Source organism: Symphalangus syndactylus, chromosome 6, assembly GCF_028878055.3.
Source record: "Symphalangus syndactylus isolate Jambi chromosome 6, NHGRI_mSymSyn1-v2.1_pri, whole genome shotgun sequence".
Classification (NCBI taxonomy): domain Eukaryota; kingdom Metazoa; phylum Chordata; class Mammalia; order Primates; family Hylobatidae; genus Symphalangus; species Symphalangus syndactylus.
The window spans coordinates 77,312,656-77,456,834 of NC_072428.2; the positions used below are offsets into that span (position 1 = coordinate 77,312,656).

At 34.4% G+C, this 144,179-nt stretch overlaps 1 long non-coding RNA gene across 1 annotated transcript; it reads left to right on the forward strand.

The window, feature by feature from the left end:
- Positions 1-3,081: 3,081 nt before the first annotated feature.
- LOC129483987 (uncharacterized) lies at positions 3,082-72,066 on the forward strand. The gene is made up of 5 exons (XR_008658336.1): positions 3,082-3,375; positions 11,066-11,209; positions 11,456-11,656; positions 37,202-37,341; positions 71,628-72,066. It is a non-coding gene; the product is annotated as an uncharacterized lncRNA (long non-coding RNA).
- Positions 72,067-144,179: the final 72,113 nt, after the last annotated feature.

Here is a 144,179-nt window from a genome sequence, read left to right on the forward strand (position 1 = left end):
ATCATACATAGGTGTGTGTGTGTATGTGTGTGTGTGTGTGTGTGTATGGCAGAAAAATAGAGGTAATATTTAAAATATTTCAAAAGTTCACTGGATATATACCAAATAAAACAAACACTGATAACAGCACAGAAGGAGGATTATACAGGACCCCTGCTCTCTAACTCTTTCTCCCTACAATGATGAATTCTTCTGGGGAATGTTGAGGAGGAAGCAGGGAAGAATATAAGGGGCTTGAAGGCAGTTTAAATATCAAGACATTTCAATATTTAAAAAAAAAAAAGCACAGCCAAACTGAATATTGACTAAATGTCTCCACATCATCATTTCCATTAACATTATTGCACAAATGCTAAAAATATTATATGTATTGATACAGAGTAATATGCCATATGTTTTAAACAACTTGCTAAGTTGGCAACTAGGCCTTTCGATTTATATGTTAAAGATAGAGAAACTAAGCCTCAGCGAGTTAAAACTATTTGCATTTTAAAGCATGATCACTGTTGTAGGAAGTAGCCTTTTGTACATGCTTTGTGGGAAAGTCTATTAATCATTCCTAAAGTACGGTTAATTCAGCCAAACTTCAAAGATAGCTTAATTTTGTAAAATTAGCATTGCTTTAAGAATCAGAAAACCTTGATGCTAGTATTTTCCTGTTACACCTTATCTGTTTACTGTGATTAAATATTTTGACCACTTTGAAACTCAGCTTTGGCATTTACCAGAACAATCGTATTAGATTTTATCACAAGGGTTTCTCATTATTTGCGAAGTAATCTTCCCAAAGACAAGGGAAAACCAAACTTTATCTCTTTGTTTACAAAAGGCTACTAAGGAGAGTAACACCTCTCCCAAACCCCTGGCAGTTAAAATATATGGTCAATTAGATATTCCCTCTAAAATTTTAAATTTGAGAATTTGACACAAAGACATAGGGTTCTACAGAGGATTATTTCTAATGACATCTAGGGCACATTGAAAACCTAGTGACATAGTGATCTGAGCCCAGGTTCAGCACCATTGCATCAAATGCTATGTTGAAAGCTGTAGATAGTGCTATGTTAGTATTCTAAGGTGAATATTCATATGACAATACTGGGGTCCCCTTAGTCTCTGCCTAAACCAATTCATCAACCATCTAATTCATTCCACGAGGTACCTGATAATATTTCATACAACTACTTTCTGTTTAAGTTATAAAAAGAAACTCTTTAAGCTGCCAAGAATTAGCTTAGTAGACCAGAAATAATGACTAAAAGACATCAGTGTCTGTACCAGAAGAACCAAATTTCAGGAAAATGATCAAGTCTGAGACTGGTTATTTGTTCTACTTAGGACGAAAGCCGTGGAAGATGAGCTAGCTCTAAGTGAGTCATCCCTGTGTGTGCGATGGCAGAAGAGTAAAATTATCAACCGTGGACACCAGAAATAAGTGCTCAGTGAAGTGAAAACTTCAGAAGAAAATTATTCTTAAAGGGCATAAGAAAAATAAGCACTGTGGTGGTAGTGGGTGAGAGGTGAGTGATATCTATTTCTAGTGGTATCTAGACAGCTTAGAAGGAATAATACACATATTCTTAAATGCACAGTACATTAAAATTAAAGTGTATGGACTTTCAATGATTGTACTAACACATTGCTATATCCTATAGTGACATAGTTAAGAAAACTGAAAACTGAATGCAAACTTTGACCCTGCACATGAACTACTTAAATTTGCAATCCTCTTCCAAGATATTTACTACTTAAAAGAAGACCATTTTTTTAAAGCCCATTCATACTTCTCTTCGTTGGACACAGACATATACCGAGAGTACAATTCCAGCCCCATTCGTACTTCTCTTCATTGGACACAGACATACACCTAGAGTAGAATTCCAGTAAGTCTTAGCATCTGATTATACAGTAAACCCTGGAGATAATGATTTACACAACAAAATAAAGAATTTTTTGTTTCTATGTGGTAAAATCTGGAGATTATATATAAGAAATGACTTACATTATTTTATACCAGTAAAGAAAGTACATCATTTCAGATTTGCTGAAACTTTTGATATGTATGCATATTAAACAATTCAGATGTTGATGGCAGAGCTTGAAAGGCTGAGCAGTTTTCAGTTGTTTATTCCTTGGTAGATGGGCTGAAATCTGCCTCAATGTTAACCTGTGCTACATAATTTTGGACGTGCAAAGTTTCTTCATAAAATGTATAGTAAGAAACTAATTTAATATGTATTTATTAAATGCCTACTCTGTGACTGGCACTCTTTAGGTGCTGGCAAAACTGCAGTGAACAGAGCACTTATCTCTGCTCTCATGGAGCTTAGATTTTTTTAGGTAGAAGACAAAAACAGACTCAAGTAAAAACATATTGAACAATGATAATTGTGACAACTGAACACTGGAAAAAGGCTTAGGGAGTTCTGGAAGGTTGTATTATTACTTACATTTTAAATACTAGGAAATTAAGAAATCAAGGTCCTGAAAGTAGGTGTCTTACCTAAAACTACATATACAGCCAATGTCAAAAAAAAAAATTATGTGTAAATTATAGGTTCTCAGTTTCCTAAGCAAACTATTTTTCATTGTGTATCTGGCTGTCTTACAGGTTATCATTTATTTTATAAAATCTAATTAACCAGAACATTTTAATGTACAAACACACAGGCACACACACAAACATACGCAAACACACTACATACATAAATATATTACTAAAGCAAGGTCTGTTTATTAACACACATATCCAGTAGGTAGCTGTCCTGACTATAGTTCATGGTATTATAACCATATAGTCACTTACAATACCACCAATACAACTAACTAAAAACATTTTCATACAATGGAAGTTATCAGCCATCCTGAAAATGTAGGTCTTTCTTGAAAAGTTAATATTGCCAAAGCTTCTCTATTAGAAGTGAAAACACATGCATTCCAATCTTCATGCTGATACTTTAGTTAAAAAGCTGATTAATTCAAGTTTTCACAAATGGCTATGTAATTACCTACTGTAAAAAGGAGTGACCTCATGATCCTATATTCCATGGAATTTTAAACTTAAATTCTAAATTTTAAATTAATAGACATGAGAATGTTTCTTCTGGAACATGTGATTCTAAAAAAAAAAGAAGGAAATTTTTTTAAGTCTAACTTTTAACCAGGAATTGTGGGAGGTTTTCAACGTTCAAGAAACTGTTTAAGAAGTTTTGTATATGATCAAAATGTTTATTCTCTCAATTTCTGAACCAATAATTGGCTTGTGATTTTAAAGCCTTAACAAAGTTATTGTGGCAAAATATTTTCTTGAAAAATAATGCATCTAATTTTTGACTTCCTGTGGCCCTACTACCATCCTTGCTTCCCATAACAAAGGTACGAATGATATAGAACGTTCTGCCTTTTTTCTTTTTGGGCCTATATAAAATTGGCAAATGCATGAGAGAAGCAGCTGCAAAGGTGATGAGGGATTTGGGCTGCACAGCATGGTTCCTCTGTGGCAGATGGAAAGTGTCCCCTTCTGCCTGGCCCGTCACTATCAGTTTAACAATAAGGCAACATCAAAACAGTTATTAGAGGGATTGTCAGCTTAACTCAGTTGCACTTGGCTTACAGGGTGACAGGTAACAACCATATAAAGCAAGTAGAAACTCAGCATTTATTTCTAAAGGTTTAGGCTGAAATCAGCACTTTCAATCACTTATGCAAGTTGAACCTTTGCCTCAGCTGACTAGATGTTGAGTCTATTCTAACATAAATAACATAGAAATCTTAGTGTTCTCTTAAAAAATGTTAAGATTCAGAATACAAGTCCAGAATAGCCATGACCATACCTGGTAAAGGAAAGCTGTTTTATTAAATTGTTTCCAGATTTCAAGTTACCAAAGAACCCTTGTATTAGTGAAAAACAAAAGAGAATCTACACTTAAGGAAGAGATTTTAGATGTATGCACTTACTTAGAAATGCATCTAACACTACTGTGTATATTCTATATGTTTGTTATTAATTCTTTATTCATTTGGGGAGGTTGAATTAAAAGTATCATCATAAATCAAAGTAATTCGTAATTGCAATATTGTTTCTAATTCAGTCATGTGTCCCTTACACTGGGGATACATTCTGAGGAATGCATTGTTAGGTGATTTTGTCATTGTGTGAACATCACAGAATGTGGTCACACAAACCTAGATGGTATAGCCTACTACACACATACGCTATATGGTATATGGCTCCTAGGCTATAAACCCTATAAACCTGTACAGCACATTACTGTACTGAATACTGTAGGCAATTGGGACACAATAATACTTGTACATTCAAATATATCTAAACATAGAAAATGCATGGTTAAGATATGATATAAAAGATTTGAACAATGATATACTGGTATAAGACATTTACCATGAATGCAGCTTGCAGGAATGGAAGTGACACTGGATGAGTCACTCACTATTGAATGAATGCGAAGCCCTAGGACATTATAGTATTGTAGAATTTAGAAACATTATACACTGAACCTACACTAAATTTACTTAAAACATTTTTATTTCTTCAATGATAAATTAACCTTAGCTTCATAAACTAAGTTTTATGAACTCCTTTTCTTCATAAACTTTTAAATGTGTTTCTTTTGACTCTTTTATAATACTTTTTATGTACAGATCTCCAAAAAATGTTTTATTTCTTTTATTCTTAACACATAAGCTTTTTTCTTTTCAATATTTTTATCTGATCTTTTACTTTTTAAACTTTTTTGTTAAAAACTAAGACACACACACACTGGCCTAGGCCTACAACCGATCAGGGTCATCAATATCGCTATCTTCCACCTCCACGTCTTGTCTCACTGGAAGGTCTTCAGGGGCAATAACACACATGGAGCTGTTATCTCCTATGATAACAGTGTCTTCTTCTGCAATATCCCCTGAAGAACCCACCTAATCTATTTTACACTTGACTTTTTTTTATAAGTAGAAGGAGTACACTCTAATATAACAACACAAACATGGTATAGTAAATATATAAACCAGTAACAGTCATTTATTATCAAGTATTATGTAGTCTACATAATTGTATGTGCCATACTTCATACAACTGGCAGCACGGTTGGTTTATTTATACCAGTATCACTGCAAGCATGTGAGTAAGGCATTGTGCTATGATGCTACAACAGCTATGATGTCACTAGGTGACAGGAATTTTCAGCTCTTATAATATTATGAGACTGCTGTTATATGGTCTTGACTGAAATATCATTATGTGGTGCATAACTGTAAATAGTATGTATTAAACAATTCACAATATACCCATTATTTATTGAAGAAATTCTAACATTTCAGTAATAAATTAGGAATGGAGGTCAAATTCTTCCAAAGAGGTCAGACATGTTCTGGGTATTTCATCTGAAGAGATAGTTTTGACCCAGGACTCCAACTGTTGGTCAGGAAGAAGACAAAAAGGGCCTCTGGATTCTGACTCAGGCATCTATCACAGTGATTCTGTTGTTCTGTCCTCCTCACCTAAAATGCAATTAATTCTGGATGGGGGCTGTGACAATGGGAATTGGTCAAGAGTTTAACTCATTAGATGTAGAGAGGCCCTTTGCCTGGGAGTACAAAGAAGAGTCAGATGACCAGGTCTCCTAAGATATGGAAAACATTCATCGACCTCAGGACAAAATCTGTCTCTCTCTATTATGGCCTAAAAGGTGCAAGTGAGGACCCAGTTTTTATAGGGCTGGACCCAACCCTCTTTACTCTTTGTGACTAACCTAACAAAACAGGACATAACTGACCCCTAATAATCCCTCTGTACTTAACATTGCCCTCACACCTGCCACCAAGACCACAAGAGTTAGTGATTTCTCAGCAAACACTTTGGTCATTCAGGAATTTCTTTTCATATTTCCATCCTGTAGCCATTTCCCATAAAGTCAGCCTGAAACTGAGAGGGAAGAAAGAAAACTCACCTATGTCTGCAATGCCTGTTGTACCCCCATTGTCACACTTTATTTTTATTCTCAAGTTCCAACACGGATGGGTCATCATTTTAAGATGAAGTCAGAGGAAAATATTTGAAGTTAGCTCATAACTCAATTTAGCAGATTGGTTTAAAATCAGAAATAAATTTCAGCAGCTAAAAAAATATGTTCAAAGTATTTCCGTACATCAAAACATTTCCTCTTTAAGAATAAATTAATGGTAATATTTCATTTAAATACCTTGTGATTAAGTTTTCTTCATTTTTGTGTTAATGATATTATTGAAAAATATTAATTTTATCTGCTAATTATTTTAAAACAATCTGTTTTCATATGTATTATAAATTGAGTTTTATGTTTGTATATCTTGAATTTAAAAATTATTAAGTTTTTCAATTTCATTGATCATAGTAAAAAATACATAATATTTTAAGTGAAATAATAAAAGTTATATAGGTATTTGAGAAATATAGCAAGTAAATACAAAAATATCCTTGTGCTACCATATCACAAACTATACTTTTTTTAAAGTCTAGGATGATGTGGTGGGAGAAAAAAAAAAGAAGGTTGTAAAGATAGATTTAGGTTTGAATTTCAGCATTGTTACTTACAAGCAGTGTGACACTGGAGAAATTAACTAATCTTTTTAAGCTGTGGCATTTTCATCTGTAAATGAAGATGATAGAACCCATTTTTACAGGATTTTTGGAAAATTAAAGCAAGAAACAGTATTTGAAAAACGTAGCAGAAGTGCAGAGAGCATAAAGAATATACAATAAAAGGTAGCAATTTTTATTAAATTCTGTTAGTGTATGAGGACTCAGTAATTGAATCTAGGAAGAAAGGGAATAACATTTACTGAGAGCCTACTAACATAAATGCTTCACGCATTGTTTAGTTTATCCCCACAACAACCCTATGCAATAGGAATAATTACTAACTCTGCTTAATAAATGAGAAAACCAAGTTCAGATAGATAAATACCTCATCCATTGAGTGTGCTTGACTTGAAAATTCGTTCTTTTTCCACAATTACTCCATGCCAAGTGGTTCCAATACACCAACTATCTTTGTGCACAGTTCTTAAAGAGAGTGAAACTGCAGGTGTGTTTACTTATCCATTGTGCAGGACAAGTGATAGCAGTATGGGTGAATTTGTTACAACTTTCTGTTTTCTATTTCAGAAAGCTCTCTGTCCCATTAATTTTAGGAGAAATATAATTCCAAAATCTACTTCTCAAACGAAATAAAAAAGGATATAGTTCCTCTTCAAGGCCCATCAACCAGAAGGCAGGTACATGGCCTAAACTCTGACCATTTTAGGATTTTATGTCTTGAGGTAGGGGTGTACATTCTGGGTTTAAAGTTGGTTAATTAACTCAGAGGCAGCAATAATGGCTACAGACAGACCAAGTTCATTAGCTGTGAAAAAATCATCATGTTCCCCACTTGCTAATTTTTGTCCTTTCAGTGTTCTCCTGCACCCCTGCCTCCTGTTGATTCTGTGTTCACACTCTCATAACCACTCTTTCTCTTAGCCAGTTTCTTTCTCTTGCTTGCAATTGAGAGACTTAATTCTCCCATACTATACTATCACTCATCTATTTCTATTTATCTTTCTATTCCTAGAGTGTCAGTACAGAATAGGGTTAAAGACCACAAAGTTTGGAGCCAAATTCCAAGGGTTCAAATCCCATATTCACTGATTACTAATTTCCTTATTGGTATCGACCTCCTAGGGTTGTTAACAAAAATTAAAGCAGTTATTATTTGTAAGGTTTTTAAAACCACATCTAGCACATAATATGCTTTATATATAAATTTACTATTATAATTTATGTTCTTATTGTGAAGTGAAGAACTTTTAACAGTAAAATTGTAAATCCAAAGAAACTCGTTCATTATTCATTCTTCTGTCTCCCATTTGCTTCTTCCAAAATTCCAGACACTTCCCAGATAGAGAAAGGACAATTGAAGGCTAAGCACCTGTCTTGCTGAATGATTTATAGGAGGGCAGTGCACCAATCTCACAAATGTGGAATTGCTTTTTGGCAGTGACTCAGTCTTACTTGACAATTACATAGTTGAAATAGCATGAATTCGGTAACTCCCCCCACGCCATTACAGCAACATGTACTTTGTACTGCTTATTTGGACATAATTGTAGTAAGCCTTGCTTTCATGAACAAACCTTCCTGATGTCTGTAATTCTTGCTTTGTAGGGCTTCCAGCAGATCATCTCCATCACAGGCAGATTGTTCTGTGCAGGAACATTCAGTGGATCCCACAGCTGTGCACAAATTAAGTTTGTACCCTGCTCTATGCACTGGCTGTCAAGAAAAAGAACAGTCTGACTTTTCCATGACCTTGTTTGGCTTTAAAGTTCCCAGACAGAGGGTTACTCAGTACTGTATTTGTGACTTCAGCCTTGAGCCAGATATGTTGTGCCTGTGGGGTGGGCACTGTTGTGTTTTGGGTCACCAGGCCAGCTGTAGCATTGACTTCAAGATCTTCAGAGCATGAATCCTATTTTCTTCCTTTTTCATTCTTTTATAGCTCAGCTTCTACCACCACCTGCTCATTGTAAACAGTGATTTCCCTTGCTTTTATTTGCCTGCTTCCCATATGTATAGCCTTGACTGGTTTTCTTTTAGAACAGACTTTCCCTTATCTACTATGTTGCTGTTTTATTATTTATTGCCAGAAGTGTTCTGTCCAGATGTGCTTTGCAGATGAAAATATATCACACGAAAAATAGCATGTTCTAGTCATTCTTTTCAAATAATCATGATCTTTGTTTATAAGGATCTTCCCTGAAACTCCCAAATCACATCTCTGGAGTTCTTAAGCTAGATCTTAAGCAACAAAGAACAGACAGAGAAGCAAAAAAGATGAATGGAGATATATTTCTTGTATCAAACAAGCAGAGCTGAGTCATCAATTAAAGCACCCAGTAAACTGCACAGCATAAAAAAGCATTGCAGTAAATATTTGCTGAAAGAAACAATGACAAAGGCTGTGGCTTCTTCTCAGAAAGACATTAGAGGGTGGTAGAGTCTAAGGCATTCTAGTGTTTATTGTCCTAAATTGTATGTTTTAAATATCGTATGATAATTGCCAGTAATGATAGATACAAGATGCTAATTGCATAAAGATAACCATTGAGGTTGAACAAAGCAAATGGTAGGTGTTCACAATATTTATGAACAATAGTCTCTGTCTTTATGCTAGAATAAGATTGAAAAGGAAAAGGAAAATTGCAAGGTGAAGTACCATTTGGCTACAAGAATGTCATTTATCACTTTAGTTGAGAATTTAGATTGTCAAACTCAATAAATGAAATGGTCAATTGATATGACTCCCATCTCTGATGCATAACATCAATATGTAATGCCTAAGGTATTCTCAATGAAATTATTTCTATAAAGTGTATTTTATAGAATGCACAGTGAAATTTTTGAAGCCTCTGTGGATTATTTCAGATTACCATTGGACTTCTTGTTGCAAGTCAGATTTCCAAGGAAGAATCACGAAATGCTGAATGCTTTAGAAAAATGAACTTTGCCCCATGAAAGATGGTGTTACGTATGCTATAAATCTTACAGAGATACCGCATTTGAGAGCATTTCAGGAGATAACAAAGAAACTATGCCTTGGGATACAACATTTATTCCTTTTCAAGTAGTGACCTTTATAGTGTATTTTAAGCATGACCACTGCCTTTTGATACTGCTCGGTGTTGCATACAGATACCTTTCCCTGCACTGTATTCTGAACAGGGAGATGTAAGGAATATTCAATGTTAGCTCATAAACATGGACCATATGGTGTAAAACACGGTGGAATAAATTACTGGTGATCATGGTCACTTTTATTTTTCAAGACGCTTTTGTATAGATTTGTTGTCTACTGAGTATAAATTCAAGTGTCATATATAAGACTGGTTTATCTTTCAATAACTGGTTTTATATTTTAAATGGTGCCCTTTTGAAATATGGATTTTTACCCTCAAACTCCAAATTACTCTAATACCTAAGTAGGAGACACAAGAAAAAAGTGTGAAGAAAGTAACAGAAAAATCTATGTAATATATTCTCATTAACCGTATAATATGAATTCAATTTCATATCTTAAAGCAATTCATTTAAGGCACGAATACATTCAGGATACAAAGTTCCACTTATGAACCTAATGAATTTTCGTGACTGTATATCCTTGTAAATAAAATCTCAGTAAAAGCTAGCATAAAGTTTGCTATTCTTTGGTATAGATCATTAATATCTAATGACAATAGGTCAAAGTTGAAGTCTTAGGCATTATTACAAGTCAAATTCCAAGGCAAATTATTTATTTGATGACATATGTTCCAACTTAAAATTCAACTCTCACTAAGGATTTCAGGGCAAAATTGTCATTCAGAATATGCAAATTACATGTAAGTCAAATGATTTCACATCTGTATCCCCTTTCAAAAAATATCTTATTGAATCAAATATTATGGATTCTTTACTAGTATTAATCAAGGACTGTATGGAATTTGTAAAATGCAATTATAATATTAAGTCATTATGATTAGATTCTGTATATTTTGATGGCCAGATAAATTAGCATGCACATATAAATGTGACATTTTATTGTACAGAGAATAAGGTATGAAAGCAGGGTGATGAATTTTAAAAAGTCAAAATATCTGAATTCAGATACAGATGGTGTTACTTATTAGGTTGATCATTGTGAGCTAGGCATTTACTTTGAGACCTTGATCTATATTTCTAAAACAGGTAATACAGTATTTCTTACAAGAGAGTGTTGTCAGAATTAAATAAGGCAGTATTATCTTTCTTATAATGAAGTCCAAGTGATTAAGTTTTCATAAAGTAAGATATTGATATCTTTCATTAGTAAAAATGTTAAGTCCTTTTTACCCCTTATACTACTCAAATAAGTTTAAATAAACTCTAAAATTCCCTTGAATTAAACAAAATCTTATTTTACAAAAAGAGGAAGTAACCTGATAAGTTCCAGCTAAATAAAATTCTAAGGTAGTCTTTACTTTCTCTTGTAAAATGTTTTTCTATATACAGGTCTCCAACTCAGGCAAATATAGTCTCTGCAAAGTGGAACTCAAAATATTAACAAGTCATTGCAAGAAAGAACACAGTGTAAAGGAAATTTGGATGGGACTGCAAGTAAAATCAATGAAGTCTATCCAAATGTAGATCCTGGAGGTAATGGTATAGCTATCACACTTAATCATTTTAATATATATTTATTGACTCATTGGTCTGTGTTTATTCTGTACTACATTTCTGCCAGAAAGTCCATATTTTTTCAGACCGCATAATTATTCTAATATGTTTAAGTATGAAGACTTATTTCTTTGTGCTGTATTAGCTTGGGACCTAAACTGAATAATGAAGAAAGTGCTAATGCAAGCAAAATCCAAACTAAAAATATCTTTTTCACTGCTAAAGGAATACAATCTGTGTCTCTTACATCAAGAGAGACTTAGTAAAGTCCTCTCCAAGAATATCATTTTGTACCAAGGTCAAACCGGAGGATCACAGTCTTTACATATGACTTAGGAAACAGGAAGAAGCAACCAAACCAATCTAAGTGAGGCTTCATTAAGGAACCCCAATCTCATTATGTTATGAGCCCTGATTTAGTCACTGGTGAGTTTTATAGAACTCAGCTATATTGTTACTTATGTAATCTATTTTCATTAAATCAACACATCTTTCAGATAATATGGGGAAGTATAAAACAGAGTCCTTATTCTCAAAGAGTTATAATTTAGTTGGATAAGCACAGTTAGGAAACATCAAGCCAAATTCATTAGATTAAAAAATAAAATGGGAAAAATGATATTGCAGTTCAGTGGTTAATCATATCATGAAGTCATTTATGAGTTCAAAAAAATTTGAAAGCCTACACTGTGACAGGGAGTTAGTACAATAAAAAAGCCAGCTGAGTGAGAATATTTAGCTATAGAAACAGATATTTTATACAGACTGGAAGTACATTCTCTGCTATATTGAGATATAAGACATGTATCTACATACGATGTTTGAACTTCAAAAAAAGAAGAAAATAGGAACCATTCATTGAATAAATTCAGTTAAAAAATGGAAAAGAGATGGTAAGATAACAGCAATACTAGGTTCAGTATATCGAATGACTATATTAATAACTAATGTTTATTGAGTATTCACCATGTACCAGGCATTATTCTCAGCACTTTCATATGAATTTATTTAATCCATTTATAATTTTTAAAGTAGATATTGTTTTTAACCCAAATTTAATCATTGAGAAAATTAAGATATAAACATTTGAATAAGTTCCTTAACTCAAATAGCTCATAAGCAGTAAAACTGGGATTTGAATTCAGCAAATTTGACATCAGGGCTCAGAGTCACCTCCACCAGGTATAGTGATTTCCTCACAAGTAAATACAAGGTTTAATAAAGGTTATCAGACTCAATGTACTTTTTAAACTATGAGTGGAAAATACTACCTCATTTATTTATGTTTATGTTATGTTTTTATTTATGTTTATTTATGTTTGTTATGTTATTTATGTTTAGTACCCTTTGTTGATTAACTCATAGTCTCTTCCATGTTCTCACAACAGTGACAACAGCCCATATCTCAAATTGGTTGTAAAATGTGGTGCTAAACCTTGTATTATTTCAGATCATCTGTATTTATAAGAAATTTTTATAGTAAAACTGGAAGAAGTTGAGAGAAGGATGCTGCTGCCAGAGAATATAGAGGAAGGGAAGAGGTAAAAGACTCAGGAAAAAAAAAGACAGGAACACTTGAAATGTGAAATTACCAGAGCATAATTAGTGCTAGAATCTTTAACAATCTAACAGTAAGCACTGTACCTAATTTTACTTTTCGGTCAATAATTATGATCTATGCTAATCTATGGAAACTATTATATATTTACATGCATATGCATCTATATAATTGTGAATTGAATAAAATGGCTTTTCTCCTAATCTCTTTTTCTTCTACAGTCACTTCATTATATCATGAGAAAAACAATAGGAATGTTACAGCTGATGCTATTTCGGTGATAGTACCCCAAAAGAGGCCACTTAGGAAATAACTCCAAGTCAACAGAAATATATAGCATATAATCAGAGTATTGGAAGGCTTAAGTTTCACTTATTCTGTCAAGATTTCAGGCATTCCTGGTTAAGGGTTTGGTCTCTCTTTTAAGCCACATTGTTGCAGATCTTTCCAGGGTATTGACACTGCCACTTACAGACTTTGCAGAAAGTGTTCCAATAAACACCCTTTGGTATATATAATAGATAGCCTTTTCTTGTCACTAAACACTACCTTCAATTACTTCTCTGTTGTCTTTAAAGGCTTTTTGTTTGCCCTCCCTTCCATCACTAATTAAGAGCTTAAGAGGAAAGTAGAAAGAGTTGTAGAAGATTTTTTCTTTTTTGATAACGACATATTTTTTCTTCAGTGTCATATTGTTTATTAGAATCTGAAGTTCATGATGGAAGACAGTTTACAATTAACTATGACCCACCTACAATTTACTTAGAAAACATGTTTAACCCATGTTTTCAGAGTCATGCAAAGTGGTTAATGGAGTATATGCGTGGATAACCAATGTAGCAGTGCTTTGAAATTCTTAAAGATGATTGGAAATACAGTAGGGAGAATAAATCAAAGTTTATAATAACACATAATGTTTTTATAGAAGCATTAAAATATAGCAGGTATACTGCAAAATATATTTGCCATAAGCTTATGTGGGAAATTGGACAACAGAAAATGAAAGGGTTTGATTTTCTGAACTGACAATCAGTACAAATAGACTAGGGGAGTTTGAATTCTAATATGTCAGCATGAGAAACTCCATAAACCCATTCAGTTTCAGTGGCCTTAATCTTTCCTGCTTGCTGGCTCTAAAGAGCCTGGGCAATCTGGACGAGGAGGATTCCATAGCACAATGCAACAGCTTTACTAAGAAACAGTCAGACTGCTTCCTTAAAGGGGTCCCTGATCGCGTGTCTCCTGAATGGGTGAGACCTCCCAAAAGGGGTTGCCAGAAACCTCATACAGGAGAGTTGTGGCTGGCATCAGATAGGTGCCCATCTGGCATGAAGTTTCTGGAGGAAAGAGCAGGCAGCATTCTGCTGTTCCATAGCCTCCACTTGTGATACCCACATGAACAGGGTCTGGAGTGGACCCTCAGCAAACTGCAGCAGACCTGCAGAAGAGGGGCCTGACTGTTAGAAGAAAAACAAACAGAAAGCAAAAACAACAACATCAACAATAAAGACCCCACAAAAACCCCATCCAAAGATCAAGTCAACAGCCTCAAAAGATCAAGTCAACAGCCTCAAAGATCAAAGGTAGATAAATCCACAAAGATAGAAAAAAACAACACAAAAACACTAAAAATTCCAAAAGCCAGGATATCTCTTCTCCTCCAAATGAATGCTACACTTCTCTAGCAAGGGCACAGAATGGTACTGAAATTGAGATGGATGAAATGATAGAAGTAGGCTTCAGAAAGTGGGTAATAACAAAGTTCACTGAGCTTAAGGATTATGTTCTAACCCAATTCAAAAAAGCCAAGAACCATGATAAAAGATTACAGGAGCTGATAACTAGAATAACCAGTTTTGAGAGAAACCTAAACACCGGAATGGAGCTGAAAAACACAGCACAAGAACTTCACAATGCAAACACAACTATCAATAGCCATATCAAACAAGCAAATGAGAAAATATAAGAGGTTGAAGACTATCTTGCTGCAATAAGGCAGGCAGACAAGATTAGAGAAAAAAAGAATAAAAAGGAATGAACAAAACCTCCAAGAACTATGGGACTATGTAAAAAGAATGGATCTATGACTGATTGGAGTACCTGAAAGAGATAGGGAGAATGGAACCAAGTTGTAAAACACACTTCAGGGTATCATCCAGGAGAACTTCTCCAAACTAGCAAGACAGACCAACATTCAAGTTCAGGATATCCAGAGAACCCCAATAAAACACTCTATGAGAAGATCTACCCCAAGACATAAAATTATCAGATTCTCCAAGGTCAAAATGAAGGAAACAATGTTAAGTCAGCCAGAAAGGCCAGGCTACCTACAAAGGAAAGCACATCAGATTAACAGCAGACTTCTCAACAGAGACCCTACAAGCCAGAAGAGATTGGGGGCCAATATTTAACATACTTAAAAGAATTTCCAACCCAGAATTTCCTATCTGGCCAAACTAAGCTTCATAAACAAAGAAGAAATAAAATCCTTCTCAGGCAAGAAAATGCTGAGGGATATCATCATCACTAAGCCTGCCTTGTAAAAGGAAGCACTAAACATGGAAAGGAAAAACCATTACCAACCAATACAAAAAGACACTGAAGTGCACAGACCAATGAGACTATGAAGCAACTACATTAACAGTTCTGAAAAATTAAACAGCCAGCATCATGACAACAAAATCAAATTCACACATAACAATATTAACACTAAATGTAAATAGGCTAAATGTCCCAATTAAAAGACAGAATGGCAAGCTGGATAAAAAGACAAGACCAGCCGGGCATAGTGCCCCATACCTGTGATACCAGCACTTTGGGAGGCCAAGGTGGGTGGATCACGAGGTCAGGAGCTTGAGACCAGCAAGGCGAATATGGTGAAATCCCATCTCTACTAAAAATACAAAAATTAGCCAGGCATGGTGGCACGTGCCTGTAGTCCCAGCTACAATGGAGGCTGAGGCAGGAGAATCACTTGAACCCAGGAGGCAGAGGTTGCAGTGAGCGAAAATCATGCCACTGCACTCCAGCCTGAGCAAGAAAGGGAGACTTCTTCTCAAAAACAAACAAAAAGGACCCATTGTTGTGCTGTATTCAAGAGACATATCTCATATGCAAAGACACACATAAGCTCAAAATAAACGGATGGGGGAAGCTTTACCAAGCAAATGGAAAGCAGAAAAAAGCAGGGGTTGAAATCCTATTTTCTGACAAAATAGACTTTAAGCCAACAAAGATCAAAATGACAAAGAAGGGCATTACATAATGGTAAAGGGATCAATTCAACAAGAAGAGCTCACTATCCTACATATATATTCACCCAATACAGGAACACCAAGATCCATAAAACAAGTTCTTAAAGACCTACAAAGAGACTTAGACTCCCACACAATAATAGTGGGAGATTTTAATATAACACTGTCAGTATTAGATAGATCATCGAGGCAGAAATTTAACAAAGATATTCAGGACTTGAACTCAGCTCTGGACCATGTGGACCTGATAGATACCTACAGGACTCTCCACCCCAAAACAAGAGAATATACATTTTTCTTGGTGCCACATGGCACTTACTCCAAAATTGATTGCATAATTGGAAGTAAAACACTCCTCAGCAAATGCAAAAGAACTGAATAACAGTCTTCTCAGACCACAGTGCAATCAAATTAGAACTCAAGATGAAAAATCCACTCAAAACCACACAACTACATGGAAATTGAACAACCTGCTCCTGAATGACTTCTGGGTAAATAATGAAATTGAGGCAGAAATCAAGACATTCTTTGAAACCAATGAGAACAATGAGACAATGTACCACAATCTCTGGGATGCAGCTAAAGCAGTGTTAAGAGGGAGGTTTATAGCACTAAATGCCAGCTTCAAAAAACTAGAAAGGTCTCAAATCAATACCCTAACATCACAACTAAAAAAACCAGAGAACCAAGAACAAACAAACCCCACAGCTAGCAGAAGACAAGAAATAACCAAGCACAGAGTGGAACTGAAGGAGACAGAGACATGAAAAATCCTTCTAAAAATCAACAAATCTGGGAGATGGTTTTCTGAAAAAGATCAATAAAATAGATATAAAGCTATCTATCTATTGTCTTAGTTTATTTTTGTTGCTATAACAAATTAACACATTCTTGGGAATTTGTAAAAAATAGAAATGTATTTATCACAGTTCTGGATGCTGTGAAATTCAAGATCAAGATGCTAGCAGGTTTGGTATCTGGTGAGAGCCCCATCTCTGCTTCCAAGATTATTCCTTTTTGCTACATCCTCCAGGGGGAACAAATGCTGTATCTTCACAAGGTGAAAGGGCAAATGAGGGCTTAAGCTAGTTTACAAATTGTAGTAGACGTGCCACTTACATTTTTTTTTTTTTGCAAATTTCAGCTTATTCTATGCTTTTCTAAATCATGCATCTTTTCTACTCTCTTCATTTAATTATTCTTTCAGCCTTATAGCTTGTATCACCTCTGTGTTATTTAAACTATTATTTATAATGTTCACAAGATACTTTCGGAAGAAAAGAAAGCTGTCTGGTAATGTATTTCCCACTTCCTTTGTTAAAAAAAAAAAAAATCACCCAGAATGTAAATATGTAAATTTGGTAGTTTTACTCTTCCATGCTGTTTGACTTGATCTTCTAGGACACTGAAAAGCATCATTTGATAAATTTTGCCAAAAGCTAAAAGCTCATTCTGCTCTCAATCTTTGAGATTATAAAATTTGAATGAGGTTTTTGTGGTCTTAACCACATTAATAATCAATTTCATAATGGAGAGCTTTATTTTGTACTGTCTTTGGGGGAAAAACAATTATTTTTATAAAATAATTCACTTTGTTTTGGGGAAAAAATTAAAGCACTTGATGGCTACATGCCACTATTTTACGACACACTGGGGACTAGAGAAGAATGAATTGATGTTCCCAAAAAATCTATTTTTTCAAATGATCATCATAACATTTCCTATACACACTTTTCTAATTATTTAAAATCATGACATTAAATTTCATTATCCTCAGAAACAGAAATTCATCCAAATGTCCTCTTAATTATTTACTGTTATTACATTTTTTAGGCTTTATTTTCTAGTACAATGATAATGATGATGTGATGATACATTAATTAACCACTTTTAAGCTATTCTTTTTATTTTTATTTTTTGGGAATATAAAAATCATTTCTATCAAAACATTCATGTTTGAAAAATATAAACCACAACATGCTAAAGACATTGGAATATTACATTAAAAGCTATTTAATATCAAATAATATTAAATGATCAATTCCTTTCTTTAAAAAAACCTTTAGAAATGTAAAAATCATTAAGAATACTATGGGATGTATACTAAAATCATAATTAACTTAGCATCTCAAAATTTTGAAATATACTTAAAAATGTTTTCCTCATTGTTTTCCTTTGAAATTACTCATCAAACCACCTGCTGACCCTACAGTGAGAAATACTATGCAATGATACTGTATTAGGTCATTCTTGCATTGCTATAAAGAAATACCTGACACTGAGTATTTTACAAGAAAAGAGATTTAATTGGTTCATAGTTCTGCAGGCTGTACAGGAAGCATAGCTCCATCTGCTTCTGGGGAGGCCTCAAGGCACTTCTGATCATGGCAGAAAGCAAAAGGGGAAGAGGAACCTCACATGGGTAGTACAGAAGCAATAGCAAGAGAGTGGGAGGGAAGATACTACACACTTTTGAACAACCAGATCTCTTATTAACTCAAAGCAAGAGCTCACTTATCACCAAGGAGATGACCCAAGCCATTCAAGAGGGATCCACCCCCATGATCCAAACACCTTCTACCAGGCTGCACCTCCAACACTGGTCGTTACATCTCAATATGAGATTTAGCCAGGGACAACTATCCAAACTGCATCAGATATAGAGAAAATAATTAACTTGTATATACACAAGGCTCAAACGCTAGAAGAAAACATAGAATCAAAACCCAGTCTATATATCAGGTAACTGGGCAGTGACAGCTGGATCAGCATACGCACACACAGATGGCAAATATCAGTGTGAGACTCCGAGGAGCCTTGGCAATTTGAAGAGAGACGTTGCTCAAAGGGAATAAGAAAATACTATAGGGCAAATAAGAGAAGCTATTATTTGATTCAGATATCTTCTGCCAGTAATTCTTTTGAGGATCTGGGCCACTTTAATAAAATTTTGTCAGTGTAAAATATTTGACCTTCTTTGCTGGGCCACTTATAAAATTTATTTTGGGGGCTCTGCAGACTGGATAAGATTTTTTTGAAAGTTATTTGTGGTGGGTTATAATCTCCTATACTGAAACCTACTATTTCACTGGTTGTATAATGTTCCCAGTCACACATTTTACACAAATAACATTTAAGGGCTTTTAAAGGCAGTGACTCTGACTTTAGCATTAACATGGTTTCCTCCGTGAAAATATCTGTAGAGGAACATTAACAAGTGACATTGTTCTGACAAATGTATTTAATTGAAATTATTAAAGTGCAGTTACATTAATGTCTATTCAGCACTTCCAAAAATGTATTATGAAAAATAAAAGACCTATAAAATGTCCTTCATTAAATAATATAGAGTCGTTGTAAGATATTACTGATCTCAGATTTGATAAGCTTTGTTCTAGGTTTCATATGATTTAGGATGAATAACATCTGAAAAAACTTAGTGTGATTGCCTCAGTCTAACTTCTAGCATCATGTATAATTGTGATACATGCTTGCATGTGTGCATGCCTATCAGAATTTTCATGAATATCCTATGTAATTTATTATAACATGATTTGATTATACAGCAACTAGTTACACAAGTCATTTAATGCCCTTGAGAATCTGTTGAATGTATACCATTCTGTTTGTAATTTTGTGTAGACTAATCATTGTCTTTAAGTTATATTAAGCTGGATACCTGTAGTGAACTTGCTAACTGATAAAATTCTAAAGGTATTCATGGAAAGCAGCACATATTTGTACTTACTTATGAGCAAAACTGATTTTCACTGAAGGAAATATTACTCAATAAATGACAAAACAGTGTAATAGAAATCTCAAAAATACCCTGATTTATGATTATTATTATGCTCCCTGGCTGACAATATAACTCAGATATGGTTTACAATTTTTCTTTCTTAAAAGATGTGTTAGAAGGACAGAAAGATGTGTCATGCGTAACAGGCACACGATCAAGTTACCAGAGGCAGTTAGGGTTGAGCAACGAAACAGAAGAAACCATATCAGCAAACACAAAGCTAGGTCTTAAATAGAAAAGCAGGATAAATCTATAGGAGGGACAACATTTTACCTATATCTTCAAGGTGTTTCGGCTGGATCTGATAATTAAATTGACATGAGAAAGATTAACAAGAAAGAAGCATACAAATTTATTTAAAGTAAATTTTATGAGACATAGGGGTCTTCCTCAAATAAATGAAGAACCAAAGATGCAGTTAGAGTTGAAAGCTTACCTGCTGAATTGGAGAAATAGTAGTAAACTATGAAAATGTGACAAGGCAAAAGGGATTTGGCTAGGATAATTAATTGGGTATAGAGGTGGCAAGAAAGATAAGGCTTAGTTTAACAAGGTTTGTACAGATTTCCCTCAGCCCCCACTTCATGTCCTGGAAGATGAGCATGATACTTTCCTTCTGGTAGAAAGAAGACATTTTCATATGGGAATTTCATCTCCTGCTTTTAAGAAATAGCTCAAAGGTCATAGTGATCTTCTTGTACCTGCTGGTTTTTAAGTACCTTTAACTCAAAACAGTCCATGTGCCAGAGTGGCATATGATGGGGTGGCATATGTTTAATTCTTTCAGATTCTTTTCTTTTAATATACAATAGAAAGAAAAAGGGAGCCCATGGTAGTGCCATCCTGTTACTCCTAATAAAATATATCTTTCTTTTATTCTAGAGATTTTCATTCTCAGGACTGGTATTCTTAGGATTCTGCTATTCAATCTGTTTTAATTTTCTCTTTTATGTTTGAGATCTTCTACAATGCTGACCATTTTTTAAAAATAATCTTTATATCTCTGTCTCTTAATTGTAACTCATAACCCAAGTGAGAAACTTATTACCACAATCAATCACCATTCAATACAAAACCTAGTATAGAACTAATGTACAGCAGTCACATTTAGAGTCATCTCAAAGATTAGAAATTTTCATTTCTTTTCCAACCTCTAGATGGATGCCGTTGGTTAGAGTGATCCATAGGCCAATAAGCTGTGGCCAGTGAAGCATAGTTATATGATGCAAAATGAGAACAACTTTTCTTTGGTGTCAACAACTGCAGCCAGTTTCTTCAAAAGGAAATTAGGAGTGCAGTAGACACTTAAGAGTCTCTTCAATCTTTTTCTCTACACAAACAACACTTAACTAAAACTGTTCCTCTCCATATTCACACTCTTTCTTGTTTATTCATTCAACAAAATGTATTGAGTAGTGTCTATTTGCCAAGCACTGAGCTGATTGCTGGAGCTACAGTACTAAAGAGTAATGATCCATTCCTTATCCTTATTAAGCTTACATTCTACCTGGAAGAACTGATAAATATATAACTAATAACACAGTAGATTACTGGCTTACAATTATCCTACATTTTATAAAGAAGATATACATAATGTTAGAGGGGTGTATAAAAGAAGGATTACGAGGCATGTGAAAAAATATTTTTCTATGGAAGAAATTTTTAAGGTGAGTTCTGAAGAGTGAGTATGGCTTAGATAGTAACATTTTTTAATAAAACCAGATAGGAGCAAAGGCCCTATATAAGAAAGAATAATTGAGATACCAAAATCATGAAAAATAAAAGAAAGACAATGAAGAGAAATACAGAGTGCACAAAACGAATGTTTGTGTGCTTTGAACAAAGTTAGCATACAAGGTGCTGAGATGAAAGATGCTAGGTAATCAGAAGCCAGAATGCTTCGAGCCATTTAGATCTTGTTAATGTTAACGTTGGATTTCTTTGAAACCAACAGTAAGCCTTGATACAATGTCAAATAGGGAAGAGACTTGAACACATCTATACTTTTTAGAAATCACCATGAGAAAATTAAGCATACATATATTATTACTAATAAACAGTTTGTATTCAAATTGTTGTAATATTTTTTCAGAGATGTTATTTTTGATTATTATCCAACCCAGGAGCAGACATTGCTCTTACTAGCCATATCTTTATATTATCTTTTAATTTGGAACAATTTCTCAGCATTTCTTTCCATTTTTGCCAATGATATTTTTGAAAAGCACAGACCAGTTATTTTTTAGAATGTCCTTCAGTTTGGGTTTGCTCCATGTTTTCTCATGCTTAGGTTTAGGCAATCAATTTTTGACAAAATTGGTGTTTCCTTCTTGGTGTTTTATGTTAGGAGACACATGATGGTGGGCTCTCTGGGTATTGGATGATGATGACTGGTTATTTTTGTCTATAAATAAAAATTTTGTCTATAAAAATTATTTGAAACTTAATATATTCTTTTATATTTGTCCACAGACTTACCAGTTAACTCCTTTCTGTAGATCTCTCTTTTCATTCTAAGGAATATTGTAATGCTTTCTTTGTAGTGTAGATCTTCTGGTGACTAATTCCCTTAGTTTATGTCAGTTGAAATTATCTTTTTCTTGCTTATGTTTATGAAATATAATAGTGCTGAAAATTCTAGGTTGACAGATCTTTGGATTTATTTTGGCACTTTAAATATGCTTTTATATCATGCTCTGGCCTGCATGGTTACTGATGAGTCAGCTCTTATTGTGTCATTATTCCTCTCTACGTATATTGCTTCTCTGGTTGCTTTCTAGGTGTTTCTTTTTAACTATAATATATGTGTGTTGCCTTTTATCCTGCATTTTGTTGTATCTATCTTCTTTGAGATTTGCTGAAATCCTTGAACCCTTAAGTGTGTATGGGGAGGAAGGAGGAGTGTTTAAATCAAACTCGAGAAAACTTCCCAAATTATTTCTTCAAATATTTGTTCCTGACCTAATATTTTTTTCTTTTATTTCAATTACAGCTATGAGTAAGTATAACTACATACAATAGCTAGGGTTTTTTTTCTCCCAATTACTGAGACTCTTTATCTTTTCAATAAATGTATCTGCATTTCAGATTGGTATTTTTTATTGAACTGTCTTCAAGTTACCTAGTCCTTTCTTCTGCCATTTCAGATTTTCTGTTAAGCCTAGCTAGCAATCTTTTAAATTTTAGATATTGTACTTTTTAAATCTAAAACTTTATCATTATGTTTTCAAAATATGAGCTAAGTTTTTGTTTCTATTGAATGATTTTCTTTTGATGACAGGCTACTTTTCTGGTTACTGCAAATAATTGCTATTTTAGTATTTTATCCTGGACAATGCTGTAATACATCCTAGGATGTCTGGAATCTTTCATCTTTATCTGAAGAATGTTGTTTTTGCTGATGCCCTCCTCTTAGTGAGCTGTTAACTTGGCTAGACTCAAACTTTATACTCTGTCCCCTTAGATGTTACTGTCTACCAGGCTCCTAGGAGTTTTTCTATGAATGCATTTTGGGACCATACGTGTATTTAGTTGCAGGGTTATCCAAGTATTTAGCTGGAGAATATACATAGCTTATGATGAGGCTGCCCACTCTATGGCTCCTTTCTTTTTGCATTCTGTCTCTTTCTAGATTCTCGAGAAGCCCCAACCTCTGTTGTCTGACTACTTGAGCCACAATCCCTGATTGGTATTAGTTGAATTCTAGCACCCCTCTTTGTCCTAGCACCCCACTTGCTCTTTTGACTTGAGTTCTAGCAAAGAACTTGTTTTAGGGTGTGTTCTAATGTGAAATGTCAATAAACAGATATCTTATTGAGTGCAGGTACTTCTTTCAGTGGTTGGCTGCTTTGGGCTTTTTTTCTGCTTTTGAAAGTCCACCATTTTGAAAGTCATCTTTAATATTTTGTTTGTAGTTTTTGTCATACTTACCTGCAAGTAAGTCTGATGCAAGCTGTTCTATAATTATCTGTAGCAGAACTGCAGATTTAAATTTATAAAAAATCCCATCTAACTGTGATGTGGTAGATTTCAAAGGGGACCAGTAGTGAATACTGAAAGATGTTAGGAGACTACTGAAATAATCAATAAGAAAAGTGTCAGTAGCTTGGGCTAAATTTGTAGAATACATAATAAGAAGTTGACACAATTCAAATATGTTTATTACATGTTGTTGACAAGATTATTTCCTTCACATACCTAAATGAATTGATTCAGTTAGCATTTGCAGAAATGAAAGGACTAGTCACATTCTATAAAGAAAGTCCTAGTTTTTGCAAAGTTTTAATCCCTGAAGAAAATATCATGTTACCTAAGATCTATAATGGTATAAAATTTTAATGCTCAACATTGTGTCCTATGCCACTCTAAAACAGAGAAAATAGATCATTGCCAACTCAATTTTAAGATGACATTGATTGTAAGTTGCATCCCAACTTCAGAGGTATTAAAACCTGTGGGGAGAAAAACGTCTCCTGGAATCAAGAAAATCCTGCATTTTACAAAATCTATTTTATAAAGCCTAGTGAAGACATTAACTTTTCTTTCTTCCTAACAGAACTTTAGTTTTGTTCCAAAAACTTAAATTATGCATCCCTATGACTCAGGAAAAGCTGATTTTGTTCATTTTATGTTAAATATGATGATTTAATCTCTCTTCCCAGGGATTGAGGCTTAATCTAGTGAACATAAAACATTTCTCTGGAAACTCCTACTGATTTGGGGAATGGCTTGCACTAAACTGAACCAATAAACTTAAAGGGAGACTAGTTTTTGATTGGAGGAGGGGTGTCACATTAGTTGAATGTGAGCTAGGAATTCTATTGCTCCAGTTGTAGCTAGATAGCCGTTTTGGAACCAGAAGACAAACTGTTCTGAGGATCAAGTAAATGCACATAGACAGGCAGAGCACAAAGAATCACAAAGAAATGGAGTCAGTATCCTGACCATACCAATACCTGAAGACCACCAGATTGCTGGGTTTATTGACAGTATGTTTCTTTATTTGTAAGCCAGTTTAGTTTAGAATTTTAATTATTGGCATCTGAGATCACCCTAGCACATATGCTGTCGAAGTCAAAACCCAGCACCTTTATGTTCATGAATCACTGGTTTCTGAAATGTTTAACTGATACAGTATCTTTTCTCTTACTTTATCATTTCAGAAATTGAATCTGTCCTTCGCTTTCCTACTAACTGTACCCAAACCTCATCCCAAATTTGCTTTTGCCACTCTCCTTCATTCTCCAACTAACTTTCTGTGACCGTAGCTGACTTACTGTCTTCCTCTGTTTCTCTGCTCATTGTTGACAATTAAGTACCACCTTTCCTTGGTCTTGGTCTAGACAAGATTGTTCCACTGAAGTTAGTTATTATTTATATACTGGCCATATATCATACTAATTATAAAAGGGAAAAAACCAGGTGAAGAATGACAGTGTGTTCTCATAGTTACTTTTCTTTTTCTAGGGCTAGGTCCAGCAATTTAATATTCTTTTTGAGAAGAGTGCCCTTCAGATAATCTTTTCAGGACCTCAGAAAACATTTATCAATATTAAAACTTCTTTGTCAAAACTCTATTCCCTTTACTTACTCCACAATACCATTTATTTCTGACTTAATTTCATTATTCACCCAAAAGTCACTCAGGAGCAGGTTATTTAGTTTTTATGTAATTGTATGGTTTTGAGTGAATTTCTGAGTCTTGATTTTGAATTTGATTGTGCTGTGGTCCAAGAGACTGTTTGTTATGATTTCAATTCTTTTGCATTTGCTGAGGAGTGTTTTCTTCTGATTATGCACTTGACTTTAGAGTAAGTGCCATGTAGCAATGAGAAAAATGTATATTCCCTTGTTTGGGGGTGGAGAATTCTGTAGATATCTATGAGGTCCATTTGATTCAGTTCTGGGTTCAAGTCTTGAATATCTTTGTTAATTTTCTCTGTTGATGATTTTTCTAATATTGTCAGTGGGGAGTGAAAGTCTCCCATTATTATTGTGTGAGAGTCTAAGTCTATTTGAAGATTTGTAAGAACTTGCCTTATGAATCTGTGTGCTCCTGTATTGGGTATGCCTTCTTTGTCTTTGTTGGTTTAAACTCTATTGTCAGAAACTAGGATTGGAACCTCTTCTTTTTTCCTGTTTTTCATTTGCTTGGTAGATTTTCCTCCATCTTTTTATTTTGAGCCTATATGTGTCTTTCCATGTGAGATAGGTCTCTTGAAGACAGCATACCAATTGGTCTAGGTTCTTTATCCAGCTCACCATTTGGTGTCTTTTATTTGGGGGTATTTAGCCCATTTACATCTAAGGTTAGTATTAATATGTGAAAATTTGATCCTATCATCATGATGTTAGCTGATTATTTTGCAGACTTGTTTATGTGGTTGCTTTATAGTGTCACCGGTCTGTGTACTTCAGTGTGTTTTTGTAGTGTCTGGTAATGATCTTGTCTTTTCATTTTAGTGCTTCCTTAGAAACTCTTGCAAGGGAGGTCTGGTGGTAACAAATTCCCTCAGCATTTGCCTGTCTGAAAGAATCTTATTTCTCCTTCGCTTATAAAGCTTAGTTTGGCCAGATACAAAATTTCAGGTTTGAACTTCCTTTTTTAAATAATATTGAATATTGACACCCCACTCTCTTTGGGGTTATAGGGTTTCAGCAGAGAGGACCACTGTTAGCCTGATGAGCTTGCCTTTGTAGGTGACTTGGCCTTTATCTCTAGCTGCCTTTATCATTCTTTCATTTTGAACTTGGAGAATATGATAATTATATGTGTTGGGGATGATCTTCTTATGGAGTATTTTACTGGGGTTCTTTGCATTTCCTGAATTTGAATGTTGGCCTCTCTAGCTAGGTTGGAGAAATTCTAATGGATGATATCCTGGAATATGTTTCCCAAGTTGCTTCCATTCTCTCCATCTCTTTCGAGTACACCAACTAGTCACAGATTCAGCCTCTTTACATAATCCCATGTTTCTGGGAGGTTTTCATTCTTTTTTCTTTGTTCGGTGTCTGCCTGTCTTACTTTAGAAAGCCAGTTTTTGAGCACTGATATTATTTCCTCCGCTTGATCTATTCTGCTATTAATATCTTTATGACTGCATTGTGAAGTTCTTGTAATATGTTTGTCTGTTCTATCAGGTCAGCTACATTATTCTCTATACTGTCTCTTTTGTCTGACCTCTTCTGTAATGTTTTATCATGATTTTTACTTCCTTGCACTCCATTACAATGTACTTCTTTATCTCAGTCAATTTTCTTCCTATTCATATTCTGAATTATATGTCTGTCATTTAAGCCATCTCAGCCTCAGCCTGGTTCTGAACCCTTGCTGGAGAGGTGACATGGTCATATGGAGGAAAGAGGATACTCTGGCTTTTTGAGTTTTTAGTTTCCTTGAGCTGATTCTTTCTATCTTTATGGGCTTACCCATCTTCAATCTTTGAGGTTGCTGACCTTTGGATGGGTCTTTTTTTTTTAAACAGGCTGGCCACTTTTTCACAGGGTTGCTGTGGTATGCTGGCGGTCCACTTGGGGGTATCACCCTCTGCCTGCCCCTTCATCTCAGGGTGGCCTAAAACCTCTGTCAGTCAGAGAACACCAGTGGGGGTAGCCAGAGACCCTGGTTGGGAGACTCCACCCAGTAATGAGGAATGGGATTGGGGACTCACTTATAAAAACAATTTGGACAGTCTCATCAGGTTTCTGTGCTGTGCTGGGGTACTGTTTTCACCTCCAGTTGGCTTAGACTCTCCAAAGCCCGGAGGCTGGAACTGCTAAGTTGCCCAAACAGCAAAGATGGTGGCCCACCCCTCCCTCTGGGATTTCTGCCCAGGGAGTTTTTAAATCTTTGTAGGCCAGAGAACATCTTTGGGGGTGGCTGGAGGCCCAGGTTTGCAGGTTTCACCCAATGAGGAGAAACGGGATCAGGGACCTGCTTAAATAAGTGGTGTGGTCATGTTTTCATAGAGCAGCTGTGCTATGCTGGGGTATTGCTCTGCCCCTGGTTGGCTTGGGCTCTCCAGAGCCTGGAGGCCGGAAGAGCTAACTCTCCCAAACAGCAAAGATGGTGGCATGCCCCTCTCTCTGTGAGTGCTGTCCCTGGGACTTTTCAAATATCTATTAGCAGGAGAACACCAGCAGAAGTGGCTGGAGGTCCCAGTTGGGAGGTCCTGCACAGTGGGGAGGAATCGATGCAGGGCCTACTTTAAAGAGCAAGCTAGCCACATTTTGGTAGAGCAGCTGTGCTGTGCTGGAGGATCCTTTCCACTCCTGATCAGTTTGGACTCTCCAAAGCCTATAGGCTAGAATGGCTAAGTTGCCCAAACAGTGACTGAGCTCTGTCCCAGGTAGGTGCAACACTCTACCAGTGGCTGGCTGCAACTCCAAGCCAGTGGGTCGTGTCCTGTGAGACAGACCTATGTCACATGGAAGCGGGGCCTGCAGAACATTGCTGCTTGCCCACCTGGATTCAGCCTCTTTCCTAGGGGTATGTGTGGAGGTCTAACCTCCCACTTTGCTGGAGATGCTATTACCTTTTCTTGGAAGCCCAGAAAGCCAGAGTATCTAAAGCTCCTGGGTCTCTACGTGTGCCTGAGCAGCTACTCCACACAGCTCTGTGTGTCAGACTGGAAGCCCTTATAGAGTGGGCTCCTGAGGGGATCTTATGACCCAAGGGTTGCAAAGATCCATGGGAGAAGCATGGTTTCCCAGGGTCACACGTTTACCCACCACTTCCTTGGGTGGAAAAGGTTCCCTTGTCTCAAAGTAACTTCTTAGATTCTGATGTTACCTGATCCATGGGTTATACTCTAAAACTACTTTTTCTTAAAGGCATACATGTATTATGCAATTTCTTTATGGCAGAGGACATTTAAAAGTTCAGAGTTTTGAAACTCATAATTTTTGTTTATTTCCCTCAAAGCTGTCTCTAATATAAATTATAAATGGCTATCTTAAAAAATAAAACCCCAGGTATTCTAAGTATTCTGCCTTATTGCTGTGTTGTCTCTTTGCTGAACAATAAAGATAAAAATGCCTTAGCTATTATTGGAATGGGGAGGAGGGGCTACTATGTAATTCAAAGTACAGAAAAATACACATTTATTATTGTAAAAAAGTATCATATCATGTCTCTGTACCAGTCTTTATTCCTAGTTGTTCTTTTTACCCTCAGTATTTCTTCTTGTAGTAAATTTGTAGTAACTTTTGTACTCATACACACACACACACACACACACACACATCTATATAAAATCATCTATGATTACATTTATCTCCTGAAACCACTACTTTCATCTAGTTATCTAACTGCTTTTTTGTTTCCCATTTTCTAGAAAAAAGTCCAAAATCTTTAGTTTGGCATTCAAGTCCTAAGATATATTATCTCAAGCTACATTCCTGTGCTAATTTCTCATAAGTTTTCTGTAAATAAATATTTATCTATCTTACAACCACCTATTCACTGTCTTTCTCCATTTATCTAAAAGTCGCTAAACTTGAAAATACCTCTTAAACACTTTTCTCTGATAACTTACTCTATTACATCCACTGAAAGATGATCTCTTTCCACTAGAAACAATGATAATGTTCTCCTGCATCACAACTATGTCTCTTAGCTGTAGTTACATCTTGACTATTTCTGTTGCACTATTAATTGTCAATGTTTTTATAGTTGTAAAGATAAAAATTCTCTGAATTTCATGGCCCAGGCCTTCTCTTATCTTATTGTCTACAGCAGTGGTCCCCAGCCTTTTGGCACCAGGGACTGGTTTCATGGAAGACAATTTTTCCAAGGAGGGAAGGCAGAGGGGGTGGTTTCTGGATAAAACTCTTCTACCTCAGATAATCAGGCATTAGTTCTCATAAAGAACACTAGACCTAGATCCCTTACATGTGAGTTCAAAATAGAGTTCATGCTCCTATGAGAATCAAATGCCACCACTGATCTGACAGGAGGTGGAGCTCAGTGGTAACGCTCCTTTGCCTGCCGCACACCTCCTGCTGTACAGCCCAGTTCCTAACTGGCCACGGACCAGTACCCATCTACAGCCCAGGGGTTGGGGACCCCTGGTCTATAACATCCTTTGCACGGAGTGCCCAGTCAAATAATTGCTGTTTGATAGATTTGTCTGAGTCCTTGGTGAAGTTTACTACAACCTAATTAGAGAAACTTCATATTTGTTCTAATTATTTTGGCCGTTCTGTAAATCCTTTGAAATAAATAATTCCACTTTACCTCTGTGATATTTGAAAATAGAAAAAAAGAATTTGTAGTAAGTAAAATCATTATTTCATTTGTCATCCCAATGCAATGAAAACATCAAAAATAAGAGAAAAAAAAAAAATATATATATATATCCATCTCTCAAAATTTCTAAAGAAAAAGACCAGTAAATTGTTACTAGTCATCTAGAACTGAGGCCAAAAATATCTGCAAAGGATAAAATGTTTATATTCTGTTTGGAGATTCTATTTAATCCCATATATCCTGATAGTAACAACAATAACAGCCAAAATAAAACAAATCTATAACAAATCTATTTCAATTCTGAAATTTGTTGTGCTACCAGATCTTCAAGGTTATTAGTAAAATATTAATTGGATTTTATTTATTTGTTTATTCATTATTTTATTATTTTTTTTTTTGAGACAGAGTCTCGCTCTGTCACCCAGGCTGGAGTTCAGTGGCGCAATCTCAGCTCACTGCAACCTCCGCCTCCTGGGTTCATGCCATTCTTCTGCCTCAGCCTCCTGAGTAGCTGGGACTACAGACACCACGCCCGGCTATTTTTTGTATTTTTAGTAGAGATGGGGTTTCACTGTGTTGGCCAGGATGGTCTCGGTCTCCTGACCTTGTGATCCACCCGTCTCAGCCTTCCAATGTGCTGAGATTACAGGTGTGAGCCACTGCGCCTGGCCTGAATTTTATTTAATAATTCATCATTCATATATTTTGTTATATATGCATGGAACAATTTTGTTCTTTTCAGAAACAATCTTAAAGAGTCCAAAGATCAAGCTCTGGAAAAAATCACATATATTATAACTGTGGAAATTATAAAATACTAATCAAAGCGTTTTCCTATGAGAGATTCAAGTCTAAACAATTCTCAAACATTTTTATTTCATATATTAAATTCATAAATCACAAATATACAATATCATATAATTTCAAAATAATAAAATTAATTTTAACTGTTAACTAAACACACACAAATAAATGCAGGCTATGTCAACCATTGTAAATTTGCAGCCCTGGGTTTTTTATTATCATTGAATGTTTTATGATTATTGGCTAGAATATTTATATAAAAAATCATACCTAGCTAATAATTAGAGTAATGTACCTATGCATCATAAAATCAATAGACACAAATGATAGGAGTCAATTTAAATATATTGAATTGGAGGCAATTTAAGTGTATCCAAAAGGAGGTATCTTAATATCTAAATATGTTAAGTCAGAGGTTCTTAAGAATATCCAAAAAGATGAACCAATTACTTATTCACTTCCTGAGGACATAAAAACTTCTCAGCCTGGCTTCTCTTTCAAGTCTTCTTTCTTCTCAATGTATGTTACACAACATGTGCTAAAATTCCAGCACATTAGACATGTTCCAAACTTTTCCCACTGCTTTACAGGAAACAGAAATTCCTTATGTCATGGAATTTAAGATATTCTATAATATGATCTTTAATGTAAATTCCAGACTTATCACCGCCTTTACCATTGCACAACTCCAAGATGGACTTTTATGCATTCCTTTTTTTCCCCCATTTCTTTTTTAGGCAATTCTCTAGCTTCAAACTTAATTCTAATATATAATCAAGTAATATCCCTCTCCTCCTGACTTTCCCTTCAGTAACACCTCGAATATACTTAGTGCATTAATTTTTCATAAAATTAAAGAAGCAATTTATCAAGTTCCCGAAATAAAAATTGTTAAAATTCGTTTGGAATTTTATTAAATTTAAAAGTTGATCTTTTGATGATTAATATCTGTAAAATATTAATTCCTGTTATCTATGATGGTACATGTCTGTATTTGTTTTCTTTAATATCTCATCATAAAATGTTTTATTTCTTCCTGCAGAAGCCTTATAGTTTATTAAATATGTTTTTGGATATTATGTTACCATTGTACAAAATATTTTTTCTTTAATATTCAGCAGTTGGTGTAAAAAATATGCTGTTACTGTATAAAAATGTATCATTTTTATATTTTAATCTTATATCCAGCCAGCTTGCTAAATGTTCTTATTACATTTAATAATATATGTATGGATTCTTTTAAATTTTCTAATTGAGAGGTCATAACATCTATAGCTACATTAGCTTCTGTTTCCTTCTAACACTTATGCCTTTAATCATAGTCTAGGACTCCTCACACAATGTTGAATAGAATACTGATAACATCTGTCTTAACCAGGGTTAATCCAGAGCAAAACAAGGATTTTAATTGTGGAAAAAATTTCAGGGAAGATAGGCAGAAAGCTACTGAGAGTAAAATATGTAAGGAGAAGAAGGCAATACAGAGGGTACTTTTGATTTTTGATTGCTCTCTTTCATGATAAATGAGGCCATTTGTATCATCAAGGTTATATAAGATACTGTGTAGACTGAACTTCACAACTACTCACTTGAGAAAAGAAAGAGGGGAGAATTTATTCACTGGCTTCTGTCTCACCCTGGTCAAGAATCGTCCATGAGGTATTTATTTACCTTCCCAGACCACATATGCATAAAAATCAGTTAGATCTCCCTTGTTTCTTAAGTCATGCTTTTAGAAACATCCAAGGCTGAAAGCAAAAATGCGAGGTGTAACTGAAGCAAAGTGCTATCAGTTTACACCTTCATGAAGCTGAATGCCATAAATATGACTTGAGTAAAAGGAGAGCCAAAAGGACTGGGGCATGGAATAAGTAGCTAATATAATGGACATTTTTGTCTTAAGGGAAGATGTCTCTAATTTAGGATGATGGCTGCTCATGGTTTTTTATACCCTTTATTATATTAAGAAAATCCTCTTATATTATTAATTTGGTAATAATCTTCCTTGTAAATGGGTTTTAATTTTTTAAACTGTATTTATAGAGAAGATTATATTATTTTCCCTTTAAATTAATTAATTTGTTGGATTAAATTTCTGGATTGTCTAATACTATATTGTCTTTTCATACCTGGAATAACACCAATATGGTTGTGATGTAATATTTTTTCTGTATATTGTTGTTTGATTTCTTAATATGTTAATTTTTTTGTTTTTTGCATCTATCATCATAAGTGAAATAGACATGCAATTGTTCTTTCTTACGTAGTTTTCTCTAGTTTTTGTACCAAGTTGATGAGGCCTCATAGAGGACATTGGAAAATATTCCTCCTTTGAAATTTCATGTCAGAGACTGAATAAACTTGGTATCATGTGCTTGAACATTTACAAGAACTCATCTTTAAAACATTCTGAGCCTAGTGTTTGCTTGTGGGATTATTTTAAGCACTGTTTCAGTTACTTGAATGCTTATATTATTCATGCTGTTTTTTTCTCCTTGGTTTAATTCTAGTAAGATATATTTTCTGCAAATTTCAATTTAATCAAAAGTATTAAAAATTATTGGCAAAAGTGTTGGCATATTACTTCTAGTGTTACAACTTTTATTCTTATCATTCTATACGTATATCCTTTTCTCTTAATTACTGTTGACAAAAGTTTGTCTCCCTTTAATTCTTTTCTCAAACAACTACTTAGGCTTTGGTGATCTCAGTGGTATTGGTTTATATTTTAATGAATTTTGCTAGATTTTTATTTCACTTGCTAATTTCTTTAAGTTTTGTTTATTTTTATTTTTCTAAGTAGGCTATACATATACTAAGTAGGCTATACATGTGTTTCTTAAAGCATTGGTTTGTTGTATCCTATAAGCTTTGATGTATAATGTTTTCATTAAAATTCAGTTCTAGTAATTCTTTAGTATAATTTCTCCTTTACACCGTGAATTATTTAGCAATGTTTTTATATTATTCAAATGTGTGAGATTTTAAAAATTTATATTTGTCATTAACTTCTAATTTATATTGTGATCAAAGATTATAATCTTTATACCTTTCTTTGAAATTTTCTAAGACTTTGCAAGTGTCCGTGAAAAATGTCTTTCATTAATTGTTACACATAGAATATATACATATATATCCATGAATTTATTATGGGCAAGTTTACTGATTTTGTTGTAAATATTTATATACCCCTTTTCATTTATATTTTTAACTGTTAGTAAACAATAGATATGTGTTCAATCTACCGATAAAATTTTGGACTTATGAAATTATTTTTGTATTTCTCTCAGCTTATGCATCATATATTTCAAAATTACTTCATTACTAATAATTATATATTCTTGGTAAATTGAAATTGCATCATTAGATAGTGACACTACCCTATATAATTGTCTTAACTGTATTTTATCTAATATCAGTATGGCAATTTCGTTGTGCTAGTATATGAAATGAAATGAAAAACATGTGAAATGTCTTTATCTCTTCTTTCTCTTTGAATTTTTGCTTATCCTCATGTTTTAAGTGTCTTTTGTAATCAGCATATAGCCAAAGTTTGGATGTTATTCTCAGTCTGTCGGAATTTGTCTTTGAACTGTTAAGGTCCATATTTATTTATTGTAACTATTGATTTATTTAGAGCTGTTACTGTCTTATTTTTGTATTATATCCTATTTTTTCAATGTCTATTTTAATTATTTTTTTTTAATTGATAACTGTATACCTCTTTTAATAAAATAGAAACCAGCATCTTTTTACATGTCTTGGTCTTTCTCACTTCCTCTCCTGATTTAAGTATTACATGCAAAAATTTAATGAGTTTCTCAGTTACAATACTTCTGATACTGTACATTTCTAATATGGTTTTTATCATGTTCTCATATTGAAATGACAGTTTGAAATTGTTTTTTTTCTCCCAAATGTCTTGTTATTTTGATCTGTGAACTCATTTTCCTCAGAAATATTAGCTTTTTTTTTTTCTTCAGGTAATGAGAATTAAGGAAGACCAAAATCCCAGTATTTGTCAGATTGATAAATCCAGAAGATGTGGAGTAGAAAAGCCCAAGGGTAGAACCATCTAAGAAAACCAGATTCAATCATTCCTTTTCTTATAAAACAAACACTTTTATCAATTATTTATCCTTCTCAGCCCAAGAAGTATTCATTAAGTACTTGGAGTATAGTTGCTAATCTTTAGAGTTTTGAAAGGGAAAGGATGGGAAATGGAGAAGCAATTGACTGAAGTCAGTAAGCCCTAGGGATTCTTTGATAGTTATTCCTAATACACCTAGACCCAGCTGTGTGGCACGGGCATTATTCGCCTCCAGGAAATGTCCTGGAAAAAGTAAGAGCAGAACTCCAATAATCCTCACTGTACTTAAACCTCAGCAGTGCTTGACTGCCTCTTGTCACAGGTCAAAGTTACTTCTTCCTACACACCAATTTAAAACCTCCAGTCTCCCAGAATTCTGTCACTGTCTTCTCCCTTTTCCCTACTGATTCCTCTGAAGCTGAACTTCGTAGTGGAAGCCAGCAGCCATGCTAGTTCAACCACTTAGTCAAACTTGAACCTATATTCACTTTTCTTTGAGATGCTGTGTAGCATTATGATTTCCTCTGTTTACAGGGAAGATGTTTACACTTCATGCTTTCCTATTATCCTATCATGCCCAAGAAAGCCCATTAGCTTTCCCATCTTTTTTTTTTTTAAATTTAATATCTCACATTTATATGACTCACCAGGCCCTGTAGTAGTATACTGATAAATACTCTCTGGAAAAACAACAACAAAAGCCTGACTTTTTGTATTTGCAGATCTCCATAGCTTTTATACTGTTATCAAGGTTGATTTTAAGCTACCAACAATTTAGTAACTGGCTGGCAACATTAAAGGAACCTTCAGCGTTTGCATAGAAATAAAGTTCATATGGGTGGAGAGGTCAAGATGTGTTTCCTTTAGAATTATTTTCCTTGACATTTTTTTCCTGATGGTCCAATCTGTTCTCCTGCAACAGGGCTAAATATAGGTGACACAGATGCAAATACTGCTCAAAGCAATTTCCTAGTTTGATCACCATAAATTCTACTATATTCATTGTCTAGAGCTGCTGTGAAAAAGGAACACAAATATAGTACTTTAAAACAACAGAAATTTATTGTCTTGCAGTTATGGAGAACTCTAAAATCCAGGTGTCATCAGGGCCCTGCTCTCTCTGATGCTGTAGGTAGAAGCCTTTTTTGCCTTTTCCTAGCTTCTGATGGTGGCAGGTGTTCACTGCTTGCAGCTGCATCACTGCAATCTTTGTCTCCGTTGTCACCTGGCATTCTCCCTGTATGTCTCCACATCATCTTATGACATCAGTCATATTGAATTAAAGGTCCAGCCTACACAAGTAGATCCAATTTTAGCTTAACTAATTACATCTATAATGATTCTATTTTTAAATAAGGTCATATTTTGACATACTGAGGCACAGGAACATTATATTTTTGAAGACAGGAACCTACGACATCTAGTTTAACTTCCTTTTCATGATCTTTTTGGGTCATGTAGTGTACGTTTCTCAGCACTGATTGCCCAAATTATCTGAGGAATTTATAAAATATACACACTTGGGTCATACAACAGAGCAATGAAATTGAAATTTCTCTGAATGGGGCTAGGACACCTCGGTGATTATGATGCCCAAGTGAGACGAAAGACCCCTTCTTAGGGGCCTGCCCGCTCCCCCAAACATGAAAATAAAAATATTTAGTTCCTTCAAAGGAAATTCCAGAAACTTAGCTAATCTTAAGAAGCAAATAAGGACCTTGATAAGCCAGAAGGTAACAGTAGTGAAAAACAATAGCCAAGGAAGCTGAAATCACGGGGATGCTTGGTTCTTCTATAGAAAGTAAAGATAATGTCTTAACATGTAGCTCTCAGTTGTTCTTCAGAAACCCAGACACCCACAGACTTGACCTACTGTCACATAGACCTCAGATAAGGGGAAACTGAGGACTGAACTTTGGCTGCCATTCCTTGTTCTAAATTTCTTCCTAAGAAGCCTGAAGAAAGACTTACCATGAGCTGGAGCTAACGTTCTTTTCTACTGACCCCAAATTTTTAAGCAAGGCTTCTGTTCCTTAACCAATTGCAAATCAGAAATTCTTTGAATCTACCTATGACCTATAAGCCTCTGCTTCCAGATACCCTGGTCTTTTAAGCCAAAACCAATATGTAACCTCCATACATTGATGTACGATTTTGCCTGTAACTGTTTTTTTTTGTTGTTGTTGTTGTTGTTTTTCAATTTACTCCTGCTTTTAGAAACCCTTTCCTACAAGGCATCAGCAAATTTGGGACTTAAGCATTTGCTGCCTGATCCTCCTTGCTTGGGCCCTGAAAACCAACACCTTCCTTTCTACAGCTGCAAACCTTAGTGTACATATCTGGTCCTACTGTGCCAGGTGAGTGGACCCCAGTTCAGTTATTTAACAAGAAGGCACATATGAAATCCAATTAATCCTAGTCATGGCTACCAGCAGGTAATGCCTTAATGGATACATTATCAACTCCTATTCTGCTGATTTGTAGTTTAGCATACACAGTACTACCCCCAATTTGTCTTTAGTTCTTATATGTATAACTATATCTTCAATTAAATTGATATAATTATCAATATAATTATATATGTGCACACACACATATACCCACTTCTAGAGTGTAAACTTACAGAGGCCAGGAATTTTTATCTGTTGTGCTCTGTACTAGAAAGTTTCACACCAATGGGGAGATGGAAAGTGGTGGAAGCGAACAGCCTCCATGGGAAGGATTATCACTAGCATCCTTTAGAAATCTGGATACAAGAGGATGATTAAAAAAAGACTGACAATTGCCTTCAGTATTCTTTTTAAATTACCTAATGACAATGTATCTCTTATCTTTTGCTTCCAGCTATTCTTGCATTTGCCACTGACTCCTGGCACATCATAGGTGCTCTATAAATGATCATTAACTGGGTGAATAAATGAGTATAGATGTTCAATAAATACTTGGTGAAAGGGTGGAAGGATGGATACAGAGATGAAAGAAAGAGTAAATGAATAAATATATCTTCACGTACCTAAGTAAAAGAGTGAAAGAGTGAACCCCTTCAACATACTTTGGCACTGTTCTTTAGACTCAGGGACTCTGATGTCTGATCCCATAAGCAAAGTTATGACTTGCTTTGGTAAGAGGGAAAAAAAAAATTATCTAAACATGATAGTCCATAGGAAACTGCTCTATCCAACCTAGAAGATCAAAGTATTAATACCAAATAAATGCAGGTAAAAGACACAGGAGGGAAAAAATTAATATCCAGTATAAAAAAATAGTAAAAGGCAAAAGAAAAAGTTAACCCTGATCCTGAATACACATAGGAATGAAGTCATAGGATATTTTTTTCCTTCAAGAAAAAAGAAAACACATAAAAGAGAATAAATGAGAAAGGGCAAATGTTATAAATAGTGGCAGAAGTAGGAAAATGAAAGCAAGGGAAATGGAATATCATGGTAAAGGAGAGGAAGAAATAGAATCCTCAAGGAAGGAATAAAGCAAGCTAGCAAAGAAGCAGATTGTTGGCCTCTGATTGTATTTCATTTATAACTGTTCTTACATTTTATTATATTTCTCTGGCAGCAGTCCCACATCTCTTTATGTCTGAAGGAAGGGGGTGGCAGAAAAATGTTGCTCTGGAGACTTGAGATTTATTGCCTCCTACACTTAGTGTTAGGCTGATTTTTTTTTTTTTAAATTACATGCCACTGTCATGTTCAAAATAAAACTTAAGATAGACTGCATGCCATGTATCATTGTAAGGATTGCTTTTATTCAGAGTGAAAAACTAATGAAATTCTGCTAAATCTTAAGCAAATCAGAAACCACTGAGGTAGATACGAACTTCTATACTCTTTTTATCATTACTTGTGCCTCCAATGAATGATATGGAATTGAATGGGTGATTTCCTGAATTAAGAACACATCACATGAAAAATATGTAGATATTGCTACAGAAAGCCTAGGTTTTTGAATCTAGGCAGACCTAGATTTATATCCCAGTGAACTTGAACAAGTTACTTAAGCTATCTAAGCCTCAGTTTTCTTAGGTGTAAACATACATATTAATAGAAATTACCTCATTATGGTTTTCCTGATGATTATATACTATAAAGTGTAAAAAGTTTTTAGCATAGTAGCTGGTAAGTATTCAAAATAATGAGTAATTTTATCATTAAAGTCATAAACTTTTTCTTCATTTTAGTATTTGTTTCAAGAAAAAGTAATCAAATCTTAATGTTAATAAATTTACATTCAGAGCTAAATTAGCTAATGAAAGGAAATATGTAATTAGCCACTTCCTCTATTCTCCATAGTTACTTGGAAGAGAAGGTATATTCACTATATTTTCCCCTTTTCCATATTCTTGATGCTCTAACATTTGGTGCTATGATTCCCAGAGAAACTACCCCTCCCAGGGCTACCTAATTCCTAGAAACAACAAGGAACTCCCCTGCAAGGGCTGCTTTGAATTGCAAACCAACCAATCCAGAGCCCACACCCCCAGCCCTCTCCTTTATCACACTTTCACACATCAAGCCAATATTTCCTCTGCCCCAAGTCACCCTTGGGCCAGATACCAGAAAAGTCAGAATCACCCCTATAACTTAGAACCCTCTGAAATTATTCAAACAGCCTATTTTTAAACTTTAGCATATCTACCCTGCCTTGCCATTTCTTCCTGTAAAAGCCCCAATAAAGGTTCTGGGCCATGTTCTCACCTCCTGCTCCTTTGTTTCCTGAATGACCCTCTTCCTTCCCCTGTGACCCTTCATGGTGTGCCTCCTGCTTCTAGGGATCTGTCAGTATAAACTTCTTCGTTTATGGCAATCATTTTTATGTGCGCATGTCTTACTTGCTTAAAACAAATGCTGGGTACATTTTTTTTTTTTTTTTCCATGCAATCTCCGTATTGTTTTATTTGCTAAGAGCACTATGACTTTCGATTCATGGTTTGTATTAGCAAAATACTGTCAAATCTAAATCCATTAGAGGAGTGGCTAACTCAGCTCTAGCACATCTGTACCATGGAGACATTGAGGGAAGAATGCATAGTTCTATAGGAGTTCATGTGAATTGATCTCCATAATATATTAAAAGAGGAAAGTAAAGGACAGTGTGACTAGAATAAGCATATGTGTATGTGATAGATGTCTATTTCTTTTTTTTTTTTTTCTTGAGATGGAGTTTTGCTCTTGTTGCCCAGGCTAGAGTGCAATAGTGCAATTTCTGCTCACCGCAATTTCCGCCTCCTGGGTTCAAGCGATTCTCTTGCCTCAGCCTTCCGAGTAGCTGAGATACCATTTGACCCAGCCATCCCATTACTGGGTATATACCCAAAGGACTATAAATCATGCTGCTATAAAGACACATGCACACGTATGTTTATTGCGGCACTATTCACAATAGCAAAGAGTTGGAACCAACCCAAATGTCCAACAACGATAGACTGGATTAAGAAAATGTGGCACATATACACCATGGAATACTATGCAGCCATAAAAAATGATGAGTTCGTGTCCTTTGTAGGGACATGGATGAAACTGGAAAACATCATTCTCAGTAAACTATCGCAAGGACAAAAAACCAAACACCGCATGTTCTCACTCATAGGTGGGAATTGAACAATGAGAACTCATGGACACAGGAAGGGGAACATCACGCTCCGGGGACTGTTGTGGGGTGGGGGGAGGGGGGAGGGAAAAAAAAAAAGTTTCAAGAACTGTGGATCAATTTCAGCAGGTGAAATATATGCACAATTAGTGGTTCCAACGGGTAAACATAATAATTCATCTAACCCCATCTGATTCCTTCAGGAGCAAACACCATCTTGTTTTTGTGTGTACTTTCAGAAACACAGAAGGATGTAAATATAACTAAGAAATAGACACCCATCACAGGCTGGGAGTGGTGGCTCACACGTGTAATCCTAGCACTTTGGGAGGCCTAGGCGGGTGGATCACCTGAGGTCAGGAGTTTGAGACCAGTATGACCAACGTGCAGAAACCCTGTCTCTACTAAAAATACAAAATCAGCCGGGCCTGGTGGTGCATGCTGGGTACATTTTAACGCAGAAATAAAAATATGCCTGTTCATCACTGTCTCATTCAGATAACCATTGCTCCAAAATTATTCCCTTGTTTTGAAATTCATTCTATCATCTTATAACACCTTGTCTCCAACCTAAGATAAATCCAATAGCTGCCAATGTTGACAGCCCTGTCCTAGCTTCTTCAATAACCTATGGCTTACACACACACCTTGTTTACACTAATCTTCCACTATTTTCCTTGAAAAATTCCATCTCCTACTTAGTATTCTTTTTAAGTCTGTTGACATTTCTTTGTAAGTTCCCATCTTAGAAACTTCATCTCTATTTTAGCTACCCAGTAGAGAGCTTCGACCCAAATCATCGTGCAGTCTTATTCAGTTTTCAAGTTTTGGAATCTTAAAATCGTCTACTCTGAAAACCAGTTCTTATACTGTATCTTCTTCAAATTCTTTCTTCTAGTGAAAACTTCCTCTTATACTCTGATCACTTGTCCTTTGATTTCTCACTTTTTTTATAGTGAATATTTACCACTCTTTGGCTTTCTATTCTTCCTTATACACTTGAATTTCATGATCAGTCATGTTATTGATCTACATCTCAAAACACCATATTTATCTATCCAAAAATCTGCCAGTCTTGATGCATTAAAAAAGCCTCACTGCCTACTGTTTAACCCTTAATTCTGAGCTTCCAAGTATTTTTATTGATCTAATTTGTACCAATTTAAAGAGCCACTTCAACTGTGCTTTACCGTAACTAAGCAATTATTTATTATTTTTTGTTAGCTCTCTTGTTTACACAGTAACTGACTCGAAACTTTTCCATACATTGCAAACTCCAAGTCAAATTTGCACCTCCTTTGTCCTCAGTAGTCATTGTCTCATAATCTATCAAGGCAAGACTTCTAAAACTACCATCTTCAATCTTTTTCTAGATGATAGACAGATAGACAGATATAAATTATAAATTCTCTTATTTTTATTCTGATCTAAAGTTTTTCCCCCAGTCTCTCAAAATCCATACTCCATTTTAATCCACTTCCCTCACCCTGCATGAAACCAGCATACCATCTAAGACCCTTTCAGTGGCAAGTGGTTAGAAACTCAAATTAAAATTACAAGAATGTATAGATACATTTAAGTGAGAAATCCCACAACTAAAATTGGCTTTAGGAATGGCTAGATAAAATGATCAAATGCTATCATGAGGACGGTGTTTTCCCCCAATTTCCTCTTGTGCATTCTGCTGCACTGACTTAATTCTCAGTTTCCAAATACAGATAAAAGGAAACTTCAGTATCACTTCAATCCATCATCAGATCTACGGGAAGAATAAGAATCTATTCCCTTGTTAGCACAAAACAAAACAAAACAAAACAAAACAAAACTCTGAAATAGTGTCTCAATATCTCTGATACAATAGTCTTTCAATCATATAACATTTCTAAATCAATCTCTCTCTCCAGTTGAAGGAAGTGCTTAAATTGATCAGATCTGAATTCACGAAGCCTAGAATTAAGGAAGGTGAGTGAGCAAGGGATTACAAAGTCAATTGCACCATGGTCACAAAGACCAAGGAGAGACGGTTAATATTTCAAATAGAAATTGGGTTATGAGTTTGTAAAACAATATTAAATACCCAAAAGACAACAAATAACTACTGCAGTTGGCTCTATTTCTTTCTATGTATGTCCTTATACATATATGTCTTCTTTATACAGGAACAAATTATAGAAAAAAAGTCCCAGAAGCTATTTCCCCTGGACCAACCATTATAGTATAATCTGTTCTTTTACTTTAAAGCTTTTTGAAAATCCTGTCAATGTCATCTATTCTTTTGTGTCATGATTGTATCACTAAACTATTGCATTTTTATTTCTCCTGCCTTATACTCAAACTGATATTATCAAGTGTTAATAAGTGCATTATTGCCCTCTCCCATAGGACAATTTACGTAATGAGCTATGCAATTTTGGCTTTATCACACCTACCTCTTGAAATTCTGCCTTTTCTTAGTCAACAAGACATTGAAATACCTTTTATCTCATCAATTCTCTCCTAAGTCTTTTCGTCTCTCTTATTAACATCTTTTTTACATTTAACAACGTTCAATGTTGATAATGATGTAGGGAAAGCTTTCTTTTCTCTATTTTTTTCAACTATTCTCTACAGTTTCATATCTCACTTTTGGGTTATGAATTTCCACCCACATTTTTTAATTTCTCTTTTGTGTTCTCCACCTACCCCTTCAAATTTACAAATACCTTTTGACTCGATTTTCTTAATGTCTCTACCATGTCAAGCTCAATTTGTGCTATATCGATTACCTTCAAAGACAATTTTATCTATGGTTATTGGTGATGCCATCATTATTATAGTTAAATTATAAATTCTTTAATCAAAGAACTCAGAACTCAACATATACTCTGAAATAACAAGTGCTTAAAATATTTGCTAAATTGAATTTAATTCACTTTTAATCCTCTCATATTTATTATTTTGTCAAGTCTGGTACAGTCTTTGGCTAATGTATCATTTATATTTATTCCTATTGCTCCATTTCATAGATATATTTTCTGACCTCCTCATATCTCTACTTAATAACTTTTTTCATGGTCTCCAACTTCATTTTCCCTACCGTTTCTAATATGGATGCCACAGCCAGTTAATTTTTCAAGAAAGAAGTTATAATTATGACATATCCCCAATCAAACAACATATACAATCAAAAACCTTCAACTCTATCCACTTATCACATGAAGTCTATTCATAGTAGTCTCAGATTTCAGTCCTATGTGATAATTATCACTATTATCCTAACAAACCTGTACTGTGTACTATTTCTCAAACCCTGTATTCTTTAATTTTTTGGATGATGTTTACTTTATTTTCTTGCTTAGATAGCTGTGAGTGAAAACCATCATCAGCTCAGAAAATTTTGTTAACACCTCTATTACTTACCCTTTTATGCATTATATTTTAGATATTTTTGTACATGTTATCTATTCTCCTTCAATGCCATTCTCTTGAGGGCAGAACCCGTTTCTGATTTATCACCGTATGCTCCATAGCATCTAACTGAAGGCCTCAAAGACACAAAAGCTTACAAATATGTGTGAAAATGAAATTTATATTTGTGATTTCAGATATTCCCTTTTGAAAATACTGCTGCTTTGTTTTTAAAAGTTATATTTTACTAAAAATACTATTAAATAATATTATAATGACTCCTCATTTTTGGATTTCGTTTATTTTATTATTAAATCTAGTCATTCTCCAGTTCTTCTCCCGAGGGAAATTTTGGCATAACCTATATATATATATGATGGAGATAGCCTTTCACTATAATTTCCTGTAAGAACTGTCCACTTTCTCCCTAGGGAAATTTTTTTCCCCTTTAATTCAGCTGTTAAAGGGAGGAACACCTGAATTTTGGATCTTAATAATGTCAGGCTAGCAGTTTAACCACAGAACCCAGAAGTCTCCAGCCTCACAATATGGTAAGTAGATGTTTTCTGGCTCCCGAAGAAAAAAGCCCAAATGGTCAAAATCAGTTATCTCAGCTTCCCTTAGTCAAGTCAGCTCCCTTCTATTCTGTTTGTTCAGCTGAGAATCATTTTCTTTTAAAATGGAACTTTAAGTAACCACAGGCTGAGGAATATTCCCCAGAGATTCCTCTGCAGAAGAATTCACACAGGGTCCAAGAGCATCCCAAAGCTAAGCTAATTGAGGAACTGCCCACAGGCTATTTTCTCACTGGCATTTTGCTTGCTGCAGCACTTAAGAGGAAGACAATGTTAGAAACCCTGGGGGTTTAATCTTGAGGCATGCTAGCTTTTCAGGGTTTTAGGCTTTGAAGGAAATGAAGCAAAAACCAAAAAGGACCCTGCAAATCAAAATGGCCTGACTTTAGTGGGAATTCCCAACTATTAGACCAATATAGAATATCTCTAGCTGTATCCCAGAGACCCCTAAAGGAAAGGTGAGGGCATAACAGCAGGAAGTACTTCCTGTTGGAGACAGGAATATTTCCTTGCTCTTCCTCATTTCTTGCTTACTGTTTTACTAGTCCCGAATTTCGCTTGGAGTTATTCCCATTCAAGTTCTTGATTTTATACAGGGGTCTCCAAACTAACTTCTCATACAGTGAATCGCATCTTTTTACAGCCGAAGTCTGAGAACACTGGAGATTATCAAATGCCTTTAGGCAGCCATCTGCTTTGGGTCTTGCTTACTTCTCAGGTTTACACTTTTCTTATTATATTTTTGACATGTGATAATTTCCTTTATTGTGTTACTCAGTCATCCATGCACTATAATTGTTCATTTTAAATCATACTCAATATGTTTTGTATTTGAGTTTTCACATCTTGAATATATTACTGTGAATAAGAATAGATTTCTTTTAATGTATAAGACTAAGGTATATTTATGAATATATTTACATAGTTCATATTTGGAAGCACATATATTATATACATATGTATTCATATAGACTACAAAACTGTATAATAAGTTAATCCAAAATTATTTGACATTTTGATAAAATACTTTTTGAAAGTTTGCTCATATTCCTTTGTTTATGGATTTTAATATAAAAAAAGGTCAAAACACACACAGAAAGGAAGCTTTTGAGAGAATTATTTTGTTATTCACTTCTTTGACAGTTTTAATGGAAATGTAATTTGTAATCTACTGTATCCATATCTAATGTGATAAGGAGTGACTGGCATAGCTAATGTAGAGCAGGTAGTGAGAAAAGGTTATTCTAATGAATAGTTGAGCAGAGATCTTAATGTTAAAGAATCATGTAGACAGAAATCTAAGGAAAACCTATGGAAGATAGAGCAGCAAAGACCTTATGGAGAAAAGAGCTCAGGAGTTAAGAGAAATGGAGAGATTGGTTTTCTGGTATACAGTGATTGAAGGAAAGAGTGGAATGTGACGATAGGTCCTCATAGGTCAGCAAGGGCCAGATTCACATAGGGCATTTAAGTCCACGGAAATGCTTTTGGATTTAATTATAATGACTGAAGAAAGTAAGTGTTGGTTGTTGAGCTCTCATAAAGCTACACTTCTTCATCCTTCTAATTTTGTGCTTTGTTTAAATTTTGATTTTGTCGTTATAAAATTCACACCACATCATTTTGAATTCCATGCTAGGTAGACCTTACAGAGAACTCACCGCAGTACTATACAAGACTGAATACTTAGAAGGGCTATGCAGCCTGTGCCGCTACTTTCCTAGATGTTCTCTCTTGGACTTTACTGTAAGCCAGACCAAAGCAAAGTCAGGCAGTCAGGAAATAACTTGTGCATACAACAGTTACAGGGAGTTTCAAGTGGACTGGAGTTGAGGATGAGACTGTTAATGATGCCATCACATAGAACTTGGCAAAACTCACAAAAATAATATAATCCAATTGTGTCTAACATCCAATATGGACTGTGACTAGGCCGGTAATGAGACCTCTCAAGGAAAAATGGACTATGTCTAAAAACAAATAGACTGGTACATGATATTATTCTAGCAATATGCCAAAAAGCATGAATCTATTTATTTTATAGATACTTAGGTATTCATTATTACTCTAGCACAAATATATCCTATCTTTGGCCTTAAATTGCTCCTCGTTTTGCATAAAATTGGTTTCCCAAGTTTCAAGGACAGAATTTCTTCCACTCAGGCACTCCAGTTTTTATATTCCAGTTTCTGTTCAGCCCTCCAGAAATAAGAACTGTTATTTTTCTCTGCAGTTCTCACTTGGGTTTCTTATATGCCAGATGAAAATATTAGTGGAATTGAGAATTATGGTACTTAGAAAAAATGATAACTTGGACCTTTATCCATTTTGAAGAGAGGAAGAGGAAAATTACACACTAATATATGCTATACTCTTTTTGTCACAGCTGATATAGAGTGATTAAGTCTAACAAGAGATGTTCCTGTTGAAATCTAATTTATGACAAAATCCCATCTTTCATACAGAGATAGTAAAGTGCCTGTTAGGTGTCAAAATAGAAAAGTCTTATTCAAATGAATCCTATTTGAAGCAATGATTCCAAATATACTGGCCAGATTTTTAAATCACTTTTAATACTTAATTTTGTTAACTATTTTCTATTTTCATGTCCTTCTTCATCTTATTTAATTGATAATAGATGTGTGGAAAGGCAAGACACTAGACCACACATGACGGAGGACAGAATCTCAATAGAGTCATTAAGCCTCACATTTACTCAATTCTTTAATAGAATAATTTTAAAACCAAAATTGTAAATATATGAGCAAGGCCAGTATTTTAGTTAATACCTGGGGAGATTCCATCAGCTGAAGATACATTATGATTAGTCTTACAGTGTGAAAAGGGATGTGGTACTCAAAAGGTAGTATCAGAAATTCAGGAGAAGCATTTATCATTTAAAAATACATATTCAAAATTATTGTTTTATTTTGGTTTCTTGCACTAATAATTTAAGTGACATTAAACAGGGGTCAAAACTATGTGCATCAGTTCAAGGTTTTTATATTAATCAAAAATGCGTGGGTAAAAATAATAATTAGGAACTGCCTTTGAGTAACTTCAAAATTATAGTAATCTATAATATATTTAAGTCATACACATGATTCCTTGCAAAATCTGACCTCCCTAGAGAGATAAACTTAGAGAAAAGATGTATAAGGCAATGTGAGAACATCCAATAAGGTATATACATCTGAGAGTATTACAGCCCAATGACTCATTTTTTTCTGTCTATAGTTTCTTCAGAGTACTATTTTACTTGAGCTTTTATTGACATATCAACAGAAGTGGCAATTTGCCAGTGATCTAATTTGTTTCATGTAGATACAGATCAGGTAAACCAAACACTAGAGAAAATCACTTGCTTTATAAACTGTGTGCATGCACATAATGCCTTTCATTTTCATAAAAAGCAATAAACATTACTAATAAAACTCTGGTAGGGCATTATGGAATGGTGGCTCATATCTTCAAATATGGAGATTACTCACCTAGTAAAAGAGATGAACCTATATTTTATGATTATAGAATCAGATAATTTTATGAAAGGGTCCTTATACCAGACTTATACCTTTACATAGATTGATATTTTTAGATATATATTCTTAATTTAACTAAACATGCATCCCAGTGTCTTCATGTTAATTGTGCTTAGATTTCTGGTTAAAGTGCAGAGCAATCTTAGCTTTCTGTTCTTGCCTGTGTTTTTTGTCTGTTTTTAAAAGAGATAAGAAGACCAGCTGAGGGTAAAATATGTACATTGAAAAGGGAAGAACATATTTCAGAAAATATATAAACATACGATTTATCAAATATGCAGTTGGAGTGGCAATGAGGTTCTACAGCAAAATTTGGGTGTGAGGAAATAGCACTACAATCCAAAATTCCTTCTGTAAAAGTATATCTATAAAGATGGGAATAGACATCCATTTCTGGGAATATGGCTTCCTACATGGTCAAACCAAACTTCTTGCTGAAAATGAAAACACCAGAAAAAAATAAAATAATGTTAAAAGCCTCATAGATAGTGAAGAATTATCAGATCAAATCTAAGTGAAGGTAGGACTCCAGAAAAAAATGACAACAGTAAAACCATGTTGTCATGTAATTTGCCAATCCTGGATAATTGAAACTCTAGTTCACCTATGTCAGAGGGCTATGGGAAGAAGAAAAAAATATATATAGGGCTTACTGACGCTGGGGAATCTCAGCAGGTCAAGATTCTGCCCCATGAAACTGATGCCCATAATGCATACATTTGGTGATAAACTAGAAATAATGTATTAAAATAAAAATATAATAAATATTTCTTTGCACTTTCCAGAGAAAGATAAAAAATGTTGTAATGTCACTTGGGAACAAATATGATTCTTCATTCCAATGAATACAAAGAAACAGAACTAAACAAAAAAATACCTTAAGCCTTAAATTCATTCTAATTGAATTGTTCTAATAATGTTTTTGTAAGCACTTTATAAAAACAAAGCTGACTAACTCTAGAGAAACATACTTTCATTCTTTTTGTAAATGATTCATCCATTTTGTAAATGACTATAAAAATTAATTTTCTAAAGAATATGAGCAGTCATTCTCAAAAAATTATGAAACAAAGGACTGTGAGCAAAAACCAGCTGAAAAAATAAAGAGGAGAAATTAATATGCTAATATTCAGATCCAGAGGGACCAGGCACAGAATATAATGATGCTTACTGTATATTAAAAAAAAATTGGAAACTTAAATAAGTCTTATACAAAAATTATCAACAATCAGTTTAAAGTCCTAAATGCAACTTTTACTAAAAAACATAATAACTGAGATTTAACTCAATACATGGATTTAAGAGTGGCTTTAAAATAGTTTAGGAAAAGAATGAGTTATTTCTTAAAAATGCAAAAGAGATAAGAATGCAACCAGAGTGGAATGCAAACAGACTAAAATATATGAAAAGTGGAATAATTTAAGAGATATCCAGTCTAGATAATAGCACTGTGTGTGTGTGTGCGCGTGCGCGCGTGTGTGTGTATATATATATATATTTGGTCATGAGAAATATGTGAAATAGAGAATAGAGACATGAAGTATTCGAGAACATAACATGCAGGAAATCATTACAATGGATGAAACAAGCTCATTGATAAAAGGCTAAAATCAGACAAAAATAAATACACAAATATCATCATAATAAATACTACATAATAACAAGACAAAAAAGCAAAGCAGATGACATGATTTTATATTTAGAACACCCCATCATCTCAGCCCAAAACTCCTTAAGCTGATAAGCAACTTCAGGAAAGTCTCAGGATACTAAATCAATGTGCAAAAATCACAAGCATTCCTATACACCAAGAATCGAAAAGCGGAGAGCCAAATCATGAGTGAACTCCCATTCACAATTGCTACAAAGAGAATAAAATACCTAGGAATACAACTTAGAAGGGATGTGAAGGACCTCTTCGAGGAGAACTATAAAACACTGCTCAAGGAAATAAGAGAGGACACAAACAAATGGAGAAACATCCCATGCTCATGGGTAGGAAGAATCAGTATCGTGAAAATGGCCATGCTGCCCAAAGTAATTTATGAATTCAGTACTATTCCCATTAAGCTACCAGTGACTTTCTTTGCAGAATTAGAAAAAAAATACTTTAAATTTCATATGGAACCAAAAAAGAATCCGAATAACCAAGAAAATTCTAAGTAAAAAGAACAAAGCTGGAGGCAATTCACTAACTGACTTCTAACTATACTACAAGGCTACAGTAACCAAAAGAGCATGGTACTGGTACCAAAACAGATATATAGACCAAGAGAACAGAACAGAGACCTCAGAAATAACACTATACATCTACAATCATCTGATGTTTGACAACTCTGACAAAAACAAGCAATGGGGAAAGGATTCCCTATTTAATAAATGGTGCTGGGACAACTGGCTAGACATATGCAGAAAACAGAAACTGGACCCCTTCCTTACACCTTATACAAAAATTAACTCAAGATGGATTAAAGACTTAAATGTAAAACCCAAAACCATAAAGACCCTAGAAGAAAACCAAGGCAATACCATTCAGGACATAGGCATGGGCAAAGACTTCAAGACTAAAACACCAAAAGCAATTACAACAAAAATCAAAATAGACAAATGGGATCTAATCAAACTAAAGAGCTTCTGCATAGCAAAAGAAACTATCATCAGAGTGAACAGGCAACCTACAGAATGGGAGAAAATTTTTACAAGCTACCCATCTGACAAAGGTCTAATATCCAGAATCTGCAAGGAACTTAAACAAATTTACCAAAAGAAAAAAAAAAACGACAACCCCATCAAAAAGTGGACAAAGGATATGAACAGACAATTCTCAAAAGAAGACATTTATGTGACCAACAAACATATGAAAAGAAGCTCAACATCACTGGTCATTAGAGAAATGACAATCAAAACCAAATGACATACCGTCTCACATCAGTCAGAATGGTGAATAGAAAATTAGCAAACAGCAGATGCTGGCGAGGCTGTGGAGAACTAGGAATGCTTTTACACTGTTGGTGGGAGTGTAAATTAGTTCAACCATTGTGCAAGAGAGTGTGGCAATTCCTCAGGGATCTAGAACCAGAAATACCATTTGACCCAGCAATCCCATTACTGGGTATATACCCAAAGGATTATGGATCTTTCTACTATAAAGACACATGCACACGTATGTTTACTGCAGGACTATTCACAATAGCAAAGAATTGCAACCAACTCAAATGACCATCAGTGATAGACTGCATAAAGCAAATGTGGCACATACACACCACAGAATACTGTGCAGCCATTAAAAAGAATGAGTTCATGTCCATTGCAGTGATGTAGGTGAAGTTGGAAGCCTTCATTCCCAGCAAACTAACATAGGAACAGAAAGCCAAACACTGCATGTTCTTACTCATAAGTGGGAGTTGAACAACGAGAACACATGGACGCAATTAGGGGAACATCATACACCGGGGCCTGTCGGGGATATAGGGCAAAGGGAGGGCGAGCATTAGGACAAATACCTAATGCATGTGGGGCTTAAAACCTAGATGATGGGTTGACAGGTGCAGAAAACCACCATGGCACAGGTATACGTTCTGCGCATGTATCCCAGAAGTTAAAGTAAAAACAAAACAAACAAAAAAAAAAAAAAACAAAAAAAAAAATACTATGGAGCCAAAAGAAAAAAACGTAAAAAATATAAATAAAAAAGCATTTAAAAGAATTAGAAAAAAGGAGAAGATTTGTTTCAAAGGAGAAAGATTTAAAGTGAGATCTGATATATCAACAACAACAGTAAAAGCCAGAAAAACAGTGGACTAATATACTGAATTAATGAAGAGAAGAACTATCAAGCTATTTTTATCTACTCAACTAATGAAATTTAAAAATGAGAAGGAAAAAAACAGTATTTTTGAAGAAACAGAAATTAATTCTACTATCATCATCATCTCCTTAATGGAAAATATAAAAATTTTCTTGGGTATCAAGGATTGAGATTTAGTTTGAAGTAGTCCAACCAAAAAGGGTGAAATATTTGTATCATAGTGTTTAAAATTTCTAGCACACGGTGAAAACAAAAACTAAACAAACGTTTGATATTTTTTTAAACTCTTGAAGCACAGTGCTCCACCTCATTGCCTGGACCCAGCATAGGTGGTTTTTAATGCCCTGAAGTAGACACCATGAAATGCCTCAACCCTGCTCCTGGTATGCCGGGGAAAGCTGAATGAAAAGCAACCCACCCTGTCCATTTGATTCTCCCCATGCTCACAAAGGCATACTTGCATATGCAGCCCGAAGTTGGTTCACCCTGGAATTATTTAATAAATCCAGCCACCAGAAGGCTGGTAACATAAAAAAATCTCACCAGAGCACTCTCTCCTCTCTCTGTTGAGAGACGAGACATCATGTACCAGACATAAGAGAGCCATCTTGCATTTCCCCCTTTCATTTTCTCTTCGTTCCTTGTTTGGTTTATGCCTGAGTAAGTAATAAAGCTTTAGATTATTTGAAATCATCAGTTCTGGTATGGTATGTTTTGACATCTAATACCTTTAAATAGGAGGAAATGGTATACCTGCCAATTGACCAAGTTGGACCATAACATATTCCTTCCTTGCTATGGTACTGAATGTATGTTGAATAGATAAAAAGTATTCTCAAAGGTAATGTCTGAGATGCAGTAAAAAAATAAAGAGATGAAATGTGTAGGTGAGACTAAACAAATATTAGTTACATAAACAATACCAACCAAAAGAGAGCTCATATAATTACGTTAATATCAGACAGAGAAATAGAGTTTATGTTAAAAGATAAATATCATGTCATGAAGAAAATGATTTACTAGGAAGCTACTATAATTTTTATGTGTATCTATTTAATAACCTAGTGATAAAATATATGGGATAAAATTGATACTGCTATAAGAAGACAAAGATAAATCCAAAGTCATAGTGGATATCATATTTATGTTTTCTCATTATTTATAAAACAGATAAAAGAATTCGTATCTAAGTAGAATCGTTTTTAAAACAAAATAAAAACTGAACAAGATATATCACATACTGCTCCAACAAACAAAGGATGCACATTATTTTCCAGAATGCATAAAGCATTTTTAAAAATTGAGCAAATGTATGGCAATCAAGTTTCAACAAATTTCAAAGTTCAAAGTTTTACAGTATATATTTATTGACTTCAATAAAGAAATCAATAACTAAAAGACAAACAGGAAAATGAATGTATTTAGAAATTATTAAATTTCATATAACTCACAGGTCAAAGAAGAGATTAGATTGTAATCTCAGAAATATTTTAAAATGAGCACTCAGTAATAAACTTATGGACTTAAATGTGTATATTAGAAAAAAAGAAACAAAATAAGCATCTATATCGTGAAGTCTAACAAAGTACAGAAAATTTTTTTTTAAAGAATGATACTAGAGAATAAAAAAAGCAAAAAACTCATTTCTTGAAAAAGACAATAACATTGAGGAACTTCTATCTATATTTCTGAGTGTGCAAGAGAGATAGAGAGCATGCAGGAGACAGAACAACCAACCAATATAAAAAGATGAAAATGTGTTATCTTTACAGATATTAGTTATATTAAATAGATAACAAGGGCAAATTAAAAACAACGTTTAAAAGTGATTTAAAAGTTTACACAAAATGGAAAAATGTTTAACTGAAAATTGAAAAAGAAACTACAAGTTTCCCCATATCTATTGAAGAAAATTAATTGGTAATTTAGAAACTAAGATTGAAAAAATAAAATGTTTCAGAAACAATCTTTAGTTCAAGTTATGTTAATGATACATTTTTAAGAACCATATACTTAAGACCCTATGCATATTTGATTTCTTTCTTTTCCTTTATTTTTCAACTTGACAGGTTGATTCTAAAATTGTTAATGGACAAATTATTGGTAACACTTGAAGAAGACAACAGAATGCTGTGTTACTCTAAATTTTAAAGTCTTTGTAAATAAACAGGGTGGAACTTACATATATGAATAGAACAGGCATTGCAAATGAAAGGAAAGGAAGGAACTTCCAATCAAGCATACTGAGAAAATTAAATATACATTTAGAAAAAAATAAATATTTTCATGTTATAAAATAAAAGAAAAAATTAACTTCAACTGAATTAAATTCTTAAATATGAAGGCCAAAACAATTAAGATTTCAAATAACTAAAGTGAATACTTTTAAAACCTGAGTGTAGGGAAAGATTTTTTAATTGTAACTGTAATTTTTCAGGCTTTGTGTGTGTGTGTTTGTGTGTGTGTGTGTGTGTCTGTATGTGTGGTGTGATGTAGTTTTTTTGTTTCTCTTCCTTTTTTTTATGATTTCAACTTTTATTTTAGATTCAAGGGATACATGTGCAGATTTGTTGTTGAGTATATTGTGTGATGCTGAGGTTTGGTGTATGGTTGATCCTGTTATTCAAGTAGCCAGCATACAACATAATACTTAGTGTTTCAATCCTTGCTTCCCTTCCTCTCCCCTGTCTAGTAGTCCCCAATGTACATTGTTGCCATCTTTATGTTCATGAATACCCTATGTTTAGTTCTCATAAGTGAGAACATGAGGTATTTGGTTTTCTGTTCCTGAAATAATTTACTTAGGATAATGGCCTTCAGCTGCATCCATGTTGCTACAAAGGACAATGTAACTATTTTCTAGGATCGTGTAGCATTCTATGGGGTATATGTACCACATTTCTTTATCCAATTCACCATTGATGAGCACGTGGTTTGATTCCATGTCTTTGATATTTTAAATAATGCTGTGATGAAAATTCAAGTACATGCATCATTTTGGTAGAACAATTTATTTTCTTTTGGTTAGCTAACGAGTAATGAGATTGTTGGGTCAAATGGTAGTGCTAAGTTCTTTGAAAAAGCTCTGAACTTCTTCTCTTCTTCCACAGTTGCTGAACTAATTTACATTTCCATCAACAGTGTATAAATGTTACCTTTTTTCCACAGACTCACCAGAATTTTTTTTTTTTAACTTTTTGGTAATAGCCATTCTGACTGGTGTGAGATGTTACCTCATTGTGATTTTGATGCATTTCTCTTATGATTAATGATGTTGAGAATTTTTTATATGTTTGTTGGCTGTTTGCATGTATTCTTTTGAGAAGCATCTGTCCATGTATTTTGTTCACTTATTACTGGGGTTATTTGGTTTTTGCTTGTTGAATTTCTTAAGTTCCTTACAGATTCTGGATATTAAACCCTTGTCTAAGAGAAACCAAACTGACTGTGAGAGTAAGCATATACTGGTGGAGGTAGAAACACACATCAAATCAGCTATTATAAATACAAACAAAATTTATATTTACATGTCATATAAATTTAAATAAATCTTAAAAGTAAACATATAAAATTAAAAATTACTATATAATTCAACGGTAGATTTGAGTTACCATAAAAATAATTGGCAAATTTGAAGACAGATGGACAGAGATTAAACAATCTGAGAAACAGAGAGAAAAAAAAGAAAAGTGAATGGAATCTTTGACAAATCTGGACACCATTAATTGCACCTAGATACATATAAAGGGAGTACCCATTATATGGGAGCAAAGAGAAAAAAAGGAAGATGAAAAATTATTTAAATAATGAAAGGAAATTTCTCAAATCGGATGATATATACTAATGTTCACATTAAAGAAGCTCAAGGGACACCAAGTAGGAGAAACATAAAATAATCTACAACCAAACACATTACAAACAAAATATTGAAACCCAAAGGCAAAGAGAAAATGTTCCAAGTAGGAAGAGAAAAATGACTCCTCACAGACAACAGAAATTTAATAAGATAATATACTAATTCATCACTTGAAACACTGGAGGCCAGAAGGAAGAAAATTGACATATTCAAAGTGCTAAAAAGAAAATGAACAAACAAAAAAACCCATAACAACAACAACTGCCCACCAACAATGTTACAACCAGAAAAAAATATGTTTTAAAGGCTCTGGTGAAATATAAATATTCCCAGATAAATACAAACTGAGATAAAAAGCTTGTAGCAGACCTATCTTAAAATGGAAGTTTTTTAGTATTAAAGCATGTTACTCAGGCTGTACTTTGCTTACTATATCTAGTGAAACTATGCCTCAGGAATGATAGAGAAATGAAGATAATTCTTGACATTTTAAGTTAAGAAATCAGGAGTAGAAAAGCTTTTCACGAGCAGATACTCCCTTATTTTCCAATAACTGCAGGAATTTCTCTAAACTGAAAGGAAATAATACAAGAGAGATTCTTGAGGTATCTAGAAAGAAGAAGAAACAGTAAGCAAAGATAGTCTCTGACTTATAGTGGTTTGCTTTACCATTTTTCAACTCTACAATGAGTGAAATGCATTCAGTAGAAACTACTTCGGTACAGTACTCAATAAATTACATGAGATATTCTATACGTTATTATAAAATAGTGTTTATGTCAGATGATTTTTCCGACCTGTACACTAATGTAAATGCTTTAAGTACATTTAAGATAAGCTAGGCTAGGCTATGATGTTTGGTAGATAAGGTGTATTAAATACATTTTGCCTTATGATATTTTCAATTTATGATAGGTTTTTCAGGAGGTAACTCCAGTATAAGTTCAGAAGCAGCTATATAGGCAAATACAATAGAATTTTTCTCACCTCTTGAGTTTCCTAAATTATGGTTGATATGTGAAGCAAAAATTATAACATTATCTGATATAGTTCCAAATGTAGGAAGAGAAATTAACACAAACTATAAATTAGTGAAAGTAAAGAGATAAAATGGGGATAATATTTATATTTCTCATTTTAGCTGGTAATATGCCAGTACCAATAGAAATGAAAAATTTATATTGCAATAAATCATGTATATGTAATCTACTGCCAACAGCAGTCACACAAAAATCTATACAAAAATATACACTCAAAAATTATAGAGATAAATAAGAGTGACATTCTAAAAATATTCATGTATCCCAGTGTAAGGCAGGACAAAGAAAACATAGAAAGTAAAAACAGAGACAGCATATAGAAAACAGAGCAAAAATGGCCAACTTAACCCCTAACATATCAATAGGTATATTAAATGTAAAATATTTAAATACATCAACGAAAAGACAGATTGACAGAGTGAATAAAACATGATCCAATACATGCCGTCTATAAGAAACACACTCCAAATATAATGCCATAGGCAAAGTAAAAATAAAAGCATGGAAAAATATAAAGCATACAGCTATCAACCATAAGAAGGAATATGTACCTGTATTAATATAAACCAAAGTGAATGGCAAAGAAAATTACCGGTGAATGAGGACATTATATAATTACAAATGGGTCAATTCACAGAGAAGATATGCCTGTGTATGCACCAAACAACAGAGCTGAAAACATGTGAATCAAAAAATGATAGACCTTAAATAAAAAGACAAATCCAAAATTACAGTTGGAGATGTCTATGTCCTTCTTTTAACTATTGTTAGAGCAGCCACATGTATTAACAGAGATATAATAGAAAAACTAAAAATAGTCACCTACATGACCTTCTAATGATTCATAGACTATTCGAACCCACAACAGCAGAATATACATACTATTCAAGTGCCTACAAAATATTAACCAGGATGGATTATATGCTGATTTCTTAATTTAGCCTAAAAAAATTAAATGAATTAAGAGAACACAGACTATGTTCTTTGACCACAATAGAAGCAAAATAGAAATCACTAATGAAAAGTTAACAGAAAAATCTTCAAATACTTGCAAATCAAATGTATACATTTTTAAATAATGCATAACTTAGGAAATCTCAAAAGAAATAATAAAATGAATTTATTTATTTAATGAATGGGTGGGTAGGAAGGAGGGAGGAAGTGAGGGAGGGAGGAAGGAGATCTGTTCTTATTTATAGTTCACATGGTTACTTACATAGGAAATTCCAAGGAATCTACAACAAAATCAAGAACCAAAATGGAAATACAACAAAGGTGCAAGAAATAAGATAAATATAAATAACAAATTCAAATAGATGTGTGTGTATGTATATATACATATATGTCTCATTTTAGCTAGTAATATGACAGTACCAGTAGAAACAAAAACTTTCATTATAATAAATATGTATCTACAATCTACTGACAATAGCAATCACACACACACCATATATATATGTGTATATATATATATATATTATGGGTGTGTATATATAGATATATATACACAGAGTGAACACATGGACACAATTATTGAAAATGTAATACCATTTATGATAACTAAAAATAATTGAAATCTTAGGTGTAAATCTCACAAATCATGTTTAGAACTTGAATGTTGAAAATGGAAAAATTCTGGTTAAAAAAAAAAGAATTCCTAAATAAATAAGGATAGATGCAATGCCGATAGATTTAATGATTCAGCAGAGTGAAAACAAATTCCCCCCAAATATGTATTCCAATGTAATGCAATTGATATAAAAATTTCTGTAAGGTATTTTGTTTACCTATAGACAATATTATCATAAACTTTATATTAAAAGGCAAATGATATAGAATATCTAAACCCATTCTGAAGAAGAATAAAGTGGGAGGAATAAGTCTACCTGATTTTAAGATGTATCCTGTACCAATGGTAATCAAATCTTTGCGGTATTAATGAATAAGTTGACACGATCTCCAGATCAGTGGAGTAAAATACAGAACCTCCCATAAAAGACTTGTAAAAATTGCCTAATTAATTTTTGAAAAAGACGCAAAAATAATTCAATGAAGGAACATATCTTTTAAACAAATGGTGCTGGTGCAATTTTATATCCATATGCCAAAAAAAAGGCTTTCTAAATTCACACCTTATATAAAAATTAATCTAAAATGTATCAGGGATTTTAGCATAAAGTAAAAACCAAAAAGCTTTTTGAAAGATGATAGACATCCTTGGAATGGCAAAGAGATCTTAGCCTTGGCACAAAAAGCACAATGCAGAAGAGAAAATTTGGTAAGTTGGATTTCATCAAAATTAAAAACATTTACTTTGTGCAAAACCCTACTTAAAAAAAAAAAAAAAAAACAGAATTGGAGCAAACTATTTAACTACTTACAAAACATCTATGTGATAAGGGACTAGAATCCAAAATATATAATAAACACACAAAATCAATTGTAAAAGAAAAAAATCCAAATATTAAATGGATAGAAGATAGGAAGAGATATTTTACAGAAGAGAATACATAGATGACAAATAATCCTTTGAAAAGATATTCAGCATCATTAGTCATCAAGAAAGTGCTGAATAAAACCATAGTGAGATGTTACTAAATACCTATCCTAATGACTTAAATGAAAAATATCAACATGAAATGCTAGTGAAGATGTGGAGGAACTCTATGATATTAAATTGTATCTCAATAAAGATGCTTAACAAAGAAAGGAAGGAAAAATTGACAATATTTAAATTAACTTTATTATAAAACTCTATACGCAGTAAAAATACAAGTCAAAGAGTGGGATGTGATATTTTTAACATAGGTAAGTAACAAAGGACTACTATGCATAATATATCAAATATACTAAGAATAGGTAAGAAAAAAACAGCACAAAATAAAAATAGGCAACATGCATTTGACAAAACAAGAAATTATAATGGGATAAAGAAAGAGTTACTTAACTTTAATAATGGATTTGCAGATTAAAACTAATCGAAATAAATTTTATTGTTAACCTAATCTCAAAAATTGAAGCCTTACAAAATACCTTTTAGAAAAAGGTAAAGCCATGAATGTTCTTACATATTATTGGTGGGCATGTAAAGCCATCTGTTTCGGTTTTTGCAGGGAGGAAATAATCTCAAGATATTTAAGAGAATAGCTGTTTCCTATATATAGTAACCATTTCATACATCCACATGTCAAAACTTTATATGAGGATTAAAGGAGTAGATACTTGTAAAGCACATAAAACAGTGTCTGATGTTCATTAGGCATATAACAAATATTAGCTCTTACTATTTATCCTTAAATGTGGTTGCAGTTGTGCCTGTTAAGGGTCTCAGAGTGTATAGCGTTGTCTTCCATCCCTGGATTCTGAAAATATTTTTTTAAAGTAAGTAAATATTGAAGCATAGAGAACATTTTTCTTAATGGTAGCACTCAGGTTAGAGGATGTGGTTTATGTTGTGAAAGTAGGCCTACTAGTAATGAAGTCCAGAAAGAAGACAAGCTGTTTTCCAAGTTACGGCACCGTCAAACTTGGGTAAGCATCTCTCTATACAGTGGCCGCAGTCTTTTTGGCACCAGGGAAAGGTTTTATGGAAGACACTGTTTCCATGGATGAGGGCGGGGCAGAGGGATGGTTAGGGGATGATTCAAGCACGTTACATTTATCATTAGATTCTCATAAGGAGCACACAACTTAGTTCCTTCCCATGTGCAGTTCACAACAAGATTTGTACTCCTTTGAGAGTTTATTCCGCTGATCTGACAGGAGGCAGAGGTCAGGGGGTAATGCTCTTTCTCCAGCTGCTCACCTCCTACTGTGCAGCCCAGGTCCTAAAAGGCCATGGATTGGTACCGGTCCATGGCCTGGGGGTTGGGGACCCCTGCTCTATAAGACACTCAACAAGAAGCAGCAAAGGGAAATGCAACTTCTGCACAGTTCACTTGAAAGAGGGAAGTGGAGGAAGCTAAGCCAAAACTGCTGTTTTTTTCCAAATTTATTACTGATTTGAGTCAGACCCAAATAACTCAATACAATCTAAGAGAGGCCAGGACTGGCTGAGGTTCCTGTGAAACCAGAGCTTCTTCCTCTAAAAGTAATTGCTTTATTTTTTGTTTGGTGCTGTGTTGTTGTTGAATGTAGGCATTTACCAGGTTTTCTGCTTGGTGATGGAATACTAGAAACTTCTAATAGCCCTTTTTGTTTTTAACTAAAGGGGAAAGGAATAAAAAATCTGATGCTGTTGGTGCAGGACTCCTGGGGTTGGCAAATGTTAACTTAATCAAACACACTGTAATCACAACATATTCATGGCCTGAACTTAGTAGGAATACTTAGAGCAGAGTAGGTACTCAATCTATCAACAGTAATTGACAGGTTCTATTTTGGGTTTTCATAATATCTGAAACTTTCTGTATTAGCTTGCTGTGTTAGCACTTGCTATGTTAGTAAGCACAGTGACTTCTCAGCATATTTCTTTTTGATTCAATAAGTTATTATTGGATAAATGATAGCAATCTAAACCTGAAAGTTTAAAAGAGAGTAATATAAGATGAAAAATAGGGTAAGACAAAATTATGTCTACTAACACTTCTAGTTCGGATTTTTAGAATGCATATGTTTTATTGCTGTGGTTCATCAATTTCCCTATTTCATTGTCTCTTATACATATGAATGATTTACTGACAGGAACGAAAAATGTAATGATTCTGCACAGCAGCTCATAAGGGCCTAAGTAAAACTGCGACATCGTTAATAATTATAGTCAGTATCTCTTCACTTCCTTTTAGGTACCCCATCCCACAGTCCTCAAATTTCATGGAGTATTCAGAGATGGTCCCCATTTCCAGAAAAAGGTTAATGCTCTACTCCAAAGTTGTCTGTTGCTTAAACTATCATCTTTGTTCCCTGCTCTCTGATAGGATGCCTCACCAACAGCGTAATTATGTGGTAGTTTAAAGTAATGGACTTTAAATAAATGCTCTGTCTAGTCCAGCTAGTACTTGCCCTTTAAACAGGGTCTTCAAGGTTTTAAGCCAGAGAAAACTGGAATTTAAAGATACAAGCTGGAAGAAACAGGAGATAAATTGGGTCAAGGGGCTTTCCTGATATTTCCCATATCACATCCTGTCAGCAGCTTCCTACTTTATCTAAAATGAAAGTTGGATCTGAAGAGACTAAGTCCTTTTTGAAAGCAATCTTAGGCAGGTAAGAGACAAATAAAAAAAATATTTGATTCATAAATCACCTATTACTAATTCACCTGTTAATAACTCTAAGAGTTTAATAAAAAGTGAAAATAATAAGTTCAAAATATATACAAAATTCAATTTCATAATATGTCATCCAAAAGAAAGTCACATATATTCATGTGTATCAAGCTAAAAGCTTGCCTGCCTATTCTTAAGACAACACTATAAATAGCAGACGAATGTGATTAGGGCAGAAAATCCTAAACAAATGAGATCAATAGTTATATATTTTAAGCGGCACTTCTTGCTTTAGATAAATTTTTCTTGTCCTAATTAGTAAGACCATTGAGAAGAAACAGTTTATCACATGACTCAGTACCAGCTTGAGAGGGTTAATACTTTCAGGATGAACAATTCAACTTGTGAAAAAGGTGACGCTTTGAATATCAACTGGTAACCAATATTTTGGTGAACCATATTCAGCCAAAATGTTCGCAACACATTTTGGTCGCCTCATTTTGCTAGGTACTTCATTTAGAGAAGAATGTGACACAACCTCTATCCTTAGAAAACTCACTTGCTAACAAGAAACTTACTTTCTTCTAAAACAGCTGTGACTCCCCCATCACTGATGCCACAGCCGCTCAAAACCTCTTTATACTTCTTTTCAATACTTTAAGCGTAGTTATGAAAAGCTATCTGTCTAAGTGTTGTGAGGACTGACCATCTTCAGGCAAGACTGTGTCATCCAGTTAGGGAAAAATCTAACCTGGAGAAGGACAGTATAGGGTATTTACCTGTTGTGTAACTGAAGGCATTAGTCTTAAGGTAGAGAGAGTCTCACTAAAAGTAGTAAGAAATTGACTCCAAATTGTAGTCTTAGGTTTTCCTTGCAGACTGGAGAGGAAACTATAGAATTACTGGACAGAAGAATAGAAAGTAATGTGTCAGTTACTGAGTGTGAGGTGGGAGAGAGATGTTTGGTGTGCATTTCTTCTAAGCCTAAGCTTATGACAAGAATAGCAAACGCCCACATGCCTGGGCTATTTTTAACCAACTACAAATAATACGCCAAGGATATAATGTCTTTTTTAAAGAGAATATTCTACTCCCTCCCAGATGGTTTTATGGAAATATAGATGTTATGCAATTATCACCATGGTAACCCCATATCTTGCATCAAGAAATCAACATGTCACTTATTCCTGACATTCACTTGTCTTTTTTGAGAACAGAATTTTGTTCAGTGTATCTCTTTTGTAGCACTACCAGAACTCTTTAATTCCTCTTTATATTACACACACACACACGCGCACACAACATTAAACTCAAGGCCTCAACAGTGAGGGTTTCATGATAAGAGGATACCATATAAACATACTTCATTCTCAAATAAAGGAATTGTCTATTCTGGAATCTCACTCAAATTTACAAAGAGCAGTCAAGAACTGATTTTCAGAACTGGTAAATCAATGTACAATTGTAATATTCAACAAATATGAGTTTCAGGAACATAACTGCTGACATATTAAGGAAATACTACTATTACAAGTTCATTGTAGAAAGCAAATGTGGCACCGTTTACAAGATTAGCTGACAGAAGCTGCACATTAAAACATCTGTTTATGTTCATGGGGATTTCTTGTTAGCTGAGTCCAGGGCTCATGTGATGTGCTTTGAAAAACTGTATTCCTTGGAATGTGTCTTCTGTAGATGCAATAGTTGTACCTTGTCTTTTCTATGATTATACAGAGAACGTAAGTATTCAGGTAGGATTATTCAGCCTAGATCAGATGACTATGTCAAGCTTGTCTCTCACCAGCGGTTTCTCTACTCTTCATCCATTAGCCCATACTCATTCTTGCCCTTCTCTCACCATTCAGCTGGTATATTAGTTAACTAATATTGCTTAACAGTTATCCTAAAACATAGTAGCTTGAAATAACTAACATTTATTATCTCACATTTTCTCTGAGTCAGGAATCTGGGCATGGTTTGGCTGGTGTCTCTGACTCAGGAAATTTCACAAGGCTGTGTGCTGTCATAAATGGCTACAGTCATCTCATGGCTCAGATGGGGGAAGTATTCACTTCCAACCTCACTCAAGTAGCTACTGGTAGTTTTCAGGCCTTCACTGGATGGTGAACAGAGACTCCAGTACTTTGCTATGTGGACTTTTTATACGGCTACTGACAACATGGTGGTTTGGTTCCATAGAATCACAGGAGTGAGAGATAGAGAAGATAGAATATGAAGATAAAATAGAGAAAAAGGATATAATAAATGGCATGATAACATTTTTGCCATGTTGTATTTGTTAAAAATGAGGCACTAAGTCCAGCTTACACTCAAGGGGAGAGGGTTACACAGGCTGTGGACACTAGGAGGCAGAAATCATTGAAAGCCATTTTAGAGGCTGCCTACCACAGATGGATTCTGAGATTGCAAATGTAAATGGACATTCCATTTTAAATTTATCTCCCACAAAAGAAGACTGAGGATTTAGTAAGGAAATTACATAACATATTCTGATGCTTAAACACAAATGATTTAGAAGTTATCTGATGTTCATTTTAATCTTGCTATCGCTATCCTCAGTACAATCAGTGAAGTTAACTAAGATTTTGTGCTTGCATATGATGATTCTCGTGTGCAGAGAAGATTATATCTCAGAGTCTGTTGTGTGGGTAATAGAAGGATTTAGAGTCAGAATTGTCTTAGATTCTAAAAATACTTGATCACCCTATATAAAGTAAAATTTCTTTATCTGAAAGTGTGAGCTGCTACAGAAAAGATGCATATAAAGTAGAAAGTGAGGAAGCAGAAATGTGCCTGCTTAGTCAAATGAATTCAATCAACATAGTTAATCAATAGGGCTATTGATGCCACAGATTAATCATTTTTTTATTCCTTTCACTAAAGCTTGTGAATTTCTCTTTTGGTCTCCATTCTAGCTTTCCCAAGGGATCATAGCCTAAATGGCCTTTAGGCTTTATTTCCGTGGTAAATATTAACTGGATCCCTCAGAGAATATATAAGGAAGATTAAATTCGTTTCTTAAAAGCTCATACTTAATCTGCAGCTCTCCTCTACTCTACTGTGCTAGAGAAATTATATATTAGCCAGAGATAGACTGCCTCTTTTCCAGAAACAAAGAAGTCTAGAAGGTTTTATATAGTCCAAATATCTAGGACATCTCCTCTAGCCCAGGTCTGTCCTGGTGACCTTTATATATTCATTTTTTAAGCTGCATTATGCCCTGAAAAGTAACTGTATCCTTGAAAATCTGAATCTGCATGTGGGATACTTTTATTAGGACAGAAGTCCCAGTGAACAAGATTCAGCATCTGTAGGTATACCACTGAGTCATTTCCTGATAAGCAGCTCACTGTTCTAAGAATTAACAGGTTTCATTCTAAAAGACACTGCCAATATGGGCCACTTATTCCTCATTTTCCAAGTCCTACACCCAGTGTTCATTTCCTTGATACTTTTTTTTTTTTGAGACAGTCTCGCTGTCGCCCAGGCTGGAGTGCAGTGGTACAATCTCGGCTCACTGCAGGCTCCCCCCCCCGGGGTTCACGCCATTCTCCTGCCTCAGCCTCCCGAGTAGCTGGGACGACAGGCGCCCGCCACCTCGCCCGGCTAATTTTTTGTATTTTTAGTAGAGACGGGGTTTCACTGTGTTAGCCAGGATGGTCTTGATCTCCTGACCTCGTGATCCACCCGCCTCGGCCTCCCAAAGTGCTGGGATTACAAGCGTGAGCCACCGTGCCCGGCCCATTTCCTTGATTCTATCCCACGTGTTGTTTCTCCACTAAAACAATTCTGCTCTTTTCCACATAAATACATTTTTACTCTGGAACAAAGTCAATGTCAGCTCTTTAAAGTATTGCATTTCTCTTGAATCCAGGAGTTCAAGACCAGCTTGGGCAACATGGCAAAACCCCATCTCTACAAAAAATACAAAAATTAGCTGGGCATGGTGCTGTTCATCTGAAGTCCCAGCTACTCGGGAGGCTGAGGTAGAATAATTGCTTGAGCTCTGGAGGTTGTGGCTGCAGTGAGTTGTGATCTCATCACTGTACTCCAGCCTGGGCAACAGAGCAAGATCTTGTCTCAAAAAAACAAAAAACAAAAATAATATTGCTTTTTTCAAAACATCACTGGTTGCAGTCAGAAAGGGAAGGGAGTCAAAAGTGACCATTATTTTTGGTCATTTTTATAGCCTTATTTCAATAGCAATATAAACAAAATATAAAGGATTATTTTAATAAATTTTTCTATCATATATACTAAAGTATCCCATCCTATCATAATGACTGGACACTTCCATCAAGTGTCACATTTTTCAGGAAGGTATGCAAGATTTCAGGTTATTCTCCACTTAAGACAGTCAGACCAATACCTGCTGGGCAACAGGAATCCTGACTTGTCCTTGAATATAGTGCATGTAACAGTCCCTCTTGAACCTCTTCTAAGGTAAGTAACCTATAATCCTGCAAGTCCGGCTGACTCCCAAACGGGATAAAACACTGAATTTTGAGAAAGAAATAAATAGAAGGGAGACTTAGAAGGAAATGTAAGGGGGACTCTAGAGTTGTTGGCACTTGCTCAAAATTGGAGGCAGCCCAGGCATTTGCTTTTTGATTTATAGTTAAAATGAATCCATAAATATGCCTTATAGAGTAATTCTGGCAGAAATGTACATGGCTATTCGTTAACCTTACAAGCACTCTTTCATGGCCCAGCTAAAAAAATCAGTTATATTTGTCACTATAGCACTGTCCTATTACAATACAGTTTATCAAATAACAAATTTGTTAATTCCAACCTAGGCAGAGTTATTCATGCTTTCCAATATTGTTATGTACCACTTGTCATAATGCATTATAAGCATTGCTTAACCCTATTTTTCTTATTATTGTACATTCTATAGAGCTGAAAAGGTAGCAAACATGCTTTGAACATCATAGAAACCCCAGTTCCTAATTCAAAGTAGCTGTTCAACAAATATTTCTTAATATATGATCAGAGGGAAGAAAAATATGAAGTATAAAGGCTAGGGGGATGTACAGTGTTTGCAGTCTGCTCCTTCAAGGCTTCTACACATTAGAACAAGTCCAGGAAAAAGACATTGCCAATAGAGACATTTATCTCCTGCCCTTTTTATTTTAAAATTGTTTAAAATATTCTGTATTTACAATAATATAATTTTATCCTGAACAAAGTAGTTAGTTTTATGAGAGTTAGAATCAACATAGGCTATATTCAGGTTCTAGATCTACCACTTACTAAATGTTTGATTTTCGGTGAGATCAAACTTAACCACTTTAAGTCTCAACTTTCCTACCTCTAAAATGTGGATTATTACAGTAGCTAACTCACAGGAATATCCTGAAAATTAATAATGACACTTTTTTTTTACAGCCATTAGCATAGTGCCTGTGACAGGTTAAGCCTTCAATATATAACAGAGAAGTAGCAATAAGAATATCATCACTTGATTTATTTATTGGTTGAGATATTGGACCTGTTTGTGGGAACATTAAATGGAGTCCTTTATTTTCCTACAGCAAAGTTTTACGTATTATGTTATGAGACTTTTAAATAATGAGATTAAAGAAACCCTAGGAAAGCATCAAAATAATAAAACCCTACTAAGCTCTCAAAATAAGTATAACATTTGGAAAATACGAGATCTAAAAGAGAAATATGAATTAAAATCAGTGTTGATGTCTCAGGCTTTATTATAACTCTAGGAATAGTTTTGAAATTATTGTATTTATATATATACTATCTTAAAAGTAGTTAAAGGAATAAGATATACTGGTTTGAAATTGTGGTCTAAATTACATAAGATAATTTAATTAATCAATTAGTAATCACTGTTCAAAAGCCTGGAAAGCTGTTTTTTAAATTTTATATATTTAATAATTGATCATTACACTGAAAAATAATTGTATCACCACTTCACTTTGTGGCCACATCTGTGTTTATGTTGCCTATTTCTACCAATAAAACAGCAAACTCAAACGGGACATGAAATATGAAGACAGTAGTGGAAAAAGACTCAAAAGTTATACTCATATTACAACAATTCTGCTCTTGTACTTTCTGACTGGCTTGAGAAATTACTGTAAAAAGGATAGCCCCACATGGGATGAAGAGGCCCTGCCCATAAGTTTGACAGATTAGAAAATATGTTGTGTTCCTCTTTTCCTAATTGAATACCCTTTCTTTCTTTCTCCTGCCTGATTGCCCTGGCCAGAACTTCCAACACTATGTTGAATAGGAGTGGTGAGAGAGGGCATCCCTGTACTGTCCCTGTTTGCAGATGACATGATTGTACATCTAGAAAACCCCATTGTCTCAGCCCAAAATCTCCTTAAGCTGATAAGCAACTTCAGCAGTCTCAGGATACAAAATCAATGGCCAAAAACCACAGGCATTCTTATACATCAATAACAGGCAAACAGAGAGCCAAATCATGAGTGAACTCCCATTTACAATTGCTACAAAGAGAATAAAATACCAAGGAATCCAACTTACAAGGGATGTGAAGGACCTCTTCAAGGAGAACTACAAACCACAGCTCAAAGAAATAAAAGAGGACACAACCAAATGGAAGAACATTCCATGCTCACGGATAGGAAGAATCAATATCATGAAAATGGCCATACTGCCCAAGGTAATTTGTAGATTCAGTGCCATCCCCATCAAGCTACCAATGACTTTCTTCACAGAATTGGAAAAAACTACTTTAAAGTTCATATGGAACCAAAAAAAGCCCACATTGCTAAGCCAATCCTAAGCCAAAAGAACAAAGCTGGAGGCATCACACTACCTGACTTCAAACTATACTGCAAGGCTACAGTAACCAAAACAGCATGGTACTGGTACCAAAACAGAGATACAGATTAATGGAACAGAACAGAGCCCTCAGAAATAATACCACACATCTACAACCATCAGATATTTGACAAACCTGACAAAAACAAGAAATGGGGAAACGATTCTCTATTTAATAAATGGTGCTGGGAAAACTGGCCAGCCATATGTAGAAAGCTGAAACTTGATCTCTTCCTTACACCCTATACAAATATTCAAGATGGATTAAAGACTTAAATGTTAGACTTAAAACCATATGAACCCTAGAAGAAAACCTAGGCAATACCATTCAGGACACAGGCATGGGCAAGGACTTCATGTCTAAAACACCAAAAGCAATGGCAACAAAAGCCAAAATTGACAAATGAGATCTAATTAAACTAAAGAGTTTCTGCACAGCAAAAGAAACTACCATCAGAGTGAACAGGCAACCTACAGAATGGGAAAAAATATTTGCAATCTACTCATCTGACAAAGGGCTAATATCCAGAATCTACAAAGAACTCAAACAAATTTACAAGAAAAAAACAAACAACCCCATCAAAAAGTGGGCTAAGGATATGAACAGACACTTCTCAAAAGAAGACATTTATGCAGCCAACAGATACATAAAAAAATGCTCATCATCACTGGCCATCAGAAAAATACAAATCAAAACCACAATGAGATACCATCTCACACCAGTTAGAATGGCATTCATTAGAAAGTCAGGAAACAACAGATGCTGGAGAGGATGTGGAGAAATAGGAACACGTTTGCACTGTTGATGGGTGGGACTGTAAACTAGTGCAACCATTGTGGAAGACAGTGTGGCGATTCCTCAAGGATCTAGAACTAGAAATACCATTTGACCCAGCCATCCCATTACTGGGTGTATACCCAAAGGATTATAAATCATACTGCTATAAAGACACATGCACATGTATGTTTATTGTGGTACTATTCACAATAGCAAAGACTTGGAACCAACCCAAATGTCCATCAATGATAGACTGGATTAAGAAAATGTGGCACATATACACCATGGAATACTAGGCAGCCATAAAAAAGGATGAGTTCATGTCCTTTGTAGGGACATGGATGAAGCTGGAAACCATCATTCTCAGCAAACTATTGCAAGGACAAAAAGCCAAACACTGCATGCTCTCACTCATAGGTGGGAATTGAACAATGAGAACATCTGGACACAGGAAAGGGAACATCACACACCGGGGCCTGTCATGGGTTGGGGGGAGGTGGGGAGGGATAGCATTAGGAGATATACCTAATGTAAATGACAAGTTAATGGGGGCAACACACCAACATGGCACATGTATACATATGTAACAAACCTGCACATTGTGCACATGTACCCTAGAACTTAAAGTATAATAAAAAAAGAAAATATGTTGTGTATTCTCTAAGTGCAATGTCTTATTTGTTATAGTAATACCACTTCTAGAACAAATTGATAATACTGTCATTAGCAGCATGGCAAAGATAATAGCTGTTATTCCCTGAAGACCTACTAGGTTCCAGGCATACCTCTGCAAGAAGAGTTTATTATTTACATTATCTTGTGTGCTAAGTAAACTAACATTAAGCAGTTTATGTAATGCTCCCAAAGTCACCCAGGTAATAAGTGGCAAACTGAGGATGTGACAATAGCTTTTTCTGCCTCCAAAGTCAATGCTCTCAATTGTCTAATCACTTAACCTATGAACACCACGAGGATGATATAACATTCCCAGGTACCTCACATAAAGTTTATTTCTCTCATTTGCATATACTTAAGAATCTCTGTGGGTTTTGCTTCATATTTATGTATGTGAAGTTAATTGCTGAAAAATGTTTAGCTTACTTAATTGGAGTATACTCTTAAGATTAAATTTAACTCCACATTTGCAAAACTGATACCAGCTTTAAGAAACCCTATTCTTTAGCTGTACCAAATTACTACTCATTCTGCAAAATTATGATGCTTTGATTTTGTCTTAGCCCATCTGGTTTCTCCTACTGGAATCCTTTATCTACTTTGCGGCTGTGTCCATTTATTTTATTTTTTAAGGCTCAGGGCGAGCATCTCCTACTCTATAGAGTTTTCTAAGAACTCCTGATACTACTCCAAGTTGTGTGGCCGTCCTTTGCATCCCAGTCCACCTTATACACACCTCAACTATACTATTATCTCATACTTTATAATAATTTTTTACCTGTTGCTTTTTCCCCTTGCCACACTGCACTGTAATCTCTTGAGATAATTTCATCTCTCTTAAATTTTTTCGATGCTCAGCATACTGTTTGACACATAATGAAGCCTCCATAACTATCACTGAATAAATCATCACAATTAATAAACGTTCTCATAGTTTCAGTTTCCTGCTTTTACAAATGGTTTGTCTATAGTTAAAAAAAAACTATGTATATTACATTTCAACATCCTGTGGCATTCTCTAATATATCACATAATGTTGTGACATTATCTAACACCTGACTTGAATCATTTCTAAGGTCTCCTCTCATGGAAATCTACATTTTATATTTAAGATTCAGGGAAGCACAAGCTTTTATTAAAAGAAGCCCCCTCAAAATAAGTACCACCTTATTTTCTTTTAATAACTAGTCACCAAAGGAAGTTATCATACTAACTTAATTTTTCAAGCTTCCTGATAGTATTGATCCAAGCATAGCCAGATGGTTTCTTATAAATAAACTCCAGGTGGAATGATATTAGTTTATTTTTAATCATTCCTGTTCTAAATATGCTTTTTTCTTCCACAGAACAAAGAACTGATTCAATGCCAGACTGTCTGGAGCCAGTAGAACTGAGGAAAACGATGACAACTAGGGAATAGATTTTAATATGTGTAATATTGTTTAGTTGACCATAATTATTAACAATCAACATGTCATAGAAACAATATATTGTTTTCCCTAATAATCAGGCCTGGGTCTACAGAGTTGTACTGAGAACAGGATTAGTGTGGCTGATGATAGATGAAGAGTTTTATTTGTCACACAGCCTGAAAGATTATTAAACGTCTACTTGGTCAAGCACTTAAAGCATGCATTCTTTAGCTATCCTTTTCTTTCTTTCTTAATTTCTTTTATAAAATTCAGGAGATGTTCTGATCTCTGAGAATAAAAAATTACAAGTTGCAAATTTAAACCTCCAAATTGATGATAATCTTTTGGTGGATATAGGCATGGAAATAAACAATTATGTGTGAACAAATGCTTATTTGTCTGTAGGTAGATTTTGCCAACCCAGAAATAGTTTCCTAGGTTTCAGCGAGGAGTTGGTATTTGAACATAGAAGGTGATTACAGTATGATTCCTTTCTAATTTCTAAGAGTACAGTGTTCTATAATTGCTCAATCAATTAATGAGGTAACGCAGCACATTATAGCATCAGAGGAAAGAACTTTTCGTTAGAGATAGAAGGGTCAGGAAAGAAACATATTCCAGGAAAGGGGGCATCTCCTCTATATTCTGCAGGAGGAGTTGGAGCCAACCAGATAGGCGCGGTAGAAAATAGCATTTCAAGCAAAATGGTGGCTCTTACGGGAAAGAAAAGCAGGGCCTCTGGGCAGCAGCCAGACTTCAGACTTGTCCGACACATCTCAGACATTATTTTTCCCATGTGCCACCTAACACCATACACTGCATTCTGTAAGTCAATGCTTTTGCTTAATGTCGCAGCTAGTGCCAAATATGGAAACACTAGAAAACAGGGAGCTAGCTCAACTTATTATTTTGTTGAATTCTAGCAAAAGGCAATTTCCTAAGTTTCTCTATCTGCAAGATGGTGGTAAATATGATAGCATTTCTTTTGTATGCCCTTTTAAGGTGGCTGAAATTATTAAAACATAATTTACATGAGAGGGCTATGAAAATTACCATTAAATATTAATATTTTCTGGATTCAAAATTAAGATGAGGAATTAGAACTAATAAAAGCATCAAATAAAAGGGAAGGTGATTAGTGAAGAAATTGTATAAATGGTATCCTGAGAAACCATATACATTTAATATTAACAAGATATGTATATATGTGTGTTTGTGTGTCTGTGTGTGTGTGTGTGTGTGTGGATATGTGTATGTGGAGATTTTATATTTATATATTTATATATTGTATATATTGTATATATTTATATATTTATATATTTTATGTATTGTATATTTATATATTTATATATTTTATATTCTATATATTTTATATATATTATATATTTTTATATGTATATTTATATATTATATATATGAATTGTATATGTATATAGTTACCAATCTAAGACGAATAATCTTTATGTCTGGACCCTATATTAAAATGTAACCTCAATTTACTGTAACAGAATTGGGCAAAGGAAGAAATTTACCTTAAAATTAAGATTTTTCTTAAATTAACTTTGTTTTCCTTCTAGTTTTTTTTCAGAGCTTTTCACTGTCACAGTAGCCTTTGTCAGACAATAAGTTATTCACACAGAATTTGGCATGTGTTAAAAAAACACAGATGCTTTTGAATGATGCATTCTTACTTTTATAGTCAATAATATTTATTTCAAAAACAGCAAAACTGGTAAAAACAAGAAAAAAAGTCTATTAATACTTTTATCACTAGAAGGGAGTATTAAGGTTGGATAATACAAACTACATAGGGAATAGGTTATCAGAGGTTATCTTTTCTTTTATGTTACAAAATGAATAAAATATAAATAGAATAGAGAGTAAAAGAGACTCCATGTCTTCAAATAAATTTAAGGAGAGGAAAAGACTCACTAGAAGTGTCCAAGAGTTCAGCAATTTCCAAAGATGTGTTTATTTTCCATGGAAATTTGGCTTGTAAATAACAGATGTGTTATTTTAAAATCAGGTACAGAGCTACAGAAAGTGTTTTTAAGAGACTGAAGAAACTAATGTAAATTCATATTTGTAAAATTTGAGGCCGGTGACCTGAAATGCTTCATTAAAGTAATCAAGATTCAAGAAAATGCTGTCTTGTGGTGAGGTCTGCTGAGACTGCATTCCCAGCGCCATGCTGCACTCAACATTCTCCTCTGTGTGTTCACTTAGACTAGAGGGGCCTGTGGGATGGGTGACTTGATTATTTTCCTAAGGTTGTATTTCTACCCCTCTTCACTGCAAGAAATATGAGAGACATTGAAATAATTTCACAAACTATCTTAGATTATACAATCTCCCATAATATCTCATTCTCCCTAAAATTTTATCTGTATAGAAAACTCTTTGGTGCAGAAGAAAATGTTATAAAAAATATGTAAGCATTAAAGCAATCCTTCTTGAAATGTAATTGGGAATACAAAGATGAGCTGAGTTTTCTTTACCATTTGTAAATAAAAAAATTAAATGTTTTTTATTTGCATTATAACAGCCACTAACACTTAGTGATCTGCTACTGTGTGCCAGGTAGTATGCGATGCTTTAAATGAATTACCTTATTTAATTTCTGATAAATCCTTAGGTACTATCATTATCCCAATTATACAAATGAAGAATGTAGGACTTGGAGAAATTAAGTAACGTGACCTTAGTGTCACTGCTAACCAATAATGGAGACTTTAGAACCCTGACAATCTTACTTCAAAGCCAATATAAACCTATATGGTTTGCTGCCTTTATGAGACCTTGTTACTGCACTTCAGTTCCAGGCCACTAGTCCAGTACATCCTATTGGCTGAGGTTAGTAAAAGCACTCTCAGGTAACACAAGAACCATGTAGATGAAAAGAGTGCTGTACCAGTACATTGTTCTTTCTCTTAGGTCCGCAATGTGTTTACTTTTAAGTTCTTTTCCAGGACCAACTCATTAAGTGCACTTCAAAATGAGTTGTCTTCAGATTACGAAAGACTTACATAGATCCACTGAATTTTTTTCCTTCCAAAAAATGCATAGACTAAGATAATTATGCCTTTCTCTCACGTTCCACAATCCTAAAGTTATTTCCTGAAATAAGTTGATGGGATTTTTTTTTTTTCTATGTCAATGACATTTTTAAGCTACAATGATCTCAGTTGCAGCTCTCAAGGAGTTCTGTGTTAACCCTTTGAAGATTAAAAAAAAAAAAACATGAAAACTTTTATTTGTTATGCAGCTCTTTCTTAACCTAACCTTCAAAACCACTCATTTGGCTTAATAAATTATGCCTTTTAGTTTGAATCATTTTAACCCACTTATGCCTGAGGTTACACTTTTTTTTTTGAATATTTGCTATCAGACCTTGGTGGTGACCCTGAGCAATGGGATATAAATAACTCCCACGTGCTGAGTGTTCCAGTAATGGAACACTAGGCATAGTTTAAATTAGGAAATTCCAGTTCTCAAAGCTCTATTATCTCTGCCTATTTTCTATTAATAGCTGCCATTTATTGAGTTCTTCTCAACTCCAGAAAATGTTGCCAAAAATCGACCTACATTAACTCATCTAATCAAGAGTACTACGTGAGTGTGATGATCCCCATTTCACAGAAGAAGAATCTGTAGCAAAACAGACTCCTTGTCTCACTTACGGTCAAACAGCTGAGACTTGGTTCTTTTGCTCATTATCCTCTCATTCTGAAGCACATGTTTCTGATTACTCTTATCACATTATCCCTCTACCTCTGTCCATTTGACTCCTTCAATATTTTTGTTAAGAAAATGTAAGTGCATACTAATCATTTCTTTATAAAACATAGTAGCATTTGTTGCTTTTTAAAAAGAATTTAACTTTCTAATATAGTAGAGAACTAGGCTCACTGCCATTTATTTGGATAAAATTGGCTGAAAATTAATCTAGAGTTAAAATTAATTGAATTTGAAGTGAAAAATATTGTGAAATACGCTCCCATTATCCCATTTCATTTTGCATTTTAGAGAGTTGACATAGCTTCAGATAAATTAAAGGGAAATCCTGGAGTCACACCCAGAGTACCCACAGAGGGAAGGTGAAGGAAGAGCACCAGTGCCTTTGCATAATCCCAACTACATTTGAAAATGTTACTTTTAAGTATGTTGACAAAACCCAGAGACTGTTCGTGGCTTTCTCCTTCCAGACCTGCAGAGGTCTACTGAGAATAGACCCTTTTTGTTAAGTAATGGAAAGGACAATTCACACTCCTTAAAACTATTAACAGACACCTAAGCCACTGACCCAAGTGCCTTGTCAAAGAGGACTAATTAATCCCACATTTGGAAAACATATTTAAAAAATTGAATGCCAACAATCTTGTGTATATATGATGTCTGATGTTACTAACAAGCAGACAGGGGTTAGTAAAATAATCATTGAGAATATAGTTAAATTTAAAATGATTTCTGACATTAAGGACCATATTTCTTATAAAAAGTGCTCTTTTAATTGTTGAAGATCTCTTGGGGCTATTTCTATAGGTCTAATGTTTTCTTAGGACTCTAGACCCGTTTTTCCCACTGTCTAAAACACAGATGTCACTGATTCCTACAGACCTATGTATATAAAGCTAACTATTAGATTTTTCCTCAAACCAGCAACTTCTCATAATTTTTGTGTTCTTCATATAGAATAATAATTCTTCATAAATGTAAGCTATTTAAATTTTGAAGTCTTCCTTTTTGTCTATATTCTTTCTTTATGTACATGCACTCAGTATTCAGCAAATACCTGTTCATTGCTTAATATGTGCCTCACACTGTTGTATGGCTGTTTTGTGGCTACAGTAGAGAAAAAACAAAACAAACAAACCCCCCCAATTCCTTATTGAACACATCATAGTTTAGACAGTGAGACAAATCAAGAAATAAAATATGTAGAATATCAGCTGGTGATAATATCTATGGAGAAAAATAAATCAGTGTTTAGTCTGTTCTCACGCTGCTAATAAAGACATACATGAGACTTAATTTATAAAAGAAAGAAATTTAATTGACTCACAGTTCCACATGGCTGGGGAAGCCTCACAATCACAGTGGAAGGCAAGTGAGGATCAAAGTCACATCTCACAGAACATGAGGCAAGAGAGCTTGGTAAGGGAGCTCCCATTTATAAAACCATCAGATCTTGTGAGACTTATTCACCACCACGAGAATAGTATGGAGGAAACCACGCCCATGATTCAATTATCTCCACCTGGTCCCACCCTTGGCATGTGGGGATTATTACAATTCAAGGTGAGATTTGGGCGGGGACAGAGCGAAACCATAACAATCAAGAAAAGGGGATAAGGTGGTAGAGGAAACTTTACAGACTAGGCTCCTTATAAGGACAATGAGTCATGCTAGATTATGACTTCACCTTCAGGGCCTTATTTAACCAAAATTACTTCTTTAAAGGCCCTATTTCTAAATACAATCACATAAGGAGTTAGGGCTTCAACATGAAGGTTGTGAGGGCATAATTCATTTCATAAAATTTCTTACGGTAAGAATGGAGTATTATTCAACATTTTAGCCTGTATGTTGTGACATTGAATACAAAGGAAGCAATTGGTTGACTTAGTTTATAGAATAGGTTCTAGCACTCTCCTTTTCAGAAGTTTCAGCAGTTAATTCTTACCTATAAAAACTCAATAATTTAACCAATCCTCTAACCTACTTAGCCATGTTCCTAGCCTGCCTTGGCTCCTATTATACACTTTCAAATAAACTACATTCTAACCATATTGAATTGGTTTCTGTTCCAACTCAATCAGATGTGATTTCAGTTTTGTATTTTGGTCAAGTTTTTCTCTGAGCCTGGGATACCAACCCTCTGACTTCCAGCATGGCCACTCTTATTTATGATTCTGAGCCAATTTCAATGTTTTGTTTTTTTTTTTCCCATGGAGTTTTTCTTTGTGTTTAATCCATTCACCTATTGTAATTAACCATTTCTTTTTCTGGGCTCCCGTACAATAGTGTTAGAGAATGTGTTTCGTTCCTTTGTAATTGTAATTAGTCGCATGTATAATTGTCTTCCTCAGAGAAACATTTTATTATATCAACAATTTGATTTTCTTTCTTGCTTCTCCTGGGTCTCAGGGAAAAGGAAATTCAGTTCATATTAAAACTGAAAAATTCCATACAATTTTTAAATTAAAAATTACAAAATAATTTTTAAATGCAGAAATTCCAGAAAAGAAGAAGGAGAAGAAGAAATAGCTCTGGTCTGTCATAAAGTGAAATGGGATCTTGATTGAATTTTTTTCTCTCAACACTTTGAAGGACTTGGAAGAGGGAAGGCACTATTGGAAAGGATTTTGAATAAAGTTTAATTCCTGACTCAAATATGTAGAGAGTTCTTCTTTCCTTTCTTTGCTGCTTATATCACATTTACAAAAGAAACAAAAAAAACAGCAATCTCTTTCCAACAATTGAGAAGAATCCAGGGCATGGTTTATGAGTAGAATCTGAACAAAAAACAAATATTCTTATAGGTAATAATTTTCAGATTTATTTTATAAGAAAAACATAGGGACTAAGTTAAGAAATTAAATAGGTTTATTTCAAATCTCATCAGTATACAGTACATTTTGTTATTCATTTATATATAGTCTCTAATATGTTAATGAAGCCTAATAAAATAGAGAGAAATATCAAAGGCAATTGAGTTCCAGAAAGTCTTTTCTTTTTATGTGGAGAGGACCATACAAGAACATAGACATATATACACACACAAACACATATATATATACACACACACACACACACACATATATATACACACACACACATATATATACACACACACACATATATATATATAACAAAAGAAATAAATTAAATAATTAGTAATTCAGTACTTACGACATGTAAGGTACACTGCTAGTTTCTTGGATGAAAATGGAATCTGTGATGATACCCCTAAATTATTCTAGTTGGATCTGTCCTCAAAGTTAATCTAGTTACATGTTTTATGAAACTTCTGTTTTTGTGCTTGCTATTTCTTTTAGGTGAAAAAAAATTAACGAATACATTGTGAATATTTCCTGAAACTTCTCTAGCTGAACTTTAAAACTTCCTGTCCCTGTCAAATACACCCTGTACTTTCTATTTCCTTTGGTATTTCTTCCATGGGCTCTGTTCTTCCTTTCCCCAACTCTCTATTATTCCATCCTGAATACTTACTACACATCAGAATGAAAGCCAATCTATATGTTTTTAATATGTTCTATCTGCAAGTACATTGTAAGTCTTTTGCACATATCATCAGTCAAATTATATCATCAATATGCCATATATTATCTATTGATGATGGCTTTGGTGGGTTACAGTATATGAGTATTGTTCAATTCATTGTCTACCCTTACAGCTCAAGTGGTTTATGTTTTCTTTAACACCAAGAATTTTAACTAGACTTATTTATTTCTCTTAAAATAAATGTGGCTGAAATAGTTTTGACACCAAATTACTCATCTTAAACTAAGACTTAGTTAATTCTAGGTCTTCCATTTTAACTGATATTGTTTGTTCTAAGTAAGAATCAGGATTCCAATAGGGACTGAGAGCATAATTATAAACAAACAAGGGTGAAGCCCACTGTCCTGGCAAGAGCTAGGCCATCTTATAAATTCACTGTTCATTAGATCCACTCCCGTTACCAAACAAGACTGATTCACATTTGTCCCTCCCTTTCAAACCTTCTGAGCTCCCTCACATCATGGGTATTGTGTAGTGCTGGTGGAGTGGGCATGGGGAGGCAGTTCTACATCTGTTTCAACTGCTTAATCTTATCTAGGGAGTCAGGACATGACAATGTTTCAGATTAAAACATTTTTTATGATCAAATTTTATTTATCAGTACAAAATTATTTCTAGGCTGTTATAGATATTATTATCAGTGATTGCAACTCACATGCCTAAAGAAGATAGGTATGTAAGAAAAATGTATGAAGTAGAGCATATTCAAGGAAATAGGTGACAGGGACTAGGGCAAAGTGGAGGGTGTGTGTCTCAAATAGGCATTTAAATTCAAATTTGTCTCTAGTTTTCAATTGCTGTGTAGGTAAAAATGGAGACTTAACAGTCTCCCAAATTTTGAATGAGAGTTCATATTTATTATTATGACCATGAGGCAACATGAAATATTTTAAATTATTTACTGTAGGATAGCTTTAAATTTACAGAAACACTGTAAGAATAGCATGGAGAGTTCCCGTATATCTTAAACCCGGTTGACCTCATTACTAACAACTTACATTACCATGGCACATTTGTCAAAACTGATAAACCAATATTGATAGTTATTCACTAAAATCAATATATTATTCAGATTTCCTTCATTGTTTCCTAATGTTTTTTGTTATTCCAGCATTCTATTAGGATTTCATATTATATCTGTCTTTTCTCCTTAGACTGCTTTAGACTAAGAGGTTTTCTGTTTTTTTTTTTTTTTTGAGGAATACAGATAAAATATTTTGTAGAATATACTTCAGATTCATTTCTCACATTTTTCTTATTGTTAGACTGGCTTTATGGTTTCTTTCGGGGAAGAACACAGCCAGCCTCCAAAATGGTGAGAAAATAAAATTTCTGTTGTGTAAGCCAATCTCAGTTATTTTGTTATGATACCCAAGCTGATTAAAACATTGTTTTCTTTTAGATAAATTAAGAACATTTAAAAGATAAAATGTTTTATTTTACTTTCATTTATTATCTTTCTGATGCTCTTTTTTGTGTATATGGAAGTTTTTAATATATTCTTTTCATTCATAAATGACTTACTTTAATATTTCTTGTGCAGAAGATCTGCAGGCAATGAAGCCCCTGGGTTCTTGTTCATCTGAGAGTTCTCTATTTCTTCTTCACTTTTGAAGGATAATTTCACTGGATCTGAAATTTGAGTTTGGTGTTTTTTTGTCTTTCATACATTAAATAATTTCTCTATTTTCCTGCTGTTTGTTTTCTGATGAGAGTAATATTTAATCTTGTTACTCTATACTTAAACTATTTTTTTCTTCTTCTGGCTGATTTCAATATTTGTTGCATTTGTTTACTTCATTTTGAATATAATTTGCTTAGGTGTTTTCTTGTGGCAGGAGAGGGTAGCGGAATGGTAAGTAGATGAATCAGTTTGATATCATCTGAATTTTCTGAATCTATGATTTGGCATTTTCAATAATTGGAGGAAGTTTTCAGTCATTATTACTTTAAATATTTCTTCTGCTTCATTCTCTCTTTCTTCTCTTTCTGGTATTCCGGTTACATGTGTCACACCTTTTATCTTGCAGTTCTTACATATTCTGATCTATTTTTTGTTGTCGTTGTTTTATTTCACTCTTTTTAATCTGTGCTTTTTAATTTGCAAAATTTCTATTGGCCTATATTTAAGTTCATTGAGTAATTCCTCAGCTGTGTGGAATCTAATGATAATCCTGCTGAATGTATTCTTCATTTCTGTGATTATTTTTGTAATTTATAACATTTCCTTGTTTTTTCCATCATTTCTCTTTTTCTGGTTACAGTGTCCATCCGGTCTTGTACGTTGTATGTGTGTGTGTTTTCCTATTAAAAGTTCTTTGACCTTAACCATAATTATTTTAAATGTCTTATCTATCTGATAATTTCAATATTTTTGTTATATCTGAGACTGACTCTGATACTGTTTGTCTCTTTAGACTGTGTTTTTTTCTTGTCTTTTGGTATGGAAAATTTTTTTGTTGAAAGCCAAGCATGCTATAGAAGTGAAGTAAATAGGCCTTCAATGTGAGGATTTATGTTAATGTGGCTAGTTGAGCTCTGTTTCATGTCTCACATAAGTACCCGAGGCTTCAATCTCCTCTCTTGTTCTTACGTTTGTACTCCTTGACTTTGAGTTTCCCTTTGTAATGATGCTTAAAGAAGATCTGAGACTTGCAGCTCTTTCAGACATAATTCATTATTATTACTGTTATTATTATTTTGAAGCTTTCTGTTGTCATGGAAGCATGCGAATAAGTGGCATATTTCTATAATCTTCTAATGAAGTGTTAGTCTTAGTGGACCAGTGTTTCAGGGGTATGGCCATCAAAAGTATTCTAGTCTATCTTCCAAGGTCATTTTTTGTTTGTTTGTTTTGCTCGCTTTCCCCTACTCCCTCTTATGGTTGCAGTATACTAATCTACTGTCTTGAAGCCTTTTCCCCTGTTGTCTACCCTCACCTTTACCCTGTTAGGTGAGGTGGAAGTTAGGAGAGGGGTGGAGTGTGAATGAATCTCCTTCCCCTAGCTTGAATCAAGTTTCAGCATATGCTCTGGAAAATTCCTTCCTCAGGATGCTGTGTCTTTGTTAAAGAGAAGACACTGGATGGGTTTCATGATAGCATTTTTTCCCTACTCCTGCCAGGGCCAGGAGGTGATCTTTCTCAGTTCCTCACAGTGGGAACATAGAGGGTTTCCTGGAGTGAAAGCCTGTGAAAATACGTGGTTTACCTTATGACTAAGATCCCCAGGTGTTTCTCATTCTCATGATAGTCTGCGCTCAACCTTCAGCACATCATCAAAACTAGCACTTAGCTGCCTCTAACCATTTAAGAGATTTAACAGCTTTTGTTCCAGATGAGTAAACCTCAGCTGTCTCTCTCTCTAAGTGCTTCTTTCTCCAGATTTTGGGAGATGCAGTTTGCCTTGTAACTGCAGTTCCTGGGTAATCTCAAGGTGAGATTTTTGCTCAGATTTTTCTTGTTGTAAGGGTGGTAGTGATGGACAGTTCTTTAGATGTTGGACCTGAAACTGGAAACCCCAGGCTACCAATTTTTGATTGAATTGTTTTTGCCATCTGAACCCCAAACAGTGCTATCACCTGTGTTTCTTCTATCAACTAGCAAAGGGATAAGAACACTGGAAAAACCTATTGCTCTTATGACAATAACAAACATACACAAAATGCAGATTGTCTAACTTCAGCTGTCCTATTGCCAATGTTGAGAAAACAGAACTCAAAAAAAATCCATATCTTACTAATGTGATGACTCTCAAAACTCAATTGCACTACAATTGGAACCTATGGGAAAAAAATAAAAATAGTACCTTTATTCTGTTATGAACCTATTCTTACTTAAAATGCCACTTTCTATTTAATTAGAAAATTAAGAAATTTGGGGCCAGGCACAGTGGCTCACGCCTGTATCCCAACACTTTGGGAGGCCAAGGCAGGCAGATCATCTGAAGTCAGGAGTTCGAGACCAGCCTGGCCAACATGGTGAAACCCTGTCTCTACTAAACATAAGTAAATTAGCTGGGCATGGTGGTGCATGCCTGTAATTCCAGCTACTAAGGAGGCTGAGACATGAGAATCATTTGAACCCAGGAGGCAGAGGTTGCAGTGAGCCAAGATCACACCACTGCTGTCCAGCCTGGACAGAGCAAGACTCTGTCTCAAAAAAAAAAAAAGAAAGAAAGAAAAGAAAATTAAGAAATTTCATTTAATCCCATTTGATAAACTTAGCCTGGTAAGTAGTTTAAATAACCCCTCTAGGTAATATTATTACATGATTAAAATTTATCAGTTATTTCTGTAAGACCCTGATGCTTTCATTAAGATGACATCTAGGCCAGGTGCAGTGGCTCAGTCCTATAATCCCAGCACTTTGGGAGGCCAAGGCAGGCAAATTACCTGAGATTGGTGGTTCAAGACCAGCCTGACCAACATGGTGAAACCCCATCTCTATCAAAAATACAAAAACTAACTGGGCATGATGGTGGGTACCTGTAATCCCAGCTACTCAGGAGACTGAGGCAGGAGAAGCACTTGAATCCGCTTGAATCCAGGAGGTGGAGGTTGCAGTGAGCCAGGATCATGCCACTGCACTCCAGCCTGGGTGACAGGGCAAGACTCTGTCTCAAAAAAAAAAAAAAAAAAAAATGACATCTAGCTTTTTATGAGAGAGTTGTGGTTTATGAAATTTTATGGCTTATTTTATAGTTGAGAGGGACAAGATCTTCAGATTCTTCTGATATCCTTTTACTATATTCTGTATTTTTCTGGTCACTGAGAGCATGAATGATCTCCATGCTTGAAATTTGGGGTTTACATCCCATAGTCTTTCTAATGTTGTTTCATCAGAGAATGGTGATACTTCATTTGAAGGCCTTAGTTTAGTTCCTGCTGGCTGCAAATCCTTGCATAGCTTCTTTACTCTATCAAACCTGTGGGCCCACTGGTCTCTGGGGTAGTGGTGCCTCTTCCCACCAGGGCAGAATCCATGGAATCTTCTTGGCTTTCATGTCAGTTTTCATATCACTGGGAACTGAAAAAAGCTCTGAAATGCCAAATTTAGATGGCTGTATCCCAGTTTGGTGTTATAACTGCTAGGGAAATGATTTGTTTCCAGAATCATAATCTAGTGACAGTGGCTAAAAATACTTCTGCAATAGTACTGCTGTCATATATCCTTAGCATCTCCATATGCCCTGAGTCTAAGCCAGTATAAGGAAACAAAATAGAGATGCATTTAACTCTCTAGATCTCTATCTTCCTTTCCATAATCTATTTGGCCAGAAAGGTTGATTCATTTCTATATAATTATTTTTTCTTCCATTCTGGCTAACGCAATAATCTGAGAACTTCAATATTTGATATTTAAAATGCAATTTGGGAATTTTGAAAAATCTTATTTTGTATAAAACTTGGAGAATTGTTTTATTGAATTCTAATTTTAAATACAAGTCACAAATATATTTTCATTTGTTTTATTTGTATTCCTTATTTTTGCATTTCCAAACTCTCCTTAGTTAGATGTAAGCCAAGACCTAAGAAGGATAAAGAATGTATATTACAAAATTTAAAGGAGAACATTGCATTTTTTACTTTCAAATGATTACCCTCATTAAACCAGCAAGTCTCTGGGTTAGGATTGCTCATGTTCACTCAAGGAATAAGGAAGATGGCAAAATCGGAACCTAGGGCTGAGCATAGATCATGGGCTATTTTCTCCTTGCTCCTTAAGATTTTATAATCTTTTTGGGGTTCTCAGCTGCAAATTCAGGAAAGAGAAAATTCCTATGTACCTTCATAGCATGTATTTCACATTCATATGGCAAACTTTATTAATTGCATGCTGTGTGCCAAGCCCAGCGCTAGTCACTGGGACTACAACTGTGAGAAGGGCAGAAGAGGTCTGAGGATGTAGGGAACTAATAATCTTCCAGGAGATGCAGGGACATTGACACAAAATTAAATATGTTTTTATAAATGTTATCTTAAAGAGAGGACAGTTTTTTCTTTATATTTGATTTTGCAACAATCTTTCGGCATCTATTTACTTTTTCTATCTTACACCTCTGGTATTTTGGGGATTGTCTTATTTGTATACAAGTTTTTTGTCCCTTAAGGGCCGAGAATAAGACCTTTTCCTAAATATACCGCCAGCAGAATTGAAATAACATTTTACTGACAGTCAAATAAACTAAAATTTGACTCTCAGCTCAGTTGCTTTAATAGTTGAATGACCTGAGGCCAGTCCTTTGACCTCTCTAGACTTAGTTATGCTCGTCTATAAAGTGAAGTGATAATAACCACTTACAGAGTTATTATGGTAAATGAGTTAATATATGTGACTAACATTTTTAAGTGTACATAGATCTATAGAGAAATAGGCATTAAAAATTTACTTTGCGGCCGGGCGCGGTGGCTCACGCTTGTAATCCCAGCACGTTGGGAGGCCGAGGTGGGCGGATCACGAGGTCAGGAGATCGAGACCACGGTGAAACCCCGTCCGTGGTGGCGGGCGCCTGTAGTCCCAGCTACTTGGAGAGGCTGAGGCAGGAGAATGGCGTGAACCCGGGAGGCGGAGCTTGCAGTGAGCCGAGATTGCGCCACTGCACTCCAGCCTGGGCGACAGAGCGAGACTCCGTCTCAAAAAAAAAAAAAAAAAAAAAAAAAAAAAAAAAAAATTTACTTTGCAAGTATTTAACGTTCTGATATTCAATTACACACTGCTAAGCATTGAAAACAGATTGTGTCTAAACATTGAAAGCCTTTTTTACATAAAAATACTAACGATAAATGCAATTTATCTAGCAAATTTCCTATTAATGGAAGCAAACTTAGATTGGACACAAAATAATGATTTTGCTATTCCAATCATGACTTCATATCCACAAAAGAAGTCCTTAAAACATCACATCCTTCAGGCAATTCAACACTCAGTTCACTTTTTGGATGTCATAAATTTCATCTAGGAAAATTTATAAGATGGCTAGTCTCCAAGATACTGGAATTAAATAAACTGTTGAAAATTACAGAAAGAAAACAAGGTTTTAAGGACATACAAAGGTTTTAATAACATATAAAACATTTTTCAAAGACAGTGGTGATGGTAAAGGAAAACTATAAATATGATAAGGCCAGAAGCAAGACATAATAGTGAAACAGCTTATACAGTTTTAGAAGATTGCAACATCAGATAATATGTCAAAAATGCACCACCACACATTTATTTAAGTGAACTAAGGGGAATGTTTGTATTAATAGCTACCCTGACAAGGAATGCAGAAAGCCAAAGTCAAACAAGATAACTCAGGCTTATCCACAAAGACCCTAAAATGGGTCAGGTGAATATCCAGAAACTTACTTAGAAATTCACCGTGGAATGTGTTGGTCTCTTCGAATTTCTTAATGAAACTCAAGTAAAGTAATTTGCAAGGTCATTTGAATGAGTAAATAAAGCAAAGTCATATACATATATCACTCTTACTAGCAGGTCTGGTAACGCCCACCTGTTTGTTATTGGAGTAGGGGTGGCAATAAGCTGCTGTTTTATAAATTTAGGGAGTCTCATGGGTCAAATCACTGGTTCCAAAAAATAAATGAATAAATTCCGAGATTAACAGTAAAATTTCCATTTTAATGAAAATACTATACTAATTAAAATGAGGACCCTACTGTTGAAGAAACATTTGCTCTTCACACATAAACATGAAATATACCTTATTTATGAGCTGCAGTCTTGAATCCAGGCACAGTATGTCACTATGGCACTATTGTTGTACAATTGTAAGAAGGCTAGCCAGGGGTCCTGCTTAGTCTCTGACTGCAACAGTTACCCATCCAAGGATTGCACTTAGTTTCTGTGGTCTTCACTAAGCAATCAAGCTAACCTACCACATACTCCCAAATAAAAATATGAGCCGATGCCAATCTATCTAGATAATCATATCTAGATATGGCTATCTAGTCAGAAATATCGAAACAATTCTTAAATCTCTGTATTCCTGGATGAAGCTTTTGAGTTGAAACTTGAGAAAAGTAAAAATAACTGTGTTAAGTTAGAACACCAATTATGTAAGTATGAGGTGAGGAGGTCAGAGTTAAGGACAAAAAAAAAAAAAACAGAAAGGAAATCTAGGGTATTTCATTGATATAAGTTCCTAATCAATCAACCATATGATATGGCTCCTCCAATAAAGAAGCAAGTCAGTTGGATAAATGCCTGAAACATCAAATTATAAAATATTTTCATCTCATTTTTCAGAAGACGAAATAAGGGCATGAAATTTAAGTAACTTGTACTGAATCACAAATCTACTGCTGTGGCTAGAAGTGGAGCCAGATCTGACTCCAAAGTCTATATGTTTTTTTTTTTTTTTTCCTGAAATAACACTGATGAGGAAATTCAAAACCACAATACATGAGAAATAAAGAATTACTAGAACTGTAGATGTTTTTTTCCTTGGCATTGGAAAGCATGAAGAATGGTGAAAATGAGAAAAAGTCTTGATTGTGTACTTCAAATATCTGATGGTTTATTAATGACAAAAAGATAATAAAGAAACAAATAAATAGAATTTAAGGAAAGCAAGATATTTATTGAATAGAAAACTCTTAAGAAATGAATGGACTACTTACCTGGTAATGAATTTCCCCACAAGAAATTTGTTGAAGTAGAAGACTAAATATTTACCAAAAGAATTATTACAGAGAGAATTTAAGTATTGTGAAATGGCCATGTCAGATGATATTAAACTCTGACCCTCAGAATTTTTGATTCTATGATACTATGAAAGCACACATAAAATATAGGAAAGTATCCAGGCTAGCCTGTCAGGGCTTTGTCCTGGCTCCTTCACTTGATCTAAGTTAACCTAAGAATGGCTACCAAGAAGTAGGGAAACCAGGGAAAGAAGGACAGAATGTTAGTTGCTTTCAGTAGTGCAGCCTCAGTTTTAGAATGAGAGAACGCCACGGTGCATGATGCTTTGGTTCCCAAGAGACACTCAGTGATATGATTTAGGCAAGTGCATCATGTTACTCACCTTGATACCTACCTAATGACCTGCTTCCTCAGAGGACCAAATAACAGCTTATCATTGGCCTAATAATACTCTCCTCTGAGGTCTCCCACCTCTGTTTCCCTCTATTACTGATTGGCTGCATGACCCTGATCAAGTTACAGCTGTCTCTTGGGTGCACTGAGCAGCACTAGCAGTCTTTCAATCTAATTTACTGTAGAAATAAAAAGTAACTCAGAAATGATCTATAGAAGTAGTGACAATGCACAGGAGACTTAACAAACTCCAGAGCATGGTGCTTGCAGCAGAAGAGATATCCAGGTCAGTAATTTAACAACCAACTCCAAAAATAAAAATACAAATGTTCATCTTATCACTTATATATTAGGTAATTCAGATATGCATTATAGAGGGCTAAGTTGTCATAAGGACTCGTGTGAGGTCTTTTCATGGTCTTTGATGATGGGAGCATCTCATGTACACAAAGTACCGCTAATCAGGTCCTGGATGTTTGATGATGAATGTTTTCCAGAGTGGAAGAATGTAGATCTGTAACAGTTCTACACCGGACACTATCATAGGCTATTTACATGTATTATTACCAAAAATTTTCACAATGACTATAGTAGTAGGTACAATTGTCCCAATTATATACATGGGGAAAATTCCATCAGTGATAGATGATTGTCTGTTCCAGTTCAAATCTTCTTCATTATGCTATTTCAGGCATGTGATTCAACATTATTGGTATGCAGTTTTTAATATATAATATGTGTATAGTAGTAATGTATACATTTTATTACATCTGTATTCTAATACATGAAATGTGTAAAATAGTTAGCATATTATTATGGTAATAATAACAAAGAATTATAATTCAATAAAGCACCATGATAACATAACCTAAACATGCTTTGCAATAGCCCATCATTTCTTTCACCCAAACCTGGTTCTCAAATGGAAGGAGGCAAAAGTTTTTATATTTGATGAAAATGTGATTGGGATAAAGAAATTAGAAGGGAGGGATTAGTAAAAACTAAATAAATAAATAAATAATAAAAAAGGAGGAGAAACAAGGAAGTAAAATATGGGTCCTCATGTCACCAGTAATCGACTAATCTCTTGACCTAGTGTCTTTCAATAGAGTGAGAGAAACAGGTGTCAATTAACTAGGAAGTTTTGGAAGTCCCAAACATTTAGAAAACTCCAAGTTCTTCCCATTCATTTTTAAGGTACAGCTAAAAAATATCAGCAGGTACACTAAACAGCAGTTGGAATTGGGATATATTTGGGTCACTAAGGCCATACTGGAATTTCTAATTGCCAGCTGTGCAGATTAACTACAGTTATTTCATTAACCTTCTAATAACCAATCCTTAATTTTACTTGAATGAGATTTTTTGGGACAAAATCTATCAAATTATGATAGTGTTTTCCTTTAATAATAACCAGTATTATATACCGAGATTTTTCTCTATTCCTATCACTGCCTTAATCACTATTCATTACATATTAATAACATGAATTCTCACTTAATAACCCTAATCTTGTGACATTGGTAACATCATTAGCCCGCATTCGCAGATGAGGGAATTAAGGCTTAGAGAGGCTAAGCCAAAACTAGTCAACAAGGTTACACATTGTTTCAGTTATCAACTGAAGTGTGATAACCACCCAGAAATTTAATAGCTTAAAAACATCCATCTTTCTATTTGCTCTAAATTCTACCAGTCAGAGATTTGCAGGATCTCTGGGTTCTACCACAGATTGGACTGGACCCAGTAGAGGCACCATGGGGCAGCACTACAGGGCTGCACATGAGGGTGGGGGCATCACAAGGTCTAGGGTGTCATTTGGGGGTGGCTTCAATGGCTGGGGCTGGATAGGACAGCTGAGTGAGCCATATGCCTGGTATTTACTTTGTTTATTGTAATTGTTTTTTGTCTGAGTCCCCTGCTATTTATCCGCAATTCTGGCATGAGCCCTGCATGGTGATATCATGCTTGCAAAAGAGTTTTCGAAAAGCCAAGTCCATGAAAAAAGTGTTTATTAAGTCTCCGCTTGCATCACTTTTGCTAACATCTCATTGGCCACAACAAGTCACATGAAAAAGTACTATGACTGTGGGAGAGGATTAAACAATGTCTAGAAGACAAGAGATACAATACTGGCATTTTAGAGATCTGTGAGACCCACCAGAAGGTACATTGGGACTAGGCTTACGTTTGCATGTGTGTCTGGAGGGGAGAAGGTTTGTCACTTGAGACTAGAGGGGGAGAAAAATAGAACTATAGAATTTCAGAGAGCTACCATCTATCTAGTTCATCCCTTTATTTTACATGTAAATAAATTGGAGCCACAATAGAAAAGTGCCAGGCTAGGCATATAAATCTGACTATTGGCAAAGACTAGATTCAGAATGCAGATGACACCAAAACCCAAAGGAGAATCTCTAATGGAGAGTTTGCAGCATGCGGTAATAGTGAAGAATGTGAGTAGAATGCAGGGGCTGAACACAGCTGAAGTGGAGATTAAAAGAGCCAATCAGTGGAGAGTCTGAGAGTCCAACCCTGTGAAGTTGCTTTTAAGTAACCCACTTGAGAATTAATTTGCATTGTCCCTTGCCTGCACTGGTCAAGCTGAAACACCATATCCCTCTCACACATCACTGCCTAATATCTTTCTACTTATTATTTCCTTGGAGTACTTGCACTCTGCTGTTCATCTACATATCTACATCAGAATATCTATCTTGTGGTGTAAGTTCCTAAAAAGCAAAAGGTAAATTATCTTAAATACAGCATACAGTAAAATTAAGTATGTAATAAAGGCTTTGGGATTATGAAAATGAGGAAACATGTATGGTGCCTTAAAAATTCATCTAGGGGATCATATCTACAGCATCTCCTGTGTAGCACATTTTATGCTATTTAATATAGAGTTTATATTTAATCAACATAAAACTGTAAGGTATGTTTTGAATCCTTTGTTTTTTCCACAAATGAGGAAACTAAAGGTGAAGATGGCTAAATGGCTTTCCCACTTGTCATACAGCTAGTAAATGCAACATCATAGATTTAAAATTTGACCATTATCCTTGTGCTTTTTCTTTAGTGCAACTAAACCATGGTCCCAAGTAATATAGCATAGGATATGCAAAACCCAGCAAGGAGTGAATGCAGTGTCAGACTTTTACACTTAACATAATTTTGTAGAAATTATATAACCTCTATGAGTTTGAGTATTTTCATCTGAGAAATGAGAGTTGGACAAGATTATTTCTTACATGCACTTCACCTCCAGAATGTTTATATCATTCACGGAAAATTGCCAAGGCAATGATATTCAATGCAGCGCCATCTGGTGTTCGCCGATGAAATTAGCTGACAGTTCTTGTTAAATGAAAAGAAAAATAAAAAGAAAAAACAGCAAAATAACTCCAAAATATATAAGTGATAAATATCCACTATGTACCCAAGATACATCCCACTGCAGATTTTATTCATTTTCTTGTATAATGTTTATAAAGTACGTGTTAAAATATCAAAAGCATTACACTAACTGGATTCTTGTACAATGTCACATACAGGGATAGACACTGCCTTCACATATAAATGGAGTAGATTATACCTGCACGTTTCACATTCACAATAAAATAAGTAATAGTTCCCATCACATTTCTATGCAATTAGGGTTAAATACATTTTAATCCCATGTAGCTACATGCATTTGACAGTAACCCGCACTATTGTATTTGAACTGTGTAATTATACACTGGATCTCTCAGAGGCAGAAAATGTGTAATTATGAAGTTCCCTACAGTATTAAAAAAACACAACTGTGTGGTGCTAGGGAGAAATCACAATGGGGATATACTGCCTGTGATTCCACATCCCTAACTTCAGTGTCTACTTAACTTCCTATACAGTGTAATTAGGTATGGGTTGAGTTGGAAGACAAACCATATCTAATACATTAACAGCATATCTTATTCACAAATAGCTAAAGAGCATTCCACCAGTCATGCCAACAGCTTCCCTTACACATAATACAAGCAATTTGCCATTCCACATAGAGTCACCACTATTATATTTTTTGCTTTCAAAACAAGATTCTAAAAATATTTCCCCAAGCCACTCAAATTGCAGCCTTTGTATTGGTATTCTATAGAGTTCCTAGATGCATGAAACATAATTTCACAGGGGAGTTAAAGTGATGAGGTATGCTCAGTAAGTAAAAAGGAATGCAGACTAAACAGGACTATATGTTGGATTTCTTTTCTGCTTTCTCAATAGGTGAGCACTACAGAGACTTTCTAAAGGACATGGCTAAAGGATTTGGCTTATATTTTGAAATTCTTATGGCACTTAATTATAAAGTCCTTCACTTAAATTTGCTTAAAAGTTAATTAAATATCTATAGAATTTGGGAGAAGAGTCTTTATAGCAACTTGCTTGAAAACGTTAATGCATACAGGCTTCACATGAGCCAATGAGATGCTATGCTAAGAGAGTGTCTTGGGCAGTATTAGTGAGTACAATGTCTAAACCTTAGGAAGCAGCAGCTCCACAATGCCACGGTGAAGAGTCTGAATGTTCTAGAGAAGATAGGGAAATGAAATCAAGTAAAACCAAAAACTGAAAGAATGTATGTTTAATCTAGTCTTAGAGGGAAGTCATACAATATAGTAAATAAAAATTTTCAGATAGTTAAAAGTACTATCTGTAAAAAGGGATGCAATAGAAAAGATGCAGAAAGCGGGAACTGTTTGAGATAAAGTGAGAAAGGTATAACTTTTCTAATAAAGTGAGAGTTGAGCTGGAAGATCAATAATAAGAGAGAGGCAGCTTTGCAGGAGTCTCAAGAAAAACTTCTAGGTATGAACAAAAACAAGTGCAAAGTTCCTGGGACCAAACAATGAAAGAACCAGAGAATCTGGAGCAAAAAAAAAAAAAAAAAACCAACAGGAGAATTGTAAGCAGTGACCACTTTCATACTAGGTGTGAAAACAAGATTAACATTGTTGGGAAATAAAACTGGAAAAGGGTGAAAGAATGAAAACACCCTAACTATGAAGTCAAGTTATATGTGAAAATGGATTATGTTGTAATGGAATCCAATTTATTCTCCTATATTTTAAAGCAGCTATTAATGATTCTAATTTAAAGATCTTATGCTGCACAGCAATTAACTCTATCATTGTATGCTCAAATTTTATAGGCATTTGTCATTTATGTCATTTCTATACAATTAAATGAGCATTAATAAGATGAAAAACATTTCAGAGTATTAAAAGCTGTTTATGGATTCATACAAGATTAGTTTATTGCTGATTTTAAAATAAATCAAAAGAGGCTGAGGCAGGAGAATGGCGTGAACCCAGGAGGCAGAGCTTGCAGTGAGCCGAGATTGTGCCACTGCACTCCAGCCTGGGTGACAGAGCGAGACTCCGTCTCAAAAAAAAAAAAAAATAAAATAAATAAATAAATAAATAAATAAATCAAAATGCTTAGACTCTGACTATTAAGATGTACAAGAGAGTTGATTTTTCTATTTTTTTAAGTTAGTCATAGAAGGCGATTCTACTGTTTCTTTCTATAGAAGGTATGGTCTTTCTTAGGAAGAATATATTGCAAAGTTTGTGAATACTAACCATGACTGCCATTCACAAAACATAAGAACTTGGAGAAGTCATTGAATCTCTCTAAGCTTGTTGCTTCATATGTAAAAACGAGATTGCAATATATGTCTTTATAATAATTTTCTCCAGTCTAACATTCTATGATTATGTTTATATGCCACCCTAAGAAAATCTCTGTATATTCTTTCCCTTATGGTAGAATTTTATTCTTGTAATAGACTATTCCTATAATATACATAATGTATATTAAAAATATATATTCTTATAATACAGTTTTAAAATGTGAATATTCTGATGTGTTTTTCCAATCTTAATGTACTTTGTAAGTTTACTAACATGGTCTTTCCTGTCTACCACACATTCCCCACTTTATTTTAGATAATATTGTTAGTTTCTCATCACACCTAAATTTCTGCTACTTTTATTATTATTTATTAAACTTTAAGTTCTGGTATACATGTGCAGAACATGCAGGTTTGTTAAATAGGTATACATGTGCCATGGTGGTTTGCTGCACCCATCAACCTACCATCTAGGTTTTAAGCCCCACATGCATTAGGTATTTGTCCTAATGCTCTCCCTCCCCTTACCCCCAACCCCCTGACAGGCCCTGGTATGTGATATTCCCCTCCCTGTGTCTATGTGTTCTAATTGTTCAACTCCCACTTATGAATGAGAACATGCAGTGTTTGGTTTTCTGTTCCTGTGTTAGTTTGCTGAGAATGATGGTTTCCAGATTCATCCATGTCCCTGCAAAGGACATGAACTCATTTTATTTTTATGAATGCATAGTATTCCATGTGTATATGTGCCCCATTTTCTTTATTCAGTCTATCATTGATGGATATTATGGTTGGTTCCAAGTCTTTGCTATTGTGAATAGCACTGCGATAAATATATGTGTGCATATGTCTTTATAGTAGAATGATTTATAATCCTTTAGGTATATACCCAGTAATGGGATTGCTGGATCAAATGGTGTTTCTGGTTCTAGATCCTGAAGAATTGCCACACCGTCTTCCACAATGGTTGACCTAATTTATACTCCCACAAACAGTGCAAAAGCATTCCTATTTCTCCATATCCTCTCCAGTATCTGTTATTTCCTGACTTTTTAATGATCATCATTCTAACTGGCGTGAGATGGTATCTAATTGTGTTTTTTTGTTTTTTTTTTTTTTTTTTTTGTATTGCTCTAATGACCAGTGATGTTGAGCTTTTCCTCATATGTTGGTTGGCCACATAAATGTCTTCTTTTGAGAAGTGTCTGTTTATATCATTTGCCCACTTTTTGATGGAGTTGTTTTTTCCTTGTAAATTTGTTTAAGTTCCTTGCAGATTCTGGATATTTGACCTTTGTCAGATGGATAGATTGCAAAAATCTCCTCACATTTTGTAGGTTGCCTGTTCACTCTGATGATAGTTTCTTTTGCTGTGCAGAAACTCTTTAGTTTAATTAGATCCCATTTGCCAATTTTGGCTTTTGTTGCAATTGCTTGTAGTGTTTTAGTCATGAAGTCTTTGCCTATGCCTATGCCATGAGTGGTATTAACTAGGTTTTCTTGTAGGGTTTGTATGGTTTTAGGTTTTACGGTTAAGCCCTTAATCCATCTTGAGTTAATTTTTGTATAAGATGTAAGGAAGGAGTCCAGTTTCAGTTTTCTCCATATGGCTAGACAGTTTCCCCAGCACCACTTATTAAATAGGCAATTATTCCCCCACTGTTTGTTTTTGTCAGGTTTGTCAAAGATCAGATGGTAGTAGATTTTATTGTTGTGGTGTTATTTCTGAGGCCTCTGTTCTGTTCCATTGGTCAATATGTCTGTTTTGGTACCAGTACCATGCTGTTTTGTTTACTGTAAGCTTGTAGTATAGTTTCAAGTCAGGTAGCATGATGCTTCCAGCTTTTTACTTTTTGCTTAGGATTGTGTTGGCTATATGGGGTATTTTTTTTTGATTCCATGTGAAATTTAAAGTAGTTTTTTCAGCTCTGTGAAGAAAGTCAATGGTAGGTTGATGGGGATAGCATTGAATCTATAAATACTTTGGGCAGTGTGGTCATTTTCACGATATTGGTTCTTCCTATCCATGAGCATGGAACGTTTTTCTATTTGTTTGTGTCCTCTCTTATTTTTTGAGCAGTGGTTTGTTGTTCTCCTTGAAGAGGCCCTTCATGTCTCCTGTGAATTGTGTTCCTAGGTATTTTATTCTCTTTGTATCAATTGTGAATGGGAGTTCACTCATGATTTGGCTCTCTGCTTTTCTATTCTTGGTGTATAGGAATTCTTGTGATTTTTGCACATTGATTTAGCATCCTGAGACTTTCCTGAAGTTGCTTATCAGCTTAAGGAGTTTTGGTCTGAGCTGATGGGGTTTTCTAAATATACAATCATGTCATCTGCAAACAGATACAATTTGACTTCCTTTCTTCCTATTTGAATACCCTTTATTTTTTTTTCTCTTGCCTGATTGCCCTGGCCAGAACTTCCAATACTATGCTGAATAGTAGTAGTGAGAGAGGGCATCCTTGTCTTGTGCTGATTTTCAAAGAGAATGCCTCCAGCTTTTGCCCATTCAGTATGATATTGGCTGTGGGTTTGTCATAAATAGCTCTTATTATTTTGAGATATGTGCCATCAATACCTAGTTTATTGAGAGTTTTTAGTATGAAGTTGTGTTGAATTTTATTGAAGGTCTTTTCTGCATCTAATGAGATAATCATGCAGTTTTTGTCTTTGGTTATGTTTATGTGATTGTTTACATTTATTGATTTGCGTATGTTGAACCAGCCTTGCATCCCAGGGATGAAGCTGACTTGATCGTGGTGGATAAGCTTTTTGATGTGCTGCTGGATTCAGTTTGCCAGTATTTTATTGAGGATTTTCACATTGATGTTCATCAGGGATATTGGCCTGAAATTTTCTTTTTTTGTTGTGTCTCTGTCTGGTTTTGGTATCAGGATGATGCTGGCCTCATAAAGTGAGTTAGGGAGGATTCTCTTTTTCTATTGTTTGGAATAGTTTCAGAAGGAATGGTACTGGCTCCTCTTTCTACCTCTGGTAGAATTCAGCTGTGAATCCATCTGGTCCTGGGTTTTTTTTGGTTGGTAGGCTATTAATTACTGCTTCAATTTCAGAACTTGTTATTGGTTTATTCAGGGATTCGACTTCTTCCTGGTTTAGTCTTGGGCAGGTGTATGTGTCCAGGAATTTATTCACTTCTTCTAGGTTGTCTAATTTATTTGCATAGAGGTGTTCATAGTAATCTCTGATTGTAGTTTGTATTTCTATGGTATCACTGGTGATATCCCCTTTATCATTTTTTATCGTGTCTATTTGATTCGTTTCTTTTCTTCTTCTTTATTAATCTAGCTAGCGGACTATCTATTTTGTTAATCTTTTTGAAAAGACTGCTCCTAGATTCACTGATTTTTTGAAGATTTTTTTGTATCTCTACCTCCTTCAGTTTTGGTCTGATGTTAATTATTTCTTGTCTTCTGCTAGCTTTTGAATTTATTTGCTCTTGTTCCCTTAAGTCCTACTGATCAGAAACTTAAAAATATCAATTGTGGTAAAGTATACATAACATGAAATACAACATTTAAGCCTTTTGTTGTTGTTGTTTTTGTTGAGACAGAGTCTTGCTCTGTTGCCCAGGCTGGGGTTCAGTGGCATGATCTCGGCTCACTGTAGCCTCTGCCTCCTGGGTTCCATCCAGCTATTCTCCTGCCTCAGCCTCCTGGGTAGCTGGGATTACAGGCGCACACTACCACACCTGGCTTTTAAGCCACTTTTAAGTGAACAGTTCAGTATCATTAAGTACATTCACCTTTGTGTGCAACCATCATCACTATCTATCTCCAGAACTTTTTTATCTTGCAAAATAAACTCTGCATCCATTAAACAATGATTCTTCTTGTCAGAAACTTTAAATGTTTACCCTCAGAGTGGCAAATAGAAGAGATCCATAAAAATCAATTGTGAAGGACTTATTCTCTCCTGATCCAATCATAAGATCTCATGCAGGAGAAAATACAGTAAACAAGAAGACCACCCAACCTCTTAAAATTTATAGTTTAGAAGAAAGAATCGAGATTAACCTATTCCCTGGCTTTCTTGTTGGTCACCACCGCCTAGAGAAATAGGGGGAGCAGACCATAAAGCCATATGGACTGTGTGCATCATTTTCTGGCTATGCTTAACTCAATGTTCCTCCCTATCTTTGTACACTGGTCTGCCAAGGGCCAGGTGGCACAACCCTGTGCAAAGAGGCACATCTTTCCTCAAGGAAGTTGTTTGTCCTTACATGGAGCACACATATTTAACTTAATTCAGTATTAAAAAAAAAAAATTCTGGAAGCACAGGCTGTTTGGAAACTACAACCATCTCTGAAATTCTTCTCCACTTAAATCAGAGGAGAGGAGAGGGGAATAAACTGGAAGAAAAGAAGGAAGAGGATGAGGATATTTATTTAAAGACTGTTTTAGAATATACGTATATATATGTCCTTATCCCTAGATCTTTGTGAATGTTGCATTTTTATTCCAATTTTGTATATAGTTGAAAATCTGTAGCCTTTTAATTTGTCCAGGGTGACATGCCTATTAGAGTTGGGGTTCAAACTGACACCAGAGACACTAACATTTGCTCTGAAGTCTAGGAAAGTTGTCTGGGGAGGTTCTTCTAGCACATTGTCATATTCATGGGAGGATCATGTCACTGCTACATAGTGTGACGACATCAACTAAAACATGAAGGACATGCTGTTCAATGATAGATTTAGGGACAAAACTAGATAGGTTTTTAAAATGTGCTCTCTGCTTCTGATTTGGCAAAATTCTTGATGATTACTATGTCACAAATGTTGGCCTTTTCTACTTTAAGAAGTATAAAATACACATAACTTAGTTGTCTCTTTCATTACATTTAATGAAAATTTTGCTATTGAAAACTCAACTCTGGATATTAGCCCTTTGACAGGGATGCCCTCTCTCACCACTCCTATTCTAGATAGTGTTGGAAGTTCTGGCCAGGGCAATCAGCCAGGAGAAAGAAATAAAGGGTATTCAATTAGGAAAAGAGGAAGTCAAATTGTCCCTGTTTGCAGATGACATGATTGTACATCTAGAAAACCCTATCGTCTCAGCGCAAAATCTCCTTAAGCTGATAAGCAACTTCAGCAATGTCTCAGGATAAAAAATCAATGCACAAAGTCACAAGCATTCCTATACACCATTAACAGAGAGTCAAATCATGAGTGAACTCCCATTCACAATTGCTACAAAGAGAATAAAATACCTAGGAATCCAACTTACAAGGAATGTGAAGGACCTCTTCAAGGAGAACTACAAACCACTGCTCAACGAAATAAAAGAGGATACAAACAAATGGAGGAACATTCCATGCTCATGGATAGGAAGAATCAATATCATGAAAATGGCCATACTTCCCAAGGTAATTTATAGATTCAGTACCATCCCCATCAAGCTACCAATGACTTTCTTCACAGAATTGGAAAAAAACTACTTTAAAGTTCATATGGAACCAAAAAAGAGACCGCATTGCCAAGTCAATCCTAAGCCAAAAGAACAAAGCTGGAGGCATCACGCTACCTGACTTCAAACTATACTAACGAGGCTACAGTAACCAAAACAGCACAGAACTGATACCAAAACAGAGATATAGACCAATGGAACAGAACAGAGCCCTCAGAAATAATACCACACATCTATGACTATCTGACCTTTGACAAACCGGACAAAAACAAGAAATGGGGAAAGGATACCCTATTTAACAAATGGTGCTGGGAAAACTGGCTAGCCATATGGAGAAAGCTGAAACTGGATCCCTTTCTTACACCTTATACAAAAATTAATTCAAGATGGTCTAAAGACTTAAATCCTAAAACCATAAAACCCTAGAAGAAAACCTAAGCAATACCATTCAGGACATAGGCATGGGCAAGGACTTCATGTCTAAAACACCAAAAGCAATGGCAACAAAAGCCAAAATTGACAAATGGGATCTAATTAAACTAAAGAGCTTCTGCACAGCAAAAGAAACTACCATCAGAGTGAACAGGCAACCTACAGAATGGGAGAAATTTTTTGCAACCTACTCATCTGACAAAGGGCTAATATCCAGAATCTACAATGAACTCAAACAAATTTACAAGAAAAAAACAAACAATCCCATCAAAAAGTGGGTGAAGGATATGAACAGACACTTCTCAAAAGAAGACCTTTATGCAGCCAACAGACACATGAAAAAATGCTCATCATCACTGGCCATCAGAGAAATGCAAATCAAAACCACAATGAGATACCATCTCACACCAGTTAGAATGGTGATCATTAAAAAGTCAGGAAACAACAGGTGCTGGAGAGGATGTGGAGAAATAGGAACACTTTTACACTGTTGGTGGGACTGTAAACCAATTCAACCATTGTGGAAGACAATGTGGTGATTCCTCAGGGATCTAGAACTAGAAATACCATTTGACCCGGCCATCCTATTACTGGGTATATACCCAAAGGATTATAAATCATGCTGCTATAAAGACACATGCACACGTATGTTTATAGCGGCACTATTCACAATAGCAAAGGCTTGGAACCAATCCAAATGTCCAACAATGATAGACTGGATTAAGAAAATGTGGCACATATACTATGCCGCCATAAAAAAATGATGAGTTCATGTCCTTTGTAGGGACATGGATGAAGCTGGAAACCATCATTCTCAGCAAACTATCGCAAGGACAAACACTGCATTTTTTCACTCATAGGTGGGAATTGAACAATGAGAACACTTGGACTCAGGAAGGGGAAACATCACACAACATGGCCTGTTGTGGGGTGGGGGGAGGGAGAGGGATAGCATTAGGAGATACACCTAATGTAAATTACGAGTTAATGGGTGCAGCACACCAACATTGCACGTGTATACATATGTAACAAACCTGCACGTTGTGCACATGTACCCTAGAACTTAAAGTATAGTATACATATATATATATATATATATATATATGTATATAAAAGACCCCAATCTTTAAAAAAAAAAAGAAGAAGAAATCTCGACTCTTGGAAACTAGCATATCCTAGTTGAAATAAAAACAAATTATCGTTGGATGTTCTTGTGTTATGTATTACCTTAGTACTTCATCTATTTACTCTTCACTATGCTAGGCAATCCAACTCTCTCGTCAACACCCTGGGGAAAGAATGATATGTCCCAGGAGATATGTGAATATGTGTGTTTGTGGTAGGGGGTGGAGGTATGAACTGAAACAGACTTGGAGAGAAGTCTGTCTTCTCATAAAAAATTGAAAACTATTTGATTTTTGATCATGAAATTTCCCTACATACAGGGAGAACATTTAAACTCTGAAATCACACAGGATTGCAAGAAACTTGTCTGGATAACAGCCAAGGATTTTGGGATGAGACACAACTCTGAGACATTAAGTCAGACCAAATGTATTCTTTTCATGGAAGAAGAACAGAAAAGAAATAAAATTAGTCTGGTTTCAATACTTGGTAACATGTTCTTCAATTTTTTGGGGGGAGTGCTGTAAGGGAAATTTTGTTTAAGATTAAGATCTACTACAGATAGGAAATTTAAAAGTAATTTTTTTCTAATAAAAAGATGAAGAATATGTTATTGTAGGGTGAATGCCGAGCAAAGCATAAATAATGTCTGAGTTTCTCTTTCAAATATACTCTTTTTTTGGAAATAGCTATTTGGTACATTATGGACACATGCTGGTAGAGGCTATTAGCCAAAAGCCCCAGATTTATTCACTGTAACCTTTTAAAAATAACTTACCAAATGTTCATTATTTGTATGTAGGTTGAATGGGAGTGGGTATGAAACAGTTTAAATAAACTCTTGAGCTGTTGATCAAAGGAAAGTGTTTAATGGTGTCACACTGAAAGTGTCATGTCATCTTCCCACAGGAAAGACATTTTAAGGCCAGACCCTAGTCAGAAATTCTATCATATCTTTAATGAAAGAAAAGCAAAATACTTTTTTCCTCTGAATCACAGCTGGAGCAGAACATAAAGAAAACATAAAAGAATGGAGAGCACAGAGAGTGACCATAAGCCACAGCATCTCATAAATGGGATGAGAGAACAATTTATAGATACAGAAAATAATTTATAGAAGGCATTTTGCAATGCCCATTGGAGAGGAGCAGATTTCTTTTTACCAAACAACTAATAAAAACTTGAGAAATTCAATAGAAATAATCATACGGTGTCTGATAAAAGAGTGGTATTGCAGCATAGAACTCCATGAGGTAACCACAGTTTAAGAATGTGCAAGAGATTTAGCAGAAACTAAAGGAAGAGAATATAAAGACCAGAAATAAACAGAGAATATTCTCTAAATCACATTGGCTAACCATTTTTTATATTGAGAAAGAATTGGAAACTTACACTCTGAACTCACTATAAAAACATTTATTGTTCGTGTTATACAACCATGTTTTCACTGACTATACTGGAAGCAATTTATGGTTTTCACTCTGTATTTTTGGCCCTTTTACAAGAATAGCCTTTGGTTGACTTCATAAAGATACAGATTAAAGACAACATTTCTATTCTGAAGGATAGCAGGGTCAGGAAAGCATCAACTATATCAGTCAAGTTACTGTGATCAGAGTATGCAAAAAAGGTAAGAAACCTTTCTAACTTGATATGGTAAATCAGTCTTCTTATTTCTGCCAGTATTTAAGCAGCAAATATTTGAAAAAGGTATATCTATATATTTGAAAAAGGTATATATATATATATTTGAAAAAGGTATATATATATTTGAAAAAGGTACATATATATAAATATATAAAGGTATATATTTATATACCTTTGTATACATTTGTATACATTTATACCTCTCTCTATATATATACTTTTTTACATTTTTTACATTTTTTTACCTTTTTACATTTTTATACATTTATACCATATATATATACTTTTTACATTTATACCATATATAAGGTATATATGTTTACATTTATACCATATATATACCTATTTATACATTTATATATATACACACATACATACATATATGTGTGTGTGTATATATGTATATATATGTATATATGTATATATATGTATATATGTATATATGTATATATGTATATATGTATATATGTATATATATGTATATATGTATATATGTGTGTATATATATGTATACATATATATATGTCTTTGCTTTTGAGGTTCTTTTACAATCCAGAATGGAGTTGGCAAATATCATTTAATCATTTTCTCTTATCACTTCTATATTGCATTTAATGCTCACAATTTCTCTTTTCTTTAGGCCTCTATTATCTATTCCAACCTTTCCTCTTTGTGTTACTTTTCTATTTTTCAAACTCTTCCTTTTATTGTGAGTCAAGCTAATGCAATAAATAACTTGAAGCACTGATATGCACGAACAAAGACTGGTTGCTGACATTATGACTTTACTATTTAAAAATATGTTTCACTAATACAGCTCAATAAAACACCTCCTCTGTAACTAATAGAAATAATTCCAATTTATTACTACTTCTTACAGCAATTTGCTGTACATTAGAGAATAAAGTATCTCTTAAGTAGTACTAGAAGAAAACAGACTGCAAGGAAATTTCAGATAAAAAATATCGTGGAATTGGTAAAATTTAGTGAAGAAGGACTGTTCACAGGAGGTTGCTTTTGAGCTGACTCCTGAATAATGATAGAAATTCAACAAGAAGAGATATTGGAAGGTATTTGGGGAAAGGGAAATGAAGATGGATAATTAGACAGACTAGAGAAAATACTCAAGGATGGGAAAATGCAGAAAGATATTTGGAAATCGTTCAAAGAATATGATGTGAGTAGACGAAAGAAGTGGGTGTTATACAAGTTGTACCATAATGGTCAAACTAAAGTTTAGAAAGCAAGCAGTGGCTTGATCAGAGCTGTGCTTTAGGTGAAGTGAACCTGACATAGGCTTACGGTCAACTAGTGGGAAGTTATTAGAAGTGTGGGTGAGAAACAGTTAAGAATCTAAGCTATAGTGGAAATATTAGGAATGCAATGAAGGAGACAGAAAATCCATAGAACTTCGGAATTTGGGTAAGTGAGAAATACGGAATCAGAGAATATCCTGTGGTTCTGAAATTGGATGCCTGGAAAAATTGGAAGCCAGGAACAGAAAAAGGTTATTTTGTTTGATTTTAATCCTGTTGTGTCTGAGGACTGTTAGAGATAGCCAATTAATGGTAAAGCTTTTTCATGAGCAAAAGTCGTCTCTGTTTCAGAATTTATGTTAATAATAAGATGTCTGAGCTACCGTTATTTCCCAAACAATTAATTCTTTTCTTTTATTTTTTTATTTTTTTTATTTTTTATTTTTTATTATTATACTTTAGGTTTTAGGGTACATGTGCACAATGTGCAGGTTTGTTACATATGTATCCATGTGCCATGTTGTTTTGCTGCACCCATTAACTCGTCATTTAGCATTAGGTATATCTCCTAATGCTGTCCCTCCCCCTCCTCCCACCCCACAACAGTCCCCGGAGTGTGATGTTCCCCTTCCTGTGTCCATGAGTTCTCATTGTTCAATTCCCACCTATGAGTGAGAACATGCGGTGTTTGGTTTTTTGTCCTTGTGACAGTTTACTGAGAATGATGTTTTCCAGTTTCATCCATGTCCCTACAAAGGATATGAACTCATCATTTTTTATGGCTGCATAGTATTCCATGGTGTATATGTGCCACATTTTCTTAATCCAGTCTATCGTTGTTGGACATTTGGGTTGGTTCCAATTCTTTGCTATTGTGAATAGTGCCACAATAAACGTATGTGTACATGTGTCTTTATAGCAGCATCAGGACATAGGCGTGGGCAAGGACTTCATGTCTAAAACACCAAAAGCAATGGCAACAAAAGCCAAAATTGACAAATGGGATCTAATTAAACTAAAGAGCTTCTGCACAGCAAAAGAAACTACCATCAGAGTGAACAGGCAACCTACAGAATGGGAGAAAATTTTTGCAACCTCCTCATCTGACAAAGGGCTAATATCCAGAATCTGCAATGAACTCAAACAAATTTACAAGAAAAAAATAAACAACTCCATCAAAAAGTGGGCAAAGGACATGAACAGACACTTCTCAAAAGAAGACATTTATGCAGCCAAAAAACACATGAAAAAATGCTCATCATCACTGGCCATCAGACAAATGCAAATCAAAACCACAGTGAGATACCATCTCACACCAGTTAGAATGGCCATCATTAAAAAGTCAGGAAACAACAGGTGCTGGAGAGGATGTGGAGAAACAGGAACACTTTTACACTGTTGGTGGGACTGTAAAGTAGTTCAACCATTGTGGAAGTCAGTGTGGCGATTCCTCAGGGATCTAAACTAGAAATACCATTTGACCCAGCCATCCCATTACTGGGTATATACCCAAAGGACCAAACAATTAATTCTTAAAGAGAAGATCCATGTTCTATTACTGCAGCAAGAACCACAAGACTAGGAAGAGCTTGGGAAATGTATAAGCCTGCACCCACACTTAGTGTTCCAAACTGCCTCTGCAAATTTCCCAGCATGGGTGGTGAATATTGGGAAAGGTAGGATTAGAATGACTGAAGAGACTTTTCTATAACAACTACTAGTTGAACAAAGTTGAGTAAATTATCCTCTCTCTTTCTTAGATTTCATATCTGTAAAGTGAAATGCTTAAAAAATGATTAGTGATACACACCCAACTACTTATATAGTGTTGTTTTAAGAATTAAGTGAGGTAAAAGTAAATGTTCCTAAAAGTGTCTATGACCTGTGAATCACTATAAATTATGTGGTGTGATGGCACTGGTAGTAACCATGTAATGGTAGTAGATACTGATGGTGTTGCTGCTGTAATGACTACAACCATTTCCACTAAAACAATGATTGCTACTTCCATTATTGCTGCCACTATTGAGACTATTTTTTAATGAATGGGATCTTCACTTCTCTCAAGAGATGGTCAACTGGCCATTTTATTATCTCTATCTCCTCCAGAGTCCATAACAAAACAACAGTAAAGGAACAAGAATGGTATAAACCAGAGGAAGTAGGACATAATGTGGTGACTGGTGGCAAAAAATAATAATAATAAATTAAAAGGTAGAAACCAATCAAATAGTGGTCACTGACTCTACAAAAAGTAAGAAGACATGGCACCAGTTTGGGGAAAGTGGTTTTGAACTAGTTCTTTCTGAGAATTCCCAGGAAGTTATAAGAATCAGGGAAAGGCTGTGGTGAAGAGTGGCAATAAAAACAGAGGTCATTTGAAAATCTCCATACTGAATATTTGACCCTGCCCTTTCCCCACCCAGTGTAAGGAATATCAGCAGTCAAATGTCCACTCTACACGCAGAATTTCTAAGCCCTTTTTTGGGGATATTTATTTAGAAGAGCAAGATTCAAAATCCCAGATATGAGGGAAAGTGAAGATGAGGCACACAGTTTAAAACAAGGAAGTAAAATGAACGTTTGGAAACTGAATGGTGAGACTTGCGCCTCCTGCTGAGAGCCTAAGTAACAACAGTGGCTGCCAGATACTTCCCTGGGAAGGTTTTTGGAAACATCATCTCTAGATAAACTGAAGGTCTTCAAAAAAATAACATCTGCCTATTAATATTTTAGAAGAGAGTGCCCTAGCACAAAGCTAGCTGTCCACCCAGTTAGCGGATCTAGCCTCCTATTCTTCAGCGCATTAGTACACAAAGGACTTCCAAACTGATAATTTTAAAGCCTCCATTTAAAGGGACAATTAAAGTTTACTGATATTTGAAAAGAAACTTCAAAATAAAAGGCAGAAAAAAATAGGTAAAAAGTAATATTTCAGTCTCGAGGAAAGAGAACTCTGGAAAGTAATAAAATTAAAAACTTTAAATAATTATTCTCCACAACGAGGAGTTAATGCATGTAAAAATAAAAAATGCCATGGAAACAAGAATCATAAAAAACTCTTCAAATTTAAAATATTGCAAAAATATCCAGCTCAAAGTTTTAAAGATAAATTTGAGAATATCTTTTAGGAAGTAGAACAAAGAGACATAAAACTAGAAAATATGAAACAAAATTTACTTAGAAAGTCAAATCTAGGAAGGACAATTTCTGACTTTAGAAGTCCCAGAAGGCACAGATAGAGAAAATAAAAGAAAACAAATTATCCAAGAAAATTTCCTTGAACTAAAGAACATGAGTCTACCAACTGCCTGATACAATCAAGGAAAAAGGCCAGTTGTCATGAAATTTTCAAACATCGGTGATAAGGATATTTTAAAGTCTTCTAAAGAGAGTGAGAGAATGCCACATACATAAGATAAAAACTATAACAACTTCATACATATCAGTAACAACTATGGATTACAGAAATTAATGGTCTTTAAAATTCTGAAGGCAAATGATCTCCAATCTTAAATATTATATGAAGTCAAAATATCCCTCACAATGTGATGGTAGAATGTTTTCCTATTTTTTTTTTCCATGACAGGACTCAGATATAGCTTTTTCACTCTTCATTAGGTGCAAAAAACTGCTTCAGAAAGCAAAGCAATTTTCTTAAGAAGAAAAAATTATGAAAAAGAAGTCTCCATTAAAAATGTAGATTTAACAGAATAATACAGTACTTGAAACAAAAATAAGAGTGTGTGGATAGCATATTATGAAAGTGGAAAAAGAGTAAATTACTACCTCCAAGAAGACAAAATAGGAAAAAGGGAGTATCATTACAATACCCCTTGGTTTTGTAATAGTTTTAACACGGTTATAGTGGCATAAAAATGAATTTAACAAAAAATGGTGCTGTGATGATAAGACAAGAGAATTCTAGATATTTATCTAGCATAAAAATGTACTCTTGCTTAACTTGAGGTGACCAATCTTCCTGGATTAACTTCCAGGACAGTCCCTAGAAAGGAAGGATATTATGAGAGGTGATAATAAAAGGGAATCCTTTTATTATTGTTATTATCATAATTATAATTGTTAGCAGTAATAAATAAATAAAGATAAAGCTTTCCTTTATCTCTCTGAGTATATGTATTACGAAATTGTTTTATGAAACCAGAATTGTGTTTTTGCTCAAAACACAGAAAGTTGAGCGGTAGGAACCTTCTGCTAATGTTATGGATAATGTATGTCCCTATAGTACACATTGTCAAATGTAGCAACACTCAAGAAATACAAGGGGTAGACTCTCTTTAACCATTGAGCATCACTATAATTCAGGCAGGGGCTTTAAGAGGTCAGTTGGAACCTTTTAATTGAGCATTATAGAACATGGAAATTACCATTACTCTCATATGCACTGTGTCTTTATGAAGTTTTATTGTGATCTTTAAATCCTGCCGTGACAGAAATGTATGTTCAAACAGCCTTTGTTCCAAAGAGTCACAGTCTACCTAGAGTCAAATTACAGCCTTGTACTTTTAAGACTGCAGAGACTGTTAACCACGTCACTTCATTTCACTAGAGAGCAGGGAGAAACACTACTAAAATGAGCCAAAGCAAAGGTCTAATGAGACACTGACATTTAAGGAGGAAAGATTTGTTTCATAAGACCACGATCCATGCTCCATGGACCCTGTTCAGAGGGAGGTTTGCAGCCAAGTAAAATGTGAGGGTTAGATGCTGTGTCCTTGATACCATTGAATCAGCAGGAGAGAACGGCTGGCTGGCTAGTTTAAATTGTGCATGCTTCAGCAAATTTTCAGAGCCAATTACAAAATATATGATTCCCTTGTCATCATGTGTACATTCAAGACACGTTCATCACTAATTCACAGATCAACTAAAATAAAGAGAGTGAATGGCAATGAGTGCAAAAGACCTCTATCCCGTGGTGATAATACAGGACTTTGGGGAAGTATTCTTCCAAAGATTCCTTCCATCCAATTTTATACAGATATTCATGGTCTTTCTTTAGTTTCAGTGTCTTTTATAATTTCTGCCTTTCCATTTGAACCAGAACATGCACCTCACATCTGTTTTCTGACATTCCTAGGAGAGTCTATAATGCAAGTTCTAAATATATCTGGAGCTGACCGTCCTTTCAAATGCTAAACACCTTAATATCTCCTGTTCTCAAATTTTAAATTATATGCTTCAATATTTTTATGTTTTCACTAAACCTATGCAAAATTTATATCTCTAAATTAAATATGGGAAATGCTCAATATCAAAGTTGGTTTCCACACAGCTGAATCTTCTGAAAGATAAAGTCATGAAATATTAGCTATGATTTTCGTTTTCAGTGATGATTCATGTGCAGAATGCGAAGCGTTGGGGGATTAAAGTTTTGATATCATAAGAGAAAAAACAAAAACATATACAAAGGTATAAGACATTACAGGCTGTCCAGACAAAATATGTGTGTGTGTCTGTGTGTGTTTGTGTATAATATATGGACATTTGCCCACTTAAATTCCCACAAAAATCAAAAACCTCTGTCGGCTTTCCACTTACTGAAGTAAGTTTGGGCAGACTGTCAACATTTTTGTTATTTAGGCCTTTGTGACTTATATACAAAAATGAAACATTCTGGAAGGCAACAAAACCATTTCTGGATTCCCATATGCTTTAAAACATCCATTTATTAATACAATAATATATAAAAACAAGGACTCTAAATTATTATAAAAGCACCCTCCTTCCCGTTGTGTAAATTATGTATGCATAATCCTAAATTTTCAAATACAAATTGAATAATCTGTAAAACAAAAATATCCAGACATTTGACTGATCATTTACTGCCGCTATAAACATATGTTTGAAATCAAAGGTTATGTTAATGTTTTTTTCCTTTAAGATGAAAGCCGAGGTGAATGGTGTCCTTTTATTGATTTTTTTAAGAAAATAAATAATCTCAACACTCAGCAAAATCATTAATCTTAGAATACCAGTGCATTTTGTTATTGCATCACTAGCAGTTTATCAGATCATACAAAAAAAGAGTCAAATAACACAACTCTATTCACCAAAAAGTCAGAGCACCTGCATGAAAAGTAAGGCATTCACTCATTCAATTGGTTGTGGTATAAGATCATAAATCATAAATCGAAATTTCCAATATACATTATATTTAGGTACTTATAAACCAATATCTCTCTCACCATCTATAGACATGTGTTAATATTATTTGCTCTCATCAGCAAAGTGATATAATGGCAAACAATGTGATTTATACAATAGTATAATAGTTGTTTCATGAGAGGATGAAATTATTTGTTAATGCCTAGGGGGAAAAATCGCTTTTTAAGCTGATTGGCCTGGCTATGTTATTTTACATAGATTTTGACAAATAATATTATAGTGACAAACATTTACAAAGCATGCAACTAAATAACTTGCCAAAAGAGCAATAAATATATAAATATATTTACTTATCTGAAATCTGAGAAAAATAACTATGATTATTATTATGGCATAAAAATGAAAGAAATGTTACTGAAGGTTACTATAACTGGCAGATAATGATCATTATAACATAACCTTTGCTATCTACATTGAATAAAATGGGTTGAACCCATATTTCTTACTTGCCTCTATAAATGAGCCAAATCATAAATCAAAACTTCCAACATCTTTATAGTCACAGAAATACATCAACATATGTATTTGTATATATAATTTTTTCATGCACACATGATTATTAATAGTTTTTATAGCATATAAAAATACATATTTCACTGATGTCACTGTATTCTCCAGTAGCAAGAAAACCTGGTTTGATCCTAAGCTCAATATGAGAAATGGGGCTTATTTTGTCAGTCATTCAGGAAGGTCTGATATTCGGAGTCCAGTGTCTCCTTTACACAGGTGGTATTCTTCTGTCTGCTTATCATATACTCAAGCCCATTGAGTAGGATTTTTTCTCCTTTTTTTCTGACTCATTACATGTTTGCAATGCTGCTCTTCCACAACAAAACTATGGGATCAGCCAATCCCATATTTACCCATTTATTATGCTGTTTGTGGTCAAATGGATAAACTTTACTGTAACTAAATATGTGATGACAGATGAAAGAGTAACCACAGCATCTACTCAGATAAGCTAAAATGTAGGACTGTTGCCATTCAGAAATGAAGCTTACTGAAATTAAAACAATAAGATTGTATTTGAATAATTTGTATTTGAATTTTTCCATTTAGCAACTTGAAATTGTATGGAACCTAATGTGCAGATAGCTAATCTTAGATCCTCATATATATGTACATATGAGTATATATATATACACATGAGTGTATATATATATACACACGAGTATACATATACACATGAGTATATATATATACACATATGAGTATATATATATATATATATATATACACACACATATATGAGTATATACTAGAGAGAGAGAAGGGAGAGAGATGGTGAGAGATAAGGGGGAGGGAGGGAGGGGAGGGAGGGAGGCAGGGAGGGAGGGAGGCAGGGAAGAAGAGAGAGAGGGGAAGAAGGAAGAAGAAGGAAGAAGAAGGAAGAAGGAAGAAGAAGGAAGGAGAAGAAGGAGAAGAAGGAGAAGAGGGAGAAGAAGGAGAGGGAGAGTGAGAGGGAGAGGGAGAGGGAGGAGAAGGAGAAGGAGAAGGAGGAGAAGGAGAAGAAGGAGAAGAAGAAGAAGAAGAAGAAGAAGAAGAAGAAGAAGAAGAAGAAGAAGAAGAAGAAGAAGAAGAAGAAGAAGAAGAGGAAGAGGAAGAGGAAGAGGAAGGAGAAGGAGAAGGAGAAGGAGAAGAAGAAGAAGAAGAAGAAGAAGAAGAAGAAGAAGAAGAAGAAGAAGAAGAAGAAGAAGAAGAAGAAGGAGAAGAAGAAGAAGAAATTTATTATGGGAATTGTCTCACTTGATTATGAAGGCTGTGAAGTCCCATGACAGGTGCACTGTTCTTTCATTGCTATAAAGGAATATCTGAGTCTGGGTAATTTATTTACAAAAAGATGTTTAATTGGCTCACCATTCTGCAGGAGGTACATAAAGCATAGTGCCAACACCTGCTTCTGGTGAGAGCCTCAGGAACTTTGCAATCATGAGGGAATGCAAAGGAGAGCCAGCATGTCACATGTGGAGAGCAGGAGCAAAAGAGAGAGAGAGGAGGTGACACGCTCTTTTAAACAACCAGATTTTGTGTGAACTACCAGAGCAAGAACTCATTTATCATCAAAGGGATGGGGATCTGCCCCATAATCCAAACACCTTCCACCAGACCCCACTTCCAAAATTGGGGATCACATTTCAACATGAGATTTGGAGGGGACAGCCATCCAGATTACATCAATAGGCCATCTACAAGCAGAGGAAGCAGGAAAGCTGGTAGTGTGGATCAGCCTAAGCCTAAAGGCGTTTGAATCATGGAAACCAATGGTGTAACTTTCATTCCAGGCCAAAGGCCCAAGATCCTGAAGGGACTGCTTGTATCAGCCCCTGAGTCCAAAGGCCAGAGAACCTGGAGTTCTGATGTCCAAGGGCAGAAGAAAGTAGGCAATCCAGCTCTGAAAGTGAGAGCAAGAATTTGCCCCTTCTCTGCGTTTTTTTTTTCCTATCTGAAAATCCAGCTGATTGGATGGTGACTGCCCACACTGAGGGCCAGTGCTCCCCACTAAGACCCCTGACTCAAATGCCAATTTCTTCTGGAAGCATCCTCAAAGACACATTTGAGGTAGTCCAATCATTTTAATTAAATGCAAAAGTCCCTGGGTTTCCCTGTCAGCAGAAAAGGGTTGGGCTCAGTACCTACTGAAGGATTGAGAATAAATAATCCTTTTCCAGCTATCTGTGTATTCCATAATCCAGTCAAGATGACACCCGAAATTAACCATCAACCATCCTTTTGTTTTTTAATCTTTAAGGAAATCTTTCCTTATACTTAAGCCCCTCATATGTTATATTTTTCTGCTTTCTTTTTGTCATCCTATGTAAAAAGAGAAAATTAGAGTTATATATTTCCCAGTGAGCTTCCTTAAAAATGCTGATTATATACTTTCTCTTTCTTTTCCTCTCCTCTTTCTTTCCAGTATCAATCCATGTTCAACTAGGGGGGCAGAAGGAGCAGGAGATATATACTAAGAGATTTTTTGCAAGAAATGGATGCATGTGATTGTGGGGCTGTTTATGGAAGTGCAAGCATATACGACAGGCCATCAAGAGTGCAGGCTAGGGCTTTGGGGCAGGAGCTGAAGCTGCTGTTCACAGGCAAAATCTTTTATTTTCAGGGAAACCTCAGCCCTGCTCTTAAGGTCTTTCAACTGATTAAATCACGTCCACAAAGAAAATCTAGTATGATCGCTCTTGCTTGAAGTAAGCTGATTATGAACTTTCATCACATCACAAAATATATTCACAGTATCACTGAGATTAGTGTTTGATTGAATAGCTGGGAACTGTAGCCCCCTCCAGTTAACACATGAAAATGGGCATTACACTTCCCTTCCCTATACTTCCATTCTTTCTCTTCCGTTAGTAAAATATAGGTTAAGTACCCCTTATCCTAAATGTTTATTATCAAAGGTGATTCAGATTTCAGATTTCTTTTGAATTTTAGAATGTTTCCTTATACATAATGAGATATCTTGGGTTTGGGAACCAAGTCTAAGAACAAAAGGCATTTATTTTTATATACCTTTTATACATAGCCTGAAGTTAATTTTATGCAATATTTGAAACAATTTATACATAAAACAGTCTTGACTGAGTTTTGACTGTGACCCATGTGACTGTGACCCACCATGTGACTGTGACCTACCACATGAGAACAGGTATAAATTTTCCATTTGGTCCTCAAAACGTTTCCCAAGGAATAATACTTTTCAAGTAGCTCAGATTTTGAAATTTTGGATTAAAGATGTTGAAGCTGTATTGGGTACAGAATGTTTTGGTTGGATTTGAATAAGATAGATATCTACACAGTGAGGCAGGATTGGGAGGTATAATAGTGTAGTACGAGGTATCAGAGCCCCAAAGGGCATCCTTATAGGAGAATGGCAGAAGCAGTGATTAACAGTGTGGTATCAGAGCCTGAGCAGAGTGATGAGGCATCTATGTAGGAAGTGGCTGTGGGAAGAGAGGCCTACTTGGGATGAAAAGGACATCTATAAAGGACAGGCAGATAGAGCAGTGTTCTGGTATGAGATGTCCAGAATCCTCAGCGGAAAGGGGAGTATGTCTCTGTGAAGGACAGTGGAAGCGGTGGCCAAATAAAGGAATTTTTGTGTGTATGTTAACGTATATGTATGTGTGCGTGTGTGTGTGTGTATATATATGTGTGTATATATATACACACAAGCACACATATACACATGCACACATACATATAGGGGTGTGTGTGTGTGTGTGCGCGCGTGTGTGTGTATAATATATATGTTCCCTAATTTCATCTACACATTTGGCCTGGGAGCAGCAATATTTCAGTATCTCAGTAGCAATAAGCACACTCAGATCCCAGATTTTGGAGTCAAATACCACTCTCCACCCACAAATCTGCAGCTCCTAAAGGAAATAGCACCTCCAGGACTGGGGCAGGGTAAGTATGCGATGAGCCTGTAATATCTTATTACGTCAACAAATAAGGAAGTTCTCAAAGAATGATAGGCGAATTCAAAAAGAATATAGAAACCACTTTCTTTCTACAGGGCTCCCAGTGGGTAAATATGGGAAAATTGGGGTATTAAATAATAAAAGTAATGAATGATTAATTATTGAATAAAAATTATCTTTTTGCATAAATAAATAAAGTTAATAGAGAAAAGGATATGATGATAATCTCAAATATCTCTATTCGAAATACTTATTATTTACAAAGAAAACCAGATTAATTTCACATAGGAGAAGTCTGGCAGATACTGCCTTAATTAAGTGATCAAAGGTAACATCACGAGTAATGAGACAAGTTGAAATCGTGAACCCCTTCAGAGAATGCAATAAGAGATGGCATCACTACTTTAATATTTTCGCTAAAGATGAATAACCTGAATTTAATAATGAGGGCATATTAGACAAATGTAAACTGAAAGACATTTCACAAAATAGTTGGTCTACAACATCCCAAAGTATTAAAATGCTGAAAGTCAAGAAAAGACGGAGGAACTACTTCAGATTAAAGAAGGCTGAAACGACAGAACACTCATTTTATTCTTTCAGTCACTTTGAGCAGAATACAGGAGGAATACTTTTATTTTCCTTAGATATCGAGGGACCTGGCCATCACTAAAATAAAAGAATTGACTAAGATAACATAGTACATATCAAATGTCTAAGAAAAAAGGTTTCTAGTTTGAGAGGATTCTGCCAATTATACATCTATTCAGTTCTATTCAGTACATCTATGCAGGGAACCAGCAACTATTCTTAAGTATTATTTTTGGTGTATCCCATGGAACAGTGCTTTTGGAACATTGATGGGCATATAAAACCCTCAGGTAGCTTATTAAATGTCAGGGCCAACTCTGGTTCTGTATGTCAAAGATGAAACCTAGTGTTCTAAATTTGTAATGAGCTTCCGGATAATGTTGATGCATCTGGTTCACAACCCACACTTTGAGTCTCAAGGTTCTTGACTAACATAAGGCATGGGCCTGGTAGGATCATTCTGTAAATGATTAGAATAATACTATACACATTGGTACTAGACTCACATGCCTAAAATAACTTATTTAAATCTATCACAAATAGAAATAAAGGTGTATTCTTGTAGGTTTAATTCCTTGAGAAAATTATATGTTCATGCTACTTTTAAAGCTGGCTATATGCAGACACTCAAAGTTGCTGTGATAGCTGTGTGCATGCCTTTAAATGCCAGTAAAACCAATTAATCCTTTTTAATGGCTGATCAAAGTTCTCAATCCACTGTTCCTTTCTCAGCAAATTTAATCTTGTAATCTCCAATTGGTTGGATGCATTATGGTTCATGTTTTGTCTGCCTCTGAAACAGCATAAATGGGCTTCTGCCAGAGATGGCTATTCGATTAAATGGACAATTAATGTGATTCCTTGTGCCAACTCCTGTGAAGTTTAGCCAAAAGACTAAAGTGACACAGACAAAACATTTACTGTAAAATGGAAGTGACATGGAGGAAAAGTCCTGGAAATTTGTTATCTGGAAAGAAAATACACTACATTCAAGGAATATAGCTTCTTCTAAAATCTTTTTGACTAAAAATTATAACCAGCTGGCACCAGGAGTGCCTTCTAAGAGATCACAGTGCTTTGATCTAACAGAAAAAATCGTTGAATTTGAAAAAGTGAGTATATTAGAATCTTATTTTTCAAAGGTATTGCTTCACATGCCATGCGTGCACCTGTTTTCCCAGAATCTTCCATAAGAAGGGAATTCCCCACTCTTTTATAACCTAGCTTTGCTCTAGAAATTCACAATTAATAGACTATCAAAGTAATTTCATCAAATTAGTACCAAAGATTTATGACACACACACAAACACACACACACACACTTAAATGGGGACTTTTTAAAAAGTAACATTCAAAGTTTGCATCCTCCAGTCAAAATGAAGACAAGTACAGTTATCAAATATAATACACCTTAGTTATCCAGGGCTTTCACCAATCTACATAAAAATCTTAGACAAATCATTTAGAAAAAAATATCTCATAGTTACCCTATTAATTTAGCTAAGAAAGTTTTATTAAGACATAGTAATTATACAAATAAGAATCAAATAGGTTAAAAAAACCTGTCTAGGAAAAGAAAGAGAAGGGATACAGCAGCAAATTTATGCCATCATAAAAGAATAAGTGAAATTTGATTTAGCAAAGCACAACCAGAGGTAGAACAGAGAAATGACATGTTTTCTATCACAGAAAATAATAGTTCATGTTTTCTCTATAATCACTTCTCGACCTTTTAAGTTTGGCAATATTCTAGTTTTGCATTAATAAGTCCTATTTACTAGAAATAAATTTGTTTTAAAATAAATCAGTACAATATATGAAAAAGACCATGATATGGTTTGGGAGGCAACTTTTGTTGCCTCCAAATCTTATCTTGAAATGTGATTCCCTATGTTGAAGGTGGGGCCTGGTGGGAGGTGTTTGGATCATGGGAGTGGATCCTTCATGAATGGCTAGATGGCCCTTCCCAAAGTAATGATTTCATGTGAAATTTGGTTGTTTAAAAGAGCCTGGCACTCCCTCCCTTTCTCTCTTCCTCCCTCTTTCTCCATGTAACACAACTGCTCCCCCTTTGACTTCCATCAGGATTGCAAGTTTCCTGAGGCCTTACCAGGAGCAGATGCCAATAACATGCTTCTTATATAGCCTGAAGAACTGTGAGCCAAAATAAACCTTTTTAAAAATAAGTTACCCAGCCTCAGGCATTCCTTCATAACAACACAAATCAAGTAACATGGAAAATTGGTAATGCGGAGTGGGGTGTTGCTATAAAGATACCTAAACATGTGGAACAAGCTTTGGACCTGTGTAACAAGAAGAGGTTGAAAGAGTCTGGAGGTCTCAGAAGAGGACAGGAAGACAATGGAATGATGGAAAGTTTTGAACTTCTTAAAGACGGGTTAAATGCTTGGAACAAAAATGCTGATAGAAATATGGACCTAATTTTTCAGTTGACACTACATTTATATAGGCCTTCAAATTTATTTTTTCCATGCAATTTTTGTCAACTTTTGGTGTTAAAACTATGTTTGTGCTATAGTAACCTTCCATTACTTGTATGTTCTGAAATGGTTAAAATAGTAAAGAAGGCATCCATTCCTTGAAGTCTTGGCTGAATTTGCCTAAAACTGGCATTAATTCAAAACTTTAATGAAGATAGAGAATCATTTTTAATACAGTATTGAATTACTTTCACAGTTATTGGCCAATTAATGGTCTATATTTCATAGGTCAATTTTCTTACATCTATTTGTAATTTATATTTAAATTGCCACAACTTGTGATATATTTTCTTTCACCATTTCACCATATATATACTTTTTTCACTGAAAATGCCTTGCCTTGCTCTCTGATTTTTATATCAGGAATTGTAAAACTTTTTTCTAAAAGTCTAGACGGTAAATATTTTAGGCCTTATGAGCCAAAAAGCAAAATTAAACATATCGTGTGTAGGTACATATATAACCAATAATATATAACTATTTAAAAATATAAAAGCCAGTCTTTGCTGGTGAAACTTCAGAAGAAAGAGGGAATGGAAGAAAGAAAACAGATGGGGCCAGCAGGCTATAGTTTGCCAACCTCTGCTTATGCTATTTATATTAGTTTAGTAAATTTTTAGTTTGGGCAAGCAACTAAAGTAGAGCAAAAAAAATATAAGGGGTTTGATATTTATTGAGCAATTATAAAGGGCTCACCTTTTATGAGAGGGGCTTGGGTGTTTCAAGAAAAGCCTTTCTAGTTTATTTTTAATTTTTCAGACATACACACATATATATGTCTTCATAAATAATTTATTTAGTCTGTATGATTATTATTTGCTTCCTCTCTATTTTTCCTCATTCTTCAAAATCCGTATCAACATAATTTACACATTTTCATGTTTTCCTATGGGTTCACATACTCATACAATAATATATACATTTGCATCTATTAAAAGTTTACTTACCATTGTCTTTTACAAAAATAGACACAAATATATTTATTTTTCCTGCTTTTTTGCTAAAAGAATTCAATAACACTTCATACAAATGCACTGAGAGTGTTCTAGTTCATCGTTTCTAATGATTCTGCAATTTTCCGTGATGTGTCGCTTAACTCAGATATTCAGCGGATAAGAGGTACTTATTATGTTTCCATTTATATTTTGTTTATTAGGTTTTTTTTCTTTGACATGTAATGTGGCAAAAGTTTATATTTATATATCTATCAGTATTTATTATATGAGATATAGTCTGATGAGAATTAACACTTGAGGACTATATTTATTTACAATTTTATTAGATGTTCCTTGTTTACCTTCTAATAAATTGAAGCAATTCACATTTCCAGAAGAAATATATGAGTATCCTTTTCTCTACATCCTTCCAGTAAGTATTAGAACACTTTTAAATTTTCGTCAGTGTCTTTAGTATAAAATACTATTTTAATATACTTTTATAATAGATTTGAAAAAATATTTGCAATAAAACATACAGAAAGGCAGTTAAAAGTAATATAAGAAATTCTTGAAACTCAAGACAATAACTAAAACTCAATTTTGGAAAGTTAATTAACAGAAGAGAAAATACAAGTATCAATTATAAAAGAAAACACACAAACTAAAAAGGGAAAGGAAACAAACTTATAATGGGCATTATGTATTATGATCTATTTCTGAATTCCCTCTTCTATTTCTATTGATTTATTAGAGCGGTACTACAGTTCTTTACATTTTTCTTGACTAATTTCATCAATTTTACTTCCATATAAAAGTTAATATTCTAATTGGAGCTGTTGTAAATGTACATGCTATTTATATAAAAGTGATGTATTTATCATATGAAGTCATCCTGTCCAAGAAGATGGTATATGCTTATGATCATTCGTATGTTGTCTTATTTCTTTAATAATAATTTATGGTTTATTTTTATAAAATTTCTGTACAATTCTTATTTCTAAAAGTTTTAAAACTTTGTTTATTCTTGTCAACAGAACTTTTGTACAAATATTTAACTTGTATCTAACCCCCTTACAGATTTTTAAAAATTAATCCTAGTAGCATGCTACAGCTTCCTCAGTGTTAGTCATGCAATAACATCATTGCCAAAAGTAGACATTATATGTTGCATTCCTTTTTCAATTTTTATAATAGCTTTTACACTTTTGACTCATTACATTCATAAGGCAATATTAAATAATAATGGTGACAGTGGGTGAGCTCTTTACAGTTTTATTGATATAGATTCAGTGTTTTACCATTGTTCAATGAATGCCATGGAGTTTGAAAAGTAGTAATTATAAGACTGCAGTAGTTACTTCCATTTATATTTTACTTAAAGTATTATTTAAAATAACAGCTAAATAATATAAAATTCATTTGCAGTATCTACTCATACAACCAAATTGTTTTCTTCTTTAATTGGTTGTTATAATGATGAAGATAGATTCCTGGTATTGAATTATGTTTCCTGCAATAACCCCACATTTCCACAGCATATTATTCTTGTTAAGATGGGAATGAATTGTATTTTATGATACTTTATGTATTTTATGATACTTTATTTAAATTGTTTATATACATGTAAAGAATTGTTCTGTAGGTTTGTCTTTTTGTGTGCTATTTGTCAGATTTTATTTCTAAAGGTATTCTGACATTTTAAGATGATCTTGAAAATTTCTCATTTGCTTTTACAGCTTAAAAATGTTTTCACAATATGAATGTCATCTGCTCTTTAAAGGTGACCAAAAACTTTGTAGTAAACTCTTCTAATCCTATTTTTATTTTTTTGAGACGGAGTCTCACTGTGTTGCCCAGGCTGCAGTGCAGCGGCACCATCTCAGCTCACTGCAAGCTCCACCTCCTGGGTTGACACCATTCTCCTGCTTCAGCCTCCCAAGTAGCTGGGACTACAGGGGCCCACCACCATGCCTGGCTAATTTTTTTTTGTATTTTTGGTAGAGATGGGGTTTCTCCGTGTTAGCCAGGGTGGTCTCGATCTCCTGACCTCATGATCCGCCTGCCTAGACCCTCCCAAATTGCTGGGATTACAGGCGTGAGCCATCGCTCCTGGCCCTAATCCTATTGTCTTTTTAACAATACAGTTTAATCACTTTAGATTCTTATCTATAAATTTTCTATTGTACATTTCTACTTCTTTTGTATTCATTTTTATAATTTATATTTTACTTATATTTATAATTTAAATAATATATAATATATAAATTTATATCTTATAAATATTTATATTTATAATTTAAATGTTATAATTTATATTTTTCTTGGAAATCACTCGTTTATCTACATTTTAAAATAAAATGTCTTAGAGCTGTAAATGTATTTTCATAAAATTTTAATCCTCTCCTTTATCTATAATATTTTCCATCTAATCTTTTCTATTTTTGCTTTCTTTTCTTAATAAAATTAATAATCACATATTTACTGACTTTTTAAATTTTGTAAAAATATTATGAAGTAGTTATCTTTAGCTTATAGATGAGATATGAATTTATCCCAACCAAAATGAAATATATATTTTAAATTATAAAATCTTTTTTTTTTGTGCAGGAAAATTGGCATTTTATAGTGCTGCTAAACTTATCAATTAAGATCGTATTTTGACTGCCAATCGGACAAGTGAGAAAAATTATGACAATGCTGTCTTACTTCTAAGATTCTCACTTCTAAGAATTTAACCTAAGGAAATATTTGAATTTATGCAGATATATTTCACTAACTTGAAATGCTCACTGCAACATAATATCAAATCTTAAAAAAAGGAAATAAATAAGAAAGCTTTGAATTAAAAAACAATGGTACATTAATATAATGAAGAGCATATAAAGAAAGTATACAATACTTAAAAACCTGCTGTCACATTACTGACATGGAAAAATATTTACAAAAAAAAAAAACGAAAAGGACAATTTTACATCTAATCTGATAATTAAAAAAACTGCAAAGGGATCTATACAAAAAATATCTGAAATGTTCATGTTAATTCAAAGGGTTAACATTCTCGATTTCTGGTAATCTAATTGTGTGTTATTTTTATTTACTTATTTATATTTTCTAAAATAATTATATGCTTATGTAAGAGAATATAAATATTTTATTTACATATTTCAAATAAATATCATAGTTTTGATAACATTATAAGCAACAATGCTTTTGAGTTCTCAAACCTTCTGATGTAGCGAATTATTTCAATGAGTCAGAAGAGCTTCTAGGACATTTATGCTATCGATGTCCAGTCACATTTGCCTGGACTAAAAGACCCAAAAGAATGCTGCTAGCAGAGTATATGATTCCCATGATATCCCAGGTAAAATTTCTCCCGGTGAGCTCTGACTTTTACCCACAATCTATCCTCAAATAATACAGTTTTAATATAGATTCTTGTAGAATCACCACTATTGGATTGTAATCTCCATAAAGCCAAAGAACATGTTTCTGTCACATTTGTATCTTCTATTGTACGTATCATAATGATTTCAATAATGTAAGTAATAGATTTTGTGGCAGAATGGATAAGCAAATGACAGTTAGTGAGAAGATCTCTGCTACCTTTTATGTTTCGTGAACAGAGTATGTCTTTGCTTGTGATCCCAAGAAACAAAGCGTAAGGCAAGGGGAAAATGTCAATGCAATTTCAGAGCAACAAGAAGAAAAGAGAACTGAGGCATGAGAAGCAATACAAGGTAATACCTATGTTGGCTATTCCTCCTCCACAAGCTTCAGAAATGAATTAATAAAAAAATACACCATTCGGCCACTTGGGATGTCTTATGCAAATGACATAGAGGAACAGCTCTTCAGAACAATGTATTGGAAGAAATAAGGGAGAAAGAAGGAATTTATCTGACTGTGTGTCTGTCTTGTTTCTCTCCCTACTCAAAGTTTGTTCTCAGAGAGGTAATCCTACAAAGTTTTCTTCCCCTGCCAACACACACTTCCAAATTGTCTAAGCTTTTGGCAGCATCTAAGGAAGTCAGATCCCATGTCATTTTTGAAAGTGCAGGAAGAAACCTCAAGTTCCAGGAATGGGGCTGGTGGACTGTGAGAGACACACCTCATGGGCCATCTTGGGATCAACAGACCTTTGCAAGGGGAGTAAGTGACCAAGTAAGGAGTATGGAAGGCAGTTTGACATGGAAGGCAGTTTGACAAAGAGAATTTGAGGAGAGGCCTAAGATGTATCCAATACAAGGTCATATCAAATTTCTCTGGAATATAAATAAATCATTACTTTGCTCAAGATTACAAAGAAGTAATGTCAGTACTTGAATGCTATTGTGAAGGGTTATTCAAACAGGAAAAAATTAAAATTGCCCTATGTGAGTAAAACTAAAACAATTCACCATGTATTTATGCAAAAATCTGCAAATAATTAATACTCAATGCTTACTATGGTCCAGCTGTGTGTCAGATGTTAGATTTTACTTTTTTAAAATTATCACATGGGGAAGGGCACAGTTGGGAGGCCTAAGCAGGCAGATCCCTTGAGCTCAGCTGTTGGAGATTAGCCTGGGCAACATGGTGAAACTCTGTCTCTACAAAAAACACACAAAAAATGGCTGGGTATAGTAGTGTGTGCCTGTCATCCCAGCTACTTTGGAGGCTGAGGCAAGAGGATCACTTCAGCCTGGGAGGCCAAGGTTGCAGTGAGCCAAGAATGTGCCACTGCACTCCAGCCTGGGCAACAGAGCAAGACACTGTCTGAAAAAAAAAAAAAAATCACATGGTACACACAAAATTCATAAAACTAGATGTTAAAAAACTAAATTTAAAGATTAGAAAACATGTTTGGAAATTTTGATTTGTTCTGAATCACATAGTATGTAATAGAGGTAAAATTTAAGCCCAGGGTACCACCCAGGGCACTTAATGTACTACACCAAAATTGCATCAAGGCACATTACTACAAGGCTGCAATTGTGAATTCCTTGAATATGACAAACAGAATGATGACCAAGAAGGATCAGTCATCCTTCAGCACCAAATTCAACAGAATCCCAGAGTGAAAACGCACCATCCACAGATAAGTCTGAGTTTGACACTACATCTAAATTTTATAACAAATGTATGAGAGTGATTGGGACTTCAGATCTTTAACCTGAAGATCAGAAGAGTTATATAATAAACTAAATTCCATTCTTGCTTTATACCCATGTATCTGGGAGCCTGAATAGTGTGTCAGCCCTTGTTGAGACAGAGTGCCTCACATATTGCATAAATCTAGTTTTTGGGTCTGCAAGGTGGGGCAAAGTCTGGACAATAGTTAATTCACCAAAGAATGATGAAAAAAGAAAACATACCTTGTAGGCAGGCTTTTCCCTGATATATAAATGTGTCTAGATATTTATTTGATGTCCTTTATATTTGGACATTTAGCTTATGCTTTTCAGATTTTAATTGCTGTCTTGCCAAAATATATATTACTGAGTCTCAAACTTGTTTTTTTATTTTTCCCCAAAATATCCTATTTAACAAGAAGCAAAGCTAAAACCATAATTCTGTGTTTGAATCTCTAATATGGCTTAAGATGTGGAACTTTTTTACTTCACATTGAATATACCTAAATAATCTTTGATTATGGTCACTAGGTATAGGTAATTAGGATCTGATCCCACCAACCCAAGGCTTTCCATTTAGACATATACAAGTCGAAAATTTATTTGCCCAATTAGCTGATCTAGTTTCATTTTATATGGCCCTGGATATATCTGAGCAACCATCCCTTTCAAGGTAAAAGCATGTTTCATTTACCTCTTTCAATACAAAGTATGTTACTGTGAGAATCAAGAATTGATAGGGCAAATTGTGTTGTCTGAAACACTAGCTTATATTATCCACCTCTCAGACTTTTATTTCTCTCTCACTCATCTTTCAGATTTCAATGAGACTTTGATAACAAATATATGTAAACCTTTTTCACATTAAAATTATACAAATATTTGATGTAATAAAACATTGTTAGTGTGATATTTTAAGAAATCGAAACCTTAAAACCTTACTGGAGATATAAAAGTAGTCTCCATTGCCTTTTAATAGATTCTATCGAGAGTGGAACAGGATTTGTATCTAGAAGAAATGTGCTTTGTCACACCAAGAAAAAATGTTTTGTTTTGTTTTAAATTCACATCTCACCCAGGTTTCAAATTCTTTGTTAGAGGGCCAGTTTGCTTTTTATTAGCTGAAAATTCTACAGGAGATACTGGTGACCTAGGTGAAGTTGCTTAGCTAAGTGTCAAGCTAATGAGATTCTGTTACAGTGGTTTTCTCTTCTTGTTGTTATCTTTTCTTTTATCTGAAGGGAAAACATGTTCAGGGCTTCTGAACACTAAAGAGAAAATTTTGGATTGTACCACTCTTCAGTCTGATGCCAAACTTCCAATGGAATCCAAAATCACATATTCTGAATTTTATTCACAGAGTTTATCCAACTAGAATAATCCTTCATTTTGGTATACTAAATTGACTTATAATTTCCTGATTAAAGCTCTTATGTTACTTAATTAAAACATTACAATAAAAACAGGTTTGTTTGTTGTTTTTTTCTGAGACATAAAAGCAAAACTTTCACCTGGAATGCTAAGGTCAGTTGTTTTGCTGTGTAGAATTTTTAACCATTCCACTCATATTTATTCCACAGGTCACAAAAGCTACAGTAGCATTTCCTAACTCTGTTTAAATCTGGTACACAATGAAAATTCTCGACCAGAAATCTAGAAATTAAAAAGATGGTACAAACAGAGGAATAGAAAGAAAGACTCCACTTGAAAATGGTCTTGCCAAGAAAGAAGCATGAGAGAAAGAGTCATCCTTGACACCTGTTCCTCAAACCAGCAAGACTAGGTGTAAGTAACCTTTGGAATTATATAATTTCCTTTGCAACTACAAGGCACTACCAATTTTGAGAACATGGCCATCTGCTATACAACCTATACTATGGTCTGAATGTTCATGTCCCCCTAAAGTTTATATGCTAATTTTAATCACCAATGTGATGGAATTAGGAGGTAGAGCCTTTGGGGCTGATTAAGTCATTAGGGTAGGGTTCTCATCAGTGGGATTAGTGACCCTGTACAGGGGCCCCAGACAGCTGCCTTGCCTTGAATAAGGTGAATAAGTTATCTGCCTTTATGGAATTTGTATCATTGAGCAGAAAGTAGATAAGAAGTTAAAATAAATAAGCAATGTCATTCAAATTGGTAGTAAGAGTATTAAGATGGAAACAAAAGAGGTGAAAATAAGTTGAGACTTGAAGGATGGAAAGTACTAAGTCATTGAAGATGCCAAAAGAAACAACAGCTTCATCTAGGCCACATCTTTCCCTCTGAATCCTTCACCATAAACCAGAGAATCTGGACGTTGTAGTTCAAATCCCAACTCTATCTCTTACTAGCTATGTGAAATTGGGCCAGTTACTTAACTTCACTTTGCCTCAGTTTTTAAAACTTTCAAATGAAGATGAGTTCAGAGGGTCATTCTGAAAATTAAATGTGTTAATTTATATGAAGCAATTAGAACAGTAACTGGTACACTGAGAGCACTTTATAAATAACATATATTTTTATTACCATTTGTATTATTATCATTTTATGAATTTTAGAAACCCCTCTTAGTGGCAGTATTAACCTTGTTCCTCACCCTAATTTAACTACAAAAATTGGGCAGTAAGATGAAAGGGTGGAAACTGACATTTGCTGTAGGTTTTCTCTGTACCAATTACGATGCTACTAATTTTATGTAGAATAGTTCAATTAACTCTCACAAAAAAATAAATAAAACTGTCTAGGCAGGTGCAATTATACCCACTAGGTTGTAAGTTTCATGATAGCAGCTACTGAGTCTGTCTTGTAACTAAATTTATGATGGTTAATCTTATGTGTCATCTTGACTAGGCATGGTGCCTAGTTGTTTGGTCAAACGCCAGTCTTAATGTTGCTGTATTGTTGTTGCTTAAGATATTTTTACATGAGATTAACATTGAAACCAGTAGACTTTGAGTAAAGCAGATCATACTCTCCATAATAAGAATAGTCTTCATCCAATCAGTTGAAGGCCTTAAGAGAAAGGACTGAGGTGCCTGGAAAAAAAAAAAAAAAAATCTGCCTTCAGACTGTCTTCAGACTCAGGCTGCAACATCAAATCTTACGAGAAATTCCAGTCTGCCAACCTGCCCTGAAGATTTCAGCATTGCCAGTCCCTACGATCATGTTAGCCAATTATTTAAAATAAATCTTTCTTTCTATATATATATTTCTAAGATAGATATATAGATTATATATAATGTAGATATACATAGAAAGACATAGAGATATCTATATATACACATATATATTTATACACACATCTATCTATACATACATATATGGATATATATATATATATAGACACACACACATCCTATCAGTCCATTTCTCTGGAGAACATTGATTAATACAAGCTCCTAGCAATATTCGTTGTACATGAAAGTTAATCAGTTAAAAGCATGAACACATATTGGCAATAACAATTAAATGAATGAATGAATGAATGAGAGGATTAGAAAGTTTGAATGAATTTTTGACTCATATATCTGAATATAGTAAAACTAGAATTCAGACCAATATTTATCTAAATCCAAATGGTATATCCTCTATTTGACAATTTCATCTTTTATTAGACCCTAAAAATAAAAAAAAGCAGTATCATCATTATTACAGGTAGGTTAATATCTCCTACTCATCCATACAATTTTCCACACATATCTTATTAGACAGTAAAATAACTACTCGAACTCAAGTCCTCTGATTCTAGCATTTTAAAAACGTTTTTGACTATACTAAATTACTCAAAATTATTCTCAGTTCTTTCTTCTCTATATTGGGAAAGCTTATTACTCTACTTTTTCCAAAATGAGTCATTTAAGTTGGACCGCCACTGAATGGCCTTATGATCTTAGGCATGTGGATCAAATTCTCTGAGCCTCTGGACATTTATAGTAATTTCTTTAAAATTGTCTCTATGCACAAAATATCTCATTTGAAAATATGTCGAATTCTCTTTGGATAAAAAAAATCCAAGTTCTTAGGCCTGCCATAAAAGAATTCTATGACCTGTCTACTTCTCTCTCTATGTCTCTGGCCATGTCTCACTCAACTTATCATCTTCAATGATGAAAAAATGTCCTCAAGTTTCTGCATACAGCATGCTGTTTTTGTTGGTTTGTTTGTTTTCTGACAGGGTCCTGCTTTGTCACCTAGGCTCTAATGCAGTGGCACGAACACGGCTCACTGCAGCCTTGACCTTCTGGGCTCCAGAAATCATCTTACCTTAGCCTCCTAAGTAGCTGGGACTACAGGCATGCACCAACATGCCCAACTGATTTTTTACTTTTTTGTAGGAAGTTTGACTACGTTTCTCAGGCTGGTCTCGAGCTCTTGGGTTTAAGTGATCCTCCTGTGCCAGCCTCCCAAACTGCCGGGATTACTGATAGAAGACACTGCACCCAGCTGCTGTTTTTACCTCCATTCTTGTTTTTATACTTTGTGCCTAGAATGTTAAATTTAGAGGTCTTATTGTTGCATTGCAAGTTTATTTCTTAAAACTTCTGACAGTACTATGTGCTTAGATTTGTGTTTCTTTACTTCCACATATATGTGTGCACCTCACAAACGATTATATTATACTGAATTTATTAATCTATATATTAAATGTTAGATATTATTTATAAGAAATTTGAGTGTAGAGACTATATCTAATGTATCTATATGCATGGACTGCAAAGCACAATGTTAGACACATAACAATTTAAACATTATTAATTCAACCAAAATAACATTATATTGGCTCATGTGAAGATTATATATCTTTATCTAGAACAAAAAAAAAACAAAGTTTTAGTACAGCTACTTTCATGTGAGATGCGATAGTGACAGACTAGTGTTCCTCTAAGAACAACCAGAAAAATTATGTAAAATGGAAATTATCTGCTTAAAGTTACCAAAAAAGCCTCTACTACAACACGAGCAAGATAATATTCAAATGAGAGAAAGAAACTGGGAGAGGCAAGCTATAGCCACTGGTAGTCGGAGAGTATGTGCTAATTCTGGAATCAAGTAAGAGGTTCTGAATCCATGTCACATATCAGAAGTGGCAAACTATGATCTGTGAACTAAATGAGGCTGACTGCATATTTTCTATGGCCTACAAATTAAAAATGTTTGTTTACATTGTTGGGTGGTTGAAAAAAAATGAAGAATACTTCATGAAAATTCTATGAAATTCAGATTTCAGTATCTTTCAATAAAGTTTTTTTAGAATATAACCATGCTAATAATATGTTTAAACATTATCTATAGCTGTGTTCAGGCTACAACTATACAGTTCGGTAGTTATAACCGTGACTGTAAGCCCACAAAGCCCAACATATTTACAATTTGGTCTTTTACAGAAAGAGGTTGGCAATCTCTAGTTTATGCTTTCAGAAGGCTACGGATGCAAAATAATTATTTTGATAGAAACTTAGGAATTCTCCTACCTACAACCTGATTTGCCTTTAGGTCATTTGTAATATTTTGTGATAATGTATGTGGAAGACTTTAAAACTAAGTGGAAAATCTTTATTAAGCAGAGCAAAAGTTTTGACAGTATTGAACACCAAAGTTTAGAATGTGGAGTCCACTGGCAAGGGGAGGAGGAATAGCCATGGAGAGCACAGCACGTTCTTAGCTATAAAGCTGGAAGACAGCCAGAGATATACTGGTGTCTTAAGAAACCTGAAGCCAAGCCCCAGCCCTGCACAGTATCTGACTAGATTAAGATGAGCACCTATCATTCTATTGGCCTTTTTAAGGTAAGACACACCTTCTCAGGATAATAACAACATCATTAGAAGCCTATGTAATTTTTTTAACAATGTCTGCCCTGCAATCAAAACTTAGATATACCAAAAAAGGTCATGTGATTTAAAATAATAAAAAAAAAACAGAAAATAGTTGCAGAATCTGAGATGATCTAGATATTGATATTAGATAACAAAGACTAACTGAAATGTTTATAGTAAAATAAATGGAAGAATAGAAAAAAATAGATGAAAAAATTGATGAGACTATATAGAGTTTCACCAAATAACTAAAATCTATGTAATATAGTAAAATGGGAAGTCTGGAAATGAGAAATATCTGAAATTGAGAACATATTACGTGGGATTAAGAGGACATATTTAAAATAAATGCAAGAATTTATGAACTAGAAGACAAGTCAAAGAAAATGTCCAAACTGAAATTTAAGAGTAAAACAAATGTAAAATACAATAAATAGCATCAGAGATACATAATACATAAAGGTCAAACATAAGTTTACTTTTTAATCCCAAAAGTAAAAAGGAGAGACAATGAGGCCGAGAAGTACTTTTAAAACTGATGAAAAAATCAACCTATTGATTCAAAAAGCTCTGCAAATCCCACGCAAAATAAATGAAAATAAAACTACACTTATGTTCATTATGGTAAATTGCTATGAACCAAAGAGAAATTTTTAAATGCAACACAAATTATGCACTTTTCTTTATATGTGTTATATTTCAATAAAAAGATTTAAAAATTACAGAGAAAAAATAGGTATTTTATCTCCAACAAAGCAAAAAGCCTGTTCAGTGGATTCTTCAACAGGAATTATAAAAACTGTAAAATATGTAATGATAGCTGTAAAGTCCCAGAAGAAAATAGCTTCCAATCTAGAATGCTGTGCCCAATGAAAATACTCTGCAGAGATAAATGTAGAATTAAGATGTTTTCTGACCCAACAAAACAATGAGGGGATTGGTGACCAATAAGTCATGTACTAAAAACACATTACAGAAAATTTTTCATGTGCTAAGAATATGATCACAGGGAAAAACACTGAGTTAAAGGAAGATGTGAGGAGCCAAGAAAAGGGAAATACATGGGAAAATATAAATGAACATTCCAATAAATTTTGACTACACAAAACTATAATTGTACTGCCTTATGGGATGAAAATATATAAAAAATAAAAATATGTGACACCATTAACACATAAGGGATATAGGTAAATGCAGTTAAAGTATTCTAAGTTTCCTGTATTACTAGGGAAACTTTAAAATAATAATTTATATTGTACTTGAATAAGGATACATATTTAATCTCAATGTAATCATTGAAAACTGTACCTGTACAAATTGGTTACATATGCACTGGGGAAAAAATGTGAAGTAAAAATATTTTATTAATCTAAGGGAAGTAAATAATAAAGACAAAAAGAATTATGAAACGCCTCGGTCAAATGAAATCAATAAATAAAAATCCAACTAGATTGATATTTACATTAAATATAAATGGACTAAATACTTCAAGTTAAAAATTAATATTGTCAGACTAGATTTACAAATAGAACAAATAAAAATAAAAACAAGCTACCAAAAATGTATCTTCTGCTTATAAGATATACTAATAAATATATGTATATATACAATATCAAAGTAGAATAATGCAAAACTAATTTCTAAGACAAAAATAGTGATATTTCATTACAATAAGGGTGACAATCCAATAGAAATGTGTCATAATTCTATATAGGTATGCACAATCACATGGATTCAATATTTATAAAAAAATTAAAATAAGAAATAGACAAATTCACAGTTATGATGGAAGTATTATACCTTCATTTAATTGCTAATAGACAAACAAGCAGCAAGAATACAGAATATTTAAAAATCACAATTAAATGGTAATTATATATATGTATATATAATCAACATATGCATAAAGCAGACTCTAACAATGACAGAATAAACTAGATATAGTGTTATTTTGTCTCCAATTCCTACATCAAAATAACTAAATCAAGGGGGAAGGTATAAAGCAATTTTTGCTTATAGTAAAATTTTACTCAAGGACATGCTTAGACATAGGTCTACTAAATGCACTCAAAAAACACAATTTGTAATCTCTCTCATCACAAGAAACATCTTCATTTGCATTTTAACAGCTAACATAAAAAGGTGAACCTATCCCCCCAAAATCTGGCCTGTAGGATAACAAGCACTGTATTCTTTTCTGGCTCCATTACTGTAGTTGGAGCTAGGTACAATAATATCTCTAATAAACATGTAATTCAGTTCACATTTTTCTCATCATCTTGTGAATAGTTTAATAAATTTTAAATTATAAGCAGACTCCAAGTCCATATATTATTGGATTAAAATCCTGGACATTGGAGTCTGACAGATCTGAATTTAAATTCAATTTTGCAACTGGATAACTCGCTCTTGGGCAACTTAGCTAACCTCACCACAGAGTGAAAATAATAATGCCTTTATCATAATGTGATGAAAATTAAATGAAGTAATTTACGTAAAATGCTTAGCAGACTGTTCAGCATTTTGTAAATCCAGGCACAATTGTAGCTTATTATTATCCTTTTCATTGGTTCAGGGCTTGGCAAAACTCATTGTCTTATAGTCTTATATCATTAAATCTCCTTAGGTAGTGCAACTTGGTTATGGAGGGGGTAAGGGGACAGAGTGCGGAGAGTAAGCTGAGTAGGTATGTGAGAGGTACAGGAGAGGATCAAGAAATGTTGGATATTATTTTTAAAAATAAAGCAAACAAGATTGCTGCAAAGAAATTGAAAAATGAAGTTATAAAAAGTTATAATCATAGTTAATTTAAGCAGCTATAATTATAAAAGTAGAATACTTCATGAAGTCATAGAATGTATTAAAATTTAATTGATACTCATTTTCCAGACTGAACATAGGATATGAATATTAATCTTTCTAAAATATACTATATCCTATTTGGTCAACTTTTACATGGAACAATGTTTTAGTAGACACTGGTAACATCCAGCTCTCAGGCTTTTCTTTATCTATGTTGTCATTATTGAGCGATCTCTCTTCTACTTAAGTTTTTTTGTTTGTTTGTTTTACTTCAGATGGGCTTATAACTTTAATCCGCTTTAGATAAAGTGTTATGGGTATGAGAGCCATTGTCTACCTTCAATAAGAAAATGTATATGCTTGTTCTTATTCATAATAAACTGAATTGTCTTAATCTTAGCATCATTTTCACTTTTATTTCCAAGCTCTCTTAGATGAGGATCACTTTATGTATACATTCAAACCTCCCTAAAATCTCAATCCTGTTTGCAGAAATGGGCTATCAATCATATCAATCAAAGCATTTGCAAGTAAAAAAGGAAAAAAATTGGTATTATACTTATTTGAAGTGCAAAAAGCTAACCAATAGCTTATTGCCTTCATTGTAGAGTTTTGATAGTATAAAATATATATAGATTCACTTTTTTTCTAAAGCTCATTTATTGTTTCTGTATGTGTATATTACCTTTTGGACCAACACAAATGATGGATTGAATAATTTTAACTAAAGCCTCAGATTAACACCCAATAAAATTCTCTGGTTATATTTTTCCACCACTTAACTGTGAATTGAGAATGGCCAAATCATATATAAATATCTGTATCTCCAGCCTAAAATAGTGACGACTGAATAAATACTGCCCAGCAAAACACTTTAAATGGAAAACTTTCAGGAGACAGAAAATACTTTATTGCCACCTTTATTACTGTCTACTTTTAAGCAATGTGTACTGTTTTATAACACCAGACAAACATTTTCTTTTTTACGTCTCACATCATTTTCTTTTTCTACCTCTCACCCTCACACTGCATTTGCAGAGCTGAAGAAGCAATTAGGAATCAAGCCATTAAAAATTCAGTGGTTTTTCCAGAAACTATCAGAAGAGGGTGAGCGTGAGCCTGAAACTTTATCAACCAGCTAATTCAATTTCCTGTCATTGGGCAACTGGGCACTTAGTAATTTCTCCCAAAATTAGAAAATAAAAAACAAACAAAAGAATGTCACTAGCAGTACTGCATCATTTGGCTACTAATAAGTTATTAATTCGCTTGCTTTCTCTTATAGCATAGCAACAATATTAATTTATTTTATTTTATGCAAAGGGTACATGTGCAGGGTGTGCAGGTTTGTTACATAGGTAAACATGTGTCATGGTGGTTTGCTGCACCTATCAACCCATCACCTAAGTATTAAGCCCAGCATGCATTAGTTATTTTTTCTGATGTGCTGCTTCCCGTCGTCCACAGGCCCCAGTATGTGTTGTTCCCCTCCCTGTGCCTATATGTTCTCATTGCAACAACATTTTAAAATCAGATTTTCAAAATCTTCCCTAAGAAAAATAACTATTAAAATCTAGGCTAAGCACAGATTTCAGCCAGGTCATTCAGTGTTCCCTACCTTGTGGCTATAATAAAACAGGGACAATGCTACAATTTTAATTTGACACATAGTCATTTTCAGATAACTATACTTGTAAAATGGAAGTGATGATAATGATACCTATCTCACAAGATATTTTTAAAGATCAAATGAAATAATAATGATAAATGTGCTTTGCAAAACATAAAGTGTCAGAAAAATAGTAATTATCATCATCAGTGTCATTATTGTTAGTACCATAATTATATACAAGCAAAGTAACCTGTCATCTATGTGATACAGTTTAAAGACACCTTGAAGACACAATGATAAGATAAATTGCCCTAATAGTCTCTGAATACTTACTATTCACGTGCTATCTACTTAGAAATAAACAAACACACACCATTTAGAAGAAGATGAATTTGTTATTCATTCACATGCTAGTATAAATTATTCACATGCAAGTATGAATTCATTGAATTGGATCATTTTAGTCTTAACTATTACATTTGTATCTGAGATGTAGCAGAAAATGAGGAGAGGCAATTTTATGGCATGAAACAGTGAGAGATGCATGAGACCTGGTTAATATCCTGGAGAGGACAGCATTCTGTTAGTGGAACAGATGAGAACCCTGTGTAGATAAGAAAAGCAGCAACACAATGTAAAAAAAGACAAAACTTGTATGGCCTTTTAAATGTTTGCCCAAGTGTTAAAGAAAGAGGCAACTAAGTTAGGGACAAAAGGGCACCACTGCTTTGGCAAAGAAGCACTTATTTTTATTCTTAGTTTGCCCTAACAAGGAAGGCAAATGGTATGACCCAAAGAGTTCACTACCACCACCATGAACTTTGCTGCAGTAGATGATCAGAATATTTTCTAACAATACTTAGAAAATTAGAGGAAGACATAGTTAAGAATATTGCAAACAAAAAGGAATATGGTGTTTTAGCTAACTATGTGGTATTATGTGTCAAGTTTGTAAAAATAAGTTCACAGAAAAATATTGCAAATATGGTTTATAACAAAAAAATGAGGTATTAAGAAAACTTTCTGCCTTGCTTTTCAGATTAAGCTTTGGTTGTGATAAGAGCTTTTGGCACCACACCTGAAGACAGACACCAACAAATAGGACGTTGTTTTTAATAGACTGTTTGCTATCACGAGGAAAGTAAAAACCATGTTATACAAGGAACAGTTAAAGAAAAGTACATTATATAGCATGGAGAAATGAAGTCATGACAAAGGAAGACAGAGGGATTTACTACGTTTAAGAAGAGATATTCAATAAGGCAAATGTAAGGAATTATATCTTCATCCACCACTAACTCATGTAATAGGAGTATCTCTCCAGGAAAAATGGACCACTGAGCATACATTATGGAGCATACATTATGAAGAAATGGCACAGGAGATCTGCCCATGAAAAGAGGAAAGCTTTAAAAACAATAATTGCAAACAAATCATATCAATTAGATATAAGAAATAATTATCTGAGGTAAGACTTCTGGAATGGAGACTTCTGGAATGGTGATTGAGGAGTCCAGCAGACCCTCTCTCTAAATCAGATCAATTTAATCTTAACTACTAGCTGAAAATAACCTTTCTGAAGTGTGGGAAGAAAGGAGGAGAGGCAATTTTATAGTATGAATAAGTAAAAGAGAAGCATGATATGATTACAATTTATGTTAGAAAAACATAGTCTCTAGAAATTTTCCTAAGAGCATACATAAAGTGGAGAAACATTTTTTGAGGAATATCTGCAAAATCTAGCTAAAAACAGCAAGTCTGTGGCATATCAGCTACTATCCACTTACTCCACACACCTAGCCCAGTGTGGCAGAAGCTCTACTCTTGCCCAGTGTACCAATAAGACCAGGCTGTACGTCCCTAAGTTCCCAGCATAATGCTCAAGGTTTTGTTCTTGTTTTTTTTGTTTGTTTGTTTTTTGTTTTCTTTTTTTTTTCCTGGAAGAAACAGACTGCCAGCATTTCTTACTCTCCTGCCCTTCCACCAGCTTCCTGTTACAAAAAAACTCTGTTTTAGGCAAATGCAGCCAAGAAGTCTGAGTTTCACTTCCCCCAACAAGCCTCCAATTATATATAAGGTGGAAGATCTATGCCAGGTGAAAAATGCCGATCATACTGGGTTTGCGAAATATATAGACTATATAACAATTGCAGCATCAGAAAAGGGGAGAGGGAAGACAACTTTACAGAAATAAATTTTCTATACCTCACAGAAATTAATATAAATTTGAAGATTCTTATGAGTAATAATTTATACTGTAAACTGTAGAGCAACCACTAAGAAAACACTCAAAAATATTCAAAAATCATTAAAAAGTAAAATGTCAACTAAGAAAATAGTCATTTTCTGCAAAAGAAACCAGAAAATATCTACAGAAAAAGATACAAAATAGACAGAAAAAAACCTTGCAAAATGGCAGATGTAAATACAACCATATCAATAACATCAAAAGTGAATGAACTAAACATTAGAGGCAAAACAAAGGAAGAGATTGTAAAATCATATTTTAAAATAATATAAGTAGCACCCAACATATGATGTCTATAGGAGACACATTTCAGGCTTAAAGATACAAAGAGGTTAAAGTAAGGAATAAAGATATATCACGTAAACAATAACCATAAAATAGCTGGAGTGGCTATATCGATGCCTGACAAAATAGACTTTAAAACAAAGTTTTCTTTGAGATAAAGTAGGACATTTTATTATGAAAAAGAGTCCATTCATCAGAAAACATTAAAAAGTATAGATATATGTGCACCTAACAGAACCCCCAAATATAAGAATGGGGGACAGAATTGAAGGAAGAAATAGGCACATCAACAGTAAGAGTTGGAGACCTTAATATGCCCCCTTCCAATAATTGACAGAATATCTATGCAGAAGATAAATGAAATAGAAGTCTTAAAATCTATGATAAACCAATGAGGACCTAACAGACATCTACAGAATTTCTACCCAACCATGGAAGACACAGTCTTCTCAAGTGTATGCACATGATGTAACATCTCCAGTTTAGACCAAATACTAGTCTATAAAACAAGCCTCGAAAATTTTAAAACAATGGAAATAATACAAAGTTTGCTCACCACAATGGAATTACATTAAAAATCAATAATGAAAGGACATTTTGGAAACCTTAACATTGTAAAATCAGTTAAAAGAAAAAAGAACAGACATTACAATGGAAAATGGTGAGATAGAAAATACTAAAGCTGTAGAGAAAATAAATAAGGCAAAAAGTAGATTTTTAAAAGGCATTAATAATATTGATAAACACCATCTAACACCATATTAATTGTGAAAGACTAAATGCTTTTAGTCTCAGATCTTGAACAATACAAGAATGCCTGTTTGGCTATTTTTATTAGTGTACTGAAAGTTCTAGCCTGGGCAATTAGGCAAGGAACAGAAATAAAAGTCATGCAGACTGGAAAAGATGAAGTAAAACTATATGTATTTTTAAATGATAAGATCTCATATGTAGGAGTGAAGAATCCACTTCTAGGGTAAGAAGGGGGGAATCTTTGATAACTAATAAATGAGTTTGGTAAGCTTGTAATATAATTTTACAAAAAATAATTGTATTTCTATGAACTCACAAAAAGAATATGACAAATTGAGAAAATTATTTGTTGACAATGATATCAAAAAGAATATGGAGTAATAAATTTAACAAAAAATGTAAAACTTTTACATTCAAAACTTGAAAATATTATTCAAAGAAATCACAGAAGACCTTAATAGATGTAGTTGCATTCCATTTTCATGGATTAGATGGCAATATTTTCCAAATTTATTTACAGATTCAACACAATCCCTGCCAAATACCAGCTGCATTTGTTTTGGCTAAAATTCACAATTATATTCTAAAATTCGTATAGAAATTCTAGCAAACATTGAAGTCCAAATAATCTCAAAAATGAGAAAATTGGAAGACTCAGAATTCTACTTTCTAAAACTTACTATAAAGCTATATTAATCAAAACAATGTGGTATTAGAAAAAGAACAGACATGTAGATTAACTAAATATGGACTCCTACATAAACTTTTATATTTATAAATAGACAATTGATTTTCAAGGGTTTTGAGACAATTTAGTGGGAAAATAATTGTCTTTACAATAAATTTTCCTGGAAAAACTAGATATCTACATGCAACAACAACAAATGAAACTGGATCCCTTTCTTACGTCATACTTAAAAATTAACTCAAAGAATCAGTCGCTTAAATATAAGAGAAATTATAAAACTCTTAAAAGGACATGATCTGGTTTGACTATATGTCCCTGCCAAACCTCATATTGAATTATAATTGCCGATGTTGGAGGAGGGGCCTGGTGGGAGATGTTTGGATCATGGAAGTTGATTCCCTCATAAATGGCTTAGCACCATCCCTTTGTTGATGAGTGAGTTCACATGAGATCTGGTTGTTTAAAGCTGTGTGGTATCCCCCACTCCTCTCTCTCTTGCTACTTCTGTGGCCATATGATGTGCCTGTGCCCACTTCACTTTCATCGTGAGTAAAAGTTGCTGGGGCCTCCCCAGAAGCTGAGCAGATGCCAGAAACATGCTTGTACAGTCTGCAGAACCATGCACCAATTAAATCTCTTTTCTTTGTAAATTTCTCAGCATCAGATATTTCTTTATAGCAACACAAGAACAGCCTAACACAGAACACACAGGAGGAAAACTTTACAATCTTGGATTAGGAAAAGCCTTCATTGACTTGACAACAAAAACACAAGCGACAAAAGAAAAAAAATTAAAATTAGTACTCACAAAAATTGAAAAGTTTTATTCTGAAATGATTCTATTAATAAAGCTATAAGCCAACCCACAGATTAAGAAAAAAATTATGCCACATATCTGACTTAGGGTTTGTGTCAAGAATATGTAAATATCTCTTGCAATTCAGTAATAAAAATATAAAGATGCTGAGCATCATAAGTCATTAGGTAAATGCAATGTCAAAATACAATAAGATAATATTTTATATCCACTAAGAGTATGGAAATAAAAGATAGACTAATAAGCCACGAAGAGAAAGACAAATAGCACATGATGAATCTAAAGGGTTAATCTCATAGAAGTGGAGAGTAGAATGGTGGTCATCAGGGGCTGGAGCATTAGAGGTGGAGGGGTATGTGGGTGAGATGTTGGTCAAAGAACACAAAATTTTAGTTCAACAAATAATAAGTTAAACAAGTCTATTGTACAACAGTGACTACAGTTAATAATAATATCATATTCTTTAAAAATGCTGAGTAAATTTTAAATGTTTTCACTACAAAATGGTAACTGTGAACTAACACATATGTTAATTACCCAGATTTATCTATTCAAAATGTGTTTCATCATCGTGTATATAAGTACATATAATTTTATCTGTCATGTTTTTAAAATAAAAAAATAATATATAAAAGGCAATCATAAAACGTTGGGGAGGATGAGGAGAAATTGGAGCCCGCAAACTACTACTAGTGAGAATACAAAATGTTGCAGTCCTGTGAAAATAGATTTGGCCATTTCTCCACATGTTAACCACAGAGTTATATGACTCAGCATTCCAACCCTAGGTATATACCCAAAATAAATGTAAACATAATGTCCACACAAAAATGTAAACATGAACATCTATAGATTATTAACAGCCCAAAAGTGGAAAAAAATTAAATGTCCATCAACAAATTAATATATAATATGTAATATTACCACAATAGGACATTATTCCTCAACAAAAAGATGTGGAATAGAGATACCTGCTACAATATGGATGCATCTTGAAAACATTATTATAGGTGAAAAATGCCACTTACAAAAAAATCACACATTATATAATTGTATTTACAAAAAAATGTCCAGAATGAGCAAATCTATAAATACAGAACACAGATTATTTGTTCTTCAGCTCAGAGGGGAGCAGGCACATGACTGCTAATGGGTACGGGGTTTCTTTTCGGTGTGATGAAAATGCACAAAAAATAGAATGCGATTAATAGCTACATAACTTTGTGCATGCAATAAAATCTACTGAACTCAACTGTACACTTTAAATAGAGGAATGGTATGGAATGTGAATTGTATCTCAGTAGTGTTACTTTCAAGAAGAGTCACAATGAATTAGGTTAAACAAGTGAAAATCTAAAACAAGAGCACAAGTTAAGACTAGTTTTAATGACCTACAATCAGCAGAATGGAATATCTATTATTTCACATTCACTCTTAGGGTATTATAAATTCTTATCATTCCTACTAAAATATTATATACCTTTATTCTCTTTTTGGTTATTTTAAATAATTACTAAATTAAAAATTGCTTTAAGGTATCTTGTTTCAATTCAGAACTTAGAAAGCCATAGGCAGGTGAACTTGCGTATTTCATGTATAAGTCTCTATTATAAGAGGATAATCTTAAGGGGACTTAAGTTGGGTTCCAATAATTTAACTTTAAAAGCTGTTCTCTCAAACAACTTCCAATGTATTAAGTTGTTCAAATGTCATAGAGAGAAGTACGTATCATAGAAAGTAATGTATCTATATGCTGGGAGGTGAACGTGATAAACTATTCTGAATACTATACATAGTTGCTCTGATATCTAAAATTAATCTAATTACTACAGACCAATGGAACAATCAAGGGAGATTTTCTTTTTCAAATCATATATGATGATATCACTTAAATGCTATTTAATATTTCTTATACGAAAATGTGGTCAGCAAGTTTATTTTGTATTTCCATTTCAGGAAAACTGTAAGTTGTTCACATTAACTTGTATGTATCCTCTAATTAGGAAATAAGAACTGTGTTCTAAGTAATTTCTAATATACCTTGGAATAAGACATAGTATAAATTATAAATCAGCAAATAATTTTACCTTGGTATAGTCATTTTCACACTTGTGACTACAGAGAGTTAATGTATTTGATAGAGAAGTTCAACATTCTTTTTTCATATTTTAATCTAGATTCTAAACTGCTAGAAGATATGGACTATTTCTTGTTCTCTTTATCCTTGAGCCTACCATTGTGTCAGCTAAATAATTAATTTTTAAAAATTAAAAGAAAACTATTCAATATAAAAAGTTACCCACAATGGAATGTGCTTCCTTGAGTAGTCGTGACCTCTTCCATACTGGAAGATAAAATGCTGGATTGGTCAACCCTTTGCAAAGTACTTGTAAGGAAGGAATCAATCACCTACGGGAAGTTCAGACTACATTAACTCCCTCCCAGTCCTGTGATTTTGTGGAACTAAATGTATAACACACTTATTTAGACACACATTTATGTGTTTTTTTATTTCTTATTTTTTCCCAATGCCTTTCCCAGTAAAAATATGCATCATAAGATCATCTAGTATCCTATCTAGAAGGTTTGAAATAATGTACATAAAAAGTCCGCTGTTCTTATAAAGAGCACTATCAGGTAAAGAAACACAAGTTAGTTGACTCTTTAGTACAACGTTTGAAACATGGATTGAGGAGAGAGATTTGGGTAGAATGAGATTTCCTAATGCAGTTTTAATAGCTGTGTTTGCAACTATATTTCACCATGCAATTTCAAAATCTCAATGTAATGTGTAATTAATTTCATGAAAAGCATGATTATTAATTGAAATAATTTGTACTCTGTAATTTTGTCAGGAGACATAACATGCATATACTTAAATATGTCAGAGGTGAATAGTTATGCATTATATATTCATGAGTATTGCATTCCTGTGTTGGCAACAATGGTATTGTACATAATGCAAGGGAGCCCAGAAAGACGTTTAAGGTTTTATGGAATTAGCCTACAGGTTATCAAGAAATTTATAGAGCAACCTTATACAATTCAGTGTGAGGGAGTAGAGAGATGATTATTTTCAAATAATCTTTAAGAAAGTAAGTTCCCTTTCATCAGAATTGAAAATTAAATGAACCCAGCATGTTTGAATTGAATGCCAAGCACAACACATTTATACGAAGAGTAAATGCTTGTATAATCTTTATTATCATTTACAAAAGAGTTGTGAAATATATTACCTTCTTTGAAATCCCCAACAACTCTCTAAGGCTGATTGGTCAAGTATCATTATGTTCATTTTAGAGATAAGAAAACCGTGGCTTAGAAAATGGTACTTTTCCTCAAGTTCACAATGCTAATTATTAACAAAGACAAGACATGAACCTAGATTCCCTGCACCATCTAGCCTGGTGCCTGGAAAAGAGTAGGTCCCTGCTGAATATATGTTGACCACATTTATTGAAAAGTTGGTTATAAGTTAGAGCAGTCTGTCCACTTCACACCCCACTGTGTTAAAATGGCTTTGTACATGAAAGTGGTGTCCTCTGGAATATTTCATTTAGAAGAGCTGATGACTTCAGGTTTGGCTAACTAGGTAACAGAAGTATCTTATCATGAATTCAAACAAGCAGGAGTTTCAAATATGTTTGTTGGTTTTTAAATTAGTGGGTCATCCTCATTTAGTGAGATTGGGGACGTTTCTGCAGCAAAGACTTACTAAATTGTATCATTCTATCTTCTACTGTCCATTATATAGACATTATGAGAAAGTCAACAGATGTCACTACAAAAAAGAGAAAGAATGGTTACCATTTCTCAGTGCTTGTCAGTACAAACCACAATGATTCACTTTCATGTTTTTTTTTTTTTGAAAAAGGGTCACTTGGGTCACCATATGCTGGCATATTAACTTAATTTCTGCCAAAAGAAAGCGTCCATACAGAATCTGTAATTTCTTTTGAGAAGATACAAATAAAAATCTTTTTGATAGAGAGATTCTGGCATGCAATCTTGATATGTGCAATATGAGGCAGAAAACCTGGAGGTCTGCTGTTCTGAAGGGTGGAAGACATTTCTCTCTGCTGAAGCCCGCTGTCCAAGTAGTGGTCACCCAGGCCCTTGGCCTCTCTGAGCCTGCCCTGATCCCTGCCCCACATTTTTGTCTTTTGAATTCTTCCTTACCTAAATTTTATTATCATTCCCTTCCGCATCTCAATACCTCACCATGGCTGGGGTCACTTTAGGTCTAGAGTGACAGAATGTAGAGAATTGTTTTAGTCACAGATTCCGAGATTGGTGGAGACGACAAGGAGCCAACTATTGCAACTAGTAGGTTTGCAGGAAGAGCTGGAGGGAGACACAAATCAAGAGGCAATGAGAGATTGTAGCCCCTGGGAAGTAAGAGTCATCAACTGAAAATTAGTAACAATCCTTGTATCTAATATGTCAGTGAAGTTAACCCGGCAGCTCTGCTTTGGGCTAAAGTTTCCTTTTCTGTGGTCTAATAAAATAGTATCCTGTGTTTCAGTCTATGTTGACAGTGCCTTATAGTGATAAAGAGGGACAGGTTCTACAGCCAGCCACACATTGTTTTAAATCCAACTCCACCACTAACCTTGATACTTTGGGCAAGTACTTAAATCCTCTAAGCCTTATTTTTATGCCTTTGTTAATTAGAAATAATCATACTTCATGCATAGACTTGGTGAGTAATTAAGGCAATGTGAATAAAATGTTTATCTGGTATTTATATGTATATTGATATACCAGATACGATACACATCATAAAAAGTAAATATGCAATATATAATAGACTTTATTATTATAAATACTGGCAAACTGTTCACCAAATCAGTTTCCTTCTCCCCCAGAGCACAGAACAAGACTATTTTCTTCCTATGATAGGCTGAATGATAGCTCTGAAAGATGTTCATGTCCTAACTCAAGACTCTGTAAAGACGTTTTATGTTAAACGGGAAAAGGGACTTGACATATGTGATTAAATTAAGGCTCTTACACTGCAGGGCATGAGCCTTTGTGATCAACTTGGGGCCACTGTACTCAGATAGGCTCTTATAAAAATGAGGAAGGAGAATACCAAGCATAGAAGATATGCCCTTGGAAGCAAGAGTTTGCAGTGATGCTGCAAAGAAATCATGAGCGAAGGAATTAGGGCACCCTCTAGAAGCTGAAAAAGGCAAGAGAATGGATTCTCCTCTTCAAGTCTTGATTTTGCCCAGTTAAACTGATTTCAGACTTCTAACTTCTGAAACTGTAAGAAAATTAATTTGTACTCTTTTAAGCCACTACATTTGTGGCGATTTGTTACAATGGCAATAGAAAATTAACAAGCCTAGCCAACGCTGTGTATGGCCATATGAACAAGATCTGACAATGGACAGGAGTGAAATAAATATACCTAACAACAAATCTGGCCCCCTAATTCCTCACAAAGTCTTCACCCTCTTTTTTTCTCTGTCCACCAGGTGGAAGCCAAGAACGTAAAGGCCCTTGGGGACGAGAGATCTGCAGGAGGAAAGGGGCATTAGTACCTAAATCAACCTATGGAAGACCACCTGCTAATATCCCACTTTACTGAAATGATCTTTCTGCCTATCTTTACTGTGAGACAAAACATATAAATGAAAGAGGATATACCTTATTCTTATGTTCGTAATGGTTAACATTATGTTTGGTGCCTACCTGGAAAGTATCTCCTATGGGATTATCAAGACCTTGTAAGCTATACAAAAGAAAGGAGGCAAGAGGTCGGAAGTGAAGATAACAAAGGCAGATTGACAAGCAGAGGGC